Source organism: Lynx rufus, unplaced genomic scaffold (assembly GCF_022079265.1).
Source record: "Lynx rufus isolate CCGP_SWC_20201006 ecotype Redwood Valley unplaced genomic scaffold, mLynRuf1.p SCAF_1, whole genome shotgun sequence".
Lineage (NCBI taxonomy): Eukaryota > Metazoa > Chordata > Mammalia > Carnivora > Felidae > Lynx > Lynx rufus.
In genome coordinates this window covers 90625511-90769689 of record NW_025814823.1, presented here as the reverse complement: position 1 = coordinate 90769689, position 144179 = coordinate 90625511, and the positions used below count along the sequence as shown (strand labels likewise).

At 44.0% G+C, this 144179-nt stretch overlaps 2 protein-coding genes across 9 annotated transcripts in view; one reads left to right on the top strand and one right to left on the bottom strand.

Annotated features, from left to right (window-relative positions):
• The first annotated feature begins 78954 nt into the window (after window positions 1-78954).
• On the top strand, window positions 78955-138692 carry RUFY1 (RUN and FYVE domain containing 1). 3 transcript variants are annotated; one of them, XM_047082980.1, is made up of 18 exons: window positions 78958-79267; window positions 89603-89776; window positions 91071-91188; window positions 93986-94087; window positions 95951-96074; window positions 105426-105487; window positions 108520-108585; window positions 111480-111549; window positions 113892-113993; window positions 114869-114985; window positions 116433-116600; window positions 127406-127503; window positions 129578-129697; window positions 130305-130434; window positions 132934-133028; window positions 135393-135441; window positions 136915-136992; window positions 138112-138692. In XM_047082980.1, exons 1-18 carry the CDS (start codon window positions 78982-78984, stop codon window positions 138256-138258), a joined length of 2106 nt encoding a protein of 701 aa, XP_046938936.1. In that variant the 5' UTR covers window positions 78958-78981; the 3' UTR covers window positions 138259-138692. The 3 variants fall into 3 exon arrangements, 2 of the variants coding, with proteins under 2 accessions (XP_046938936.1, XP_046938944.1); XM_047082988.1 differs by lacking the exons at window positions 130305-130434; window positions 132934-133028; XR_006962655.1 differs by lacking the exons at window positions 130305-130434; window positions 132934-133028; window positions 135393-135441; window positions 136915-136992; window positions 138112-138692 and adding an exon at window positions 128464-128606 and having other exon boundaries at window positions 78955-79267; window positions 129578-129662.
• Window positions 138693-141161: 2469 nt separating this feature from the next.
• The window catches only part of HNRNPH1 (heterogeneous nuclear ribonucleoprotein H1), a 9169-nt gene continuing 6151 nt past the window's right edge, over window positions 141162-144179 (bottom strand). For 3 of the 6 annotated variants that reach the window (XM_047083005.1, XM_047083014.1, XM_047083046.1), the window contains 4 exons: window positions 143970-144029; window positions 143788-143877; window positions 143041-143133; window positions 141162-141925 (listed from right to left, as the gene is read on the bottom strand). In XM_047083005.1, coding sequence (XP_046938961.1) covers window positions 141807-141925; window positions 143041-143133; window positions 143788-143877; window positions 143970-144029 — 362 coding nt within the window. In that variant the 3' untranslated portion in view covers window positions 141162-141806. Of the gene's footprint in view, window positions 141926-142525; window positions 142576-143040; window positions 143134-143787; window positions 143878-143939; window positions 144030-144179 lie in introns of all 6 variants that reach the window. The other 3 variants (XM_047083030.1, XM_047083038.1, XM_047083022.1) reach the window with 3 other exon arrangements.

Genomic DNA, 144179 nt, shown 5'->3' with positions numbered 1-144179 from the left:
AGCGCTAATTATATTTTCCAAGACAAACCAAAAAATGCAGTGCAAAGCATGCCATTGTTTGGCAGGTTTGCAGATCTCTCTAATGCCTGGATTAAGCAAAGACAGCTGGGTTCTCATCTCTGTTCTTGCCTTCAGTCTCCTGTGACGTGTTGTTTGGTTGAAGTAAAGGAGAAACTCTAGACTCCCAGAGAGATGCAGTTAGAAAAGGGAGGCGTGTTTTAATAGCCTTTTCCAAGAATAATGGGTACTCTTACTTGATACTACGTCAGAACTCTACACGTAGCAGTTTCTGGAAGATCAGTCCCCAAAGCCAGAGCAAGGGTGAGTGAGCACTCAGGGTGCAGACTCAAAGGGGCACTCCCTCATTCTCAGGGATGCATGGTGCCTGCACTTCATTCCCTCCACCTAATATGAGCCCTGCCAGTTGCAGTATGAACTTTGAAACCACAGTGATAAACTTTTTTATTCTGTTCCACTAAAACTCATTCATCTGGGGGTGCCTGGGTGGCTCAGTCAGTTAAGCAGCGACTCCTGATTTCAGCTCATGTGATGATCTCACTGTCTATGAGATGGAGCCCCACGTAGGTTTCTGCACTGATGGCACAGAGCCTGCTTGAGATTCTCTCTCTCCCCCTCTCTCTGCCTCTCCCCCACTTGCTCTCTGTCTCAAAATAAATGTATAACATTAGACAATTTTTAAAGTCATTCATCTGTCTTGTACTTTGATTGGGTCTTTTGCCCAGGCATGATTTTATAGCCATCGGGACTGGGATTTGATTTTACTCTACTTATAAGCTAATAGATTAACTTGTTACTGTTTCATGAATGCTGACAAAAGACAGGAGATCCCTGTGTCAGAGACAAAAGACTTCATTACTCACAGCATGCTGCCACAGCAAACAATGTGAACCTTACCCTGTAGGAGTGGGAGAGAGCCACAGTGGAAGGCTGTCTTTCCCAACAGAAACATGATTCTTTGTCATTCAGAAAATGTTGGTTTTGGGTGCCTGGGTGGCTTGGTCGGTTAAGCGTCTGACTTCAGCTCACATCATGATCTCACAGTTCATGAGTTTGAGCCCCATGTCAGGCTCTGCACTGACAGCTCAGAGCCTGGAGCCTGCTTCAGATTCTCCCTCTTCTCTCTGACCCTTATGCTCTGTCTCTCTCTCTCTCTCTCTCTCTCAAAAATAAGCATAAAATAATAATAGTAATAATAATAATAATAATAAAATGTTGGCTCACTCGGTCATATAGATATTCCAAATATTGACATGTTTCATGAAGCAATATCAAAAGTCACATTATTAATATCATCATTAATCTCATCAGAAAAGTCTTTAAGTATTGATGTGGCCCTATGTGGCTCAGTTGGTTAAGTGTCTGACTCTTGATCTTGGCTCAGGTCATAATCTCATGTTTCATGGAATTGAGCCCTGCATTGGGATTTGCACTGACAGCGTGGAGCCTGCTTGGGATTCTCTTACTCCCTCTCTCTCTGTCACCCCACACCCCACTCTCATACTTGTGCTCTCTCTCTCAAAATAAATAAACTTCAAGAAAAAAAGTCTTTAAGTATTAAGAAGCTATTAAACTCACAGCAGTGGGTACATGTTCCCAAAATTCTAATTTTTGCCTGAAAGTTCAAATTTTATTGTTGACCACAAATACTGTCCATTATTTCCCTGGAAGAAAAAGGCTCATTTTGTTCATTTTCCAAAGAATATCTTCCAAATACCCAAGTCTGAAAAACCATAGTGTGTCTGTCAGTCAATCTTTCAAGAAAATGTCATATTCCATGAAAAAAGTGGTTAGTTCAGCTTGCAACTCAAGCAATTGTACAAATGCTTCTACTCAACATAACTGTCATGCTTCAGAATGTATCAAATGCTTTATGTGTGCCTCTTGACACAAAAGACAAAAAAATCATTCACTCGAGTCAAGATTTAATAAAATGAAAACTGTTTACTCCTTCCTCAAGGACATTTTTTTAAGAGAGAGAGAGAGAGCATGTGTGCAAGTTGGGGAAGGGCAAGGGGAGAGAGGAAGAGAATCCCAAGCAGGCTCCACACTTATCGAGGAGCCCAATGCAAGGCTCAATCCCACGAACTCGGGATCATGACCCGAGTCAAAATCGAGTCAGATGCTTAACTGACTGAGCCACCCAGGTGCCCCCCATATATCAGTTTTTAAAAGCACCCTCTCAGAAGGCCCAGCCTATAGTAACTGCCCCAAGACATACAGAACCGATGCGGGGCTCAATCCCATGAACACTATGCTTTCACCCTGCTTTATTTTCTCCTTAGTGTAAATCATTTCCTGAAATCATATGATTTCTTTCCCTGCGTGTTTACTATCTGTTCCGCCCACCACCACCATCACTGCTGGAAATGCAACAGCTTTTCGTGGGAGGTAGTCCAGCACCTAGGACAGCACCGTTGCACGTGGTAAGTGCTTGAGAAGGATTTGTTAAATGGATGGAGAACACTTACTGCTGGGCACCGGATTCTAGGAGACAGAATACGAGACAGTCCAGTCACAGCTTCTAAGATACTTGCAATTTACTTCATAATTGCAAAAAAGTCTGCTGACAATGAAACATGAAACTCTTCAAGAAATGGGTACCGAGAGGAGAAAAAATCTGTTCGGTAGTAAAATAGTAAAGAACCCAAATACCCATCAACAAAGAAATGGTTAAATCAATTGTGTCTATACATATAATGTAATACTCACTACACCAAAGAAAGAGAGAGAGAGAGAGAGAGAGAAGTATTCTCAACAACATGGATGAATCTCGTCATGCTGAGTGAAAGAAGTCAGACACAAAACAGAAAACACTGAATGATCCCATTGAAGGATGAGAACAGGCAAAACTCTGTGGTGATAGAAATCAGAACAGTGGCTACCTCTTGAGATTTGGGAGTATATGCACTAGGAAAGGATATGAGGGGGCCCTGTTGAAATGCACCTGAGATTTTGCTTTAATCAGATATAGTAGGGTAATCAACAACAGACAGCTTTCTTTGAAAGGAAAGTTTGCTGCTTATAATTCCCGAGGGAAAAGGGCATTCCATGGTACCAGGGCCCATACAGAGAAACACCAGGGTCTGTCAGGAGGCAGAAGGAGCGAGGGGATGCATGGCCAGAGCCTGTATTGTGGTTTCTGAGGGAAGAAAGGGATGAGGCAAGAGGGCAAGTTTAGGATTGGATAGTATGAGTAATTTTGGCAGGCTCTAGGCTCTAAGAGGGGTTCTCTAGTTGTCTGGCACCTGGCCCTGGCATGCCTTAGGGCAGGGAGGATATTGCTTAGTGTGTGAGACTCAGCTAAGGGAGGTGGTGGGGGGTAGAGGCTTTGGATGGGTCGGTTTGCATATAAAAGGCATGCTCACAGGCACAGTGCTCCTTATCTGTAGATATCAGCTATCCCTGGGAGAGGTGGTCTCTCCCCAGCCAGCAAAGCATCAGAAGATGTCAAAACATCTTAAAATATAGAAAATGAAAAACATGGGGCGCCTGGGTGGCTCAGTCAGTTAAGCATCTGACTCTTGATTTTGGCTAGGTCATGATCTCACAGTTCATGATTTCAAGCCCTGGGGCTCTGTACTGACAGTGTGGTACCTGCTTAGGATTTTCTCTCTCCCTCTCTGCCCCTCCCCTCCTCGTGTGTGCACTCTCTCTCTCTCTCTCTCAAAATAAATAAATAAACTTTAAAAATGTTAATTTAATTGGTTAAGCATCTGACTCTTGGTATCAGCTCAGGTCATGTCTCACAGTATGTGGGTTTGAGCCCTGCATCGGGCTCTGTGCTGATGGTGCAGAGCCTGCTTGGGATTCTGTCTCTCCTCTTTACCCCAGCTTGGGCTCTCTCTCTCTCTCTCTCTCTCTCTCAAAATAAATAAATAAATAAACTTTAAAAACTTAAAAAAATACAAATATAGAATTTGCTTGGAAGTAACACAAAGACAAAGAACACTAATTTAATTTCTTTTTTAAAAAATACAAATACCTACCTAGTTGGGGAAGGGCAAGGGGAGAGAGGAAGAGAATCCCAAGCAGGCTCCACACTTATCGAGGAGCCCAACGCAAGGCTCAATCCCACGACCTTGGGATCATGACCTGAATCGAAATCAAGTCAGATGCTTAACTGACTGAGCCACCCAGGTGCCCCCCATATATCAGTTTTTAAAAGCACCCTCTCAGAAGGCCCAGCCCTTCAACTGGAATTCAATTGGAAGAAACACAAAGACAGAGGAACTCACTAATTCTCTCACCAGTCACCACGCAGGCCCCTCCTGCTCTTTCCAGTGTCAGAATCCTCTGCCTCAAGCCTAGACTCTAGTCCCAAGGGTCAGGGACTGTCCATCCCCTTCCAGCCTCAGGGCAACTTGGCCTTAATGCAGCTCGGCACATTCATGCCACCCTCAGTCTCTCTCTAGCTGCCGGCTTAGAACGTAGCAAATTCTCCCTTGACTTACTGCTTCTCCTGAGTGATCCCGTAGTAAAGCCAAAAAAAAAAAAAAAATGCACCGCTGCCTGTGTCACCTTCTCCAGCCACTGTTCTCCTTGGTCCCCCAAGTTTCCTTTCACTCTCCCAAGATGCTTGAGGGGCGCCCTTCCTGGAAACTGCCCCTTTAGCAGCATGGACTTTTATCCCATTACTAGAAATGAGGCTTTTTGAGGCTAGAAGTGCTCACTAAGCACACAAGAACTACTTTGGGGGTAAGAACAGGGGGAGGAGTGGTGTCAGATGGCCGTGGTTAGGCCAAGCCTAAAGGCAGCCTGGGGCAGAAGGAAAGTGACCTGGCGCTCCCCGCACAGGCAGGGAAACCTGGGGGCACCACCTTGATGCTGGACTAGGCAGGACCTGCTCATATCGGACGCAGATGCGCTTCTAGCAAGGCTCCCTCGACCCCCACTCTCTTCTAGCAGTCAGACCGCCACAGTAAGTGCCTATGTCCTGTGGTCCCCGCCCTCACGGCCTGGAGCTTCTCATCTCTTCTCTGAGGCCAGCACAGAGCCCACTTGGCAGTAACTGCTGGGGACTGAAGCAGAATGTGCACGAAAGAACACCCCAGGGGTCATCAGAGCGACAGTTGAGATAGTAGAACACGTTCTCTGCACTGTCAGCTCTGACACAGCCCAGCTAAATGCTGCCTAGAGCTGCGTTTCTGGAGGACGCCATCAGTGACACCAAATTGTAGGATTCAAGTCCTTCCGGCCCGGGACAAACTCAACTGAGGGGCTATGGTGCTGCTCCCAGCGTGAATTTGAAATGTTACTCTGAATGCCTTCTTCAGTGGTGACCAAGCCCTGGTCCAGGCAAGGACAGTCTGGGAGGGGTGGGGTGGCCCAGATGGGCACGCACAGATGGGCACGCAGGCGAACAGCCCGCAGCCCCGGGGAGCCGGCTCTGGCCCACTGAGGAGAACCCTGGTCCAGCGGCTGCATCAAGAGCCTTCTGGGACAGTGTTTCCTCCACCCTGGAAGAGAACAGCCTAATTCTAACAGCTCCTGGCCCGCATGCTCTCAGCAGAGAGGAGGCCTGTGCTGCCAGATGGGCCGGCTCATTAGGATGGGGAGCGTGGTATTTTTTATGCAAATGAGGGCAAATAAATCCATCAGAGAAATGTGAACAAAAAACATGATCAGAAGGGTGGACTTTGTGGGTACTGGCTGAGAGGAGAGAGGGGAGGCTGGGGAAATGCCCTGCCTGCCACCACCCTCCCCCCACCCCCCGGGGATTGCCCCGGCACTCTCAGCCCAGGTGTTCTGGATTTGCCTGCCCAGGCTGCCCAAGAGGGAAACTGAGGCCTCCAGGGCCCCATGCAAGGCCAAACACAAGGGTATCAGCTGGGCCTAACCTGACCTGCAGCCAGGATCAGAAGACTGTCTGGGGACAGTTGGAGGGCACTTGGAACTGGACAGGGGTGAGGTCAGGCACACAACTGTCCAGCCCAACTCCAGCAGCTTGTGTGACCCAGACATATAAATGGACACTGGCCAGACACAACCAACAACCCAGGAGCCAGGGGAAAAAGCACCAGGGCCCAGACTGGGCCTGTCCAGATTTCCTGGATATCTCCAAGACACAACTCCACACACCCAGCTCTTGCCGCAGAACAGGAATTCCCTGCTCCATCTGTCGAATGGTCCAGACCTAGAGATCTTCTCAGACCCTCTCTCGCCCTTCTCCCAGGCATCCTGCCCATCCTATAGTCCTGCCAGCCCAGCTCCAAAGTATCCTCAGCAAATCCCCCTGCTTCTCTGTACCACCTCCTCTCCACCCCCCAGCACAGGCATGTCCCAGTGATGGACCCCATGCCCCCAACTACCTCCACCCAAAATATCTTCTCAATGAGGCTCAACCCAACCACCCTTTTATTTATTTATTTATTTATTTTGGATTTTACTTGGGAATACATTTCTTTTTTTTTATATATATATGAAATTTATTGACAAATTGGTTTCCATACAACACCCAGTGCTCATCCCAAAAGGTGCCCTCCTCAATACCCATCACCCACCCTCCCCTCCTTCCCACCCCCCATCAACCCTCAGTTTGTTCTCAGTTTTTAACAGTCTCTTATGCTTTGGCTCTCTCCCACTCTAACCTCTTTTTTTTTTTCCTTCCCCTCCCCCATGGGTTCCTGTTGAGTTTCTCAGGATCCACATAAGAGTGAAACCATATGGTATCTGTCTTTCTCTGTATGGCTTATTTCACTTAGCATCACACTCTCCAGTTCCATCCACGTTGCTACAAAAGGCCATATTTCATTTTTTCTCATTGCTACGTAGTATTCCATTGTGTATATAAACCACAATTTCTTTATCCATTCATCAGTTGATGGACATTTAGGCACTTTCCATAATTTGGCTATTGTTGAGAGTGCTGCTATGAACACTGGGGTACAAATGCCCCTATGCATCAGTACTCCTGTATCCCTTGGGTAAATTCTTAGCAGTGCTATTGCTGGGTCATAGGGTAGGTCTATTTTTAATTTTCTGAGGAACCTCCACACTGCTTTCCAGAGCGGCTGCACCAATTTGCATTCCCACCAACAGTGCAAGAGGGTTCCCGTTTCTCCACATCCTCTCCAGCATCTATAGTCTCCTGATTTGTTCATTTTGGCCACTCTGACTGGCGTGAGGTGATACCTGAGTGTGGTTTTGATGTGTATTTCCCTGATAAGGAGCGACGCTGAACATCTTTTCATGTGCCTGTTGGCCATCCGGATGTCTTCCTTAGAGAAGTGTCTATTCATGTTTTCTGCCCATTTCTTCACTGGGTTATTTGTTTTTGGGGTGTGGAGTTTGGTGAGCTCTTTATAGATTTTAGATACTAGCCCTTTGTCCGATGTCATTTGCACATATCTTTTCCCATTCCGTTGGTTGCCTTTTAGTTTTGTTGGTTGTTTCCTTTGCTTCCAACCACCCTTTTAAATACCAAAACCTGCCTCCTCACCCCCCCTTACCCTGCTCTTCTTTTCTTTTTCTTTTTAATTTATTATTATTATTTTTTTTTTTTAGAGAGAGGACACATGAGCAGAGGAGAGGGGCAGAGGGAGAGAGAGAATCCCAAGCAGGCTCCATGCTCAGTATGGAGCCCAACATGGCTGAAATCAAGGGTCAGACTCTCAACCAACTGAGCCACCCTTGTGCCCCTTCTTTGCCTTTCTGTAGCATTCACCTTTCTAGCACATTAAATAATTTATTCCTTAATTGTATTATTTAGTGTTTATTACCTGCCCTCCCATCAATAAAATGTGAGTTCAATGAGGGCTGGGGTTATTGTCTGGTTTGATGCCTGAGGTATCCCAAGTGGCTTAAATAGCACTTTTACATAGCATTGCATATTAAATATAATACATATTGGGGTGCCTGAGTGGCTCCATTGCTTAGGCATCCAATTGATTTCTGCTCAGGTCATGGTCTCATGGTTTGTGAGTTTCAGCCATAAATCAGGCTCTGAGCTGACAGTGTGGATCTTACTTGGGATTCTTTCTCTCTCTGCCCCTACCCCACTCGTTCCCACTCTCTCTCTCTCTCTCTCTCTCTCTTGCTCTCTCTCTCTCTCTCTCTTGCTCTCTCTGTCTCTCTCTCTCTCAAAATAAATGAATAAACTTTTAAAAAATAAATATAATACATATTATTTGAATGAGCAAACATGAAATGCCCCATGACCACCCTTTTAATGAATGCCAGGTGAGCATGGTTCCAGATCTACCCAAGTCCCCAAGCTTGACTTTGGGTGGAGATTAATAAGGCTGGAATCTTTTCAAGTGTCATCTAGTTGAAAGTGGCAAACTTAACTCAAGAGGACCCAACAAAAAACCTCTTAGTTGGCTCATGGAACTGAAAAATCCAAGAGTAACTGGCTGAAGGTGGGGCTGGATCCAAATAAGCAAATGATGCTGTTACGACTTGGTGCCCTTAGTGCTGACTTGAGCCTCAGTCAGGCTGTTCACATGTGGCCCGAGCAGCTTCAAGCCAACTTCCTCCCTGCCTCCAGCCTACCAGAGAGTTTCTCTTCAAAAGTCCCAGACGTAGGGGCACCTGGATGGCTCAGTCGGTTGAGTGTCCACCTTCAGCTCAGGCCATGATCTCATGGCTCATGGGTTTGAGCCCCACATCAGGCTTTGCACTGACAGCATGGAGCCTGCTTCAGATTCTCTGTATCCCTCTCTCTCTGCCACTCCCCTGCTCACACTCTCTCTCAAAAAAGAAATAAAAATTTTTTAAAATCTTAAAAAAAAAAGTGCCAAAAGAAGTTCACTAGGCCTCACTTGAATCAGATGTATAGCATCTCCCACCACCCCACCCTGAAGCAATTGTCATTCTTAGGAAATGTCAGGGACCGGCCAGACCAGGCATACCAGAGTCAGCCTGAACCACATGGATCGGGTGGAAAAGAATGAGCTGTGACCAAAGTAGGGGCCACAAATACAGAGCAGGCATGAGAGGCTGTCCATCCCTGTGTAGGAACAGTCCCCAGGCAGTCTGGTTGATCCCAGTGCTGAGAGCGTTGACCTGAGGAGTGACCCAAAACACCTGAGCTGCCCTCTCACCAACCCAGGCTCCATCCAGAAGAGAAGTAGTGTGAGAAAGTCAAGATGCTAATGACAACCCCTTTAGCCAGAATCTGGCCTCATTTGCAATCAATTTTCTACACATTCTTCTGATCCTACCCTCCACCAGCCCCCTCAAACGAGACATCATTAGGTCAGGACTAGGAAGGATGGTCGCCATCATCACCATCATGTAACATTGTTCAAGAACTGCAAGACCATGCAATTAGACATGAGAACAGAATACGAAGTTTAAGTATTCAAGAAGAATCGATGATATTTATCTATGACACAGTTAAAGACCTGGAACAGTCAGAGAACTGACTGAAAAAAAAACATTAAAAACAATAAGGTCATTCAGTGAGTTTTATAATTCTTTATCCAAAAGTTATATCCAAAACTTAGATCCTATAATTTGTTACAGAAAATAGGAGCAATACCAGCTAGATTACATAAAAGAAACTATATCATTCATCAAAAGGGCAAAATTTTTTTTAACTAGGAATAAACTATATGAAATAAATCATTAACATAAAAGAAGACTTTAAGGGCACCTGGGTGGCTCAGGTGATTGAACATCTGACTTCAACTCAGGTCATGATCCCATGGTTCATGGGTTCAAGCCCCAAGTCAAGCTCTGTGCCAACAGCTTGGAGCCTAGAGCCTGCTTGGGATTCTGTGTCTCCCTCTCTCTCTGCCCCTCCCCAACTCACGCTCTGTCTGTCTCTGTCTCTCTTTCTCAAAAATAAATAAATTTTTTTAATTAAAAAAAGAAGAAGACTTGAATAATAAGACATATCTTGTTCTGGAATACAATATTGACACAAATTGTAAAGATGTTCTACTAGGTCCCCCAAAAATTCATGTCCTTCCAAAACCTCAGAATGTGATTTTATTTGGAAATAGGGTCTTTGCAGATGTAATTAGTTAAGATGAGGTCATACTGGAGTAGGGTGGGTCCTTAATCCAAAACAACTGATGTCCTCATAAGAAGCAGGGAAGAGACATAGAGAGGTACATAGAAAGAACACCATGTGGCAGTGGAGGCAGAAATTGGAGTAATGTATCTACATATCAAGAAATGCCAAGAATTGCCAGCAACTGCCAAAAGCTAAGAGAAAGGCATGGAACAGATTTTCCTCTAGAGACTTCAGAAAGGACACTGCCTGCTGACATCTTAATTTTGGGCTTCTGGCCTCTAGCACTGCAAGAGAACACATTTCTGTTGTTCCAAACCACAAAGTTTGTGGTAAGTTGTTACCAAAGTCCTAGGAAACTAACGCAGATGTCAATCCTCCTCCATATTAACTAGAAGCTTAATTCAAGCCTAATCAAAATCCTAACAGGACTTGGTTAGGCTTGAGGTTTGATTTGGTTTGCTCTGCTTGTTTGTTTGCTTGCTTGATTGGGATCGTATTTTGTCTGGGGTGCCTAGGTGGCTCAGTTGGTTAAGTGTCCAACTTCAGCTCAGGTCATGATCTCACAGCTCATGAGTTCAAGCCCCGCATCAGGCTCTGCACTGACAGCTCAGAGCCTGGAGCCTGCTTCAGATTCTCTGTCTTCCTCCCTCTCTGCCCCTCCCCCACTCATGATATCCCTTTCTCTCCCTCTCTCTCTTTCTGTCTCTAATAAATAAACTGGGTGCCTGGGTGGCTCAGTCAGTTAAGTGTCTGACTCTTGATATCAGCTCAGATCAATGATCCCAGGGTCATGGAATCAAGCCCCTTGTCACGCTCTGAGCTCAGTGTGAAGCCTGCTTGGGGTTCTCTCTCTCCCTTTGCCCCTCTCCCCAGCTTGCACTCTCTCTTTCTCTAAAATAAATAAAATGGAAAAAAATTAATAAATACATAAACTTTTTTTAAAAGGACAGTAGTTTATTTTTTCTTCACACTGTTTTTGGAAGGGAAGATATTTGAAAGTCATTCTACAGAAACAGACTCACAAATGCAGAGAAAAAACTTGCAGTTGTCAGAGGAGAAGGGGTGGGGGATGGGAAAATGGGTAAAAGAGTGTGGGAGGTACAGGTTTCCAGTTATGGAATGAATAAGTCACAGGAACGAAAGGTACAGCACAGGAAATAATGTAATGGAATAATGTTTCATGGTGACAGATGATAGCTACACTTTTGAGACAGAACAGGGACTGAACTCAGGTCCCCTTAACCCTGACCACAAAATCCAGCCTTCTTTGGCTACCTCCATTAACAACAACAACAACAACAACAACAACAGCTAAAGCTCTATACCTTTTGAGTAGCACATCTCGTGGGAATGCAGAGGGAGGGAGTTTACTGAGAGAAGGATGCTTACTGCAGACTCTGGGCAAAGACTGGGCCAAACCAGTCTGTGCCAAGATGGACCCCACTGCTGAAATTTCACCCCTCGTTGTAATACTAAAAATCACGCCGAGGGGTGGAGATGTAATATGCCAGCGAAACACGATGTATGAAGAAGCATGTTCTGTCACCTGTACCTGTATCCCAACTTCCTGGGCTTCCCCGCCCCCACATGCTTATAGGTCACTCCTTTCTCCCCTCGGCCCCTTTAAGATGTTCCCGGCCATTGCTGAGGAGCCAGTCTGACACCTTTGTTGTGGCTCTGTCTCCCTTCAGCTGCACCTGTTACTCCAATAAAGCCTTGCCTGTGCTTCTAAATTTGGGGTCCAAGGGTGTCTGGGTGGCTCAGTCAATTGAATGACTGACTCTAGATTTTAGCTTGGGTCAAGGTCTAAGAGTTGTGAGATTGAGCCCGCATTGGGCTCTGCACTGAGCATGGAGCCTGCTTGAGATTCTCTCTCTCTCTCTCTCTCTCTCACTCTCGCTCTCTCTCTCTCTCTCTCAAATTAAAAAAAAAATCTAAATTTAGGGGCTCGGGCCTCATTTCTACAGTTACTAGGTCCAAGGACCCCAATCTGGTGACACACTTGTGGTGAACATAGCATAACATATACACTTGTCAAATCACTCTCTTATACACCTGAAAGTAATGTAACACCACATAGTATCAACCATACTTCAATTTTAAAAGTAAAATAACATAAAAGCTGGGGGGCAAAGTCAATCTATCAGAATGAAAATTAAGTTGTATCCAAGATATTTCTAAAAGCAGAAGAAACAGGAGTGGCACTCTCTTCCAGACGTGATGAACCTGTGTGGCACCGCCACCAAGAGGGAGGGATCAAGGCAGACAAGAACATTCAGAAATAATCTGAAATACAACCAGGATTTAATACATGAGAGAGGGGAACCATCACATGAGTTGGCAAACATAGGTCATTCCATAAAAGGCACTGAGACAAATGGAAAGTTGATCAGTTAAAAGTAATACAAACAAAAATTAATGCCTAGAAGTGCTGCACTCCTTTCACTAAAATAAGGTCTTGATGGATCAAATATTTTTTATTTATTTTTTTATTTGAGAGAGAGAAAGAGAGAGAGAGAGCAAGTGGAGGAGGAGCAGAGAGAGAGGGAGAGAGAGAGAATCCCCAGCAAGCTCCACACCATCAGCACAGAGCCCGACATGGAGTTCAAACCCACAAACCATGAATCATGACCTGAGCCAAAATCAAGAGCAGTCACCTGGGACACCTGGGTGGCTCAGTTGGTTGAGCATCCGACTTTGGCTCAGGTCATGATCTCACAGTTTGTGAGTTTGAGCCCCGCATTGGGCTCTGTGCTGATAACTCAGAACCTGGAGCCTACTTTGGATTCTGTGTCTCCCTCTCTCTCTCTCTCTCTCTCTCTGCTCCTCCATCACTCTTGCTCTCTCTCTGTCTCTCATAAATAAATAAATGTTAAAAAATTAAAAAAAAAAGAGCAGTCACTTAACCACCTGAGCCACCCATGTACCCTGGATCAAATATTTAAAGCTAAATCATTCAAACAGAAATGTCCAAATCAAGATGGCGAACCATATTCCTATCATACCTCCTCATCCCCAAATAGCTAAGAAATGGCAAGAGAAAACAGCATTTTCAAATGGATAAGTCCACCCCCCCACACACAACGGTACAGGGAAGAGGAGAATGATGCTTCGGATTTTGTTTGGGGAATATAGTTTGGGGAATTTCTGGAAAATAAGAAAGCAAGTAAGAGCAGAGCAATTTCATGTTGAGGTGAGAATTTAGTTTTCTCACCAAACCTCTTTGATGCTTCTTGCAAAGGGATCCTGAACATACAGGAGATCCAGGGCCTGTGCCTGCACAGTTATACTTAGAAGGATTCTCAGAGACAAAACCCAGCATTCTAAGAAGGAAAGAATATTACTAATCAGCTAAAATTTTCCTTTCATCTTATAAGCCATCTTCCACTTGCAAAGATTTCACAAAACGGGAGCACACTCAGGAATGCCTAAAATCCAAAGGGTTTTGTTCAAATAAATTGATGCATAAGACATATCTGATATTGTACAAGACACTACCTACATCAAACACAGTAAAACCCCCTGATTATATTCCAGTCTCCACCCAACGCCACTTGCCGTGTTTTGCTCACAGCTCTTTCCAAAAGAATGAAATAAACAATGAGGGACACAGGGCTGCCAGGACACCCCACAAAAGAGAGACACAGAGGACGCTGGTTTCAGACAAAGCCCAAATTCCCTTCTCCTTCTGTCTTCCTACGCAAATACTTTTCAGAGAGTTCTTAGGCTTTTGATTAGCTATCCTTCTAAGACCTTCCTTAGCAAAGACTGCATGTGCTTACAAGGAACCCTCCTCCAGACCCCTGAGTTTGGCCAAGTCATGCTGATGTTCCAGCAGCCTAGCGTGTTCTTTGAGTTGGCTCCAGAAGTTGTGATGGATTTTCACTTAGCACTTCCTCGGCCCCTTTCGGGCAGCCTGCTGAAACAGAGCTGGCCCCACGGCAGCAGCAGAACAGACTGGCCTTTGCTGCACAGTCGGAGACGGGCTCTTCGTGTTCTCGAGAAATGGAAGGCCAGGCCCCGCTTCCCAATTCCCGCCCCATGGGCAGTGAGCTAAGGAATAAATGCAGCCGGTCGCCACAGGGGAAATAGCCGCATCCAACAAACCCAGAGACATCCTCACCCCTTGCTGCTAAAATTAAAGCAACTTTGAAGTTCTATTTAATACCCACTGAGTTAGCAAAGAGAAGGTAAGTTAAGTGGCATCCCCAGATACCAGCAAGAGTGCAATGAGCCAGGGCCACTCCCACACCCAGGCCTCCTGGGCATGACCCTCCCCAGGGCCGAGGGACCAGTACACTCCCAATTTCCCTCAGCTCCTCATCTCCGTCACTGGCAACCCCAGAGTCCTGAATGCAACAGCGATTGAACACAGAGATGCTTATCACATCTTTGCAAAATTAGAGACGGCCTCAGCTTATCACACAACATTACTAAAAATACTAAGTTTGGGGTGCCTAGGTAGCTCGTGGGTTAAGCATCCGACTCTTGGTTTCGGCTCAGGTCATGATCTCACTGTTTGTGAGTTCAAGCCCCGAATCAGGCTCTGCTCTGACAGCACACGCCCTGCTTGGGATTCTCTCTCTCCCTCTCTCTGCCCCTCTCCCACTTGCTCTCTCTCTCTCTCTTTCCCTCTAAAATAAACAAATAAACTTAAAAAAATCTTTATGGGGTGCCTAGGTGGCTCAGTCGGTTGAGTGTCCGACTTCGATTCAGGTCATGATCTCACGGTTCATGGGTTCGAGCCCCACGTCAGGCTCACTGCTGTCAGCCTGTCAACACAGAGCCTGCTACAGATCATCTGTCCTCCTCTCTCTGCCCCTCCCCTGCTCTCTCTCTCTCTCTCTCTCAAAAAATAAATAAAACATTTTTTTAATGTTTAAAAAAATCTTTAAAAATACCCCTACTAATGCTAATAATGACATATCACAACAGAACTGGATGACCTTAAAATGATACAAAGACTAAGCACGTATACCAAATCATTATGTTGTACGCCTAAAACTACTACGATGTTACCTGTCAATTACATCTGAATAAAAGAATTTTTAAAAATGTTTCTCATTACCAGAAGAAATACACATTCAAAACACAAAGTGAAGAAAACAGATCATACGGCGAGATTTTGTAAAACCCAAAAAAAACCTAAATTATATGACAGAACAAAGGCAAAATATATCTGGCACATGAGCTAATATGTGGATTAAGGCAATGAAAGCTGTTCCAAAAAGGCAACATCACACAAAAGATGTAACTAAACCAGAGAAACTCAGAGAGATAGAAACTTCCAAGTATGAACAACTTATATCCAAGAAATGCAGCCAAAAGTACACAGAGAAGGCTATACTCAGGGTAAATAGCATTAAATAATGTAACTAGGGGCACCTGGGTGGCTCAGTTGGCTGGCTATGCATCTGACTCTTGATATTGGCTCAGGTCCTGATCCCGCAGTCAGGAGCTCTGCACTGAGGGTGGAGCCTGTTTGGGATTCTCTCTCTCCCTCTCTCTGCCCCTTCCCTGCTCACACTCTCTCTCTCTCTCTCAAAATAAATAAATAAACATTTTTTTAAAATATAACAAATGGCCCTTTGTCACAGTAAGTGGTATAATTCCCAACATGAATATTAATACCCACATAACAAATGCCATAGCACCAACTTTCATAAAGCAAAACTTACAGGAGATATAAAGAACAGCAGGCACCTTAGCAGTAAAAGCCTGGAGTACACCTTTTTTTCCCAATGAAAAGGAGACAAAAATTAGGATTAATTAATTCATTAATTAATTAATTGAAATACACAAATAAAAGCTTAAGCAAATAATCCCTTTTGTGTGTCTTCACTTGGGAAAAAAAAAAGAAGCAGCCTCGGGAGCCTGGGTGGCTCAGTCAGTTGCTAATGTTAATTAGCAAAGGGATCCAACTCTTGATTTCAGCTCAGGTCATGATCCCAGAGTTGTAAGATCAAGCCCCACACTGGGCTCCTCATTGAGCCTAGAGCCTGCTTGGGATTCTTTCCCTCTGCCTCTCCCCGCTAGTGTGCTCTCTCTCTCTCTCTCTCTCTCTCTTTCTCTCTCTCTCACTCTCTCTAAAATTAAAAAAAAAAAGCCTCCTCCAGATATTCACATACACACACACAGTAGCAATATGAAAAAACACATAGGACACTATGTGGAAGGAGGAACTCAGAATGGGACTTAGTTCATCCTTCCAAATGCGTAAGAAGTAGCCACATGTGATGGGGCCAGAATGGGACCTCTGGCTGGCCTTCATTCAACCCTCACTCTGTGTCCAACCTGGTGCCAAATGACCTGCCTACGTTGTCATGATTCATGTTCCCTGAGGCTCTGAGGTAGGTGCACTTTGCAACTGGAGACACCAAGGTGTCAAGGCTACTTAAGCCTGATGGTGATCCAAGCCTCAGCTCCCAAAGGAAAAGCAGTCCCTGAAGTTAGTGGGGAACACTCAGGGGCTTTTCATTTGTTGGTTTGTTTTCAGATTCTGTTTTGGTTTCTCTGCCATCTTTTCCAATAAAAACACAGTCAGTAAGAAATCTATCAAAAGATTCGCACCAGACTCCCTGTCCAGGAAACCTACCCCCATCCCTCCCACCTCCTTGGAGCTCACCACTCCATCCCCTGTGCTCTTCAAGACAGGGCTGCGGCTGGGAGTCCATCCTTGTCCCTGGATGAGGCCAGGCCATGGTGGACACTCAGGCCTTATTGGCTAGATTCAGTGATCAGGTCATTAACAACAGTAGAGGCAGGAGGACAGAGGCCATTCTCGTTGTAGGACCTCCCTCTCTCCCCAAGGTTCCCCAGGGGTCTCTCCTTGGCCCCCCTCCCACCCCCAACAGTGATTAGACACTGTCCCTGGATCTCAAATCTATTTTCTCCTCCTGGTGCCTGGTACTCACTGCCCCAGTTCAGCCCCCGCTTCAGCCACTTGCTCTCCATTCTGGAGCAATCTTTCTTCTGCTTGCTGCTCCCCTATTCCTGTTTCTCCCTGGTCCACCGTGTGGCCTTCAAAGAAAATCCAGGCACTACAGCCTGAGTGCTCCATCCTGAGCCCACTCCTGCCCCTCCATGCACAGCCAGCTGCCACCGTCACACCAAAAGTTCCATGTTCCCAAACACAGACCTCTGCAATGCTGTGCCCCAGCCCAGCATGCCCTTCCCACTGCCTGAGGAATTCTGTTTTTTAAATAACGGATTTATTGAGATGTATTTCACATACCATAAAATTCAGTAACAATGCAATAGTTTTTTTTTTTTAGTATACTCATAGAGCTGTGCAGCCATCAACACAATCAATTTTAGAATATTCTCAGGGCTCCTGGGTCGCTCAGTCGGTTGAGCAACCGATTTCGGCTCAGGTCACAATCTTGCAGTTTGTGAGTTCGAGCCCCAAAATGGGCTTGTGGCTGTCAGTGGAGAGCCCTCTTCGGATCCTCTGTCTCCCTCTCTCTCTGTTCCTCCCCCATTCATGCTCTGCCTCTCAAAAATAAATAAAACATTAAAAAAAAAAAAAGAACATTGTCATTACCTTCCTCCCCTCCCCCGGGAAAAAAAACCCATATCCATTAGCCTCCACACACTTACCCCCTTCCAGTCCTAGGCGATCGCTAATCTACTTTCTGTCTCTACAAATTTGCCTCTTCCGTACATATCACATAAATAGAATCATATAGCAGGTCATTTATGACTGACTTATGTTACTTAACATGTTTTCAAGGCTTGTCCATGCTGTCTTGTGTATTCCTTTTTATTGCCTAGTGATGTTCTATTGTATGAATATGCCACAGTTCTATGCATCCGTAGGTGAATTTGGGCTTTGTTTCCACTTTGGGGCTATCGTGGATAATGCTGATACGAATACTCGTGTGCTACTTTTTGTATGAACATATGTTTTTATTTTTGTCGGGTACACGCCTAGGAGTAGAATTGCTGGGTCGTACGGCAACTCCGTGTTTCACCATGTGAGGAATGGCCAGACCATCTTCCCACATGGCTGCCCTGTTTTACGTTCCCACCAGCAGTGTGTGAGGTTCCCGGTGTCTCCATGTTCTCACCAACACCTGTGATGTGATTATTTTTATCCTAGCCATGCTACTGAGTGTGAAGTGGTTCTCCCTGCAGCTTTCATCCATATTCCCATGAGATCTGGTGATGGTGAGCATCTTTTTATGTGCTCATTTGCCACTTGTATACCTTAAAAAAAAAAAAAGGTATTCCTGGAGCACCTGGGTGGTTAAATGACTGACTCTTGATTTCAGCTCAGATCATGATCTCAGAGTTCGAAAGTTCGAACCCTGCATCGGGCTCTGTGCTGACAGTGCAAAGCTTACTTCGGATTCTCCCTCTGTCTCCCTCTCTGTCCGATCCTCCCTGCCTCTCTCTTTCTCTCAAAATAAATAAACTTAAAAAAAATGTTTAAAAATAGGTATCCCTTTACAATCTCTTTCATTTCTGTACTATCAATAGAGTACCTGCCCCTTCTTTTTGCCTAGCAAAATCGTATGTCTCTTCTAAAATCCAGATATTACTTAATGAGTTTACATTACGCCGTAACTGGGGCACCTTGTCACTCTGTGTCACAGCCTACGTACTTACATGTCAGGCTGTGAGCTTTCCAAAAGGTCAAGACCCCACCTACTCATGTCTGAGTGCCCAGCCGCCAGGGTGGGGCTGACTGGACAGTCTGTCACTGAACTGGATGAGTCTGTGTTGACATCAAAGAAGGGTGTCTTTGCCTTCTCTGGAGGTGCCTATAGGAGGCAGGGAGTTGGTGTGGAGAAAGCAGACATGAGGGTAAGAACTGGCAAGGGGGCACTTTCCAAATGGGAGAGATGCCCTTAAGCCTTCCTACCAGGTAACAAATTCTTCCTACACCATGTACATTAGCCGCTAAGGGAGCACAGTGCGTGGAATGTTCTGGAGGTACCACTACACTATTAGCTATTCATCAAGCGCCTTTCTGTAGCCCTCTTTCTTTCTCCAGAGGTATTTGGCACTAGGGACTTAACAGATAAGGTTTGAAAGTTAAAACCAGTTCCCACTAACGCTTTCCCCAGGTCCTTTGGACGTTATCACCAGCCATCTGAGTCTGTAATAAACACCAGGGCTGAACAAAGCCTGGCAGAGCTGTTTCATCGGGGCTTGGGAGGTTTTATGGGATCCCTTTGCTAATTAACATTCACTCTTCCAGACAGCTATGATCTTTGGTGTCTTATGTACCTGAAAAATATATCTTGACATTTAAGCCATACTCGCTGGGATGGTGCTGGTCGCGGTAATAAGCCACAAATTCCAATCAGAACGAAAATGCTAAATTCTATGTTGAGGCTTGATTTTGAAGGGCAAGGGCACCCAAACTCCTAAGGTTTGTCATTAATCCATCAGCATCCAGAGGAACAACCCCTCTCCCTGTCCTGGGGATGACAAGGCCATCAACCCAAGGCCGCTGCCCACTCCTAAAGTCTGAGGCTGTGACGACAATGAACCACCTTTTTTGCTCTGGACAATTTGGGATGCTGTTATGGGGTAGTTGGCACCTGCACAGCATACAGTTTCAGAAATGCTCTGGGCCACACAAGGTTGGGATGCTGCGTGAGCAGAGCCTCCAGCCCTACTCCAGGTTCAGCCTCAAGCCCACCGTGACATCTAGCCACCACCTCTGCCCTGGGTCTGAGAGTCTCTGAACAGGATCCAAGAGCCAGGAGGTAGTGGGAAGGTACCTGGGCTGCTGTCTGATCTCTGCTTCTAGGCATCCCTATCCTGGGATCCTGGGCTTTCAGCCACCCACATGGGAGAAAGCTCCCAACGCCTCCTCAGCATTCCCTCCCAGACCCCCAAGATAGAGCACCCACAAAGCAGGGTGGAAATGCTCTGTAAATACAGCAGGGCTTTTCTGTCTCTGGAGGCCCAGGCCATGCATTCCTGACTAGGGTGGCTTTGAAGCATGTCTGTAATGTGAGCCCCAAATATACTTCCCCATTATGCCTTTGCAGGTGGCACTGTTCAACCACAATGCCCCTCCCCATCTGCCCCAGGCCAGGACCACCCCCCTCATGGTATCTCCCTTTACCTGTACCCCACTAACTAAGAAAGACCAACCACTTCCTTTCTGAGGTCCCCCCGCCCATGTTTCTGGTGCAGACAGCCCCAACAGCGTCTGCCACTACCTGTCTCCACTTGCAGGCAACGCAGTGTCAGCTCAGGGGTGGGGCTGGGGTGCGGAGCCCAAGGGGAGATCTGCCCTGGAGGGTAGGAAGACGCACCACCTCATGGTCATATCAGGCCCAGGGAACGGGAGGAGCCGAGGTGGTCTTCCCTGGTGGGAAGTCTGTTCAAGGAAACTCTACCTTTGTTCTTTCTGCTTCCTCTAGGAGATAGCCTGAGAACACAATACAGCTTTTGCAGGGGACAGAGCCAAAGGACAAAGGGGAGTGGGGGGCGGGGGCAGGCCCAAACAGGGCAGGAGGTAACCACAGAGGAGAAAGATACTGGGATAGGGGTCCTGAGACCGTCGGTGATGCCCAGTGCAACCAAGCTGCTTCCTACTCCGTGTTCTGGGTCCCATCTGTCACTCGGCCACCAAGGTATTGTGTTTTGTTAACAATACAAATGCATTACCTATTCACAAGATAAAATTCATCTTAACAACATGTACTGGAAGTGTGAGGTGGGAACATCCAAGCTGACTGCCAACACCACCATTGCCCTGGGGACTCCACAGGCATGTCTGATGAGGGTGTGCATGCAGGTGTGGTCACAGGCACTCCATTGGGTCAACGCCTGCAGCTGGACCTCAGGGATGGCAGGATGACGTGGCCCAGATTTTAGGGTGCTCACTGCTGGGGACTTTCCTATGCTTTCTACCAAATATTCTCTTTAACTCATGACATTCTGACATGCTGATGCAGGAAAATTCCACAGCCCAGGCTCCACTTTTTCTCTCCTCTATTGCTGTGTGCAGGGTCCACCCAAAGCTGTTGGATTTGTGGCATTTAGAAGTCCCTGGCAAAACATGGGGCACCTGGGCGGCTCAGTCGGTTGAATGTCTGAATCTTGATTTCAGCTCAGGTCATGATCTCATGGTTCATGAGTTCAAGCCCTGTGTTGGGCTCTTTGCTGATAGCAAAGTCTTCTTGGGATTCTCTCTCCCTCTCTCTCTGCCTCACCCCTGCTTGTGCTCTCTCTCTCTCTCTCTCTCTCAAAATAAATAAATAAACATTTTTTAAAAGTTCCTGGCAAAACGTTTGCTGGCTTTATCGTTAGGCACTCCATATTTTTTGTTGCTTTGTTAAATTGATTTTCTATCATTGTTTTTTGGAGCATAGAAAGGCAATCAATTTTTTGTTTATTGATTATAGATCCAGGCACTCATTAAACTACCTTATTAATTCCAGTTCTCTGTTTGTAAATTGGGGGGAGGGGTGTTTTCTATTTATATAGTAATATCATACATCAAACAATATCAGATATCAAGCAATCATTACTATTTGGTCTCCTTTTTTCTAATCCTTATAGGTAAAATTTCTTTTTCTTTGTCTGCACTGTCTGGGATATCCGAGACAATACTGAATGAAAATAGTGCACTGGAGGGGTGCCAGGGTGGCTCAGTCAGTCAAGCGTCCGACTTCAGCTCAGGTAGTGATCTCACGGCTCATGAGTTTGAGCTCCGTGTCGGGCTCTGTGCTGACAACATGGAGCCTGCTTTGGATTCTGTGTCTCCCTCTCTCTCTGCCCCTTTCCCACTCATACTCTGTCTCTTCTCTCAAAAATAAATAAACATTGAAAAAGATTTTTAAAAAGGAAAGGAAAGGAAAGGAAAGGAAAGGAAAGAAAGAAAAGAAAAAAAAGAAAAGAAAAGAAAAGAAAAGAAAAGAAAAGAAAAGAAAAGAAAAGAAAAAAAAGAGCACACTGGGTTTCCAGTCTTATTCCTGACTGGCTAAAGATTACTCTGTCTCTAGCCTGTCACCCTAAAGTATAATGCTTGTTGTAGATTGTTAGTATATACCCACTCCTATTTCTTTTTTTTAATTTTTCAAAAATTTTTTTTCAATATATGAAATTTATTGTCAAGTTGGTTTCCATACAACACCCAGTGCTCATCCCCAAAGGTGCCCTCCTCAATACCCATCACCCACCCTCCCCTCCTTCCCACCCCCATCAACCCTCAGTTTGTTCTCAGTTTTTAACAGTCTCTTATGCTTAATTTTTCAAAATTTTTTAATGTTTATTTATTTTTGAGAGAGAGAGCACGAGCAGGGGAAGGGCAGAGAGAGAAGGAGACACAGAATCCAAAGCAGGCTCCAGGCTCCGTGCTTTCAGCGCATAGCCCAATGCAGGGCTCGAACCCAAGAACTTCAAGATCATGACCTGAGCTGAAGTTGGACACTCAACCAACTGAGCCACCCAGGTGCTCCCACCCACTCTTATTTGCCAAGAGTTTGGGATTTCTTTTTTAAATCATGAGTGGCTTTTGCATTTTATCAAATTATTTTTCTGCATTTATTGAGAATATTGTATGCTATTTTCTTCCTCTGCCTGTTAATGTGTTGGATTCACTCATAGACTTTCTGATATTAAATCAACATTAAGTTTCTGGAATACTACACCTTGACATGAATTGTTGATGTTCATATATATATATATATATATATATATATATATATATTGCTTGGATTCAGTTTGCTGATATTTTACTTACAAGGTTTTTGCATCCATGTTCACAAGTAGATTGGCCCATAATTTACTTTTCTCCTAATTTTCTTGTCTATTTTGAGTATCTCCTGTATTTTAGTATTATGAGATGTATTGGAGAACATTTCCTCTTATGACAAGAACAGTTTAAGGCCAAGATGATGTGGGATGTCTGGCTGGCTCATTCAGTGGAGTGTGTGGCTCTTAATCTCGGGGTCATGAGTTCAAGCCCCACATTGGGCATGGAGATTACTTTAAAATAAAATATTTAAAAAAAAAGACCAAGATGATCTTCTCCTTTAAGTTTTTTTTTCACTTACCTCAGTCTATTGTTTGCTTTATGAAAGATTGTTTGCTAATAATTTGGTTTCTTTAAATATTATAAGGACTATTCTTTAAGCTTTTATTTTATTTATTTTGAGAAAGACAGAGACAGCACAAGTGGGAGAGGGGCAGACAGAGAGAGAGAGAGAGAGAGAGAGAGAATCCCAAGCAGGCTCTGTGCTGTCAGCACAGAGCCCAATTCGGGGCTCAAACTTGCAATACTATGAGATCATGATCTGAGCTGAAACCAAGAGTCAGACGCTTAACCAACTGAGCCAGCCAGGCTAAGGACTGTTCACTTAGGTTTTCTATTTCTCCTTGAGGCAATTTGTTTAATTGTATTTTCTAGATATTTTTAGAACGTTTGGAGTATAAGGGCATTGAGTCATCCATATTATTTTCCTACTATCTTTTTTTAATTTTTATTTTATAGTGAGAGAGCATAAGCAGGGGGAGAGAGGTAAACAGGAGGAGAGAAGGAGAGAGACGGAGAGAAAGAGAGAGAGAGGGAGAAAGAGAGAATGCCACATGGGGCTCCATTCCACAAACCGTGAGATCATGACCTGAGCCAAAATCAAGACTTGGACGCTCAGCCAACTGAGCCGCCAAGGGGACCTTAATGTGCATCTATTTTATGAGTGATGTTGAGCATCTCTCGATGCTTAAGGGCCATTTGCATTCCTTTCTCTATGAAGTATTTCCTCTGCCCATTTTTTGATTGGATTTTTGGTCTTTTTCATATAAGAGAAAAAACTCTTTTTAATTTACTTATTGCTATGGATGATGTTGTGATTTATAATAAGAAATATATGTTTGGTCTCCATCCCATTTCCTGGCACATGGATCTCCCAAAATCCTCGGGATTTCCTAGGAGACCAGCCTGCCTTTTGTTATGTTAATGAGGTGGCTTTGGAAAGTCCACCTAAGGGTGGGGGCTGGTTATCTGGAGAACCAACCACATAATTAGAAGGCTGGAGATTTCAGTCCCAGACACCAGCCTTCCAGGGAGGGGAGAGGGGCTGGAGGTTAAATCAATCTCACGAGTGGCCGGCGATTTAATCAATCGTGCCTGCACAATGAAGCTCCATAAACACCCTAAAGCATGGGGTTCCGAGAGCTTCCGGGTTGGTGAGCACGTGGAGACTTGGGGAGAGTGGTGCTCCTGAAGAGGGCCCGGAAGCCCCACTCACCGTACCCGTACCCTGCCCAATGCACATCTTCCATCTGGCTATTTCTGAGTTACAGCCTTTATAATAAACCAGTAATCTAGTAAGCAAAGTGGTTCCTTGAATCTTGTGAGCCACTCTACCAAATTAAACAAACCCAAGGAGGGGGTTGTAAAGCCTCCAATAGATAGCCAGTGGATCAGAAGCACAGGTGATAACCTGGATTTGTCACTGGCATGTTTTGGGGTAGCGGGGAGCAGTCTTGCAGGACTGGGACCTTAACCTATGGGATCTGATGCTCTCTCCAGGGAAACAGTGTCACAACTGAGTTGAATTGTAGAACACCCAGCTGGTGTCAGAGGATTGCTTGCTTGGTGTGGGAAAACCCCTCTCACATTGGAATTGGTGATTAGAACCCTTTATTATGTAACAAACCATTCCAAAAATTTAGTGGCTTAAAAGAACAATGATTCATTGCTCCTCTGGATGCTGAGGTTGAATGGGCTTAGCTGGGTGGTTCTTCTCAGATGGCAACCACCTGGGCTTAGTTACTTGGCTGCATTCAGCTTGCAGCTGGGCTGAGCTGGACAGTCCAAGAAGACTTGACTCACTTGTCTGGTGTGCTGGTGCTCCCTATGTGGCCTTTTCAAGGGGTTGGCTTGGGCTTCTTCACCGAATAGTGGTCCCAAGGAAGTCAGTTTTCATGCATATTTGCTCCCTTTCAAGGAGGAAGACATGAGAAGCTTCCAGTACTCTTAAGGCATAGATTCAGAAGTCATAGAACATCATTTCTGTGTTCTATCAATCATACAAAGTCACAGGCCAGCCCAGACTCAATGGATGGGAAATAGATGGGAGAAGCGGTGTGGGGTACAAGGAAGGAAAAAACAGTAGCGGCCATCTTTCAAGACCATCTGCCATCCTTATCTATAGGAGGTAATTTATCCCTTGTGAAATTAGCTAGAAATATTTTTGCCAATGTATCATTTGCCTTTTTGATTGTGCTTATGTTTGTGTATACGTGTGTAGAGTTTTTTAGCTTTTTTTTATTTTTTTTTAAATGTTTGTCTTTATTTTTGAGACAGAGACAGGGCATGAGTGGGAGAGAGGCAGAGAGAGAAGGAGACACAGAATCCGAAGCAGGCTCCAGGCTCCGAGCTGTCAGCACAGAACCCAATGCAGGGCTCAAACTCATCAACTGCGAGATCATGGCCTGAGCTGGTCGGACGCTCAACTGACTGAGCCACCCAGGCGCCCCTTAGCTTTTTATTTTGAAACAATTGTATAATCACAAGAAGTTGCAAGATAGTAGAGAGAGGTCCTCTTATGCCCATCACCCAGTTTCTCCCAATGATCGCCTCTTACGTACCATAGTACATCAGCACCAAGAAAATTGGCATTGATACAATGCCTGTCATTTTATCACATGTAAAGATTCATGGAACTACCACTGCAATCAAGATACAGAACTCATCCATTACCACAAACGTCTTCCTCTAGACCTCTTATAGTCATACCCACTGCCCTCTCCCCACCATACCGATCCCTGGCAACCACAAATCTGACTTGCATCTCCACAGAGGGCTGACCTCCAAAAAGATATGTCCAATTCCTAATCCCCAGAATCTGTGACTATGACTGTATTTAGGAAAAGGGTCTTTGCAACTATAATTAAGGAGCTCAAGATGAGATCACACGGGAGTTAAGGTTAGCCCTAAATCCAAGGACAGTATCTTTATATCTTTATATATATATATATATATATATATATATATATATATATATATTTCAGCCCACTGGCACAAAAATGGACACATAGATCAATGGAACAGAATGGAGAGCCCAGACATAAGCCCATGGTTATATGGTCAATTAATCTTGTACAAAAGAGGCAAGAATATGCAATGGGAAAATGTCTCTTCAACAAATGGTGCTGGGAAAACTGGACAGCAACATGCGAAAGAATTGAAATTGGACAACTTTCTTATACCATACACAAAGTTAAACTTAAAAGGTATTAAAGACCTAAATGTGAGACCTGAAATCATAAAACCCCTAATGTGTGTGTGTATATATATATATATATATATGTGTGTGTGTGTGTGTGTGTATATATATAGTGTGTGTGTGTGTGTATATATATATAGTGTGTGTGTGTGTATATATATATATATATATATATATAGTAATCTTAGTAATCTCTCAGGCATTGGCCTTGGCAACATTTTTCTAGATATGTCTTTGGAATTGTCACTATTTTTTATTTTAGCTATTCTGATAGATGGATAGTGATACCTCATCATTGTCTTCATTTACATTTCCATCTTGTATATGGAAATACATCTTTTCCAGTGCTTATTTCCCCCCTGTGTATCCTCTTTAGTAAAATGTCTCACCATGCCTTTTGGCCCTTTCCTAACTGAATTGTTCATTGCTGAATCTCGAGAGCATATATTCTAGATATGAATCCTTTGTCAAATACATAGTTTTTACAAATATTTTCTCCCAGTGTATAGTTTGTCCTTTCATTTTCTTAACAGATTCTTTCCGAAAGCAAAGTTTTCAAACGTGGAAGAAGTCCAATATGTCCTTTTTTTTCCCTTTAACAGATTGTGCTTTTAGTGTCATGTTCAAGAAATCTTTACCAAGAACTGTGTCCTGAAGATTTTCTCACATTATCTTCTAAAAATTTTATCTTCTTACATTTAACACTTAAGTCTTTAAACCATCTTGAGATAATTTTTGTGTAAAGTGCAAGGGGTGCCTGGGTGGCTCAGTCGGTTAAGCGTCCAACTCTTGATATCAGCTCAGGTCATGAGCTCAAAGTCATGGGATCAAGCTCCTTGCTGAGCATGGAGTCTGCTTGGGATTCTCCCTCTCCCTCTCCCTCTGCCCCTCCCCCACTCATATTCTCTCTCTCTCTCTCTCTCTCTCTCTCTCTCTCTCTCTCTCTTTCAAAATAAATAAACAAAAAATTTCTAAGTATAAGATTTAGGTCAAAGAACATTTTCTTGCCCTGCATGTCCAATAGTTCCAGCACCATTTGTTGAAAAGACTATTCTCCCTCTAATTGCTTTTGCACCTTTATCAGAAACCAGGTGGCCCTACTTGATTGGGGTGATTTCTGGATTCTGGATTCTGTTTCATTGATCCCTCCACCAATACCTTGGAATCTGGTAGGTCTTAGAATCTGGTGTGGTGATTCTTCCTACTTTATTTTTCTTTTTCAAAATTGTTTTAGCTATTCTAGTTCCTTTTTCTTTCATTGTAAATTTAAGGATAACCGTGTCCATATCCAAAAAAAAAAAAAAAATCTGAGGCACCTGGCTGGCTCAGTCAGTGGAGCATATGACTCTTGATCTAGGTCAGGAGTGTAAGTTTGAGCCATATAATGGGTGTAGAGATTACTTTAAAAGAAGAAATTATAAAAGAGTCTGCTGAGATTTTGATAGCAACTGTGTCAAACCTATATATCAATTTGGAAGAATTAATATCTTTACAATGTGAGTCTTCTAATCCATGAACACAGTATGTCTTTCCATTTATTTAGATCTTCTTTGAGGTCTTTCATTAGCACTGTGTAGTTTTCAGTGTGTAAATCCTGCCCATGTTTTGTTAGATTTACACCTAAGTATTTCTTTTTTTAAGCAATTATAAATGGTATTAAATTTTAATTTCAGGGTCCATGTGTTTACTGCCAGTATGTAGAAATACAGTTAATTTTGTATCGAATTATTTTGCTGAAATCACTTGTTAGTTATAGGAGGGTTTTGTAGATTACTTGGGATTTTTATGTAAACCCTACATGTTTTCTACAAATACAGAGACTTCCTTCTTCCTTTGCAATGGTATACCTTTTATTTTATTTTCTTGACTTGGACTAGCTAGAAGTTCTGGTACTATGCCAAACAGCAGTGGTGAGAACAGACATCCTTGCCTTGTTCCTGATCATAGGGGGAAAGTATCTAATCTTTCACCATTAAGTGTGATGTTAGCTACAGATTTTCTTGAAGATGATCTTTATCAAGATCTTTATCAAGAAAATCTCCTCTTATTTCTAGTTACCTGGGAGTTTTTATCATGAATAGATGTTGAAATTTGTCAAGTGTTTTTTTCTTTATCAATTGATATGATCATGTGATTTTTCTTAATTTGTTAATATAGCAGACTGATTTTTAATTTTTTTTTACCATTTATTTATTTTTGAGACAGAGAGAGAGCATGAACAGGGGAGGGTCAGAGAAAGAGGGAGACACAGAATCTGAAACAGGCTCCAGGCTCTGAGCTGTCAGCACAGAGCCCGACGCGGGGCTCAAACCCACGGACCACGAGATCATGACCTGAGCTGAAGTCAGCCGCTTAACCGACTGAGCCACCCAGGCGCCCCCAGACTGATTTTTTTAATGTTTATCTTTTGGCGGGGGGTGGTGGGGGCAAAGAAAGAGAATCTCAGACAGGCTCTAAGCCAATGCACAGAGCCTGACACCTGTGCTCAAAACTCACCAATCATGAGATCGTGACCTGAGCTGAAATCAAGAGATGGATGCTTAACCGACTGAGCTGCCTAGGTGCTCCACATTAATTGATTTTTGAATGTTGAACCAGCCTTGCATCCCTGGAACACAGCCCACGTGGTCATGGTATATAATTGTTTCTATACATTGCTGAATTCTATTTGCTTATATTTTTTAAAGAATTTTAAAATATCTTATAATTTTACATGTCAGTTATACCTCAATAAAGCTGAAATTAAGAAATAAAAATAAATTAGCAGGGAGGAAAGAATTTTCCATCTGTATGCAAAGTCACTCTGACTTTGGCTCAGGTCATGATTTCATGGTTTGTGGGTTTGAGCCCCGCATCAGGCTCTGTGCTGACAGCTCAGACCCTGGAGCCTGCTTCAGATTCTGTGTCTCCCTGTCTCTCTGCACCTCCCCACCTCATGCTCTGTCTCTCAGAAATAAACAAAAAATGTTTAAAAATTTTTTTAATGTTTGATAGAATTTACCAGTGAAATCTTCTGGCCCTGGAAATTTCTTTTGGGGGGATTTTTAAATTATGAATTTAATTTCCTTAGTAGTGATAGAGCTATATATATTAACCATTTCATATTGAGTGAGTTGTGGAATTTGTGTTTTTAAGGAAATGGTCCTTTTCATCTAAGTTGTCAAATGTACCTATATGGAGTTGTTTGTAGTATTTCCTTTTTATTATTTCAAATATGTCTGCAGGGTCTGTCTTATTCCTGGTATTAATGATCTGTGTCTTCCCTCTTTCATTCTTTGTCAGCTTTGGCAATTCTTTGTCAATTTCATTGATCCTTTCAAAGAACCAGCTTTTTGTTTCATTGATTTTCTCTATCATTCTGTGTTTTCAATTTCGTTAATTTCGGATCTTATCTTTATTATTTCCTTCCTTCTGCTTGCTTTGGATTTAGTTTGCTCTTCTTTTTCTAGGTTCTTGAGTGAAAACTTGAGTATGGATTTAAGACATTCCCTCCCTCTCTTTTAATGTAAACATTTAGTGTTGTAAATTTTTTTCCAGCATGGCTTTAACTTCATCCCACAAATTTTCATGTTATATTTTCCTTTTCAATGTATTTTTTTTAATTTCACTTAAGGTTTCTTCTTTGCTCCGTGGGGTTGTTTAGAAGTGTGCTGCTTAGGGGCACCTGGGTGACTCAGTTAGTTGAGCATCCGACTTGGGCTCAGGTCATGATCTCATGGTTCGTGAGTTCGAGCCCCACATTGGGCTCTGTGCTGACAGCTCAGACCCTGAAGCCTGCTTCATATTCTGTGTCTCCCTCTCTTGCTGCCCCTCCCCCACTCATACTCTGTCTCTCTCTCTCTCTCTCTCTCAAAATTAAATAAACACTTAAAAAATTTTTACAAAGGGGCCTGAAGCTAGAAAGAAAAAGAAAGAAAGAAAGAAGAAAGAAGAAAGAAAAGAAAAGAAAAGAAAAGAAAAGAAAGAAAGAAGAAAGAAAGAAAGAAAGAAAGAAAGAAAGAAAGAAAGAAAGAAAGAAAAGAAGTGTGCTGTTTAGTTTCCAAGTGTTTGGACATTTCCTGTTATTTTTGTTAGTGATTTCTAGTCTGATTCTGGTAGAGTTGGAGAACACATTCTGTATGATTTCAGTTAATTTACATTTTTTGACGTTTGTTTTATGGCACCGGATATGGTCTACCTTGGTGTCTGATCTGTGGGTGCTTGAGAGGGATGTGTGCTCTGCTTATGGGGTGGACTGTTGTATAAACATCAATTACATCTTGTAGGTTGATGATATGGTTGAATTTTCTAGATCTTTGATGATTTTCTGTCTAATTTGTCCTATTAATTGTTGAGGAAGGGTGTTGAAATCTCCAACTATCATTGTGGAGATCTCTATCTCTTCCAGTTGTTTTTTGTTGTTTTTTTTCTTTTATTTTTTGCCATGCATATTTTACAGTTCTGTTTGATATGTACACATTTAGGGTTAACATGTCTTCCTGGTGTGGAAGGGCTCCTTGATACTGCTGGGCAGGGATGGGAGTTCAGGTTCCTAACTCTGTGGGTACCACCGCCTCTGTGGGTACCACCCAGTCCGGAGAGGGAGGGGTGCCTCATTAGTGCTCCCCACAAGACCTCCACTGACACCTTGAGGGGATGGCCTCATTACTGCTAACAACTGGTTGAATTCCTGGCTCTCCCCTGTATCTCCTCCAACAACACTCCCAACAAACAGGCAAAGGGATACCTTGTTACTGCTGAGTAGAGGCAAAAGTCCAGCCTCCCCAAGTTCTCCACTGACACAGCAGGGTGCTGGGGTAACATTGCTTTGTTTGCACCCAGCAGGGACACAAGTCTTGGCTCCTCACTTGGCCTTGTCCAACACCACCCAGTGATGAGGGCGTAGAGTACCTCATTACAGCCAGGCAAGAATGGAAGTCTAGGCTCTTCACACAGCCTTTGATGATGGCAGTGGGGGAGGGGAGGGGAAAGGGATCATTTTTCCTGTGGAATTTGGCGGAAGTAGAGTAGCTATTGTCTAAAAATTTTCTGTCTTGCTAGGCTGTCTCTCTCCTAGTCCTTTAGCCACAGACAGAAGGCTTTGTTGAGAACTTTCATCAGTCTGCCTTTATCTCTCCACCCTATGTTTGTTTTCTAGGAGTTTTAGTTGTACTTAGGAGATATAGGGAAAGTATATCTATTCCATCTTTCCCAGGAGCAGAATAGAAAATTCGTCTTAATATAATCAAATTTATCAGACCTATTTGATGGCTTTTAACTTTGAGTGATAGAAAGGATGTCCCCATTTCAAAGGTTATAAAGAAATTTGCCGTGTGATCTTCTAGTAATTGTATGATTTCACTTTTCTAATTCAAATCTTTGATACATTTGAAACTTATGAGCACTGTGAGGTATGACTCCAACTTTGTATTTTTCCAAAAAGCTACCCAGTTTTTCCAACAGTTGCTGCTACTTGGTGTATAGATATCCATAATTATTATATCTTTGTTGAGAATTGTAAACTTCAGCATCATAAAATATCCTTCTTTGGCTCATTTAATACTTAAAAAAATTTTTTTAATGTTTATTTATTTTTGAGAGAGAGTGTGTGAGCAGGGGAGGGACAGAGAGAGAGGGAGACACAGAATCCAAAGCAGGCTCCAGGCTCCGAGCTGTTAGCACAGAGCCCAAGGCAGGGCTCAAACTCACAAACCGTGAGATCATGACCTGAGCCGAAGCTGGACGCTTAACTGAGCCACACAGGCGCCCCCATTTAATACTTTTTATATAAATTCTATCTTTTGTATATTATAATTATAATCCCTAATTTTATTTTTTCACATTTAGCTATTATGCTTGCCTATTCTTTTATTTTTATATTTTCTGAATCTTTGTTTTAGGTTTGTCTCTAGTGTGCAACACAAAGTTAGATTTTTACTTTGTGATCTAATCTGAAAATCTCTTTTAAAAGATGAGTTTAGCACACTTACATTTTTTTTAATTTTTTTAATGTTTATTTATTTATTTCGAGAGAGAGAGAGAGGGAAGGGGCAGAGAGAGAGGGAGAGACTCCCAAGCAGGCTCCTCACTGTCATCACAGAGCTGTATGGGGGGCTCGAACTTACCAACCATGACATCATGACCTGAGCTGACACCAAGAGCTGGATGCTTAACTGACTGAGCCACCCAGGCGCCCCAGCACATTTATATTTATTGATATGAAGTACATTTCTTCTTAGTTCTACTATTTAATGTTGTACTTACCTATCACATATACATTAAATTACTTTAGCATGTGGTCAGTTTGCTCGTTTTATTATTCTAATTTTGGCAAGGTTTGTATTTTTATTTTATTGATTACTAAAATTATGCATAAAAGGCACCTGGCTGGCTTAGTTGAAGGAGGATGTGACTCTTGATCTCAGGGTCCTGAGTTCAAGCTCCACATTGAGTGTAGAGATTATTTACATTAAAAAAATTCTAAGAGCGCCTGGGTGGCTCAGTCAGTTAGGCGTCTGACTTCAACTCAGGTCATGATCTCACTGCTCATGGATTCAAGCCCTGCATCGGGCTCTGTGCTGACAGCTCAGAGCCTGGAGCCTGCTTCAAATTCTGTCTCCATCTGTCTGCCCGCCCCCCCCCCCCACTCATGTTCTGTCTCTCTGGCTCTGGCTCTGTCTCTCTGTCCCTCTCTCTGTCTCTCTCAAAAATAAAAAATAAAATATTTAAAAAATTTTTTTAATATTTTTAGGGGTGCCTGGGTGGCTCAGTCGATCAAGCATTCAGCTCTTGATTTCAGCTCAGATCATGATCTCACAATTTGTGAGATCAAGCCCTGAGTCAGCCTCTGCACTGCCAGCACAGAGCCTGCTTGGGATTCTCTCTCCCTCTCTGCCCCTCCTCCGTGCTTACTCTTTCTCTCTCTCTTAAAATAAATGAACATTCTTTTTAAAAATCTTTTAATAAACTAAAATTATGCATAAACTTATAGGTTAAATCTTTCTTCTCCCCCTCCCTAAGCCCTGTGCCCCCAGGACCTGACCCTGAGAGCCACGAGTCAGTCAGTCACTTGTTGCTGGAGCTGTTGTCCCACTGGAATAGAGGCCATCAGTCACGGCCAGACTAATAGGCCACGAGCAGTGCTCATGTGTTAAATTTTTGTATAACAACTCTTGTCCCCTCCTGTTTCAGGTGCTTGTTACTTCCCTACTATGTAGAGCAGGAAGAAAAAAAAAACAGTTTATAGCCCCATCTCTCCTATTTCTTCCCTGTCCTCTATATCCCAATTTAGGACATTGGGCTTCTTTTTCTCTACCTTTGTTTGTCTAATGGTTTCTTTATTTTTATTTACCTTTGCCTTCTTAAATATGCTTAAATTCCTACCACTTGGTTAGTTAGTTTTACAACTAACTAGGTATTTACCTTTAACTCTTGGGGCGCCTGGGTGGCTCACTCAACTGAGTGCCCACCTCTTGATTTCTGGGGTCATGATCTCAGTGTTGTGGGATCAAGCCCTGCGTCAGGCTCTGTGCTGAGCATGGAGCCTGCTTAGGATTCTCTCTCTCCCTCTGCCCCCCTCCCTCACTTCTGCACGCTCTCTCTCTCTGTCTCAAATAAAATTAAAAAAAATAATAGTACTTTCAAAAAAATTTTTTTAATGTTTATTTATTTCTGAGAGAGAGAGAGAGAGACAGAGAATGACAGAGTGCAAGCGGGGAGGGGCAGAGAGGGAGAAAGAATCTGAAGCAGACTCCAGGCTCTGAGCTGTCAGCACAGAGCCCAATGTGGAGATTGAACTCAAGAACTGTGAGAACATGATCTGAACCAAAGTCGGAAGTTTGACTGAACCACCCAAGCGCCCCATAAAAAAAAAAAAAAAAAAAAAAAAAAAAACACCTTTAACTCTTAACTATGGAGAACAAACTGATGGTTACCATAGGGGAGGTGGGCAGGGGGGAATGGGTGAAACAGGTGATCAGGATTAAGGAGGGCGCTTGTGATGAGCACCGGGTGATGTATGGAATTGTTAAATCACTATAGTGTACACCTGAAACAATATCACACTGTATGTGAATTATACTGGAATCCAAATAAAAAACTTAATTAAAAAAATAAATAATTAATTTTTTTAATATCTTGAACTCTATTGCATACAAGGCAACCCTCAAACTTAATTCTACCTTCTACTTTCTTTGTTTATTCATTCTACACCTTTTTTTTTTATTCTACTGCCCCTTTTCCTCCCATGTCTTGTAAGTTGATTCTATCTACGTTGTCAGGACATACAACATTAGTATTAGCTCAGCAATTACTCATACCCAATACCCTCCATCAGACCTTTTGCCCAAGTTTCCTGTCATCTCAATCGCGAACCCTGTGGTTTCTGCTATTGAATGTTTAATACTTTCTAGCCCTCATACAGTTTAACTTAGCTAGATAAGTCTTGGCTCCCATTTTCTTTTATTGGCAATCTTATGGCTGTTACCACCCTGTCTTCTGACTTTGTGTTGACTTTGAGTGATGGAGAAGTGTGATGCCAACTAGTTTTCTTTCCCTCAAGTAACATTTTTGCCTGACTGTGCAAGAGTCTTCCTTTACCTTTAAAGTCCAGTCATTTTCTAGGACAGGTAGCAGTAATGACATTCTGTGTCAATTTTCCCTGGAATACATTGTGTGTTCTCAATGTATAGACTAAAATCTATTTCAGGAAAGATTTCTTCAATTATTTTTTAAATGTTTGTTCTGAATCACTCTTTTAGTTTCTTCCCTGTAGATTCCAATTATGCATATAAAGAACTTATCAAACTAAGCATCCCCCCAAAAAATAATCTAGTGAAGAAATGGGCAGAAGACATGAATAGACACTTTTCCAAAGAAGACATCTAGATGGTCAACCGACACATGAAAAAATGCTTAACATCACTCATCATCAGGGAAATACAAATCAAAACCACATGGAGATACCACCTCACACCTGTCAGAATGGCTAACATTAACAACTCAGGAAAAAATGCAGGTGTTGGAGAGGATGTGGAGAAAGAAGAACTGTCTTATACTGTTGGTGGGAATGCAAACTGGTGCAGCCACTCTAGAAAACAGTATGGAGGTTCCTCAAAAAATTAAAAATAGAACTACCCTACAACCCACCAATTGTACTACTGGGTATTTATCCAAAGGATACAAAAATGCCGATTCAAAGGGGCACATGCACCCCAATGTTTATAGCAGCACTATCAACAATAGCCAAAGTATGGAAAGAGCCCAAATGTCCAACGACCAATGAATGGATAAAGAAGATGTGGCATATATATATAATGGAATATTACTCAGTGATCAAAAAGAATGAAATCTTGACATTTACAACAACGTGGATGAAACTAGAATGTATTACGTTATGTGAAATTAGTCAGAGAAAGACAAATAACATATGATTTCACTCATGTGGAATTTAAGGAAGAAAACAGATGAACACAGGAGAAGGGAAGGAAAATAAGAGAAAAACAGAGAAGGAAGCAAAACATAAGAGACTCTTAAATACAGAGAACAAACTGAGGGTTGCTGGAGGGGAGGAGAGTGGAGGGATGGCTAGATGGGTGACAGGCATTAAGGAGGGCACTTGTGATGATAACTGGGTGTTTTATGTAAGTGATGAATCACTAAATTCTACTCCTGAAACCAATACTACACTATATGTTAACTAACTTGAATTTAAATAAAAAATAAAAAAAGATTCCAATGATGTAGCTATTGGGTCTCTCTTACTGGTTTTCTCTATATATCACTTTTTATTAGAAGATAATTTTTATTTATTTTATTGTGATAAAAAGTATATAAAATAATATTTACCATTGTAACCAATTTTTTTAAGTAGGCTTCACACCTAGTGTGGAGCCCAATGTGGGGTTTGAACTCACAACCCTGAGATCAATACCTGAGCTGATCACAAGTGTCAGATGTTTAACTGACTGAGCCACCCAGGCACCCCCTGTATTATAACCATTTTTAAGTGTACAGTTCAGTATAATCAAGTACATTCATTTTGTTGCAACCATCACACATCTACAGAACATTTTCATCATTCCAAACTGACACTCCAGCCATTAAACACTAATTCCCTACTTCCTCCTGCTCCCAGGCCCTTGGAACCACTGTTCTACTTTCTGTCTCTATGAAACTGACTACTCTGGGTACTTCATATTAGCAAAATCACACAGTATTTACCCTTTTGTGCCAGGCTTATCTGACTTAGCAAAATGTCTTCAATCTATATTGTAGCAAGTATCAGAATCTCCTTCCTTTTTAAAGTTGATAATATTTCATTGTATACCCACATTTTCTTTATCCATGCATTCATTCATGGACACTTGGGTTGTTCCCACCTTTTGGCTATTGTGAGTAATGCTGTATGAACATGATGCACAAATATCTGTTCAAGTTCTTGCTTTCAATTTTTGGGTATATACTCAGAAGTGAAATTACTTCATCAAATGATAATTCCACATCTAATATTTTGAAGAAGTGCTCTACCACTTTCCACAGTGTCTGCAACATTTTCCATTCCCACCAGCAATGCACAAGGGTTCCATCCATACCAACATGTTGTTTTCTTTTTTTTTTTTTTATTATAACCATTCTAATAGGTGTGAAGTGGTATCTCATTGTGGTTTTTATTTGCATTTCCCTTATGATTATTGATATCAGGCATCTTTTCATGTGCTTACTGGTCATTTAAATATGTTCTTTGGAAAATGTCTATTCAAGTTCTTTGCCTAATTTTGAATAGAGTTGTTTGACTTTTTTGTTATTGAGTTTCAGAAGTTCTCCATATAACCTGGATATCAACCCTTTACCAGATAGGAGATTCGCAAATATTTTCTCCTACTCCATGGGCTACCTTTTTATTTTGTTGGTTCCGTTTTTAATATGGGGGTGTCAGGGTGGTTCAGTCAGTTGAATGTCTGACTCTTGATTTCAGTTCAGATCATGATCCCAGGGCCACTGGGTTCTATGCTGAGCATGAAGCCTGCTTAAGATTCTTCTTCTCTCCCTCTGCCCCTCTTCCCCACTCACTCTCCCCCTCTCTCTCAAATAAATGAATTAATAAATAAATATTTTTAATTTTGATGGAAATACAATTTGTCCATTTTTTCTTTTGTTCCCTGTTCCTTTGATGTCATATCCAAGAAATTATTGCTAAATCCAATGTCATGAAAATTTCCCCAGTGATTTCATCTAAGAGTTTTATAGTTTTGGCTCTTACACTTAGGTCTATTACTCATTTTGACTTAATTTTTGCATATGATTAGATAAAGATTTTGCATATGATTAGATGTGGATATCCAGTTTTCCCAGCACCATTTCATAACACCTTTGCAAAGACCATCTTTTCCCCCATTGAATGGAAACACCATCAAAAATAATTTTTAAGACTGAAATAATGAATTCATAAAAATATAAAATAAACACATTTAAAATAGTTTCTTTCACTCATTGATTAATGATAAAATCAATAAAACATTACAACCAGTTCAAAGGAGAATTCAAAGAACAGAGACCTATATAGAACATAAAATGAATTTACAAAGAGATATAAAATTGATCTTTTTTGATGCAGTATGTATTAGTTTCCTATTGCTGCTATGACAAGTTACCACAAAATTACTGTCCTAAAACAACAAATTGATTATCTTACAGTTCTAAAGGTCAGAAGTCTGAAATGTATTGGCAAAGCTGTTTTCCTTTTGGAGACTCTAGGGGAGAATCGCTCTCCTGCCTTTTTCCAGTTTCTAGAGGCTGCCCTTATTCTCTGGTTTGTGACCGTGCATTTCTCCAAGCTCTGCTTCCAACATCTCCTTTTCTAATTCTAACTTTCCTGGTTATAAGGACTCTCATGATTACATTGGGCCCTCCTGGATAATTCAAGATAATCTCCTCATCTCAAGATCTTTAATTTAATCATATCTGCACAACCCCCTTTGCCATGTAAAGTAACAGCATTCACAGATTACAGGGATTAAGACGCCAGTCTTCTGAGGACCATTATTCTTTCCACCACAATGGGACATCAGTGTTTCTTTCCATCAGAAAGAGTTCATTTGCATATAAAAATCACTTGTGTTGCTATTGGTTATCTGCCCTTTACAAGATTATAAAACAGCACAAAGACAATGAAAGGCACAGACCCAGGAGAGAGCAAATCCAGAAGGTGGTGCTTAGTTTTTCATTACATTCCAAAGCAGAGTTTTCTATTGAACATGCCCAATAATCTTTTTGGTCCCTTTCAAAGTCTTTCACAATTGATCCTGGTATCTTTAATCTTTTTCATCCCTTTATTTCTATTTCATGGGGTTTTTTTTTTTCATTTCTAACCTCTGTATGCCTTATTGTGCTTTCTGCTCCATTCCTCTTTTGCACTCCTTTTAATTTAGTGTTCATTACTTTGTTGAAATTATTTTGTTTTTTCTTCTCTTTCCTAACTTCTACCAGTCCCTAATGTCCACCCATTACCCATCCATCTCTTCTTCTTGTCTTCTTATCTGGTTATTTCTTTTTTTTTTTTTTTTAGTTTATTTATTTATTTTGAGAGAGAGAGAGAGAGAGAGTGGGGGTGGGGGGAGGAGCAAAGAGAGAGAAAGGGAGAGACAGAGATTCCCAAGAAGACTCTGAACTGTCAGCAAGGACCCCCACTTGGGGCTTGAACTCACAAACCATGAGATCCTGACCTAAGCTGAAATCAATGGTCAATCACTCAATCGAGCCACCCAGGCACCCCTTGTCTGGCTATTTCTATCCCAAGATCCTAAATTTCTGCTTTGTGGTCTTTTGTCATAGCTTCCACTATTTCACTGAGGTATTTATTATTAACTATTATTATTATTATGTTAGAAAATTAGGGTATAACTTTTCCTCACCTTTGGCAACATTTTTCTTATGTACTTCCTTCACCTGCAGAAAAATTCTATTTTTTCTTTTCTGACGTTCTGTATAAATGTACAGTTATACCTATGGTGTTACTGATATTTAAGTGAGCTGTATGGGGCGCCTGGGTGGCTCAGTCAGTTAAGCGTCCAACTTCGGCTCAGGTCATGATCTTGTGGTTCATGGGTTCAAGCCCCGCATCAGGCTCTGTGATGACAGCTCAGAGCCCGGAGCCTGCTTCAAATTCTGTGTTTGCCTCTCTCTCTGCCTCTCCCCAGCTCATGCTCTGTCTCTGTCTCTCTAAATAAATAAATAAATAAATAAATAAATAAATAAAATGTTAAAAATTAAAAAAAAATGCAAAGAGAAATCAGAAAATACTTTGAGATGAATGAAAATAGAGACACTACATACCAAAACTTATGGTGGGCAGCTAAAACGGTGCCTAGAGGGAAAGCTATAGCTGCAACCACCTATATTAAGTAAGAAGAAAGATCTTGGGGCACCTGGGTGGCCTGGTAGGTTAAGCGACCAACTTCCACTCAGATCATGATCTCATGGTTCATGAGTTTGAGCCTCACATCGGGCTCACTGCTGTCAGCCTGCCGGCACAGAACCCACTTTGGATCCTCTGTCCCATTCTCTCTGCCCCTCCCCTGCTTACACTCTCTCAAAAATAAGTAAATCTTTTTTTAAAAAAAGAAGAAGAAGAAAGAAAGAAAGAAGAAAGATCTCAAATAAATAACCTAATGTTCTACCGTAAGATACTGGAAAAAAAAAAAAAGAGCAAACTAAAACTAAAAGAGGGTTCTTTCCCAAATCCTGAGCCCCTCTCGCTCCCGCACAAGCAGCTGCCCCCAGGCGATGCTGTGGCTGCCTTTCAGGGATGCACTCTCTTCCCAAATGGGTTCTTTCTAGGTTGGCTACTTCTGAGCCCACTGGAGGCCCATCCACTCCTTCTCTCATCCCCTCCCACTAATTTTCAGTCTTGTTCACAGCAGTCCCCCCTCAGGGTGGGGCCCTCACCTTCCAGGACCTGACTGTTAGACTCTTCCCCGCTCCCCTTTCTGGTCCTGTTGCCCCACTGAGACAGCGTTTGGCTATGGCTAAATGTAATTTGATGCTTGGAGCTTTCCTCTGTCTCCCAGATTCTCTAAAGGTACAGTTTTGTTATGTCATTGGGGGTGGGGGATGGGGTCAGGCTCCTCATTGTTCTGTATGGATTTTAGAACCAGATGCATAGAGACCTAGAACTTAGCTCCTGCCTAAACCCTCCCCCACCCAGGTGCTCCAAGGAGCTTTATCACCAAGTAACTCAGGCTTGACCACAGCTCATGCAAGGGGACACAGGGAGCTGCCCCAGCCCATGGTACTGGGGGGCCACTGGGCCACAATGAGGAGCAGAAAATACTGCCCCCGTGCAAGCTCAGTACCACATTTTTTCTGGGATTATTGAGGCAGGATGCGATACTGCAATCCAGTTCTGGTGCTCACCATCAAGAACTACCACCGGACTCCACAAGTTAAAGCACAGACCCCAATGAGCCTTCTCTCACCTCTGCAAGTCTGGGGTTCCCCAGACCACCTGCACTTCTGACCAGCGGGGTTACAAATTTGGGGGTTCCCATGACCCCCTCAGTTTCAGTAATTCACTAGAATGGCTCACAGAACTCAGGAAAGTACTAGGCTTAGTTTTATTATAAAGGATATAAATCATAATCAGCCAAAAGTAGAGTATACACATAAGGCAAGGTCTGGGAAAGACCAAACACAGAGCCCCCATGTCTTCTCCCCCGACATCAGGACACAACACCTTCCCTGTGTTCACCAACCAAGAAACTCACCTGAACCTCCGCATCCAGAGTTTTTATTGGGGTTTCATTACACAGATGAGGTTGGTTGGATCATTGGCCAAGTGTGATTAAACTTCATCTCCAGCACCTCTTCCATCCCCAGAGGTCGGGCAGTTGTGCTAATATCCCAGGGCTCAAAGCCCTGATCCTCAAATCACATGCAGGGTCTTCCTGAGTCATCTCTTTAGCATAAACTGAGGTGTGGTCCAAGGGCCACCATGAATAACCTAAACTCTCCTGTCACTCAGAAAATTCCAAGTGCTTAGAAGCTTCCTCCCAGGAACCCAAGACAAAAAAGCAGACAAATTCTTTCTTCTAGCACATAAGGACTTTCGGGTAAGTGTGCCCAAAACAGTGGGAGGCTAAAACCTGTCATCAGAGCAGCCAAGGAGACCAAGAAAGGAGGCCCCGGAAAGAGAGGATGGCAGACAAGAGAGCTATTTCCATAAAGAGCTACATACAGAGCTGTCCTGAGACTTACTCCTCTGGCCTCAGAAGACAAACCAGAAACAGGCAATTCCAGGTCCAGGAGACAAGGGACTCCTTAGGGAAAACGTTCTTCCCATTTGAAGTGACTTTGGAGAGCGGCTGCCATCCCTGCAAGTGCCCCAGGCTCCCATGTGATGCAAGGCTCCAAAAGAAAGATCCTGCTTGGAGGAAGGGACCACGTGCCCTCTGAGGGTCCCTGCAAATCACAGGGGCCTGGCACATCGCCCCCACCTCAATGCACACCCAGTTAACATGCTGTCATTCTGTGTCACTGCCCCTCGAGATCTGGCTATATTATGGGGGGGGATGGAGGAGTAACAGGGGAGCCCACCATCATATACCACAGGATGCAGCATCAAATTGAGTCATAGACACTGTCTGCAAAAGGCCCTCTGGGAAGGTCTCACTGACCATCTTTCCTCCTCATGTCTCCTCATGCCATGGGCTGAGTCCACTCTGCTCTTTTCCCATAACCCAGCCTCTTATCCTCAATTTCTTATATGCAACCCCACATGAGGCTCCAGGACAACCCTGTTCAGCCGGAAACTCACTAAGATGAATGTTGAGCAAAGTGCCAAGGACGCCTGTTCTCTGCAGCCCAGAGCAGAAGCTTTGACTGCTCCTTCCTCAACATCCCCTACATTTGCTATTAGCAAAGCCCTCGCCTGGCTGGGATGAGGTTATTCCCCCCCTGCTTTGCCAGTTAGCCCAGGCAAGCTCTCTGTCTCTCTGCTGCCCATCCAGTCTGTCTTCATGGGCACTTTCTAGGGACTCACCATGCACAAGCTCACTGGGATTCTGCAGAGCAGGGCTCCATGATATCCCCACCTGTTCTGTCCCCTATGCGTGGTGTCCCCAAAATGTGCCCTTCTCTTCCTGTGTCCATGACTTTCATACTCTCTTTAGGTACTCCTCAGACCCATGGCTTCCCATCCTACCCAAATGCTAGAGCACCCCAGTGCCTACTTCCCATCCAAGTCCTTTTCCTGTCTATGCATGGGGACACTCTTTTTTTTTTTTTTTAATTTTCGAGAAGAGAGAGAGCACAAGCAGGGAAGGGGCAGGGAGAGAGGGAGACACAGAATCCAAAGCAGGCTCCAGGCTCCAAGCTATCAGCACGGAGCCCGACACGGGGCTGCAACCCCATGAATCCAGAGATCATGACCTGATCTGAAGCTGGACGCTTAACCCACTCAGCCACCCAGGTGCCCCTGGATGGAGACACTCAACTGTGGTTAAATTTGGGATGGGAGGAACCCACTTTTTCCTTTACTCATCCCCGACTACTTGAATATTTCACGATTCTGTGATTTGCCATCTATGATGCTTAGTTTTATGTGTTGACGTGGCTGGGCTGTGGTACCCTGTCATTCAGCCCTCCACTTGCATAGATGTTGCCGCGAGGGTTTTTAGCAGATGTGATTCATCCCTACAACCAGTTAGCTTTGAGTAAGGGAGACGATCCTCTATCATCTGGATAGGCCTCACCTGATCTGATGAAAGGCCTTACGAGCACAACTTTCCGTGAGTGGGAAGAGATTGCAGCTGGGGACTACAATGTCAGCTCCTCCCTGATGGCTCCAGTATGCCCCTCCTTACAGCTTCTCCTGCAGATTTCAGACTTGCCTAGGCAGCCTACAATCATGTAAGCCTTTCAGTAAATCAATCTCCCCCCCTACCGCCGCCCCCCACCTCTTTGGTGTATAAGCGATTCTGTTTCCCTGGCAGGCCCTGACTGATATACTACCTAATACCCTTAGTTAAACTCAACCTCAGGGCACTGGGTGGCTCAGTCAGTGGAGCGTCTGACTTCCACTCAGGCCATGATCTCATGGTTCATGAGTTCGAGCCCCGAATCGGGCTCTCTGCTCTCAGTGCAGAGCCTGCTTTGGATCCTCTGTCCCCCTCTCTCTCTCTCTGCCCCATCCCCGTTCACACTCTCTCTCAAAAATAAATAAATAAAACATTTTAAAAAAAACCTTCAAACCCATCATTCTCCTTCACTCTGCCCCACCATCGTGCCCACCAAGGCACCCTCCCACCAGGTCTTTATCCTGGTGAACTGCATGGCCTGCCTTGTGGCTGTCCACACCAGAAGTCCAGGGGTCTCCTCCCTCCCACTCCGGGTCAGCCGGCCCACCCCAGGCGTTTCTCAAATCTGCACCCAGCTGTCCACCCTCTGCCCCTTCCTTTTCTCCTTCCTGCTTTGGCAAAACCGTCTCACTGGGTTCTCTGTCCCTATGAGAGCTTAGACCTCCCCATTCCACCCATCAGCCACATGGCCTCTGAGAAGCCCCTCTCCCCTGTTCAAAGGCATCTCCCGTGTGCAACACGGAGTCCATCCCCCTAAGCCGGTGGGCTCTGCCCATCTCTCCCCCCCCACCTCTTCCTCCAGCAGCATCCCCCCAGCTCTATGCCTGGAATGGGCTTCCCTCTCTCACCTCCGTACCTCTGTTTCTACTTTCCCTCCTCCCCAACCACTTCACCTGCCCAAGGCCAGGTCCTCGGGCCTCTAGCTACCATCTGGCTGGCTGCTTGCTTCTCCAAATCCCCAGCTTAACTCAGCTTCACCTGGTTCCTACCTCCAAGCCGAAAAACGTGATTAAGTGCTCAAAAACATTTGCCCCAGGAATAACAGGACAGACTGATTTCCCCAGTCTTTCCTTCTTGCCTTGTCTCTTTCCTAGTCATCATACAAACCAAAGAGATGTGTTTAATTAGTTTGGGGGTTTACCAAAGGGAATTTTGTTGTCTCTGTTCATGACTTAACTGCAGATGATTAGAACAAAGGATATTTTGCGCCTTAAGAAGATGAGATAAATCTGCTTTGACTCCTATTCGGGCTCCAGTGGAGTTTTTCTGTGTTTGTTTCCCAGCTCTGATGGGTGATTCTTCAATACGTCCAAGAAGAACGCATGGCTTCAGAGCCATTTCTCTGGAGTCTCAGGCAGGTGACAAGAGCTTTGCTGTTCTGTGTTCCAGTGGCTCCTTCATGACTGGATCAGAAGGAATTCACTGAAAGCGTCTTCATTTCCCAAGACAGAGTCCTTGTCCCTGACCTTGAGCCTTTGTCTCCATCCCTATCGTGGCATTAACTCATTAAATAAACCTCTGGCCCACCACCATGGCCTGGAGGGCGAGTCCGGAGCCTGGCGTCCTCCTTGCTGGGCAGGGCCAACGGGGTCCTCTGCATAACGAGCTGGCCAGTCCCAATGCCATGGGACAGCAAACACAGCAGGCACAGCCTGCTAACAGGGAGACAAGAAGCACTTGCTGAGAAAACACAGATGAACTTGCACCTGACTTTGACTTCCTTCTCCACTTGAGATCCTTCCCTTCCCTCCCATGACTCTTAATTCCTGGAATCTTGTGATAACGTGTCCTCCCTGGAAAACCTGAGACAAAGACGACACCGGCATTTCTAGGCTGCAGGGAGTAAGTACAACAGGATCAGTGTCCCGGAGTTAATTAAATGAAGAGATCAGATGAAACAAAGATGGGCAGACCCTGAATTCTAAAAGCCTGTGCCAGCCACACCCATGCAGACAATCCTGGGGTCTTTGTGGGGGGACAAGCCCCCCTTTTCGCCGTGGAGGGTTCCTCCTGCCCCCCTTTGCCTGAAGCTCAGCTATCAGAGTCAGTTTCACATCTGAGTTCTAGCCTTGCTTTGGAGAGACATGCCATCGCCCAGTACTTTTCCACCCTGGCATTCTGAATTCCTGCTATTCAATCTGCTTAGAGACAAAGTCACACTTTTTATATGCTCAGAACTTTAAGGTCCTCTCCCACAGAGATCAGACTTATAAAGGGGTAACAAAAGACATTCTAAAGCTCCAGGAGCTAAGAGGAGCGAAGGGGGTAGCTGCCAACAGCAAGACAGGTGAGCCAACACAGAGCTGGGCGAGCGAACCACCTGGCTGCCAGTCCCCACGGCCCACTGCCATGGAAACCGCACACAGCATCGCGGCTCCCAGCACCCTCAAGGAGGCAGGCGACGGTGTTTGGCAAGGCCACTCTGTGGGTAGAAAACAGCTGAGCAAAACCTCAGGAGGCTGGCCTTCCTTTCTTGGGTCTGACACCTGCTCTTCACAGGTGTCTGGGATGAGGGGTAGCCCCATAAGGACTGCCTCTCCCTCGAAGGTGGGAAATAATATCACAAGATTAGGGGGTAAGCAACCTTAATTCAAAAGCTCCGGCCACTTTGTGAGCTTGAAGTGCACTGAATGGCAATGATGAGGACAGCTCTCTAGAAGCCAAGTGGAAAAGTGGCCCCTCACTGCTTGCAATCAGCAAACATAGTAGAGAAAAATCACCGCTCCCCGCCCCCAGGGCTCAGGAATTCTCTCCCAGAACCCCTCCATGCGATTTAACAGACAACTGCCAAATGGCAATATTACGCGTTTATTACCATAGCAAACCCCAGCAGGTCTGTGCTAAAATCAAAAATTACGGTCTCTAGTCTCTTCTGCATCCTGCACAGACCACTGGAATTAAAATCTGCCTTGACATGGTTCTACCCATCTCCTCCCTCTGCTCTGAAACCTTCAGTGGCTGCCCATGGCCTGCAGGAAAAATCCAAAGCTCTTGGTGTATGGCAGCCCAAGTTCTCCACAATCTGTTCCTGATCCTCCCTCCCACTGCTCAGCAGCCCGAACCTGGCCCCCAGCCACCCGGTGCTTCACATCATCCCTGAAACATTCTGGGTTCCCTTCAACGATCCCTCATCTGGTGCACCACAAAGCAAGGAGAACACACTGTCCACTTAGAAGCAGCTTCACTTGTGCTAACAGAAACCTGGACAACACGCGAGAACAAACACAACACTGTGGGGAGAAGGTTGGATTACTTGGTACTGGAATACAAGAAAGGATTAGAAATCTTCTCCCTGGGGAGAAAGAGGTGCTCTCAGATATTGCTAGGAGAGAATCAGATGGGTTAACTCCTATAAGGTGACAGCTGACAACACCCTGCCAAAATTATCGATGCAAGTACCCTTTGAGGCAGCAATGTTGCCTCTGGAAATCAATTCTGCAAATCCCTCTGCATGCATACAAATGGCAGACGTATAAGATTATTCACTGGGGCATTCGTTGTAATGGCCAAAGATTGGAACCATCCCAAGTGGCCCCCGATAGGGGTGTGGTTAATGTGCTATGACATCCACACAGGGGACTGTAAGGATCTGTGAGCGGCAACAAGGGAGATCTCTATGGACCTATATGGAAAGATCTCCGGGGATATATTGGCATGTATATAGCATGCCACCAATTTTAGGACAGGAAAATTAAAATACATATTCATATATAATTGCATAAGGAAACATTAGAAGTAGAAACAAGAATCTAATAAAAATGGTTACCCAGAGAGGGTGTGAGCAGAGTTGAAAGAGCGGATGAGAATAACTTTGCGTGTCACTTGATTTTTGAACCCTGTAGCTTATCTCCCTTCCAAAAATTAAAAAAAAAATTGTAAAAGGGTTAATACTGGGGCACCTGCATGGCTCAGTCGGTTAAGCATCCGACTCTTTTTTTTTTAATGTTTATTTATTTTTGAGAGAGAGGGAGATAGAGTGCAAGCAGGGGAGGGACAGAGAGAGAAGGAGGACAGAATCCAAAGCAGGCTCCAGGCTCTGAGCTGTTAGCACAGAGCCTGATTCAGGGTTTGAACTCATGAACCATGAGATCATGACCTGAGCCGAACTCAGCCACTTAACTGACTGAGCCACCCAGGTGCCCCAATATCCAACTCTTGATTTCAGCTCAGGTCATGATCTCTCAGTTTCATGAGTTCAAGCCCCATGTCAGGCTCTGTGCTGGCAGCTCAGACCCTGCTTGAAAATCTCCCTCTCTCTCTCTCTCTCTCTCTCTCTGCTCCTCCCCTGCTCACACCCTCTCTTTTTCAAAAATAAATAATAAATGAAAAACTATAAAAATAAAATTTAAAAAAAATAAAAGGATTATACCTACACAAGCAGGAAACATCTTTAAGTTCAGTAACTACAGTAAAGTTGGGGTCCACTTTGAACCATGGAATCTGTCTTTTGCCTTTGCTGTGCCTATTTTGATGACCCACAGAATCCACGTCTTTTGCTTTTTCTTCCCTGTAGAGAGCTTCCTCGAGGGAAAGCATTTTGTCCCTTCGGTCTGTGTGCCTCTAGGATCGAGCACATAGGAGATATTCAACAAACATTTATTGACTAGATGGCTGTTGTTTTGTGGAAACTGACAGCCACAGGAAAAATGACAGATAAGGCGCTGGTGCCCATGATCGGGACTGTTCACTTTATTTAACGAGAATCACCATAGTGATGGCAGACAAGTGAGGGAAACGGCACTGTGGTTGCTAACAGCAGCAGCTTGAGGCCGACGGGCTCTCTGAGGCGAAGCCTGAACCATATCCGAATGAGGGGCTCATTGCTGGCTGGAACTTTATGCTTCAGGGGGATTTTATTGTAAAGTTTTATTCATCTTAACAGCAAATGCTGAAAATGTTTAAATATGCATTATCCCTTAAAATGCGTAGCTAAAATACAGGAGACTTGGTTTTCTTGCCATTTTTTCTTTGCTGATTGAAAAAAAAAAAACAACAGGAAATGAAATCTGGTTTATATATAATTTGTCACACATGTAATACATCCAACTTTGTAAGCACTCCAAGTTTTCATTAACTCTGCTGAAATATATTTACATTAAGAAATCTCTCAGCCCTAATGTCGTTAGTTTCAAACTTCCAAACTTAGTTGTTTTGCTAAAAATGTAGATCAGAGCCAGATGGAGGACCGAGCACCCCCATTTGACCTCCCTCCTAACCAAAATCCTATTAAATGACAGAAAAGTCTTGTTTAATTAGAAAATACAGAAAAGGGAAAGAAAAGTAAAGGGAAAAAAATTCACAATGGCATGGGAAAATAAGAAAGATCACCATCATTGGAACATAACATTTGTCCCCAACCTAAATCCGAGAGTGTGCATACTTGGTTCAGAGAGGCAAGTCAGTGACTACCCCAGTGACTACTGATGCTCCAGAAAGGACAGGTGACTTCTACACCCTCTGAGGAGTAGAGCCCACCCCACCTCAATAATCATCAGAGGCAGATATGATCCCTAGAATAAGCAAGCTAGTAGGAATTCTTAGACATAAGGACGGCAGATGGCCAAGAATCGCCAAACATTTGAGGAAACCAACACCACAACAGAGTAACATCAAACATAACCTGGAAGAACTACAACCAAAGGAGATCAATAGAGAAAATAAAGAAAACATTATAATAACTACAACTTTTTTTTTTTTAGTAAACTCTACACCCAACATTGGACTCAAACTCACAACCACAAGATCAAGATTCACATGCTCCACCCACTGAACCAGCCAGGTACCCCAATATCTACAACTTCTGTCTTTAGAGAGAAAACGGTGTGTATTTCATCCATAAAAAATTAATTGCAATGGATAAAAACTGAAGACTAACTTCAAACACTCAAAAGATGGGGCGAATATTGAGACAAATGCAGGTAAGGGGAAATATGTGACATGGAAAATCAGACCAAAGAATTCCCCTAAAGCTTAGTGTGAAATGATAAAGAAATAGCAAATGTGAGTTAAAAATCATGAGATATGGAGGGTAGACCCAGAAATTCCAATAACTGTATGACAGAAGTTCTAAAGGGAGAACACAGATAAGAGTGAAGAAGTACCCAAAAGAACAAATAGGACGGCAGGTGGGCATTCAGAGCTGAAGAAAGACATAAGCCTTCAGACCGATAGGGTTCACTGAATGCTAAGCAGGATGAATGAAAAATGAAACAGAATTTGAAAAATCTAGGGGCGTCTGGGTGGCCCAGTCCATTAAGCATCCAACTCTTGATTTCAGCTCAGGTCATGATCTCACAGTTCCTGAGATTGAGCCCCACTCTGTGCTGACAGCCAGGAGCCTGCTTGGGATTCTCTCTCTCCCTCTCTCTCTACCTCTCCCCAGTGCATTCTCCCTCTCCCTCTCTCTCTCCTCTCTCTCTCTCTCTCTCTCCTCTCTCTCTCTTTCTCTCTCTCTCTCAGCAATAATAATAATAATAATTTCAAAAATCTGGACACACTGTGGTAAGATTTTGGAATACCAAAGGTGAGAGGAAAATCCTACCAGCTTCCAAAGAAAGGAAATAGGTTATCACAATAGGATGAAAATCAGCTTGACATTGGACATCTCCATCATTAACCCTCAATGCTGGAAAATAGTAGACCAAGACCTTTCGTGTTCTGAAAGAAAAAAAATTTTTTTAACCTAGAATCCAATACCCAGCTGAACTGGCATTCAAGTGAGGATCAAAACAAAGACACTTTTAAGCATGTGTAGCTTCATACCGCCTGTAAACTGACCCCAAGAATCCAAGAAAGTGGAAGACATAGGGTCCAGTAAATAACAGAGGGGGAAATAAAGTAAAAGCTTAGAGTTGATGCATACTTTTTTTTTAAAGTTAAATTTCAATCTGGAATTAAAATCTCAAATGCACACAACATGGTAGGGATAATGGGAGTAGCAGGGAGGAAAAGAAGCAAAATCATGATCAAGGTCCACATGGACTGTCCCATTGCAAGAACGGATCTTTTTTTTGGGGGGGGGGCAAATTATCCCATTAGAACTGCCGTACTTCTGAAAATAACTTGATTTGAGATTTTTACTAAACTGCACTGATTCACTAAATAATTGGACAAGAAAGCCAGTTTGGCTTTTCTAAGTTAATGAAGGTATTTTTAAATGTTTTGCCTTTGAATGTACTCAAGGGCAAGGGTAAGGTGGGAGCACATCTAACAGATACATTTCAATTACCACCTGTTGTTTCCAGCACCATATTAGCTGCAGTAAGTCAGATCACACTATGTGGAGAGCCACCTGGGGTGGAAGAGAGAGCATATACGATCAGGAACTGTGCAGAAAATGCTGTATCCTGATGCATTCTCTTAAAAAGAATACTGAGTTGGGGCCCCTGGGTGGCTTAGTCAGTGAAGCGTCCAACTTCAGATCAGGTCACGATCTCACAGTTTGTGAGTTCAAGCGCCGCATCACATCAGGCTTTCTGCTGTCAGCACAGAGCCCACTTCAAATCCTTTGTCTTCCTTTCTCTTGCTCCTCTCCCCCTCCCCTTCCTCTCGTCTTCCCCCTTGTTCTCCCCCCACTCCCTCCCCCCTCCTCTCCCCTTCCCCCACTTGCATGCATGCTTTCTTTCCCAAAAATAAACATTAAAAAAGAAAAAGATTTTTTTTTATTTTTTTTTTCAACGTTTATTTATTTTTGGGACAGAGAGAGACAGAGCATGAACGGGGGAGGGGCAGAGAGAGAGGGAGACACAGAATCGGAAACAGGCTCCAGGCTCTGAGCCATCAGCCCAGAGCCCGACGCGGGGCTTGAACTCACGGACCGTGAGATCGTGACCTGGCTGAAGTCGGACGCTTAACCGACTGCACCACCCAGGCGCCCCAAAAAAGAAAAAGATTTTTTAAAAAAGAGTACTGAGTTGATTAAACATGAAAAACAGGAATTCCTAATATATCAACATATTGAGTTAAACAGAAATCTCCCTTTTATCCCTTCCTATCCAATAAACTCCTTTTGTACAAGAAATAACAAGTGTTGGCAAGGATGTAGCAAAAAGAGAACCCTCATGCACTGTTGGGGGGAATGAAATTGATACAGCCACTGTGGAACACAGTTTGGAGGATCCTCAAAAAATTAGAAATAGAAAAACCATACAATCGAGCAATTATGCTTCTGGGTATTTATCTGAAGAAAACACACACTAATCCTAAAAGATACATACACCCCTGTGTTCATTGCAGCATAATTTACAAAAAACAAGATATGGCAACAAGCTAAGTGTCCATCAGTGGAGGAATGGATAAGGAAGATGGGGAGTACATACAGAATGGAATATTGTTCAGCCATAAAAATGATTGAAATCTTGCCATTTGTGACAACATGGGTGGACCTTGAGGGCACTATGCTAACTGAAATAAGTCTGAGAAAGATAAATACCATGTGATCTCATTTATATGTGGAATCTAAAAATTTTTTAAAAATTAACAGAGTTCATGGATACAGAGAATAGATGGGTAGTTGTCAGAGGCAAGGGGGTGGGGGGCAGTTGGCCAGATGGTTGAAGGAAACCAAAAGTTACAAACTTCTAGTTATAAAAATAGTAAGTTCTGAGGGGCCTGGGTGGCTTAGTCAGTTAAGCATCTGACTCTTGGTTTTGGCCTAGGTCACGATCTCACAATTTGTGAGTTTGAGCCCCAAGCCGGGCTCCACAATGGCAGCATGGAGCCTGCTTGGGATTCTCTCTCTCCCTTTCTCTCTCTGCCTCTCCCCTGTGCGCTCTCTCTCTCTCTCTCAAAAATAAATAAATAAATAAATAAATAAATAAATAAACTTTTAAAATTTTTAAAAGAATAAAACAAGTACATTCTGGGATGTAATGTACAGCTTGGTGAGTATAGTTAATAATGCTGTACTGTATATTTGAAAGTTGCTAAGAGAATAAATCTTAAAAGTTGTCATCACAAGAGGTAAACGGCATAACTATGTGTGGTGAAGGATGTTAACTAGACTCACCACGGTGATCATTTTGCAGTATATACAAGTATCAAATGATTATGTTGTACACTTGGAACTAATATAATGTGATACGTCAGTTATACCTCAATTTTTTTTAAGAGGAAAAAAGAAACTTCTTTTAAAAAGTTTTTTTAATGCTTATTTTTGAGAGAGAGACAGAGACAGAGACAGAGCATGAGCAGGGGAAGGGCAGAGAAAGAGGGAGACACAGAATCCAAAGCAGGCTCCAGGTTCTGAGTTGCCAGCACAAAGCCCGATGCAGGGCTCAAACTTACAAGTTGTGAGATCATGACCTGAGTCAAAGTCAGACGTTTAACTGGCTGAGCCACCCAGGCACCCTAGACACTTCTTCCTTTAGTTTACAACAGTGGAAAGCTGGAGTAGTAGTCTGAATTATTGGCCCCAATTCTTCAACCTTCCCTCCACCCACATCCTTGCCACAGCCTCATTGTGGGTGAGACACACTTTCTCACCCCTTGACTCAGCCAATAGAATTTTAGCAGATAGGACACCAGCAAAAATTTGAAATGTGTCTGTGTGGTCGAGTGGGCCCTGTCTCAGGCTCCTGCCATCACCCAGTGATGAGCATGTCCCTGCTAGTCCCCAGAGGAGGATGAGAGATATGTGGAGCACAGTTTCCTGGCCTACCTTCAGCATGAAGCAGAGCCACACCAGCCAACCTGCAAACTCATAAGTAGGAAATAAATACTCATTGCTATACACCATTGACATGTGGGGGTGGTTTGTTATGCAGCATAACTGTGGCAATAGCTAGCTGATACATGGAGAGGCAGGTGGCAGCTGTCACTGGCATAGATGTGAGGAGTGATTCCTGAGTTGCTGCCTCATGGACATGGTTTCCCTCACTTATAGACAGAACAGTCCAGGGGCACCTGGGTGTCTCAGTTGGTTGAAAGTCCAACTTTGGCTCAGGTCATTATCTCACAGTTCATGAGTTCAAGTTCTGCATTGGGATCTGTGCTGATAGCTCAGAGCCTGGAGCCTGCTTCAGATTCTGTGTCTCCCTCTCTCTCTGCCCCTACCCTGTTCACTCTCTCTCTCTCTCTCTTTCAAAAATAAATAAAAGCATTAAAAAAAAAAGAATATTCCACTCTGATAAAAGTCACCACTTTCCAGGAATGGTGTGGTGACATGGGCATTCCCATATGCTGCTGGTGGATGGGTAAATAGGTGCCTTTTAGAGAGCAATTTGGGGATAGCTATCAAGATTCTTAAAAACACTCCCATCTACTGACCCAGTAATTTCACTTCTGAATATTGATCCTAAGGGAGTAATCCTAAAAAGGGAAAAAGCTTTATGCACAATGGCAATGTGGTTTATGATAGAAAGGAGCGTTTACTGCACACTTACCCCTTTAAGGTTTTCTCATGAATTTTCTTACTCAATGCTTACAACCTCCATGAGACTTTGCAGAGAAGGATTGAGAGCTTGAGTCACCTTCCCAAGGCCTTCAAACACAGACATCTGGCTCCAGGGTGCCGGCCTTCACCTCCATGCTCTACTGCCTAAAATGGCCAAAAGAAGATAACATGATTCATTCACATTCTGGAATGTTATGCAGCCATTTAAAAATAAAGTACACAATCATGTTTTAAATGCTTCTAAAATAGATTATGATATAAGGCTCTACAGGAAAAAAAAGGAGAACACAAATTAACCATCTAAAATCTTTCTTGGAATAAAGCAGAGTATAAATATATTCATAACTAAAAACAAAATAAATATGTAAACAATAAAGTTCATGTGCAAATGAAAACTATAAGGTATTCCTACACACCCACTAAGATACTCACATTTAAATTACTTAAGGAGGGGCACGTGGGTAGCTCCGTAGGTTGAGCGTCAGACTTTGGCTCAGGTAACCATCTCATGGTTCCTGAGTTCGAGCCCCGCATCCGGCTCTGTGCTGACAGCTTGGAGGCTGGAGCCTGCTTTGGATTCTGTGTCTCCCTCTCTTTGCCCCTCCCTCTCTCTTTCTTCCTCTCTCTCCCTCTCTTTCTCTCAAAAATAAATAAACATATAAATAAAAATAAAATTTAAAGGAATGATTTGCTAATACATGCAAAAACAAGGAAGGACTTCAAAAAAGTGTTTTTAGCTAAATGAGCCAGATTCAAAAGAGTATGTGGTTTATGCTACATTAATATGAAGTTGAAAACCAGAAAGGAAACAAAACACAAATAACCTAATAGTTTGGGGGGTTTTTTAATGTTTATTTATTTTGAGAGACAGAGACAGAGAGACAGAGCACAAGTGTGGGAGGGGCAGAGAGAGAGGGAGACACAGAATCCAAAGCAGGCTCCAGGCTCTGAGCTGTCAGCACAGATCCCAACGCGGGGCTTGAACTCATGAACCATGAGATCGTGACCTGAGCTGAAGTCGGACGCTCAACCGACTGAGCCACCCAGGCACCCCACAAAAAAATTAATATTTTCGAATAGAAATCAGAATAGTAGTTGCCTGGGGAGGGAGAGCAGATAGACTGGAAAGGAACAGAATAGAATTTTCTGGGGTGATGACAATGTTCTGTATCTTGACTGTGGTGTTGGCTACACAGATATATAAATAGTAGTCAAAAATCACTGAACTCTACATTTCAGATCTGTGCCTTTCACTGAACTCAATTTGTTTAATTTTTTTTTGAAAGGCCACAAGCAGGGGAGTGGCAGAGAGAGAAGGGGACAGAAGATCAGAATTAGGGTCCACGTCAGCGCAGGGCTCAAACCCACGAACCACGAGATCATGACCTCAGCCAAAGTCAGACGCTCAACCAACTGAGCCACCCGGGCGTCCCTCACTGAATTCAATTTCCAAGTGAGTTGGAATTTCCAATGTCCAAATACTGGAATTTCCAATGTCCAAATATCAGTGGGGTTGGATACTGTGTCCAGCTAAAGCGGACAGGCAGATCAGCCAGTCTGTAGAGTTGGATAACCCCCAGGACCCAGCGGGCTCTGGGCACACCAAGCTCTGCACTCTCATGGACAGTCTGGAATGCTTTTCATGGGGCTTGGGGTCTAGCCACATCTCTAGATTTTCTGAGGGCCCAGCCACACCATGGGGAAGAGCCTCAGTGGGGCTCACAATCACAGTCAAATCTGTCTGCCGGATGGTGAGGAAGGAGGCCAAGGACGGCAGGTGAGCACCAGGAGCAAGGCACAACCTGGACAGCTGAAGCAACAGGGGGCTGGCCTGAACCCACCTGGGCAGCCCCTCCTGGAGCCCCATGGGCCCTGGGGAGGCAGGGTGGAGAACCTCTTCACTGGGCGCTCAGCTCAAGGCCCCTCCCTTCCCACCTGGGCTCGCCAAGGGTCTTCTCCACCTCTGTGGCTCCATGGTCCATTCCTTCTGGGAGCTGAATGTGGCAGCAGGCAGGCTTTCTCGGTGCACTCAGAGGAGAGACATGCATGGGGAGGTCTTGGGTCACTGTGCAGAGCTGGCCCCGCCACAGGTGTTAAAGAAGTGGACACCGTGGAGACCCACACAGAGCCTAAAAATAGTAGCAGCATGGCAGGTCAGGACAGAAGCCTTGACCCAGGAAAGCAGAGTGAGAAGAGATCAGGGGAGCAGGGGCGGGGTGCTACAAGGCCTTGGCCACCTCACAGGATGAGAGGAGCCCTCTACACTTCACAGAAGCCAGGAGGGACCAAGGTGGGAGGGTTGAGGGCTGCCACATGGCAGGAAGTGACACCTAGAGACATATCTTAGCCAGAGCCTGTAAGGCGACAATCAGAGGTAACTGGGATTACTCAAGTAAGGCTCCTTGAAAGCTCTAGAAAGATGGCAAGAGACAGCCAGCCCCAGGAGCCTGGGCTACACACAGCATAAGCAGGTGAATGTATGGAGCCTCAGAGCCCCAAGTTCCTGTGTGGACAGCACAAGACACTTGGATCTGCAGGCTGGTGCAACCTGGAACTCTGAGCTTGTATTCAGAAGGCATTAACTGCGGACAAATACTTGCAGAAACATAATTAGAAAACATGACAAAATGCCAATAGCAATTGTCTTTAATCTCTTAACAATAAGATTACAAATGATTTTTCCCTTCTCTGTACATGTTGGTTCTTTATAAATTTATAATTTAAAAACATTGATGTGTATCTATGGACATGTGATGACATACAGAACAATGATTGTCAGGGGGGCCTGAGTGACTCAGTCAGTCGAGTATCCAACTTCAGCTCGGGTCATGATCTCACGGTTCGTGAGTTCGAGCCCCACATTGGGCTCTGTGCTGACAGCTCAGAACCTGGAGCCTGCTTCGGATTCTGTGTCTCCCTCTCTCTCTGCTCGAGCTCTGACTCTCTCTCTCTCTCAAAAATAAATAAACATTTAAAAAAAAAGAACAATGATTATCAAACATTTTTGCCTCATATATCCTTGTACATATATTTATAATACATACCTATACATCTTGTACATGTATACTCACATACATGTATTTTTGCCTAATGCTCTTAAAAAAATTATGCAAATTCCCTAAAGAACTTTTGCTTATGTGAGGTATATCTATCAGTTTTAACTGCATTAGATATTAAGAGAGAACAGAGAAGATTTCAAAATTTTTTTAAGTTAATTTTTTTCTATTTTGAGAGACAGAGAGTGCAAATGGGAAGGGGTAGAGAGGAAGACAGAGAGAGAATCCCAAGCAGGCTCCACACCAGCAGTGAGGAGCCTGATGCGGGGCTGGAATCCACAAACCAAGAGACCATGACCTGAACCAAAGTCAGACACTTAACTGACTGAGCCACACAGGTGTCCCTTTTATTTTTAAATGGCAATTTAAAAAAACATTGCATGTTAATATAAATAACATTTCCATGAAAAATAATGATATCTCTGAAAATCTTAGCAAAGTGGCATTCTGCTCACATTTGCAAATCTCTTTAATGTCTGGCTTAGCGAGACAGCTGGATTCTCAGATCTGCTCCAGCCTTCAACCTGCTGCAATGTCACCAGGAATGTGGTCTCTGGAAAATTCCACTGTATGCTCAAGGGAGAGAGAATGAAAAAGGCAAATGACATTTTAGCATTATTATGAAAATAGTTTTGGCCACACTTTGAGAACTGCTAATATAGACTATAATCACAACTGTGTAAAAAGACATAAAAATTTCTGAATTAAAGTGTCATGATGCCCCCTAGTGGTGTTTCTAATTATTGCAATTCCTTGCTACCAAACTGTGTGTGCGCGCAGTGTGGAGCGTTGCATGTATGTGGTGTGTCTGTATTTGTGTTCTGTGTGTGTGTGTGTGCATGTAGGACTTGCAAGTAGGAGAATGGAAATTACTACTTCTCTGCATATGCGCCTTGCCTTGCGCTAACTAGGTGCTTTACTGTTAAGAAAACATCTACAAGGGGCACCTGGCTGGCTCAGTAGGTCGAGCGTCCAACTCTTGACTTTAGCTCAAGTCATGATCTCAGTGGTCAAGGGATTGAGCCCCATGTCAGGCTCCATGCTGTGTGTGGAGCCTGCTTGGGATTCTCTCTCTCTCCCTCTGTCCTTCTCTCTCCCTCTGTCCTTCTCTCTCTCTCCCTCTCTCAAATAAAATTTTTAAAAAAAGGAAAAATCAATAAATCATCTGTGAAATTGCCCAGCACAGGGCCAGGCAGGTATAAGTCCTCAAGAGACACTCATTCTTCTCCACCAGCCTCATGAATCAGGCATTACCTCCCTTGACAGGGAAGACTTTTGGAGGGGCAGTGCCTTGCTCAAGTTTCCACAACTAGTAAGTGGTAGGCCCAGGATTCAGACCTGGGTCTTCTGACCAATGTGGAATTTAATCATCTTGTACTAATCATTACCTCTAAGTTATAAAAATCACCAATATGGTGTGTTCCAAAAATTGTTAAAAAGCAGGCACATTTCTGAATAAAAATAATAGGACAGCATCACCTTGGCATTCTCTCTGCTCCATTACACTTGCCAATGGGTTGTGTGCATATATTTAGGCCATGTGCAGACTTGGAAAAGCATGAACCTACTGGGTACCAAATATACACCCAGCACCATGCAAGATATTTTCACATTCAAGCATAAATTGGTACTTGTTATAAGTACCAATTCTTAATCTCAAAAGTCATGTGTGCAAAATGTAACTCCATATTTCACAACTCAATTTTAATTCCTTTTTTTTTTTTGAGGGGGGTGGCAATGGGCAGAGAGAGAGAGGGAGACAGAGTATCTGAAGCGGGCTCTGTGCTGATAACAGCAAACCCAATGTGGGACTCGAACTCATGAACCTCGAGACCATGACCTGAGCCGAAGTCGGACGCTCAACCAACTGAGCCACTCAGGTGCCCCACAATTTTAATTTCTAATTCCAATTTCTGTAAGCATAATCTAGTCCCTCCCAGGAAAACTCAGCCCAATCTATGGTCACTCAACATTTCAGGCAGAGTTATCCTACCTTGTCCTCCTGCTTTCCTCGGGTGGGGCCAGGACTGAGGGTGATGGACACCTGGTCACAGTCCCCAGCATCCTCCTTGGCAGCCCATGACAGGTTGGCATCTGTGCCCACCAGCATCCACTGAAATCCACCCCACCCCAGCCATGGCCACCTGCTGGAGAGACAAGCACTCTGCATGCTTTCATCAAAACTGTGAGCACTCCTGAGGCTCTCTCTCAAGAGATCTGGAGACACGCAGCTGCCCTCCCCTTCCCAGCCCCGGGGTCCTGGGACCTTGTGGCCAGCATGTTCTCCGGGCCAGAGCCCTTCTCAACACATATACACTGCCCACTGGGGGCTCCTCCAGCCAGTGGACTCAGCTCCTACATCAATCTCCATTCTTCCCCACTCTGTTCTTCTCACAGAAGAACGTTTAGATAGAGTCCTTCAGGATTTGTCTCTCGATAGCCAAAGCAAGTCAAAAATATCTTGATTTTCAAATGAATGTTCCCTCCACTGTGAGTTCCTGAAATCCATTTAGAAACTTGGCTGGCTTTTTGTTCTTTCTGAGATCTCAGTGTCCTCCCTTGGCTGGGCCCAGGAAGAGCCCTGAGAAAGCCCACAGGGACCACAGTGAAGGTGAGAACAATAATTAACATGCATGGGAGTGGTTGCATGCCAGTTTGACCCAAAATGTATATTTGGAGACCCCAAGAAATGGGGAGGCAGATCTTTTCTGGCCAGCTTGCCCACCATTGTCTCCCCCCGCCCCCCACTGCCTTTAAGGAAGGAAGGACTTGCTCCCATGCCTCTCACCAGCTCCCCAGATCCTGACAGTGCAGGTCTGGAAGGGCCCACGATCCCTGGCATGAGTAGGAAATCAAAGACCACAGGAGATATAGACAGAGGTTCAACAGAATCTCTGGGGAGCTGGAGTATATGTACCTTCCCGGGCCACACCTCCAGAGCTTTGATTCAGGAGGTCTAGGGAAGAGCCTGAGAATCTGCATTTCCAAGAAGCTCCCACGTGTCGCTAGTGCTGCTGGTCCAGAACCACACTGAGCAGTGCTGGTGTGAAGGACCCAGTGGCTTGAGGGAGGGGGACAGAGACTTATGGAGAGGCAGACTTCTGAGAAGAAACAAAAGATAATATTGAGAGAAACAATTGGGTTTGGGGGGGATTATTTTTATTTTTTAGAGAGAGTGAGCATGGGAGCTGAGAAAAGGAGCAGAGGTAGAGAGACAAAGAAAGAGAGAATCTCAAGCAGGCTCCATGCTCAACACGGAGACCAACGCAAGACTCAATCCCACGACCCTGGGAACATAACCTGAGCCAAAATGAAGAGTCAGACACTCAACCGACTGAGCCGTCCAGGTGTCACTTGAGAGAAACAATTTTAATGAGAAGTCTTAAAACAAGATTGATGTATCAATATAGATGGAAATGGATGGATAGGCATACATATACATATACACATGGGTTAGATATACATACAGATTAGAGACAGAGTAGATATAGTTATAGACATGCATATAGATACAGATTTAGATTTGGAATAGATGTATTCCAAAATCTTTGCTTGTTTTTCTTATTGTTTCTTGGTAATATATTCTTCGCTCTCCTTAAAAGTTCTCATTACCAGGGTTCCCTGGGTGGCTCCATCAGTTAAGCATCCAACTCTTGATTTCACCCCAGGTCATGATCTCACAGTTTGTGAGTTTGAGCCCCAAGTCAGGCTCTGTGCTGACAGTGTGGAGTCTTCTTGGGATTCTCTCTCCCTCTCTCTCTCTCTCTCTCTCTCTCTCTCTCTCTCAAAATAAATAAACTTAAAAAAGAGTTCTCATTACCAGTATTGTCTAAATTTTTATTACAATTTTAACTTTTTTATTTGTTCATACATGTTCACATATTTTTATAGTTTCTATTTGTATTTATTTTTACTATAGTTATTTACTTTATCCACACCCATACATACATTTTATACCTAAACATACATTCAGTTTATAAAATTCAGTAAAGGTAGTAAAACATAAACTGGATGTTGCTGGTAACATAATTCATGATCCCAAAGGTCAAAAAAAAGACCCAACATTATCCTAATTATCACCCCCTTCCCCGCGCACACCCCAAACTCCTGACCCCTCATTTCCTGGGACTTTCTTGATGAAACATCAGCTGGGTTAAATCTGACTCTCCCACTGAAGGGGGCTGGGAAAATCACAAGCCACGTGGACCTGACGGGTCTCACTTCAGTTTCTGACCATGAACCTCAAGAGGCAAATCGTCCTGCCCAGGCCACACTATGCTTCCCTCTTCTGTCCACTACCCTGTGTCCAGAAGGCCATTTCCTTCTTCCTCCTCTTTCCCCCAGAGCTGCCCCATCTTCTTTACCTTTCTACCTACTACCTGAGATCCATGGCCAGTCCCTCCTCACCCATTCAAGGCATGGCTCCGTAACTCTCCTCTCTGGCCTGCATCATCAGTTTTCACTTTACAGAGATCTTCTTCAACAGCTGTTACCTCTCCCGGCTGAGAAGAACAAACAAAAATGTCCTTGGCTTGCACCTACTTCTTCTGCCAGCATCTGCCCCATTTCTGGTCTACACTTGTCTCTAATTCCTCCCCACCCACCCTCGCTCATTTGCAGCCATGCTTTTCGCACACAGTTCTGATAAATTGCTCTTCACAAGGTTGCAGATCATTTCCACCTAGATCTCACTACCAGCCCTAAGTCACCCCCATCTTGGTCAGTCTCTTCTCCTTGTAACATTTCCCTCCTTGGATTCCAGGATACTAACTCCTAGTCCTCCTTCTTCCACCTCCTTAAACATTCCTTCTCTGTCTCCTTTGCTGGCTCCTCTTCTCCATGACCTTCTTTTCCCCTCTACCTCTCCTGGCTTCCTTGGCGACTGCTCATTCAGAGCTCCTCCCACCCCTTCCCGGCAAGTAGAAGACCATATGTGACTGGCTCTTGCCAACGGGCTGTGAGCAGAAGAGACAGGTCACTTCCCAGCAGAGCCTGCCACACAACTCTCCAGCTGTCTTTTCTCCTGCTGCAGCTATTTGCAGAAATCCTCGTGTTGACATGCGGGACCAAAAAACCAAAGCAGCCTGATCACTGAGTCACCCTATGAAAGACAGATGTCCTGGAAATGAGCCCAGACCTCCATCAGGCTTCATATGATTGAGCAATAAACTTCTGTGTATCCAGCCACTGGGATTTGGGAGCTAGTTGTTACCAACGCAGAAGCCTATCCTATCCTGACCAATACAGTCACCTTATCCAGTCTTACAGCTTTCAAAACTATCTGTCTGCCAATAACTCACAGGTTTATAGATCCAGCCAAATTTGTCTCCGAGCCTCCAGACTCAGATATCCAAGTGCCTATTCAACACCTCCATCTGAGATGTTAAACAACTCAAACTTAATGTATCCAAAACCGAATTCTTGATTTTACCCCATAGCATTTCTCATTCCAGCTGGTGGCAATTCTACTAACCACTGTAGTCCACTGCTACGATCCTGATCCCAGCCACTGTCACCTGTTACCTGGATCACTACAGCGCCTCCTGCTAGGTCTCCTGCCTCTACCTATAGATCTATTTCTATACCATCTGTACCTATACAATCTCCTTCTAGCAGGTCAGCCAGAGAGATCCTTTTATAACTTAAGTCAGATCAAGTCATTCTTCTGTCTCAAAACCCTAGAATGACTTCCCATTTTAGGTAGAGTAAAACCAAAGTCTTTACTGTGACTGCAAGACCCTAAAGGATCTAGAGCTTTTAGCCACCAGAACCCCCACACGCACCCAGGGCATCTGGGTGGCTCAGTCAGTTAAGCATCTGCCTTCAGCTCAGGTCATGATCTTGCTGTTTGTGAGTTTGAGCCCCATGTTGGGCTCTGTGCTGACAGCTCGGAGCCTGGAGCCTGCTTCCAATTCTGTATCTCCCTCCCTCTCTCTCTCTCTCTCCCTCTCTCAAAAATAAATAGACATTAAAAAATTTTTTTAAAAAACCCCAGAACCCATTCTGCACCAGTTGCCCCAACGTTCTTGCTCTTCATCCGACATGTAAGGCACACTCCTTTTTTAAGGTCTTTATACTAGCTGCTTCCTAGAACATTCCTTCTCCACCCTGAAAAATTCACTCCTTCACCTTATTTTCTTAAATCTTACCTTCCCAAGAAGTTCACCCTGAAACCCCTACTTAAAATTACAGAAGCTTCCCATCTCACTGCCTCCAGTCCTTCTGACCCTACTCTCCTTGTCTCTTTCTTCCTTAATACATATCACCTTCATCTATATTTACAAAATCTACTTCTTTATTTTTATGTCTCCTCACGCTAAAACGTAAGTTCCATGAAGGTAGGGTTCTTTGTATTGTGCATTGAAAAACCCTAAATGCCTATATTGGGGCACAGAGGAGGTCCTCAAACATTTGTCAAATAAATATGTAAACAAATAACTCTCCAGACACAATAAAATATCATTCATGAAAAGAAAAACCAACCTGGAAAACAATGGATAATAGTAGCTCCAAAATTAAAAAAAGGAAAATAGTGATACAAGATACAATACATGAAAACTTCCCCTATCTGAAAAAATATTTTAATTTTCCAGTTGAAAATGTCAAGCTAAGTACCAAATAGACGTCACTTATTTTATTTTATTTTTTTAAGTAACCTCTACACCCAACATGGGGCTCGAACTCAAACCCCAATATCAAGAGTTGCACACTCTACTGACTAAGCCAGCCAGGTGCCCCCACAGTAAATAGGAGTGCCTGGGTGGCTCAGTCAGTTAAGCATTAAGAGTCTGACTTTTGCTCAGGTCATGATCTTGCAGTCTGTGAGTTTGAGCCCCGTGTCGGGCTCTGTGCTGATGGCTCATAGCCTGGAGCCTGATACAGATTCTGTATCTCCCACTCTCTCTGCCCCTCCCCTCTCACTCTCTCTATCTCTCTCTCAAAAGCAAATAAACATTACAAAGAAGAAAAGTTTTAAAAAGAAAATAAAATAAAGTCATAAATATAAACATTTCCCGTGGAATTTTTAAACTACAGTGATCAAAAGAAAATCTTACAGTCTTCCAGAAAGAACGAACAAGATACCTACCAGAGAAAATCACACTTCTAATGTATTCCTCAGAAAGTCCACCATAAATTTCCTTTCTGATTAAATCATTCAAGAATATTCTTATCAACATTAAAATTAAATCAAAACAATAACCTCAAGGTAAGAGAAAACAAATTGTACAATAAATACTGATAAATGATAAAGCTAATAAAAATATAACCTGCTTGGGGCACCTAGGTGGTTCAGTCGGTTAAGCATCCGACTCTTGGTTTTGGCTCAGGTAATGATCTCACATTCATGAGTTCAAGTCCAGCATTAGGCTCTGCACTGGTAGCACGGAGCCTGCTTGGGATTCTCTCTCTCCCTCACTCTGCCCTTCCCCCACTCACAAGGAAGGAGGGAGGGAAAGAAAGAAAGAAACTAAGAAAGGTTAGAAAGCAAATAATATATTACTAAATAACACTTAGTAGAAAGCAAATTAAGGAATATTTAAAACTGAACCAGAGAGATGTCAAAATTTTGGGGATGCAAGTCAGGGTACTTGAAATAAAATATATATCTCTTAAAGCATTTATTGGAAAAGAAATATTAAAAATAAATGAAATAGGAGCATGGGGGGGGAGTTCGAACCCCACGTTGGGTGTAGAGATAAATAAGTGAATAAATGAATGAATGTAATAAGCATTTAATTCAAAACACTGGGAGAAGAACAACAGACCATATCCAAGGAAACTAGAAAGGGAGACAATGAAGATAATTGCAGGTAAAAAAAGATAATAGAAAAGACTCATAAAGATGACAGATATTCATAAATTACAAAATACCAATAATTTTTAAACTTAGACAAAAGTGATACACTCACAGACAAAATTTAAAAGACCAAAACTGCACAAGAAGGACAGATAATTGACTAGATGAATAATTCTGTCCCAGTTGAAATGGTGGTCAAAGACCCCCTCCCACGAAGACTAGACAAGTAGCAAAAAAAAGCCTGGCTCTGGCACAGATATTTTTTACAGGTGAATCCTTTCAGACTTACAAGCAAGAATTAGCTCTTCTCTTATTAGTGTAAGTTCTCACGAAGTGCACAATGTAATGCAGGATCCACTGGTCCCTTGTGGCTGTGAGCCCTTGAAATGTGGCTAATAGGATTGGCAAAGTGAATTTTTACTTTTAGTTCACCTTCATTAAGTTTAAATTTAATGGGGTGCCTGGGTGGCTCAGTCAGTCGAGCCTCCGAGTTCAACTCAGGTCATGATTTCACGGTTCATGAATTCAAGCCCCGAGTTAGGCTCTGTGCCGACAGTGCTGACCCTGAAGCCTGCTTTGGATTCGGTGTCTCCCTCTCTCTGTCTCTGCCCCTCCCCCACTCACGCTGTCTTTCTCTGTCTCTCCAAAACGAATAAAAGTTAAAAAAAAATTTTTTTTAAGTTTAGTGGAACAACTGATATTGAATTCCATTATTGGAAAACATTTTTAATGCCATGAGGTTCGGTATTTCTTAAACTGAGTCAGTCATGAAACCTTTTTAGTTTTGTTTTTTTTTTTTAATTTACATGAAGTAAGGTATAATGCATTACTTTTGGCATGCAGTTCTGTGAGTTTCGATTAAATGCATCGGACCACGTAACCAACATCATATGTAGGAGGCAAAACAGTTCTCTAGCCCCACGACTGTCCCTCATAGTTCTCCTTTTTAGCAAAACCTTTCCTCCACCAGTCACCCCTAGCAACCTTATCTATTCTCTGTCCTCACAGTTTTGCCTTTTCCAGAATGTCATATAAATGGAATCCTACGTTGCAGCCTATGGATGCACCTATTTGAGATGTTTCCAGACGTTTGAAACAACTAGGTATGTAGACCTACTTGTTCAACTATAAATGTAAGAAATCTAAATGCATGTCACGTATTTCTTATGAAAATATCCAAATTAATTACATTCATTCACACTTGCATAAACCAACACAAAACTAATTTAAAAAAATTTTTTTAATGTTTATTTATTTTTGAGACAGAGAGAGACAGAGCGCGAGCCGAGGAGGGGCAGAGAAAGAGGGAGACACAGAATCTGAAACAGGCTCCAGGCTCTGAGCTGTCAGCACAGAACCCAATGCAGGGCTTGAACCCACGAACTGCGAGATCATGACCTCAGTCGAAGTCGGATGCTCAACCAACTGAGCCACCCAGGTGCCCCAACACAAAACTAATTTAAATAAGACACCACACGCAATGGCAAATATATATGTGAATATAACACCTATTTATAGAGTAACCCATACATACAAGGTCACAATGGAGAAAACTTTTAACACTCTTTTAAAGGACGTAAAAGATCCTCCGAAGAAGCAGAGAAACACTCTAAGGTCTCCCTCAAATTAATCTATAAATTTAATGCAATTCCACTATAATTCCACTGGATTTATTACAGAACTTGATACACTTACCCTAAAATCCTGATCCTAGTTATGGCAGACTAGTCTATTCAAACAAAGCTTCCCACCAGGAAAAATTTAAATGTGACTTCAAATGTCTCTTAGATTTTCTTAAAAACACTTAGGGGGTGGGGGCGCACTACCTGCATGGTGCAGTCAGTTAAGCATCTGACTCTTGATCTTGGCTCAGGTCATGATCTCGAAGTTTGTGGGTTCGAGCCCCACGCCAGGCTCTGTGCTGATGGTGCGGAGCCTGCTTGGAATTCTGTCTCTCCTTCTCTCTGCGCCTCTCCTGCTTGTGCTCTCTAAACAAACAAACAAAGAAAGAAATCAATAAACTTAAAAATTTTTTTGAAACAGACAAGAGATTCTGTTACAAGTAAGATGGAGCGAACACAGTCCACTGTGTCTCTCCCACTGAATGCAGCTAAAATGCTGGACACAATCCATGTCACAGCTCTCTGAGGGTTCTGAAAAATAAGTGGCGGTGGACACATAGGAGAAGAAACTGACGATCAGTTGCCTGGGATCTTTTGGTCCCCGTATCTCCTGGTCTGGATTCAAGGGCAACATAAATCCTAGAACTGTAACCCCGGGCACCAACAAAAATTGCTCCCAGAGAAGAAAACAAAATGCTACCAGAGAAGCCCTCCTTTATCTACAGAGCAAGCAGAGAACCCCTAAGAGACAGAGAGAATGGGGACTATCCCCTGGGTGGGTTGGTTCGTTGGTTGCTTGCTTGCTTGGTGTTTTTCCCTGGGCCCTGGCCCCTGGTAAGCTCAGTCCTGAAGCTGGCGCCCCTTGCTTTCTTACTTGCCTCTCCCCTCCCACCACTTACCCACAAAGGCAAACCTCTTCACGGAAAGTGTACAGAGAGGGAAGACCACAGCCCCAGTTCTCCAGCCAGAGGACAGGGAAGGGGATTTCTGGGAGTGAGTGTAGAAGAGATTGTGAAGAGAGGGAGACTTAGATAATAATCCTATAGGGGCTCCTGGGTGGTGCAGTCGGTTAAGCATCTGACTCTTGATCTTGGCCAGGTCATGATCTCCCGGTTCGAGCCCCACAAATCAACACTGCATCGATGGCGCACAGAGCCTGCTTGGAATTGGGTCTCTCCTTCTCTCTGCCCCTCCCCTGCTTGTGCTCTCTCTCTCTCTCTTTCTCTCTCAAAATAAATAAGCCTAAAAAAAGAAAAGAATCCTATAAAGTTGTATACGAACTCCTGGGCTCACCTCCAACATACACATACGTGGATCTGACCCCAAACAGGACAGACACCAAAGGCTTTGAGAAGTCAGTGACATGTTAGCCAAGCGACCAGGACTCATGCCTCTTTAATATACAAAGAACCAGGCAACTGTGATCAATTTTCAAAAGAAATGACAACTAACCCACCAACTTCATGACGACCCAGCTGTTGGAATTATCAAATGTTTAAATTTTTTTTCAATTTTTAAATATTTATTTATTTTGGAGGAATAGGCCACTATTCCCCCTGCTCCTCCCCTCTGTTAGGGTGGTAAAGGAAGTTCCACAGAATGGGAGCTCTGCCAGCCCAGTCTCTCAGTGGGAAGAGGGGGACAAACTCTGGAAACCAAAGTAGCTGTGTGGTATGAGCATGAAATAAACTTTTCTTGTTTATAATCACTAACACATGTTGGAGCATCTAGGTGGTTCAGTCGATTAAGCATCCGGCTCTTGGTTTCAGCTCAGGTCATGCTCTCACATTCATGAGTTCAAGCCCCATGTTGGGCTCTGCACTAATAGCACGGAGCCTGCTTGAGATTCGTTCTCTCTCTCTCTCTCTCTCTCTCTCTCTCTCTCTCCCCCTTCCCTCTCTCTTTTCTGCCCCCTTCCTCCCCCCAAAATTAATAAACAAACATTTATAAAGTCACTAACACACGAGTGCAGTTCTGAGCCCTGGGAATACAGCAGTGGACTAGAGGGACAAGTTTCCCTCTGAGCTCCGTTCCAGTGTGGGGAAGCAACAATACCAAATAACACTCCAACAGGAAAATGTCAGAAACTGATAAGTACCATCAAGGAAATAAAACTGAGTGAAGTGACAAAGAGGGACCGGAAGCTGGGAGGGGTGTGTATTTTTCAGCTGTTAGGGATGGTGTCTCTGGAAAGTTGAATTGAACTTGAATATGTAAGATGTTGATTAAAAGTCGATCAGGCTGAGACTAGGAGAAAATCATTCCAAGCAAAGAGGAGAAAGCATTTGCAAAAAATAAGCGTGGTGTGTTTAAGAAACAGGAAGAAATCATGTGGGACTTAACAAACCTACATATAATGATATGAAATGAGGTAAGAAAGATTGAGGGGTCAGATCATACAGAGTCTTGTAGGCTGAGCTGGTTATATGCATGGGAGAATGGGTATTGGATGATTGGATGGAAGGATGGATGGATGGATGGATGGATGGATGGAAATAGTCTAATCCTGGATAGCTAGAAACCCAAATCCACTTAGACCACTAGATGGAGCCAAACGCTGGTATTTGTTACTCAGTTGTGTCTGTTACTCCTTTGGCTAAAATTTAAAAGCATTCATGGGGGGCGCCTGGGTGGTTCAGTCGGTTGAGTGACCGGCTCAGGTCATGATCTCACAGTTTGTGAGTTCAAGCCCCGCATCAGGCTCTGTGCTGACAGCTCAGAGCCTGGAGCCTGCTTCCGATTCTGGGTCTCCCTCTCCCTTTGCCCCTCCCCCTCTCATGCTCTGTCTCTCTCTGTCTCAGAAATAAATAAACATAAAAGAAAAACTTTAAAAAATAAAATAGAGGATTCTGGGAAGATGGCGGCGTAGGAGGACGCTGGGCTCACCGCGCGTCCTGCTGATCACTTAGATTCCACCTACACCTGCCTAAATAACCCAGAAAACCGCCAGAGGATTAGCAGAACGGAGTCACCAGACCCAAGCGCAGACGAGAGGCCCACGGAAGAGGGTAGGAAGGGCGGCGAGGCGGTGCGCGCTCCACAGACTGGCGGGAGGGAGCCGAGGCGGAGGGGCGGCTCGCCAGCCAAGCAGAGCCCCCGAGTCCGGCTTGCAAAAGCGGAGGGGCCTGACGGACTGTGTTCCGACAGCAAGCGCGACTTAGCGTCTGGGAGGTCATAAGTTAACAGCTCTGCTCGGAAAGCGGGAAGGCTGGAGGACAAAGGGAGGGTGAGCTGCGGAGCCCCCGGACGACAGAGCTCAGTTTGGCGGGGAACAAAGGCGCTCGCCAGCGCCATCTCCCCCGCCCATCCCCCAGCCAAAATCCCAAAGGGAACCGGTTCCGGCCAGGGAAATTGCTCGCTCCGCGCAAACACCCAACTCTGTGCTTCTGCGGAGCCAAACCTCCGGCAGCGGATCTGACTCCCTCCGGCTGCCACAGGGCCCCTCCTGAAGTGGATCACCTAAGGAGAAGCGAGCTAAGCCTGCCCCCCCTGCCGCCGTGCACCTTGCCTTCCCACCCCAGCTAATACGCCAGATCCCCAGCATCACAAGCCTGGCAGTGTGCAAGTAGCCCAGACGGGCCACGCCACCCCACAGTGAATCCCGCCCCTAGGAGAGGGGAAGAGAAGGCACACACCAGTCTGACTGTGGCCCCAGCGGTGGGCTGGGGGCAGACATCAGGTCGGACTGCGGCCCCGCCCACCAACTCCAGTTATACACCACAGCACAGGGGAAGTGCCCTGCAGGCCCTCACCACACCAGGGACTATCCAAAATGACCAAGCGGAAGAATTCCCCCCAGAAGAATCTCCAGGAAATAACAACAGCTAATGAGCTGATCAAAAAGGATTTAAATAATATAACAGAAAGTGAATTTAGAATAATAGTCATAAAATTAATCGCTGGGCTGGAAAACAGCATACAGGACAGCAGAGAATCTCTTGCTACAGAGATCAAGGGACTAAGGAACAGTCACGAGGAGCTGAAAAACGCTTTAAAGGAAATGCAAAACAAAATGCAAACCACCACGGCTCGGATGGAAGAGGCAGAGGAGAGAATAGGTGAACTAGAAGATAAAGTTATGGAAAAAGAGGAAGCTGAGAAGAAGAGAGATAAAAAAATCCAGGAGTATGAGGGGAAAATTAGAGAACTAAGTGATACACTAAAAAGAAATAATATACGCATAATTGGTATCCCAGAGGAGGAAGAGAGAGGGAAAGGTGCTGAAGGGGTACTTGAAGAAATAATAGCTGAGAACTTCCCTGAACTGGGGAAGGAAAAAGGCATTGAAATCCAAGAGGCACAGAGAACTCCCTTCAGACGTAACTTGAATCGATCTTCTGCATGACATATCATAGTGAAACTGGCAAAATACAAGGATAAAGAGAAAATTCTGAAAGCAGCAAGGGGTAAACGTGCCCTCACATATAAAGGGAGACCTATAAGACTCGTGACTGATCTCTCTTTTGAAACTTGGCAGGCCAGAAAGAATTGGCACGAGATTTTCAGTGTGCTAGACAGAAAAAATATGCAGCCGAGAATCCTTTATCCAGCAAGTCTGTCATTTAGAATAGAAGGAGAGATAAAGGTCTTCCCAAACAAACAAAAACTGAAGGAATTTGTCACCACTAAACCAGCCCTACAAGAGATCCTAAGGGGGACCCTGTGAGACAAAGTACCAGAGACATCACTACAAGCATAAAACATACAGACATCACAATGACTCTAAACCCGTATCTTTCTATAATAACACTGAATGTAAATGGATTAAATGCGCCAACCAAAAGACATAGGGTATCAGAATGGATAAAAAAACAAGACCCATCTATTTGCTGTCTACAAGAGACTCATTTTAGACCTGAGGACACCTTTAGATTGAGAGTGAGGGGATGGAGAACTATTTATCATGCTACTGGAAGCCAGAAGAAAGCTGGAGTAGCCATACTTATATCAGACAAACTAGACTTTAAATTAAAGGCTGTAACAAGAGAGGAAGAAGGACATTATATAATAGTTACAGGGTCTATCCATCAGGAAGAGCTAACAATTATAAATGTCTATGCGCCGAATACCGGAGCCCCCAAATATATAAAACAATTACTCATAAACAGAAGCAACCTTATTGATAAGAATGTGGTAATTGCTGGGGACTTTAACACCCCACTTACAGAAATGGATAGATCATCTAGACACACGGTCAATAAAGAAACAAGGGCCCTGAATGAGACACTGGATCAGATGGACTTGACAGATCTATTTAGAACTCTGCATCCCAAAGCAACAGAATATACTTTCTTCTCGAGTGCACATGGAACATTCTCCAAGATAGATCATATACTGGGTCACAAAACAGCCCTTCATAAGTTTACAAGAATTGAAATTATACCATGCATACTTTCAGACCACAATGCTATGAAGCTTGAAATCAACCACAGGAAAAAGTCTGGAAAACCTCCAAAAGCATGGAGGTTAAAGAACACCCTACTAACGAATGAGTGGGTCAACCAGGCAATTAGAGAAGAAATCAAAAAATATATGGAAACAAACGAAAATGAAAATACAACAATCCAAACGCTTTGGGACGCAGCGAAGGCAGTCCTGAGAGGAAAATACATTGCAATCCAGGCCTATCTCAAGAAACAAGAAAAATCCCAAATACAAAATCTAACAGCACACCTAAAGGAAATAGAAGCAGAACAGCAAAGGCAGCCTAAACCCAGCAGAAGAAGAGAAATAATAAAGATCAGAGCAGAAATAAACAATATAGAATCTAAAAAAACTGTAGAGCAGATCAACGAAACCAAGAGTTGGTTTTTTGAAAAAATAAACAAAATTGACAAACCTCTAGCCAGGCTTCTCAAAAAGAAAAGGGAGATGACCCAAATAGATAAAATCATGAATGAAAATGGAATGATTACAACCAATCCCTCAGAGATACAAACAATTATCAGGGAATACTATGAAAAATTATATGCCAACAAATTGGACAACCTGGAAGAAATGGACAAATTCCTGAACACCCACAGTCTTCCAAAACTCAATCAGGAGGAAATAGAAAGCTTGAACAGACCCATAACCAGCGAAGAAATTGAATCGGTTATCAAAAATCTCCCAACAAATAAGAGTCCAGGACCAGATGGCTTCCCAGGGGAGTTCTACCAGACGTTTAAAGCAGAGATAATACCTATCCTTCTCAAGCTATTCCAAGAAATAGAAAGGGAAGGAAAACTTCCAGACTCATTCTATGAAGCCAGTATTACTTTGATTCCTAAACCAGACAGAGACCCAGCAAAAAAAGAGAACTACAGGCCAATATCCCTGATGAATATGGATGCAAAAATTCTCAATAAGATACTAGCAAATCGAATTCAACAGCATATAAAAAGAATTATTCACCATGATCAAGTGGGATTCATTCCTGGGATGCAGGGCTGGTTCAACATTCGCAAATCAATCAACGTGATACATCACATTAACAAAAAAAAAGAGAAGAACCATATGATCCTGTCAATCGATGCAGAAAAGGCCTTTGACAAAATCCAGCACCCTTGCTTAATAAAAACCCTTGAGAAAGTCGGGATAGAAGGAACATACTTAAAGATCATAAAAGCCATTTATGAAAAGCCCACAGCTAACATCATCCTCAACGGGGAAAAACTGAGAGCTTTTTCCCTGAGATCAGGAACACGACAGGGATGCCCACTCTCACCGCTGTTGTTTAACATAGTGCTGGAAGTTCTAGCATCAGCAATCAGACAACAAAAGGAAATCAAAGGCATCAAAATTGGCAAAGATGAAGTCAAGCTTTCGCTTTTTGCAGATGACATGATATTATACATGGAAAATCCGATAGACTCCACCAAAAGTCTGCTAGAACTGATACATGAATTCAGCAAAGTTGCAGGATACAAAATCAATGTACAGAAATCAGTTGCATTCTTATACACTAACAATGAAGCAACAGAAAGACAAATAAAGAAAATGATCCCATTCACAATTGCACCAAGAAGCATAAAATACCTAGGAATAAATCTAACCAAAGATGTAAAGGATCTGTATGCTGAAAACTATAGAAAGCTTATGAAGGTAATTGAAGAAGATTTAAAGAAATGGAAAGACATTCCCTGCTCATGGATTGGAAAAATAAATATTGTCAAAATGTCAATACTACCCAAAGCTATCTACACATTCAATGCAATCCCAATCAAAATTGCACCAGCATTCTTCTCGAAACTAGAACAAGCGGGGCGCCTGGGTGGCGCAGTCGGTTAAGCGTCCGACTTCAGCCAGGTCACGATCTCGCGGTCCGTGAGTTCGAGCCCCGCGTCAGGCTCTGGGCTCATGGCTCAGAGCCTGGAGCCTGTTTCCGATTCTGTGTCTCCCTCTCTCTCTGCCCCTCCCCCGTTCATGCTCTGTCTCTCTCTGTCCCAAAAATAAGTAAAAGTTGAAACAAAAAAAAAATGAAAAAAAAAAAAAAAAGAAACTAGAACAAGCAATCCTAAAATTCATATGGAACCACAAAAGGCCCCGAATAGCCAAAGGAATTTTGAAGAAGAAGACCAAAGCAGGAGGCATCACAATCCCAGACTTTAGCCTCTACTACAAAACTGTCATCATCAAGACAGCATGGTATTGGCACAAAAACAGACACACAGACCAATGGAATAGAATAGAAACCCCAGAACTAGACCCACAAACGTATGGCCAACTCATCTTTGACAAAGCAGGAAAGAACATCCAATGGAAAAAAGACAGCCTCTTTAACAAATGGTGCTGGGAGAACTGGACAGCAACATGCAGAAGGTTGAAACTAGACCACTTTCTCACACCATTTACAAAAATAAACTCAAAATGGATAAAGGACCTAAATGTGAGACAGGAAACCATCAAAACCTTAGAGGAGAAAGCAGGAAAAGACCTCTCTGACCTCAGCCGTAGCAATCTCTTACTCGACACATCCCCAAAGGCAAGGGAATTAAAAGCAAAAGTGAATTACTGGGACCTTATGAAGATAAAAAGCTTCTGCACAGCAAAGGAAACAACCAACAAAACTAAAAGGCAACCAACGGAATGGGAAAAGATATTTGCAAATGACATATCGGACAAAGGGCTAGTATCTAAAATCTATAAAGAGCTCACCAAACTCCACACCCGAAAAACAAATAACCCAGTGAAGAAATGGGCAGAAAACATGAATAGACACTTCTCTAAGGAAGACATCCAGATGGCCAACAGGCACATGAAAAGATGTTCAGCGTCGCTCCTTATCAGGGAAATACAAATCAAAACCACACTCAGGTATCACCTCACGTCAGTCAGAGTGGCCAAAATGAACAAATCAGGAGACTATAGATGCTGGAGAGGATGTGGAGAAACGGGAACCCTCTTGCACTGTTGGTGGGAATGCAAATTGGTGCAGCCGCTCTGGAAAGCAGTGTGGAGGTTCCTCAGAAAATTAAAAATAGACCTACCCTATGACCCAGCAATAGCACTGCTAGGAATTTACCCAAGGGATACAGGAGTACTGATGCATAGGGGCACTTGTACCCCAATGTTCATAGCAGCACTCTCAACAATAGCCAAATTATGGAAAGAGCCTAAATGTCCATCAACTGATGAATGGATAAAGAAATTGTGGTTTATATACACAATGGAATACTACGTGGCAATGAGAAAAAATGAAATATGGCCTTTTGTAGCAACGTGGATGGAACTGGAGAGTGTGATGCTAAGTGAAATAAGCCATACAGAGAAAGACAGATACCATATGGTTTCACTCTTATGTGGATCCTGAGAAACTTAACAGGAACCCATGGGGGAGGGGAAGGAAAAAAAAAAAAAAAAAAAGGACGTTAGAGTGGGAGAGAGCCAAAGCATAAGAGACTGTTAAAAACTGAGAACAAACTGAGGGTTGATGGGGGGTGGGAGGGAGGGGAGGGTGGGTGATGGGTATTGAGGAGGGCACCTTTTGGGATGAGCACTGGGTGTTGTATTGAAACCAATTTGTCAATAAATTTCATATAAAAAATAAATAAATAAATAAATAAATAAATATAAATAAAAAAATAAAAAATAAAATAAAATAAAATAAAATAAATAAAAGTATTCATGGTATTCCTCACTAGGAAGTAGACAAGGCTTCAACTGTCCTTAGAGCAGAGCAGAGCAGTTCATGATGTCAAAAAGATTAGGAGGTGCAAACTTAAACCTTCTTATTGCATCATTCAGAGGAGTGATTTGGCTTTAACTGGCCCTTCCTGGCAGCAGGGTACCAACTATGTCCAAAGACTGAGGATTACAAAATGCCAACCAAAGTATAAAACGTGTACATGTGAGATAGAATGACTTCAGCCGAGAGGCTCTTAGCTGATGGGCCAACTCACAATACCAGTGAAGCCATGAGGTTCCGTCTCTTTGGGCATGGCTTTGGGATGAGGCAAATCACTAAACCCACCCCGAGGTGCTGCATAACTCAATTGAAAGTCCACATTGGGCCACCTGGGTGGCTCAGTTAAGCATCCAACTCTTGGTTTCAGCTCAGCTCATGATCTCGTGGTTCATGAGTTCAAGCCCCGTGTCAGGCTCTGCTCTGACAGTGTGGAGCCTGCTTGGGATTGTCTCTCTGTTCCTCCCCGCCACTCTCTCTCTCTCTCTCTCTCTCTCTCTCTCTCTCTCTCTCTCAAAATAAGTAAATAAGCTTTAAAAAAATAATAAAGGAATAAAATAAATAAAGTCCACATCAAGGAGAAAATGAGCCATCTGCAACCACAGCATGCAGATAAGAGAAAGCCTCCTTTTAATGGAAGCCATGAGAGATCTGTAAGCAGGAAGGTGAAAGAATCAGTGCTGGGTCTTAGGAAGTCTTAGAAAGGTTGAGGTGTTGAGAATAGAACAGAGGAAGTAAAGCCCCAAGACTCAAGATGTCCTGCAGTGTGTCTGCAAAAATTATGTGAGAATCCATGCAGGTAGGGACACTGGGCATAGAAGGGCCAGATGTGAGAGACGGAGTCTAAGAAACATAGTAAGAAGCCCTGGGAAGATTAGAAAGAAATGAGGCAGGCAATGGGCGGAGGGCAGAATCACATGCAGAAGGAGGCAGCAGACAGGTGAAACTCAAGGCATTAAAAACAGGTGCATAGAAGGTTCGAGAAAATGGCAGGGAGGATGTGGGGGAGTAGGAGAACATGGGGAGAGAGGATTGGGCTATATGTTTGGGGGTAGGAACTTTTTAATTGTTACAGAACATTTCAAGCGTATGGAAAATCATAGAAAATAGCAAACTCATTAGGGTGTCTCTTAAATTTTACTTTTTGTACCTAAAATAATCATACACATCCTCTTCACCAAGTTTGCTCCAAATCGCAGACCCCTCTCAACAAGTTTTCTCCAAAGTTGGCCTCATATAAAGTAAAATTTGAAAGAATTTAGAACTACAGTGTCTATTGCTAGACATGAGATAGTTCCATGCAAATTCAATTGCCTACCCTATCAGGCCCATCACGCCCCTTCGATAATACATATTATCGAAATAAGGTAGCCAGACACTTGTACTAAAATCCCCATGATTGTGACAGCACAGGTGTCTTAATACCAAAAGCAACATGTGTAGGCAATGTGATTTTCTGAAATGATTAATAGCTCCTTGATTCTGAACAGAGCGGTTTAACTGCATTCTGGGAAGACTCCGAGTACATTTATGGTAGTTATGTTTCTCACCAGTATTCCCAGCTCTCCTCTCCCCAGACAGTAGTACGATCTAACTTTCTAATTCCCTTGAAGTTAGAGATGGTATGTGATTTGCTTTGGTCAATAAAACGTATATGAGAGGGGCACCTGGGTGGCTCAGTCAGTTAGGCATCTGACTTTGGCTCAGGTCATGATCTCATGGTTTGTGAACATGAGCCACACCTCTCTCTCTCTCTCTCTCTCTCCCCCTCTCTCCCTCTCTCCGCCCCTTACTCACTTGCACCCTGTCTCTCAAAAAAAAAAAAAAAAAAAAAAGAGGGAAATGTATATAAGTGAAGTTCATCATGTCAGGTCTGCGGCATTTAGTGTTGATGCAAAACCCTACTCCAGGGGCACCTGGGTGGCTCAGTTGGTTAAGCATCTGACTCTTGATTTGGGCTCAGATCATGCTCCCATGGTTCATGGGTTTGAGGCCCACATCAGCCTTACAGCGTGGAGCCTGCTTGGGATTCTCTCTCTCCCTCTCTCTCTGTCCTGCCCCTGCTTGTGTGCTCACTCTCTCAAAATAAAGAAATAAACTTTAAAAAAAAACAAAAAACAAAACTCTGCTACAAAGCATACAACCTCCGAGGGCCTGGGTTCCCAAGTGGAGCCTGATGAGAAACAAACTTCTGGTACATTAAGCCACTGAGATTTGGGGGTTCTTTGTTATTAAAGCATAACCTAGTCTGGTAAATGCTAAAACTATTTTTCTGAAAGGAGTTTGTGTTTTTATGCAAAATGGAATTAGGTCCAGGCTCTGATCACCTACATGAATGTCCACGTGTATTGCAAAGTCATGAAGGATCTGGGTCCCCTCTTTGGTATTCCAGACTCCCCTGTTCACTCCAGTAAAGACTAGAAGCATCCCCTCCATCACTGTGACAGCTCAAACACCATTCCCACTCTCCCCATAGAAAACAACTGGCCTTCAGGGACCAGACACATCTGGGAGAAAACGGGTTTCTAAAGGGACAAGCCATTGCTTATTGACGTCAGGGCCTATACTCTGAGCTGCCAAAGCTTCCAACTTTTCAAAAGAGCTAAAATCCAGGTTTTTATGCCAAATATTTTTTTTTTAATTTTTTTTAATGTTTATGTATTTTTGAGACAGAGAGAGACACAGCATGAGCAGGGAAGGGGCAGAGAGGGAGACACAGAATGTGAAGCAGGCTCCAGGCTCTGAGCTGTCAGCACAGAGCCCGACGCGGGGCTCAAACTCATGAACTGTCAGATCGTGACCTGAGCCGAAGTCGGTTGCTTAACCGACTGAGCCACCCAGGCGCTCCTATGCCAAATCTTTTAATTTCTAAATATCTGCAACAACTTTGTATTTTTTTTAAATGTTTTTTCATTTTTAAGAGAGCATGAGCTGAAGAGGGGCAGAGAGAGAGGGAGACAGGGGATCAGAAGCAAACTCTGCACTGACAGCAGGGAGAGTGATGCAGGGCTGGAACTCAGGAACAGTGAGACCATGACCTAAGCCAAAGTCGGTCGCTCAATCGACTGTGCCACCCAGGCCCCCAACTTCATTTTTTTTTTTTTTTAATTTAAGATTTAAACGCTCTGGGAACCAAACACAGGGTTCTCCTAGTTTGATAAGGCCCATGTGTGGCACTTTGCAAAGAGTGTCAAATGCTAATGAAATGTTCCTATTTAGTGAAATTCCCTTCTTTTCCAAGTGAAGAAACAGACTGGGAGTGATTTCCTGCGAGGGGGTAATGTGTTGCCCAAGCCACACAGTTGGCTAACACTGGTCATTAACTGATAACGTCTGCCATGTGCTCCCCTCTGCAAAATCTTAACAATCAGGCAGGTTCTCTTATTACCCCCAGTTAACTAATTAATAGAATCTGGACCTTCTGATTCCCAGTCCTGCCAACCCGTCATTTATAGTTTTGGGGCTCTTTAAATAAAAATCCTGATTTCCTGCCTTGTCTGTCCGTTTCCTTACCCGTCCTCCTAGGGTTTGTTCTAAAGAGTGCGGCAGAAAAGTGACGAAGTAGAAAAAATAAATCATGAAATGAAAATTAAAAAGAGGAAATAGTGTCACAAAGAAACCCAAAGCCATGGGGGCTGTGTTCTATGCCAGGCTGGGGGCACCCCAGTTAGGGGAGAAAACACCAGAGTAATTTTTTGGACACAAGTCCTCCCGACTGGTGGGAATAGGGGTGCTTCTATGTTATGATTTGTACTCTCCTGAGCCGTTTTAAGGTTAAAGAAGGGAAAGGGGGGCAGTGAAGAGGAAGAAGAACTTCGCGAACGTAAAAAAAAAAAACCAAAACCGAGGAGGCAGAGTTGGCTGGAGAGTACCCGCCCGCGCATCCGCCCGCGCCGAGTCCTCCGCCCGTCGCGGCCACGTGATTCAGCTAAGATGGCCGACGGGGAAAGTGGCTGCCCGGCGGGGCGGGAACCGGAGCAGGCGCCGGGACCGGAGCCGGGAGAAGAGTTCGAGATTGTGGACCGAAGCCAGCTGCCTAGCCCTAGCGAGCTGCGGAGCGCGGCCAAGCCGCGGGTGGGGCCGGAGGGCTGGTCGGCGCCCATCCTGACCCTGGCGCGGAAGGCCACTGGCAACCTGTCGGCAAGCTGCGGGAGCGCGCTGCGCGCGGCCGCGGGACTGGGAGGCGCGGACGGAGGCGCGGACGGCGCGGCGCGCGCAGGTAGGCTGCGGAGGGGCGCGCCCCGCGCGCGCCCGCGGGACAGGTGGCTGGCCGTGGAGCCGGGCTGGCGAGGGAGTTGAACCTACTTAGCCTGTTAGACGAGTTGTTCACAACCAACCTGTTAGCACGCCCAACTGCTCGTCTGTTTTCTTTATACCGTGCAAGCCAAATCAAAATAGATAACGCGGATTTGGATGGTCTGAGATTGGGCTACTCCCCTAACGAGACTCTTCTAATTGTATTCCCCCAGACAACCTCCTTACTCTCGTTGGTGGACTTCAACAAAATGTACGAGTTTAAGGTAGTCTGTATTTTAAAAGTACTTGAGAACTGAATCCAGTTCTGCTGTCTGCTGTAAACCTCGAAAAGCCTGCCCGGCTCACGCCTCTGGGTGTGACCGCGCATCCCGACTCACTCGGGAGTCAAAGCTCCCAGGAGGAAGTCAGGAGGCGATAGTTCCCTTGTAGCCGAGTCGTCAACTCGCTTTGTGATGGACACAAATCACCCCATTTCCCAGAGTGTGCAGTAGGGATTTTTTGATTCACCCAGTGACCTGTTATAGTCCTTTTCAGCCCTTATTATCTGGAGTAGACTTTGAGCATGTTAGATGAATGAAAATACTAAATGATTATATCATAATATCATTAATATCATTTAAGGGTGTGACTTGGGAAGCCCTATAAAGCCAAGTATTTAGAGCCGTGCTAACCAACAAAGTAACCACTACACACATGTGATGTTTAAATGTTAAATTAAAATTAAAACTTCAGTTCCATCTTCATAGAAAGTGCTGTGGGGCAGTTGACCAAGGACGGTACTGCTAAGAATCCTAATGATGTGCCTTTGAAGTTTCTTGATTCCCTCCTGTCTATCGGTAAATGTGCTGTAGAAGTCATCACTGACACCAACATAGTGAATTGTGAGAATTTCACTAGTTAAGAAAGATTGAGGAGTAAAGTTTAAAAACTGACTTTTTTTGAGATTCTTGCAAGGGAAAGTAGGACTAGAAGGTAATGAGGGAGCCTGTTCAACAATCTAGTTCCCACTAGCTCACTACCTTTGCACACACCTTGGGTTTGTGTTCTTTTAATGTTCATTTTTGAGAGAGAGAGAGACAGCACTCGAGCAGGGCAAGGGCAGAGAGAGAGGGGGACAGAGGATCTGAAGAGGGCTCTGTGTTAGCAGCAGTGTGCCCGATGCGGGGCTCAAACTCACAAACCATGAGATCATGGCATGAGCCGAAGTCCGACACTCAACTGACTAAGCCACCCAGGCGCTCCACACCTGTGACTGTTTGATTGTATACCCAGCCATTGGCGGTTAGTCCCTAAAGTCAAGGCATGAGGTGTTCTGGAGGCATCTGAGATCACATAGCAAGCAAATAATAAAATGTCTGCTGTTCACTGATAAATAAAATGTACCAGTGCCTAAAATAGCATGTAGCACAGAATAATAATAAATACTTGTTGAACAAATGCATATTTGAAAAATACTTGTTTTCAATCCATAGTAGTGTTATCAATAATAGCCAACACTTATATTGTGCTTTGTAGATGCCAGGTCTTAGATCTGTACTTGTGTTCATTCATTTAACTTGCATAAAGACCCTAGGTGATAGCAGGACTGACTTCCTGGTGTGCATTAATGCAGACTTTGATCATTGTGGTCATCCAGCTACTCAGAAGTGCCCCGTACTTTAAATTCTTAACATCTTCATGTGTTTTGTTAAGTGAAGTACGTTGGAACAAGGAAGTATGTAGGGGCCTTGGAGCCGGGCTCGTGTGTGGTCCCCCAGCCTCCCTGGGACAGGTTCTTAGCCACCATAGCCCACTCAGGCTGCTCTGGGGCTTCTTCCTACCCCTCCCTGACCCCACTCCATGACTACTGCTGGTCCAGGGAGGATTGGGGTTGTGCCCTCCGTGTCTCAGGGCAGGACTGAGGGGCCTCTTGCCCACCCAACCAGATACCGACTTCATCTCTGCAGGAAATTGCAATCCCTTAGGACCGCAGGAAGGGGAGATTGACTTCCATACTTCCACCTGTGTAGCTGGCCCCATGTGATTGTCCCCGTTATAAAGAGGGAAACTGAATAAACGAGAAGTAACTTGACCTATTTAACTTCAAAGTGACAGACCAGGACTTGAACCAAGTCTTGAACCATGCTCTTAGTCACAACACTTAAATGCCTCAATGCCTTTATAAGCAAAATGCCATGGTATACGTGGATTTTTTTTTTTAAATAGCCACATTAAAGAAAATATTAAATAAGTAACTGCCACTTAGCTCTGGCACCAGTTGGGAACATGGCTTACCAAGGTCTGCAGCGTGGGGAACTGAGTGGCCAGTCCCGGATGTAATAGAATTTGCAGCCATCAGATAGGACAGGAGTGAGGGTAGGGAAAAGGAAATGGACACTGGGCAGCAGGCTCTGCAGAGACTTCAGAAAAGCAGGTCGGGACAAAACCATGGCCACCACTTCAGCCAGGGCCAGGCAAGGGCCACCTCATTCATCTCTTTTTCTTTCTTTGATGTGTTTCCACAAGCAGTGAGGGCAGAGCTTTTTCAGAGGAACAGCAAAGGAGCAGAAATTGAATGTGAGCAGCACTCCTGCCAGGGAAAAATTTTTTTGATGATCTAGGTTAAAGGCAAATGTGGATTATTGCAGAATGCTTCAAATACTTGTTTTACAGTGTTATCCCATGTGGGGCCTGTTAGCACAGAATGCCATAGTGATCATGTAGTTGTCTTGTTTCAGTTCTTTGTTGTTGTTTTTTTAATGTTTATTTTTGAGAGGCAGTTATTTTTGTGGCCTAGTCGGTTTAGCACCCAACTTCGGCTCAGGTCATGATCTCACTGTCCCCATGAGTTCGAGCCCCATGTTGGGCTCTTTGCTGTCAGCACAGAGCCTGCTTTAGATCTTCTGTCCCCTTCTCTCTCTGCCCCTCCCCTGCTTCTTGCACTCTTTCTCTCTCTCAAAAATAAAATAACATTTAAAAAAATAAATGTTTATTTTTGAGAAAGTGTGAGTCGGGGAGGGGCAGAGAGAAAGTGGGACAGAGAATCCAAAGCAGGTTCCACGCTGACAGCAGTGAGCCTGATGCAGGCCTTGAACCCACGAACTGTGAGATTATGACCCGAACCAAAGTCAGGCTCAACCGACTGAGCCACCCACGTGCCCCCGGTTCTTTGTTGTTTTAAGTAATAAGTGCAGGTGATAAAAAAGAAATCAAACCGTGCAAAAGATCATTCAGTGTAGATAGAGTATGTCCTCCTGCACAGGAACTGTCCCCAGTCCTGTCGTATCTTTCAGTGAGTGGTCATGCATGCTTTCATCTCCCCACGCAGTTTTCTCACAAACCACAGGACACACGCCAGGTTCTTCATCTTGCTTGTTCAAGTAATGCCTTCTCCTAATGGACGGGTGACAAAGTATGCATGTTCCTAAGAGTTAACGTGTCCAGCACAATGGCTTGCATGTGGGTACCCAATAAAGAGGGCGCTCTTTCAAAATCTTATAATTATTTACATACATATTTGCCACCGGGCAGGTGGTACGTATTATGACTTTGTTCTCTTCCATGGGCAATTTTATTTTCCACGTGTCAAAATGGCCCTCCACAACTGGTACCACTCCTTCTAGAATGAAGCACAGTAACTTTTTCTATTCCACATTGCTGAACTCAGGTTAGCCCTTGAGATGCTGAGTGAAAATTCCTGACAGTTGGGAAAGTGTCAAAGTTTTCTTCCTCATCACACTGCATTATAAGATCTTTCAAGACACCAAAGGGCTACCCGGAACTCAAATTTATAAAGCATCTACTCACTTCTCTATAACTTAGAGGCCAACAACAAAAAACCCCAAACAGCCCACTCCCCGTTCTGAGTCCTTACTCTCTACACCAAAAGTTACAACAAGGTGCCAGCCATTTGAGCCATTTGTGTCTGGAAGTTGCTTTTTTTTTTTCATGCCGCATAGCATAAAGGTATTAAAACACACAAAAAGATTTTTTAGTCAATTTGCAGGCTTTACATAAAAATCCAGATCTCCAGGGGTGCCTGGGTGGCTCAGTCAGTTGAACCTCCGACTTCGGCTCAGGTCGTGATCTCACAGCTTGTGAGTTTGAGCCCCGTGTCGGGCTCTGTGCTGACAGCTCAGAGCCTGGAGCCTGCTTCGGATTCTGTGTCTCCCTCTCTCTCTGCCCCTAACCCACTCGCATTCTGTCTCTGTCTCTCTCAAAAATAAATAAACATTTTAAAAAATTTAAAAATTAAAAAAAAAACAAACATCTCCAGCTGCCTCTGGAGGTTGGGCCACAGGTTCCCTCCAGTTCATATTCCCAGAGCTGCACTCGTTTCTATTCCAGGCCTGGCCCCTGTGCAGGAGTCAAGCTCGGGATCCCTGAACACACCACTTATTTGGCAATTCAGGAAGTGTAGAACTTTGTGATGTTCCATGTGTTGTGCTGATGTGCTGAACTATTATTAATGCAGCTTAGAGAGATGTGACCAGCTTGGCTAGAGTCACAAAGCTATTAAAATTGAGAGATGGAATGGCTCAAAGGGGCGCCTGGTGGCTCAGGTTCGCACGGTTCGTGAGTTTGAGCCCCACATTGGGCTCGTTGCTGTCAGCGCAGTGCCTGCTTCAGATCCTCTGCCCCCCTCTCTCTCTGCCCCTTCCCCATTCGTGCTCTCTATAAAAAATAAACATTTTAAAAAGAAAAGATCCACTTCACATTTTGCCTAGCTCTCTGACTTGAGCACGAATGGAAACAGGTGAATAATGAAGAGAACAATGGATGGGACCCAGCCATGTACCCAGGAACGGTGACAGGGTTCCAGCTCATATCACCTAAAACACTAGTCTTCACATGTTTTTCTCACATGACCGCCCCCCCAAAAAAATCTTCAGCTTTTGGGGCGCCTGGGTGGCGCAGTCGGTTAAGCGTCCGACTTCAGCCAGGTCACGATCTCGCGGTCCGTGAGTTCGAGCCCCGCGTCGGGCTCTGGGCTGATGGCTCAGAGCCTGGAGCCTGTTTCCCATTCTGTGTCTCCCTCTCTCTCTGGCCCTCCCCCGTTCATGCTCTGTCTCTCTCTCTGTCCCAAAAATAAATAAACGTTGAAAAAAAAAATCTTCAGCTTTTAAAGCTAACATATAAAATTCTTCATCATAATTTTAAAGTTTGTAATATGTTTTCTGGCTTATTGTTAAGTACTGGCTTTTTAAAATAAAAGTGTTACATCATTCTTTAAGTGGTATGTAAATATCTAAATGATTTGATAAGCACTACTGTCCATCTTAAAAATAACTAAGTTATTTGAAAACTTTACATTTTTTTAAAGTTTTTTATTTTTAAGTAATCTCTACACCCAACATGGGGCTTGAACTCACAACCCTGAGATCAAGAGTTGCATTGCTCTTGTGCCTGGGTGGCTCAGTGGGTTAAGCGGCGACTCTTGATCTTGGCTCAGGTAATGATCTCATGGTTTTGTGGGTTCAAGCCCCTCATTGGACTCTGTGCACTGGCCTTGGTACCTGCTTCGGATTCTCCCTCTCTCCTCTCTCAGCCCTTCCCCTGCTCTCATTCTGTCTCTCTCAAAATTAATTAAAAAAAGAAAAGAGTTGCATGCTCTAGTGACTGAGCCAGCCAGGCACCCCTGAAAACTGTACATTGTCCCTTTATTCCTTGAACTTGAATTTCCATTTCACTTCCATGTTTGTTTTTTTTTAACGTCTATTTATTTTTGAGAGAGAGAGAGAGAGAGACAGAGCACAAACAGGGGAGGGGCAGAGAGAGAAAGAGAGACACACACACAGAATCTGAAGCAGGATCCAGGCTCTGAGCTGTCAGCACAGAGCCCAACATGGGGCTCAAACCCACAAGCCATGAGATCATGACCTGAACTGGAAGTCAGATGCTTGACAGACTGAGCCACCCAGGTGTCCCATCCATATATATATTTTTTTTAATGTTTTTTTATTTAATATTTATTTATTTATCTATCTATCTAGAGAGAATGTGTGAACAGGGGAGGGGCAGAGAGAGAGAGAGAGAGAGAGGGAGAGAGAGAATCTGCACTGACAGAGCCCCATCTGTGGGGCTCAATCTCAGATGAGATCATGACATGAGCCAAAATCAAGAGTTGGGCACTAAACCACCTGAGCCACCCAGGTGCCCCATCCACTTCCATATGTTTTTAAAAATGTTATTGTTCATTCTATCATACATTTCAGAAACAAATGTAAATGAATTAAAATTCAGTAAACTTTTCTTGTGACTAAAGCTCTAAGTGTGTAAAATATTTTTCTTCTGGAATGAATTACCATTAAAATAATTAGAAATGCTAAGTTGACAAAAGGATATAATTTCTTGTTATTCTCTAAATGAGCTGGTTTGGTTTTTTGCATTAGCATGTATCTGTAGATGAAAATATGTGATTTACTGATAAAATATGATAGGATTCAGCATCAGTTTTATTCCTGTGTTTTGGTCTTTTATAGATGTGATCCCTGAGAAGCCTGGTTCATATAAAAAGAAATAGAAATGAATAATCTTGTCATAGTAATGTTGTCAAGTTTTTTAATTCCTTCCAAGTTATGTGCCCCAAATCACACTGATCTATTGTCAAAAATTATTTTTTTGTTACTTTTTGTTCAAAGCAAAGGAAAATCACCTGAATTGCAAAGGACGCAACTCAGCCATATTAAAGAAGTTTCTCAAAAAGTTCCTTACTATGATAATCCATAATTATTAGACTTTTTGGAAGTGGCCTGTTTTAGGACCATAGCACCTAGTTAACATTCGAACAATTATTTATAATATTTCTTAAGATACTTACGCTGAAAAGCATTTGAAACTGTGGTAGGTTTTCTATAAAGTGTAAGAAACTACTGAAGTACTTGAATTTGTCCATACAGATTTAAAACACTAGCAGTAATAAAATGCTATAAACTGTATATCTAACATTAATTTGGATTGAGCAACCATCACTTTTATTAACATTTCTCACATATTTATTTTAATGGATCTATTAAAAGTAGCACTTGGTACAGTACAAAATAAGTATACATTTGCTTATCTTTTAAACTATTTGTTGCCCTTTTTTGGCTGATGTGCTTATTATTAAATATGGTCACTGGAAGCCAAGAGAATATGGGTCAAAAGACTAGTTCCTTGGGTATTTCCAGACGTTTTTGGTTAAAGCTTGTTTTGCTCTCTTGGATCTCCCCAGATCTTTGGTTTTTACTTTAATTTATTAAATGTATTTTCTGTACTGAGATCTCTTTTTAATTTTTTTATTTAGTAATCTATATCTTAAGCATTTCACAGTGCCTGTGTAAAAATAATAAAACTCTAATAGGATGATATAGAATAAAGGAGACTGATCAGTTACCAAAAAAAGGTTCCCCCCAAAAAAGTTTTTACCAAGGGGTGCCTGGGTGGCTTAGTTAAGCATCCCACTTCAGCTTAGGTCATGATCTCATGGTTTGTGAGTCTGAGCCCCACATCAGGCTCAAACTGTCAGTGCAGACCCTGCTTCCTAGACCTCGGTCTCCTTCTCTCTCTGCCCATCCCCATCTCACTCTCTCTCAAAAATAAGTAAACTTTTTTTTTTTTTTAAAGGCTTGCGGTGCCTGGGTCGGTTAAGCAGCTGACTCTTGGGTTCGGCTCAGGTCATAATCTCATGGTTTAGTGAGTTTGAGCCTGACAGTCGCTCGGCACCGACAGTGTAGAGCCTGCTTGGGATTCTCAGTCTTCCCTCTGTCTCTGACCCTCCCCCACTTGTGCAGTCTCTGCCTCTCTCAAAATAAATAAATTTTAAAAAATAAAAACACATTTTTAAGGCTTTACTAAGACTTATCAAGTGAAAATTATACTTGTAATTCTTTCATTTAGTTACATGTTTAGACCACAACACTCAAAACAGTTGGGGACACCAGGTGTTGCTTATTTCATTACAGCTTTGCTAATACAACATTTTTTGACAAAAAGACATAGTTTATGTGTACTTCAAATCCAGTTTCATTGAAAACATGGAGCTACAGTTTTGGCCTATTTAATTTATGGCACATGTCCATCAAGTTAATGGTATATCCTAGGGAGGAGTACTGAGACTGGATGAGAATAATTACATGTATTTGTAGGGGAAAATTTATAACTTTCTAAATTTGGGATACCCATTAGAGAGCTAGAGACCTTCCCTCTCCCCCAAGACTAGGTTTCCTTAACTAAGTACAATAAAGCAATGAGAGATTGGAAGCTCTTCATGTTTTGGGTGATTTGATGAATTATCAAAGAAGGCTTCACCTCCATTTGGTGTGTGGGACTTTGTGGACCCCAGGTCAATGCATAAAAAGGAAGATGTGGGATAGGGAGGGAATCTGTATCCAGGGCACAGAGGTTCAAGAGCACTGGCCTCCGGGGTTTCAAAACACACCAGGTTCGGCCACTCACCACTGACAAAATCCAAAGGCCGAGAGACAATGGGTGGTGAAGCAGAAAGGAATTTATTTCCATGAGGCCAACACCGGGAAGACAGTGGACTAGCCTTTCAAAAGCGATTTACGAAGTGCTGAAAATACAGATTTGTGTAAGGAAAATGTGGGACAAAGGCCGGTGAGTACAGACAGGTGGACAGTAAAGGTCAAGTCTATCCTGGTCTTCGAGTCAGTCACGTGGGGTCTTGCTGGCTCAGGGCAGTCCTTATTGCCTGAGGGGGTGGTTTCTGAACGCAGCCTTCTGCCAGAAGTAACATAAGCTGGAAAGAACTTCAATTAGAAAGTACTAAGATCAGAACGGAGGTATTTGAAGCCCTCTTTCAAATCAGGTTGTCCTGTGGAACTGTCACACTTGAGCTGGAAACGGATTTCCTTCAAGCTCCTGGGATTGCGTAGCCCTGCGCAGGAATCCTGGATATGTATTGTGATTAGAAGACCAGTGTGGTTTACAGAACTGGGCGTGGTACCTTCTTCAGCAGTAAATCTTTACAAATTGCTTCTATGTTTATTGCTCCACTCAGGGTTCTTCCCTCCTCTTAATGAGGTTTTACAATTTTTATTTCCTTTGCCAATCATCCAGTTCATTAAAGTTTTCGAATTTATAAATATAATACATAGGATTCTCTGAAAGTAATTCACGGTCATAATTCATTATGTAGTTCTTTTCAATTTAAGCTATACATGATGTACTCTTTTAGCTATCTTTATGTTCATATTAATGACCGTGAAATAAAACAGCTATAAAAGATTAATATCACTATTAATTTATACAGATCAATAAGACAGTTCAGCGAGAAACGTAAAAGATTTAGCAGGCAATTCACAGAATACTAGGAGAGGATAAACATGAAAAGCTACTTAACTTCATTGGTAATCAACAGCTGCAAACTAAAACAATACGACTCCCTCGCCCATCCAGTTGTCAAATATTTAAGACTAAATGTTGGCGTGGGTGAGGAGGGACGCGCGCGGCTGTTTTTTCTGCCAGGACTCGGTTAATAGCATGGAGTCTACATTTTTAATTTCCAGGATGACAGATTCCTGGGTATTAGGGGGACACCTGGTAAACATTTGTCATGGATATCTGATACAGCCGACAAACCTTGTTTTACTCTCAAAACAAAGCGACGTTAATGGAGCTGAAATGGAAACGTAGCAGTTCTTTTGATTCTAACGGTTTTACCCACAAATGTAAAACTCGTAATTGTCCAGTAGCTGTGGGCAACAGTTGACGGGCAACAACGAGAATTTGAGTCTGGAACTGAGGGGCAGAGGCCTCCCCGAAGACACTTGGGCTGACACGATGGGACAAAAGAGCCGGTTCAGTTGGCCTTCTGAACAGGCTGAAGACGAGGGGAACTCGGGCAGAGGATGCAAAATGGCGCCCGTGAGCTTCGTGGGCGTGGCCTCCAGCTGGGCTCGTCCAATTGGAGTGTTCAGGGGCGGAACGCTTTTCCCCCAGCTCGCCTTCTATCTTGGGGCGGGGCTTCCTGGAGTTTGCCCCCTTCCATTGGTCAAAAATGGAATACTGGGTGTGGGAAAGGCCAATCTCGGCAAGTCTTAGTAGGACGGTCGCCTTAGCAACGCGCGGAGCCGCCTGGGAAAGGTCTCGGGAAACTGACCCGCGGCTTAGGCTTCCCGGGTGCATCTATGACCTCCAGGGATCAGAGGCCGTTTGACTGCGAAACCCAGTTATCCGTCCTCCCGCACGTCCGTGCTCAGAACGGACTGCCTGGCCCCGCCTGGACGATCTTCCATCCATTGCCCTGCATCTAAAGTCCTCACCCGGGAACACACTCAGCCCACTAACGAAGCTGTCCCTGTTTGTGCCCCAACAGCTTCCAAGTGCCAGATGATGGAGGAGCGTGCCAACTTGATGCACATGATGAAACTCAGCGTCAAAGTCTTGCTCCAGTCTGCCCTGAGCCTGGGCCGCAGCCTGGATGCGGACCATGCCCCCTTGCAGCAATTCTTTGTAGTGATGGAGCACTGCCTCAAACACGGGCTGAAAGGTGAGCCTGAGGGGGGGCGTTCGGGGGCGTGGAAATTCGGGCTAGCTGTTTGCTCAGCAGGCATTCATCAGTGCCAAACATTGTTCTTGATGCTTGGGATAACAGCAGTGTACAAAACCGACAAGCGTCCCTGCCCTCAATAAGTGACATTTAGAGCAGCACTGTCTGGTAGGTCAGCTACATGTGCAATTTTTACTGTTCTGCTAGTCACGTTTAAAAAAAAAAAGTGAAAATAAACAGGTGAAATTAATTTTAAGAACATACTTTTTTGTCCCCAGTATATCCAAAATATGATTTTTACACACAATATTTAAAAGCCTTATTAATGAGATTTTTATATTATTCTTTTTTATACTAAGGCTTAAAAACCCATTGTGTTTTACATCTCGATTGCACTGGCTACACTTCAAGTGCTCAGTAGCACATGTGGCCACTGACTACCTCTGACAGCACAGTTCTAGAGGACCAGACAGTAAAGGCAGAAACAAACTTAATTACAAAATGCTACAAATTCAAGGAAGCAACATGGGTTTCTACTAGAGTGAGAGGGGAAGGCCTTGCTGGGGAACTATGAGCTGAGACCCAAAAGAGAGTTAGCCGTGCAGAGATTTGGGGCAAGAGCATTCCTGAGGGAGAAAAAAACAGGTGCAGAAGTCTTGAGTGAGACCAAGCTTGTTTTGAGGAAGATACCAGAGGGCTCAGAGGAAGGGTGCGGGGAGATGAGGTCAGGGAAATAGATTGGGGGGTGGGGGAAGGCTGGATGGTGTAGACCTTTATAGGTCACATGAGGAGTCGGATTTTATTCCAACTGTATCTGGAGGATTTTAAGCAAGGGAAAACATGACCTGACTTACATTTTTAAAACAACTTCCACGTGTTTGAACAGATTGTAAGGGTGGGGAGCCGACCGTATTGGGAGCAAGAAGACCCATTAGAAGATTATTGGCAGCGGGTCAGATGAGGGACGGTGGGGATAATTTGAGCATTGATTTTGACATCAGGTAGGAGGGAGAAAGGGGAAGGCTTTCTACAAGCAATACAGATATGAGATACTTGTTTTATTTCATGGGCAGTAAATACTTGGAGTAAGAACATAGTCGGGATATCAGAGAAACCCTGTCACCAGAGGAAGGGAGAGCTCGTTTGTAACCTGGCATCTGAGTCCCTGAGACTAAATCAGGATTAAGTAGTAGAGTCGTGCATTGTCTGTTTGGCTTTTGGGAGAGAGACAGTGGACACCTGAAGACATTTTGCAACCTGTTCTTATAAATAACACTTTTGTTTTCCCTTTTAGTCAAGAAGAGTTTTATTGGCCAAAATAAATCTTTCTTTGGTCCTTTGGAGCTGGTGGAGAAACTTTGTCCAGAAGCATCAGATATAGCCACCAGTGTCAGAAATCTGCCAGAATTAAAGTGAGTGAGAAGCAGTTACACTGACTTAATGTTAAAAACAAAAACAAAAACAAAAAAAACCCTTGTATTTACCCATTTCTCAACTACTTGCTGATAAAACTTTTTCTAATTCAGAACAAATTGTAGCATGAGCCACACTCTACTTAAACTTCAGTTCCAGCCCTGATGCTCATAATCCTCAAGATCTTCAGCAAGATTTGCCCCTCCCTGAGCCTCAGTTCCCTTATCTTTCAAATGGGGTTTGAAAGATTCCTGCTTGTCACACAAGGTCACGTAGTTTGAAAGATGTGGTGGGGCACCTGGCTGGCTCAGTAGAGCATGCAACTCTTGAGTTCAAGCGCCATGTTGGGTGTAGCGATTACTTTAAAAAAGAAAAGGTGTTGTCACCTGAGGAGTGGTTACAGAAGTAAAAGGAGTCATCATTACACTCCTGGGAATCCGTGCTTCAGATACCTCTGGGCGCCTTTCTGAATAGTGTAGTTCGGGCCAGATTTTCGATTCTGGGACATGAGACATTTGTGAAAAGGTGAGACTGACAAATCATTTGCCATGTCTGGGTTTGCCTCAGGATTCCCCATGCATAGGCTCAAAATAAAAAACTGGACAGAATACAAACAAGGCATCATCATGAAATTTGGAACTAGAAAGGGACCTAGAGATCCCTGGGCCGATACAAAAGAGCACCCTGCAGTCTCCCAGAGGGGGACACGACTGTCCAGCCTCTGATGCTTCTCCCAAGGACCTAGCCTGTTCCATTTTGAGATAATGATAATAACCAGCATTCACTAAGGGCCTGCCATGTGCCAGGAGTTGTGCTAAGGACATTTCAGGATCTCATTTAATCCCTCTCAACAAGCCTCTGGGAAAGCTGTTGGAATCCCCACTGATAAGTACAGAAACTAAGACTGAGTAGCTAAGTAACCTGCCCAAGGTCCGTTGACAAGTGAGTAGTAGAGCCAGGAAGAGAACACAGGTCTGCAGGACTCTGGAACCTTCTAAAGCCCATTGACCTCCATTGCTACAGAACCCTATGCATTCTTATCAAGACGAAATTTAAGCCTCTGTCCCTGTCCCTAGTTCAGTCCTCTGGGCTTGTACCACAGAAGGTGAAAGCCTTTTGTACATGACAACCTTCATATCTGTATTTGGTGATCTGTCATGCACTTCCCTCGTCTTCTGCTTTGCTTCATACTTATGTGGTCCTGTTTGCTCACCCCTTCCGACCAGCTTACTCCCTCAGGAGTGAAGCAGCTAGACCAAGTCCCAGTGTGTTCAGGTCGGAGTAGAACAGTCCTCCTACGCTCAGACCTCTGTTTCCAGTTATGCATGGGAGGCATTTTTGAAGCCTTATGCTAACAAAGAGCTCACTGTCAGCTAAACCCACTACTCTGTTCCCCTATTAACTCTGGCTGCTAAACAAGCTTAGGTATCAAAATCCTACCCTGTCTGCCAAAGAGGAGATATACAATAGTTCCCTTTCCTTGATGCCTCCGGGAGTAGCCTCACAGGGGGCTGCATGGGAAAGGACTTTTTTTTTTTTTTAACTATTTCATTAAATAGTAATGAAAGTTCTAAAATTTTGGTATTATTTTGGAAGTTATGACTAGTGGGGTTTTTTGGGGGGGAAGGGGTTGTTTAAGGTTGTTTGAAACTTGTAGGATGAATTTTTGCATCCTGAGAGGAATCTGTCCAAAATTCAGTTCCCCTGTCTAAAATGAAAATACCAGGGTGGGGCACCTGGGTGGCTCAGTCTGTTAAGCATCTGATTCTTGATTTCAGCTCAGGTCATGATCTCACAGTTTGTGGGTTTGAGCCCCGCATTGGGCTTTGCACTCACAGTGGGGAGCCTGCTTGGGATTCTCTCTCCTCCTCTCTGCCCCTCCCCTGCCCTCTCTCTCTCTCAAAAAAAAAAAAAATTTTTTTTAAAGAAAAAATATCAGAGCTCCTAGGTGGCTCAGTTGGTTAAGCATCTGAGTGTTGATTTTGGCCTCAGGTCATGATCTCACAATTGTGAGACTGAGCCCCGCATCAGGCTCCACACTGGGTATAGAGCCTGCTTAGGATTGTCTCTTCACTCTGCTCCTCCCCCCCAAGTAAATAAACAAACAAACAAATAAATAAATGAAAATATCTTTTGCAGTATGATTTGTCACCCAGAATTTTTTCTTTTTTTTTTTTTTTTAAGTTTTATTCATTTTGAAATAGAGAAAGCAAGTGAGGCGGGGGGGGGGGGGGGTTGAGAGAGAGAGAGAAAATGAATCCCAAGTGGGCTCAATACTGCCAGCGCAGAGCCCGATGCAGGGCTCAAACCCACACATCATGACATCATGACCTATGTCTGACGTACAAACCTAATCTGGTATTTCCTGGCCCCCTGTGAAATTTTATGAATATATGCAAAGGTTTACCTAATTGTATTTGTTCCAGAAATCAGATTTTTGAGGATTAAGAGTGTTTTTTTCTCACTCTTTTGTCAAAATAGGCAGTTCTTCCTGCCCATGGGTCCTGTCCCCATGCTTTAATAAAATCATCTTTTTGCATCAAAAAAAAAAAAAAAAAACCAACCAGACAAAAAGTACATGTCCATGATACAAAATTCAAACTGTACCCAAAGAGCTGTTTTCTGGGCTTTCGCAGACCATATGTTCCACCCAACCCCCAAAGCCCCTATTCTTACAGTGTTCTCTGTGTTCATGTTGATGTGCATGTACATGTGTGAATGTGTGTATCTCTTTAAAGTGGGGTTTGAGGGGTTTTTGGTGTTAACACCTTAACAGTTTGATTCTCTGAATTCTAGGACAGCTGTGGGAAGAGGCAGAGCATGGCTTTATCTTGCACTCATGCAAAAGAAACTGGCAGATTATCTGAAAGTGCTTATAGACAATAAACATCTCTTAAGGTATTTTTTTACCTCCTATCTTTGCTTGTCTTTCGCTCTGTAAATAATTAGAACATAGTTCTGCAGATTGTTTTGAATTGAAACGAGTATACAACATACACAGCTTTTATTTGAATTATTATTCATCATAAATTTCCTGTGGCTTAGTTTTAAAAGAGTATTTCAGTTTGTAAGCACGGGTATCTGAAAGTCCTTTTGAATGAAGAGTCATACTTACTTTTCATTTTGAAAAGTCATTTCGAAACTCATTCTTCAAAATCCCTGTGATTAGGTAACTGACAGTCTACTCGGTTAAGCTTCAACAAAATGTTATTTATTTGACTTGTTGATAACAGGGAAAAAATGACTTTAAAACCAGATGCAGTGAACAACTTTAAAGTATAAAATCCTGCTTTTTTCAAGATATTACCTATCTTAGGATTCCATATCCAGTTTGTAAAATTTTATATCTCTTAGCATCAGTAATGACTAACTGGCTGTCTCTGAAATTTATGACTGGTTCATTTTTTTTTTAATGTTTATTTATTTTGAGATAAAGAGAGAGAGCAGGGGAGGGGCAGAGAGAGAGAGGGAGAGAGTCCCAAGGAGGCTCCGCACTGTCAGCACAGAGCCCAACATGGGGCTTGATCTCACAAACCATGAGATCATGACCTGAGCTGAAATTCAAGAGTCGGATGCTTAACCGACTGAGTCACCAGGTGCCCAAGACTGGTTCATTTTTGATATTTATAAATATATAAATATAAATTTATAAGATATGTACATATAAATGTCTGTAAACAAAAATATCTTCATAAAAGGAATTTTCTCTAGAACATGAGCATTTATAAGGGAAGAATCTCTCTAGAGTTAATCTTTTTGTCTAATTGAGTTGGAAGTAGCTTTTATAGTATGGCCTGCCACTCAAAATTTTCCACATTTTAAGTCATGGCTTATTATTGATTATATCTTTAACATGATAAATGCGATTTCAAATACTTCACATACTTTGCACTTTGAGTAAAGTCACACTGAGTAGCTTCGAGGTACAGATTTTGTTCTAATGAACTAATTCTTTCTTTTTTTTTAATTGACTTATAGTTGACACATGTTACATAGTTTCAGGTGTGCAACATCGTGATTCCACAAGTCTACACCATGATGCTGTACTCACCACAAGTGTAGTTACCCTCTGTCGCCGTGCAGAGTTACTACAGCACCATTGACTGTATTCCCTATGCTGGACCTTTCATCCCTATGACCTAACGAACTAATTCTTAAGATGATAAGTTCTCATGCACTCACACACACACACAGCTGGTAAACTAGCACATCACTGGTGACCAGGAGCAGTAGTAGACAGGGGATGGGGCCCCACTATGAATGGCTGAGGTGACTCGGGAGGTAAGAAAGTAAAAGCATCCAGTGTTGCTCCGTGGGACACAGGGAAGAGGGAAGGGTTTTATTCTTGGATGTGGGGGGCTGTGGAAACCTGCTTCCGGCTAACATGAGTGTAGAAATAGTTCCTCACAGTGCGGAAAAAGGAGCCAGCAGAGAAAGGAAGGGCAGAGTGATGGTCAGGAACAGAGGAGCCAAGAGGAGGTGAGAAGGACCAGGGTCCAGGGTCCAGATGGAGGAGTCAGCCTTAGACTAGAGGTGGGAGGAGCCCATTCTCAACCACAGGAAGAGAAGAGAGGCCAGAGAAGAAATAGCAGCACTTGAAGCAGGTGGGGGCAGGAGGAAATGGACACCAGGGAGTTTCTGGCTTCTGGTGAAGCCGGCAGCCCAGCTGTCAGCTGGGAGATAAAAAGGGGTGCAGGTCAGGGAGATGGGGTGGTGAACATCCCTTCCTAAGAAGCCCCCTGCTGTGTCAATCTCTTTCAGTGAGTTCTATGAGCCTGAGGCATTGATGATGGAAGAGGAAGGGATGGTGATTGTGGGTCTGCTGGTGGGACTCAATGTTCTCGATGCCAATCTCTGCTTAAAAGGAGAAGACTTGGATTCTCAGGTAAAATAGGAATCTTGGCTCTAAGTGGAATGCCTTCTTTGGGCCAGGGATTTTCCATAAGATCTGAGGACATGGGCTGAGCCGAAGAAAGGGGCAAATGGTAGAGGGTGTCTACTGGAAGGCTGGGGCAGAGGGGGAAGCCCCCCGGGGAAGGGGAAGTCTGGGCCAAGGCACAGAGGCACATGAAATGAAGGTAGAGGCTGGGCTCAGTTTCCAGGCCATCGGTGTCCTGCGAAAGGGTTTGTCTTTTGTGTCTGGAACCTTGGGAAGCCATCAGAGGGCTGCCTGGGTAGCGCAGTGAAGCATTTTGACTCTTGATTTCGGCTCAAGTCACGATCTCCACAGTTCGTGGGTTCGAGTCCCATGTCAGGCTCTGCACTGACAGTGTGGAGCCTACTTGGGATTCTCTGTCTCTGTCTCTCTTTCTCAAAATAAATAAATAAACTAAAAAAAAAAAAAAAAAAAAAAAAGGAAGCCATTGGAGGTTTTTAAGCAGTGTACTGAAATGATTGGGCCCAGCTTTGAGAAAGCAATCTAGCAGCCATCCAGGTCATAAGTTTAGAAGGGGCCAACAGTGGAGACAGCAAAAACAGTGAGCAAAGTCCCAAAGGTTGGATGGGGACTAGGAAGGTAGAGCCAGGAGAGATTTGGGAAGTGAGATGATACAATGGGGTGCAAATGAAAGCAGGCAGCACAGATCAGAGTGCCCTGACGGGTGAGACAGCCCTCTTGGGAGGCTTTCTTCCTTATGGGAGCAGGTGACCAGGGTTGAGCCCTACGCTCCTGGTGGCAGTGACAATAGATGTGTGACGGGGAGAGACACCCCGACCCATCCCGACCTCCACCCCTGTTCAGGGCATCTGTAGCTGTGGTTGGGCCAATGCCCAGCCTTCTTCCTGCCACAAGTTTGGATCTGAAGAATCTAAAGCTTCCTCTAATCCCTCCATACCCAGGTCAGCTTGTTTTGTTTTGTTTTTTTTCTTATAACCTCTCCCCCCTTTCTTCCCCAATAGTTTTATTGTTTTTGCATGTTGAAAATTTTTCAAAAAATACAGACAAGTATTTGAAAAGAAACAAAACTTCACACATAATCCCATATTCAGAGAGTAATACAGTGTTACATTTTGATATCTATCCTTCCAGCACAAGAATAGGGGGTGTATGTTTATATCTTTTATTAAAGGTATTTGGACTTTTGTTCAACCAAAATATGATTATTCCAGACACACCATTTTGTAATTTTGTTTATTTCACACTATGTCCCACATAGCTCTCAATGTCAGTAGAGATATAAACCATTTATTTATTTACTTTTAGCTTATTTTATTCATTTTGACAGTGCACACATGCACAGGAGGGTGGGCAAGAAGGGGGCAGAGAGAGAGGGAAAGACAGAATCCCAAGCAGGCTCTGCATTGACAGTGCAAATCCCCACAGGAGGCTCAAACTCACAAACAGTGAGATCATGACCTGAGCCAAAATCAAGAGTCCGACGCTTAACCCTGAGCCACCCAGGTGCCCTGAGATATAAATCTTTTTTTTTTTTTTCTTAAGTTTATTTATTTTGAGAGAGAGAGAGAGAGAGAGCATGGTGGGGTAGGGGTAGAGAGGGAGGGAGAGACAATTCCAAGCAGGCTCCGCACTGACACAGAGCAGAGCCCAACACCAGGCTGGAACCCATGAACCATGAGATTGTGACCTGAGCCGAAATCAAGAGTCGGACACTTAATTGACTGAGTCACCCAGGCGCCTGAGATATAAACTATTTAAATAGCTGCACAGTACAAGCACACCTCAGAGATACTATGAATTCAGTTCCAGACCTCTGCAGTAAAGCGAGTATCTCAATAAAGCGAGTCATGGAGGGTTTTTTGGTTTTGGTTTTGTTTTTTGGTTTCTCAGTACATATACGAGTTATGTTTACACTATACTATAACCTATCAGGTGTGTGATGTGATAACATCATACCTAAAAAAAATGTGTAAATAAATAATAAAAATAAGTTAAATAAAAATTAATGTTCGTACTTTAAAATATTTCATTGCTGAGTGCCTAGTCAGTTAAGTATCCGACTTTGGCTCAACTCACAATCTCATGGCTCATGGTTCAAGCCCCATGTCAGGCTCTGTGCTGACAGCTGAGAGCCTGGAGCCTACTTCGGATTCTGTGTCTCCCTCTCTCTCTGCCCCTAACCCACTTGCATTCTGTCTCTGTCTCTCTCAAAAATAAACAAACAGCTCAGAGCCTGGAGCCTGCTTGGGATTCTGTGTCTCCCTCTCTCTCTACTTCTTCCCTGCTCATGCTCTGTCTCTCTCTCTCTCTCTCTCTCAAAAGTAAATAAATATTTTTTTAAAAATTTAAATATTTCATTGCTGAAAAATGCTAACCATCATCTGAGCTTTCAACAAGTCATAGTCACTGATCACAGATCATCATAACAAAGTAGGAAAAGTTTGAAATACATGATTAACAAAATGTGAACCACAGACACAAGGTGAGCAAATGCTGTTGGGAAAATGATGCTGATGGATTTGCCCAACACATGGTTACCACATACCTTCAATTTGTAAAAAAGGAATGTCCACGAAGTACAACAAAGCAAAATAAAGCAAAGTACAATTAAGCAAAGTACAAATAAAGCATAAAATGAGGTATGCCTGTATTCATTTTATGAATGTGCCATAATTCATTTAACCAGTACCTTATTAACTTAGGTTGATTCCATATTACAACAACAGTATTGTAAACATCCTCATACCTCTTTGTACTATTGTCTATTGATTTCCTTAGGATAAATTTTGGGACTACTGTGTCACAGTAAACATTCTACATGAGTATTGTGATGTCATGGTGGGCTTTCTTGGTCTTTTTTCAGTCTGATAGACAAAAACAGCTCATCTCAAATTTGCATTTTTTTATAAACATGTTTTTTATTTTTTTTTTATTTAAAAAAATTTTTGGGGGCGCCTGGGTGGCGCAGTCGGTTAAGCGTCCGACTTCAGCCAGGTCACGATCTCGCGGTCCGTGAGTTCGAGCCCCGCATCGGGCTCTGGGCTGATGGCTCAGAGCCTGGAGCCTGTTTCCGATTCTGTGTCTCCCTCTCTCTCTGCCCTTCCCCCGTTCATGCTCTGTCTCTCTCTGTCCCAAAAATAAATAAACGTTGAAAAAAAAAATTTTAAAAAAATAAAAAAAAAAAAAAAATTTTTGTAATGTTTATTTATTTTTGAGAGGGAGAGAGAGACAGAGCATGAGCCAGGGGATGGGTAGAGAGAGAGGGAGACACAGAATCCAGAGCAGGCTCCAGGCTCTGAGCTGTCAACACAGAGCCCGACACAGGGCTCAAAACTTGTGAACCGTGAAATCATGACCTGAGCCACCCAGGTGCTCCAACATGTTTTTATTTTTAAAAGTAGGCTCAGGGGCACTGGGGTGGCTCAGTCAGTTAAGCAGCTGACTCTTGATTTCAGCACATGTTATGATCTCACAGTTTTGTGAGTTCAACCCCCCACGTCAGGCTCTGCACTGACAGCAAGGAGCCTGCTTGAGATTCTCCCATTCTCTCTCTGTCCCTACCCCACTTGCAGTCTCTCTGTCTCTCAATAAATAAATAGACTTAAAAATGTATTAAATATACATAAAAACAAATACATGTAAAAAATAAATAAATGTAAGCTTCATGGCCAACATGGGGCTTGAACTCACGACCCTGAGATCAAGAGTCACATGTTCTACCAACTGAGCCAGCCATGCACCCCATCGAATTTATATTTTTGAGGACTCAGGAGGTCAAGTATTTTTTGCATGCTTTATATGCCATTGGTGGTTCAGCTTTTGTGACTCCCCATCCCTATTCCTTTTCCCATTTTTGTGTGTCTTCCATTTTTTCCCACTCCTTTATTATAGATTAATGATATTAATTGTCAGAATTTTTGTTATAAATTTTTTGCTGGTTTCTTACAGCTGGTTTTCTCTGCAAGGAAAAAAATAATTTTTTTTGGCATTCAAATTTATTTGATTTTTTTTTTAAGATTTTATTTTTAAGTAATCTCTACACCCAACATGGGGCTCAAATGCATGACCCTGAGATCAAGAGTTGCATGCTTTAACAACTTGAACCAGCCAGGCACCCCTGCTGGTGCCATCAAATTTAATGGACTTTTTCTTTATACTTTCTAAGGTATTGTCCCCATCTAAAAATTAATGTAATTTTTTAAAAACTGGTTTGGTTTTTTTTTACATTTAAATAACATGTGTCATTTGTTTTGACATAGTGTGAAGTGGGAGTCTAGGTTTCTTTTACAAATAGTAAACCAGTTTTCTCAATGTCATGTAGTAAATATATTTTTCTGCTAATTTGGAATTTCACCTTTATCATGAGTGAAATATCCAAAATCTACTGAAGTTTATTTCTGGACTCAGAGGTCTAGTCTCTGAATCTCTCTATTCCTATGCCAGTAACACAGTTTTTAATTTACCAGAGCCACATAGTATGTTTTACATTCTAGTCGCTCACCTCCTGCCTACTTTGTTTATTTCCTTTTCAGATATAGTTCAGGCTGTCCATTCTGCCATGTGAACTTGAACATCACTTTGTTAGATTCCAAAATAAAAACTCAATTGTGACTCTTATCAAATAATAGATATGATAAAGCATCCTGTTCTGGTCTTTTTCTATTTTTATTTTATTTATTTTTTACTTTTTTAATGTTTATTCATTTTTGAGAGACAGAGTGTGAGCAGGGGAGGGGCAGAAAGAGAGGGAGACACAGAATCCAAAGCAGGCTCCAGGGTCTGAGCTGTCAACACAGAACCCGACGCAGGGCACGAACCCACGAGCTGCAAGATCATGACCTGAGCTGAAGTTGGATGCCCAACCAACTGAGCCACCCAGGCACCTCTTTTTTTATTTTTAATTCTGTACTGTTATGGTTACCGTTATTTAAGAGACAATCTGAGGGAACCTTTAAAGAGTCCTCTGAAATGACAGTAGTAGCCTGCTTCATTCATTTTTAGTTTTAAATAACATTGGAGCTCCTGGATGGCTCAGTCAGTGAAACCTCTGACTCTTGATTTCAGCTCAGGTCATGATCTCAAGGTCATGAGATTGAGCCCAGAGTCGGGCTCCTCACCAAGTGGAGCCTGCTTAGGATTCTCTCTCTCCCTCTGCCCTTCCCCTGACTGTGCGCTCTTGCTCTGTCTGAAAATATTTTTTAAAAATCTTAAATAGCATTTCCATATGTAAGTCTGTGCTCACAGTGGAATTTTATTTTTAAAAAATTTTTTAATGTTTATTTATTTTTGAGACGATGCAAGAGACAGAGTGCAAGCAGCGGAGGGGCAGACAGAGGGAGACACAGAATCTGAAGCAGACTCCAGGCTCTGAGCTGTCAGCCCAGAGCCTGACACAGGGCTCCAACTCACAAGCCATGAGATCATGACCTGAGCTGAAGTCAGACACTCAACCCACTGGGCCACTCAGGCGCCCCTGGAATTTTATTTTAAATTCCAGTATTGTTAACGTACAGTGTTACATTAGTTTCAGGTGTATGATATATGATCCCACACTTCCATGCATTTCCCTGGTTTGTTCTTTAGCACAATGCCTCTCATATGTCACCATGAATGTTTGCTACTGATGTCTGAGGGATCCTTTTTCTCATGTTCAGAAAGTACTGTGCCAATCTAATTTATTTTGCATTTTTATTATAAATGAGCATGCAGTGCCATCATGTACCTTTTTTTGGTGTCTTTTAAAATGTCTTAGCTTTTGGGGCGCCTGGGTGGCGCAGTCGGTTAAGCGTCCGACTTCAGCCAGGTCATGATCTCGCGGTCCGTGAGTTCGAGCCCCACGTCAGGCTCTGGGCTGATGGCTCAGAGCCTGGAGCCTGTTTCCGGTTCTGTGTCTCCCTCTCTCTCTGGCCCTCCCCCGTTCATGCTCTGTCTCTCTCTGTCCCAAAAATAAATAAACGTTGAAAAAAAAATTTTTTTTTAAATAAAAAAAATAAAATGTCTTAGCTTTTAACCCATAAATATAACTGAATTCATTCATAGGTTTCCTTTTGTGATATTATCCCTGCATTCCTCAAGTAAACAGGGTTTACAGGAGTGGTCATCATGTGTTACTCTTCTAGTGTCCTCCTAGATTCAACATGTCTGTGGTTTATTTGGAAATTTTGTGTTTCCCTGTATTTGTGACACTGTTCTCAGTTTTCCTTTACTGTACTGTCTTTGCCACTTTGTGGTGTCGGAATGTAATCTCATAAAATAAGCTGGATAATGTTCTTTTCTGTATTCCTGCAACTATTTATTAGACCAGGAATGATTTTTTCCTCTGAAGGTTTGTAAGAACTTACTGGGATGATCTCTTCAGCTTTATGGGTTTTTTGGTCCTTAGTTGTTTGACCACTTTTTCATTTAGCTTTTGGTCAATGTATTGGTTTCCAGTGTCTTAGGACATTTTTTTATTTTTATTTTTATTCATTTCTTTTTTTGAGAGAGAGAGAGAGAGAGAGAGAGAGAGAGAGAGAGAGAGAGAGAATACTAAGCAGGCTCCACGCTGAGTGAGAGCCAGACACAAGGCTTGATCTCACAATCATGAGACCATGACCTGAGCCAAAATCAAGAGTCACCCAGGTGCCCCTTAGGACAATTTTTTAGTAATTTATATTTTTCCAAAAGTCATATATTTCATTCAGGTCTATTGGTTATAAGAGAGTATTCTCTTAAGCTTCTTAAAATCTCACTTTTCTCATTGGCAGTGTTGTGCACTTGCTAAATCTTGATCATATTTGGTGGAGATTTGTCTGCTATATTGAACTCAAAGAACCAGCTTTTACATTTGATCTTTTACTCTTGATTATTTCTGCTTTGGGAGGAGGGCTTTATTTGCTTTCTGATCCATTAATGTCTACTTTGAGTATTAATCCTCTCTCCTTTCTATTGTTGAGGGTTTTTTGCAGTTGAAAATATACTTTTTTTTTTTTAATTTTTAACATTTATTCATTTTTAAGAGACAGAGACAGAGCATGAGCGGGGAAGGGGCAGAGAGAGGGAGACACAGAATCTCTGGTGCCCCAAAGTGTACTTTTTAAATTAAATTTTATTATTTTTTTTTTAAGATTTTATTTTTGAGTAATCTCTACACCCAATGTAGGCTCGAACTCACAGCCCCAAGACCAAGAGTCACATGCTCTACTGACTGAGCTAGCCAGTCCCCCCCGATATATTATTATTTAATTTTATTACAAAAGAAATGCATGCTTGCTGAAAAAAAGTTCATACAGAAGCATATCAAGTGAAGAATGAAATTCAAACTCCCCCCCTCCCCTCCCTTGATCCCTTTTGTCCCCATAGATAGTGGTAAATATTGAGGGGGAAAATCTCTCTAGAAACAGTTCTACTTTTTCTATGCATTTTTGTATATGTGGGTTTGTTTCATATTAAATCCTTTCTTGCTCCCATTTCTGGATGACGAATCAACAGCCAGGTAACCAATAGCAATCACTGTATCTCAGCGGTTGGCTGGACAGAGAGAGGCAGGCGCTTCTGGATTAAGAGCTCTGTGCGGTCAGGTTTGTGGCTGGGGCAGCAATCACTGAAGGCCTCTTCTCTCGCTTATCTGTCTTCGGGCTGAGAAGGTTCAGGGAGCTGGGACAGGAACCACAGAGGCTTCTCAGGCACCCCTGTCCTCATGTGGTCTCTCCATTTGGTATCCAGCATGGTAGCTTCAGGGTAGCCGGACTTCTTTCGGGGAAGCTCAGAACTTCAATGTTATATGCCCCTCTAGGAAGAGCTAGGAAGAAGCTTATGTTGCCTCCATTAATGTAGCTGCAGAAGTCACGGAATCATTTCTGCTGCTTTTTACTCAAGACAGACACTGAGGCTGCCCAGGTTCAAGGGTCAGGAATGTAGGTTGGTGGGAGGTGTGACAGAGAAGTTGCAGAAACTCTCACACATGGCTGTGGCTTTAACAAAGTGGTATTACTGTAAAGGGTTAATGCTGTATATATCACTCTGGGACTTCTCATTTTCTCCTGGAGCTTAAGAAAGCTCATTAAGAAAGCATGTCATTATGTCATACATCCACCCACTGCATTCTTTGTGATGGGTGCATGGGGCTCCATGACATGGCTATTACATGACTGATCAATATTTCTCTACTGATGGACCCCATTTTCCCAGTTTTCATCTCCCTCTCTCTGTGCCCTCCCCCACTTGCACTGTCTCTCTCTCAAAAAGTTAAAAAACATTTAAAAAAAACAAAAAAGAAGAAGAAGAAGTGGCTTCACTTACTCATGCTGTAGCAGACAGTGGCAGACCAGGCTCTCATTCTCTCTCAAGGGCTTTATTTCTGGACAAAGCCCTTGACATTCAGATGTGAGGGGCTCTGGTTCTCCCTCGTTCACAACAGCAGAGAATTTCCCCTGGAAAATGAGATGGAACCATTTCACCACAATTTAGGGAAGGAGGGGGTCAGAATGTCAGTTAAGGTTACCTACCGCCTTAGTCTAGCCACCCAGCCCTTTTTTTTCTTTTTTTTTTCTTTATGTTTATTCTTTTTTTTTTTTTTTTTTTTTTTTTGAAAGAGAGCATGAGCAGGGGGCACCTGGGTGGCTCAGTCAGCTGAGTGTCCGACTTCGGCTCAGGTCATGATCTCACAGTTTGTGAGTTCAAGCCCCACGTCGGGATCTGTGCTGACAGCCTGGAGCCTGCTTCAGATTCTGTGTCTCCCTCTCTCTCTGCCACTTCCCCGCGCTCGCTCACTCTCTCTCTCTCTCTCTCTCTCTCTCAAAAATAAGTAAACATTAAAAAAAATTAAAAAAAAAAAAGAGAGAGAGTATGAGCAGAGGAGGGACAGAGAGAGGGGGCTGGAAGGAACAAAGGATCTAAAGCAGACTCTGCTCTGACAGCACAGAGCCTGATGGGGGGCTCGAACTCATGAACTGTGAGATCATGACCTGAGCTGAAGTTGGATGCTCAACCAACTGAGCCACCCAGGCGCCCTCCCCCCTTTTTTTTTTAATTGCTCTATACCCAAAGAACTTCACTGATCTTTGTCAACAACCTGCTTAGTGAATAAATACACAAAACTAGTCTTGACGAGAGGGTAAAACTTCAGAATCTTCCCTTAAATCCTGATTTGTGATAAGTTTTTCTTCTAGAAGTTGGCGGGGTTCTCTCTCTCGGTTTGTTTGTTCAGTTGATTACTATTTTTGTAGAGGTGGTCAGCCCGACTAAATGTGTGTAGGAAAGAGACGGGAAGGTAAATGCCCTGAATTTTAAAGATGTATGGTTTACGGAAAACAGAAAAAGTTTCTCCTATTTAATACTTGTACGTTTTGTGTCAATCAGGTTGGAGTGATCGATTTTTCCCTCTACCTTAAGGATGTACAGGGTCTTGATGGCGGCAAAGAGTAAGTAACTGCATGCCTGCTGCTGTTCTTCACAATTTTAATGAAATTCTGGGAAAGAATGCTATGTTTGTTTTTGCTTTGTTCGACCTTTTCATTTTTAGCAGGTATTTTTTAGTCACGGAGGTAATACATGAATGTGCTTATTGTGCAAGGAGCTAAGCTCTGCAGGGTAGAAAGGAATGTCCCCATTCACATTGCCCCCTCATCTCCAGCTCAATCCCGTGCCTGCTCCTCCCTCAGAGGAAGCTGCTCATGTCTCCTTCCACACCTTTTTTAAATGCCTTGCAGGTGTATATTTATTGGTTGTATAATTTGCCTTATGGTTTGTTTGAATATAAGTGGGATGGTACCATTATAGGTACTCCTATATATATATATAGGTACTCCTATATATATATATATATATGTGTGTGTGTGTGTGTGTGTATATATATATATATATATATATATATATATATATATATATATATAAAAGTTGCCCTTGGACTCATTCCTTGATCCTAGTGTGTCTTGGATGTCCCTCCATGCCATGCTTATTATGCTCTCCTTCCTTATTATGCTCTCCTTCCTGCTTATTATTAACAAGAGCATCCTTTTAAAGGAGTCATTCGGGGTGGGGTAGAAAACAAAGTGAACAATGTATATAACATGCTACCATTTGAGTTATGCTGAAGAATATGCATCCACATTTATATGTTGTATTTCCACATGCTTGGACCATTTCTAGAGTGGTGCGTAGACACCTACTAACAGTGGCTGTTCTGGGTGGGTGAGGGGAAGAGGCCAGGAGGCAGGCATGGAAGGGAGTCTCACTGTAAACCCTTGGGTTGTGCTTGAATAGTTTACTGTATCTGTTATCTGTCTCTCAAATGTGTTCTTTATAAGGACTCTCACAGGCCCCAAGCCCTAGCAGCACACCTTATCCGGCAGTGGGAACCCCACAAATACCTCAGGCTTCTTGAGTATAAGGATTCACCCACTTGAAACTTAAACAGAAATATTCTTTTTTTTTCTTTTAAGGTTTATTTATTTACTTTGAGAGAGAGAGAATGCGCATGAGCACAAGTGGGGACGGGCAGAGAGAGAGGGAGACAGAGAATCCCAAGCAGGCTGTGTTGTCAGCGCAGAACCTGAAGCAGGGCTTGATCTCAGGAACTGTGTGAGATCATGACCTGAGCCGAAATCAAAAGTCAGACACTTAACCAACTGAGCCACCCAGGAGCCCCCAAAAATTATACTCATAATGTAAAGAAATAGAAATAAACTGATATCTACCAATAGGAGATAATTGAATGAATTACAGAACATTCAAAATATTCCATTCTATGAGATACTATGGAACAAATTTGACCTACTGGTTATAGTAGACTTAGAGGGATTTCCACAAGGTGTTATCAAATGAGAAAAGTATGATACTGAGAAGGGTATATACGGTTGATCCCCTGAACAACATGGGCTTGACCTGCACAAGCCCACTTTTACGCAGATATTTTTCGGTTAAGTACGGTACAGTACTGTAAATGTATTTTCTCTTCCTTATGATTTTCTTAATAACATTTTATTTTATTTCATTGTAAGGCTATAGTATATAATACACATAACATACAAAATACATGTTAATGGACTATGTAATTGGTAAGGCTTCCCTCAACAGTACACTATGAGTAGTTAAGTTTTGGGGGAGTCAAAAGTTGCATGCACATTTTCAGCGGTGCAGGGGGTTGGCGTCCCCCACCCATGTATTGTTCACGGGTCAACTGTATGTCATTTTTGTAAACAACCCCAAGAAATCCCTAACGTATTTTCTATGTTTTAATTACATACTGTATCTATGTATATAGTACAGACAGATACTATGGTCATATGCATATAGGCTCAACAGACTATTAACGTGGGTTACCTGAAAAGCTATGTGAAGGGCAGAATAGGTAAAAGAAAAAAATGTGCTGAAACAAAATCCAGCACCTGTGGCAAGAACCTGTGTAGAATGATCCCCTGTATGTACATATGTGTGTGTGTGTATATATATATATATATATATATATATATATATATATATATAAGGAGATTGGGGGTCAGGGGTGGAGGGGGATGCCTAACTTTAAAATGTTAAAGAAGAGCGCCTGGGTGGCTCAGTCGGTTAAGCATCTGACTTCGGCTCAAGTCATAATCTCACAGTTCATGAGTTCGAGCCCCACATTGAGCTCTGTGCTGACAGCTCAGAGCCTGGAGTCTGCTTTGGGTCCTGTGTCTCCCTCTCTCTGCCCCTCCCCCGTTCATGCTCTGTCTCTCTGTCTCAAAAATGAATAAAAACATTAAAAAAATTTTTAAGGGGCGCCTGGGTGGCTCAGTCAGTTGAGCGTCCGACTTCAGCTCAGGTCATGATCTCACAGCTCGTGAGTTCGAGCCCTTCGTCGGGTTCTGTGCTGATAGCTCAGAGCCTGGAGCCTGCTTCGGATTCTGTGTCTCCCTCTCTCTCTGCCCCTAACCACACTCACATTCTGTCTCTGTCTCTCTCAAAAATAAATAAACATTTTTTATTTAAAAAAAAAATTTTTTTTTAATTAACATCTTTTTTTTACCCAGGCTAGTCAGCTTTATGTTTTGAAAAGCCTCTGGTCTCCTTTTTTGAGCCATTTCTCTTTCCCTTGAGTATCATAAGCTTGATCTGCCACCTTGAGGGAGGGCCATTTGTATCTGGCTGTCAGTATTTCCACCTCATATGCCAGATGGCTTTCTCTCCTCTTCCCAAATGCCTGGCCTGACAAGGCAGGAGGGTGTCTACAGGAAGCCTGCCCACATTCCTGCATCTCCAAAGGACCTGGCTGCCATCCCCACTACACCCTTGGCCAGCTTTGCTCTGTTCACTCCGGGACCAGGACCAGGCAGACATTATTACTAAGCTCTGACTGTGCCTTAGTTTCATGATGACATTGGTACTTCTTCGAGGTGCCTGGAAGGTTGGGAGATGGTTACAAGGTATTAACCATGTATTAAAGGAATTTCTGTCTTTTTTATGCTGTTTTCAAAAGGCACGAAAGAATTACTGATGTCCTTGATCAAAAAAATTACGTGGAAGAACTTAATCGGCACTTAAGGTAGGACTCACTCCCTTTTCCAGTGTCACAGTTAATTCTCAGTACCCAATAATTGTTCCGTGGAACATTTTTCAGTTGCCATAACTGACCTTTTTTCCAAACCAAGTGGAAAAGGGGTATCATAGCGTGCTTGTGTGTACAAACCAGAGGAGTATGATTTCTCAATAAGGAGCTTTGGGAGTTCTTTGGTTCTTTGTTTTATGCAGTTAGACATTGTAGAAAGCAAACAAATTAAGCCTTGAGTCTTCACCCCTCACCCCTCAGCCACCTGGTTGGAAGTGACTGCCATGGGAAGCACTGTTCCTACAGGGAATCCGCACACATCCCTCTGGTGTGTCAGGACAGGAGAAAAGGGCTAAACCCCGACAGCAATTCAGTAGCAACAGCAGGCATCTTTTCTGTGATTTTTTTCATTTTAATTGGAAAGCTCCCACTGTGTTCCATGAAACACTAGCCGATGGTGGTATTGGTGGAGAATGGGCAGAGATTCACAGTCTAATGTGTTTGGGAGACAGGTTATTCTCTGTATCTCTGAATCCCCTCCGAGTGGGCAGTGCACATAAGCAGTGCTCCAAGGCACAGCCCCGCTGGCCCCAAAAGCCAACGAGACAGCTAAAGGAGCTGGCACATTTCACAGAACGTGCCTGGGGACAGTGCTCCAAGTTCTCCTGAGGCGTGATGTTGGCTGTTGCTTTGAGAGATCCTTGATAGATCCCTCATTTATTGACCGGTTTTGTAAGGAAGAGATGTCAGATTTCATCAGACATTCATTATCATTCAGGCAATCATGGCTTTTATCCCTTAATCTGTTGATGGGAGGTTTTTTATTAATAGATTTCTTCATACAGAACAATTTCCAGGTCACAGGAATAAACTCTACTTAATCATAGTTTTAGTAACTGCATCATTTTTGATATGTGAACTGACCTAATTGTTTGTAGTTTTTTCCCCCCTCTGGCACGGTGGCAGGATTATGCATCTTCACAGAATGAATCAGGAGGAGCTTCTGGTTCATGAGCATTATTTGCTCCTTGAAAAAGTGAAGCATGGGGCGCCTGGCTGGCTCAGTCAGTAGATGCGACTCTTGATGTCAGGGTCGTGAGTTCGAGCACCACACTGGGTGTAGAGATTACTTTTTTAAAACAATTTAAAAAAAAAAAATCAGAAAATGTGAAGCTCAAAGCCTTTACTGAGGCAAGACTTTGTCAGCTTTTCAGTTTTTTCCTGAGTTGTTTATCTGTGTTTTTTTCTCCTGAGGATGTGTCTTTTTTGGTCATTTATATTTTATTTTTAAAATTTTTTTTAATGTTTATTTATTTTTGAGAGAGATATAGAGCACAAGCAGGGGAGGGGCAGAGAGAGAGGGAGACACAGAATCCAAAACAGGCTCCAGGCTCCGAGCTGTCAGCACAGAGCCTGGCGCGGGGCTCAAACCCACGAGTTGGGGAGATCATGACCTGAGCCGAAGTCGGACACTTAACCGACTGAGCCACCCAGGCGCCCCTGGTAATTTATATTTTCTAAAAAAAGCATAAATTTTAGGGACGTTTTCTATGTTACAGTTGGAATAGAACTGAAAATTACATACTTTAAAGACTTGTAATTCCCTCTATATCTTTTGTGTTCTTTTTTTTTCATTTTGTCGTGTTTTAATTTTTGTCGTATCTAATGCCTGAACTTTGATTCATTAACCTTGCCAGGTTTATTTCTTTGCCCCGCCCCCCCACTGGCAAAAGGCACCAGGTTAGTGGCAAAAGGTACAGGTTCTCGAGCCAGACCTTCTAGGTTCAGATCCTGGCACCCCTCCAAACGGGGATGAAACCTGAGTGAGTTTTTCAGTGTAAAGTTATGGTTTCCTCGTCTGTGAAATAGGTAACGGTAAGATTTACTGACAGAATTATGGAGAGGGTCACATGAGTTGATGCACTTAAAGTGCTTAGAAGGGGCACCTGGGTGGCTCAGTCGGTTAAGTGTCCAACTTCGGCTCAGGTCATGATCTCATGGTTCATGGTTCGAGCCCCAGATCCAGCTCTGTGCTGATAGCGTGGAGCCTGGAGCCTGCTTTGAATTCTGTCTCCCTTTCTCTGCCCCTCCCCTGCTCTCAAAGATAAATAAACGTTAAAAAAAAATTGGGGGCCCCTGGGTGGCTCAGTTGGTTAAGTGTTTGCCTTCGGCTTGGGTTATGATCTCACAGTTCATGAGTTCGAGACCCACATCGGGCTCTGGGCTCTCTACTGTCAGCGCAGAGCCCGCTTTGGATCCTCTGTGCCCCTCTCTCTCTCTGCCCCTCCCCTGCGTGCTCTCTCTCTCTCAATCTCAAAAATTAAATAAATAAATAAACAAACAAACAAACAAATAAATAATTTGAAATAAATAAAGTGCTTAGAAGAGACCTTCCAAAAAGGAAGGTACTGTATCATTATTGTGGCCGTTATTATTATTTATCAGATTTACATTCGTTTTACATATTTTTCAGTGGGAACATAGTACATATTACTTAAAGAATATTTGAAAAAATGAGGCAAAGTATAAAAAAGATCCCCCTTTGATCCTACAACCCCAAAGTACTATTATCTTGTTGTGGATATTATTTAGATACATGACTGCCAGTACATTTTGGTTCCCATCTACCATGTTAGGGAGAAAAAATGATTTTCTTTCCAGTTGGCTAAAGAAATATATAGCATATTTTGGGGGAAAGACATTGAAACCTTTTCAATAAATGTATACACACGCACACATACGTATGTCTTCAGAATTCTCATCTCTGAATTAATCGGAGACCCCTCAACTCCATTTCATACAGGAAACCTAGGAATCTATTCTCATTGTTCAGAGGTTGGGGAAACAGCCTTCCTAAAGTTCACCATTACTTAATATGTTATTTTCTCTAGCTGCACAGTTGGGGATCTTCAAAACAAGATAGATGGCTTGGAAAAGACGAATTCAAAACTTCAAGAAGAGGTTTGTAACTTACTGAAATTCTTAGGACAAAATGGCCCAAGGTTAAGAGAAACAGTGTGGTTGGTACATCTGACCGGAGCTGCTCACTGGTCAGAATGGGAATCGCTAAGTTTGGACTGAGCTGCATGTGAGACCGGTGTTCTCGGAATTTCGCATCCTTAGAATGTCTGTGACCCTGTCCGGGGCTTCCCATGAGCCAGTGCAGCTGATCATGAGCCAGTTCTAAGTGACTTAGGTTTTATCACCTCGCAGTGAACCCTGGGCCTCCTTCGGAAAGCCCAGCTCCTGTGGTGAATGCGCTTCTCTCTTCCTCTTTCCCCACCTTCCTCTGACATAGTATGCCTCCCTGCTGCCCAGAAGGTGCAGACTCTGTTATGAGGTAAAAGTACCCTTGCCCACCCTTTCTGTATTTCGGCCTCTCAGGAGCCTGGAACCAGTCTCCCCACAGTGTGGTCTTTCTCTGCTTTCTCACTAGGAAGAGAGAGAATGAAAAGACAGGAAGAAGGAGGGCTGAGGCCGAGGAAGAAAGCTTGCTGCCCGCTGCCCGGCAGTCTCCTTGGTGGACACATCTTGTCTCCTGTTAGCAGGAGGGGGGTTGCTCAGCCTTTCTGAGGCTTTCCACAGGTAGCGGTCCCTGGCTGCTCGGGCCTCCCCACCAGGTCTCACTGGGGAGGAAGAGGGCTGTGAGAGGTTGCCAGGGCGTGACCCCCACCTCAGTGTGGAGGCAGGTTATGGCCAGAGGAGAGACGCAGAGCATGCCTTTGTACAGAGGGCCCGGTTTAAGGCTCCCTCTGTTTACACTGACTGCTCTCTCCCAAGGGGCCAGCGCTGGAAAGCTTTAAGGAGAGGAGCTCAGATTTGTGTGAGGAGAAGGAGATTCAAAGGCGGCGTTCGTAGATGGGCTTCTCAGGAGCAGCTTCACCGCACTTAGAACTGGAGGACCCACATTGCCCTTGGGTGGGTGGGCTTTTGGGCCTTAAGTTTATTAGGGAGGCAGGTCTTTGGGCCTCACTGTCCTCATCTCCAAATCAGATGATAACTCATACCTAACAGTGTTGTAAAAATGAGATTTGTGTTATATAAATGTGCCTCACACAACACTTGGCATGTGGAGACATTAGTTGATTTTAGAACAAACCGATTGACTCTTCGTTCTCCCAGGCGAGGTGGCATACTTTGAAGGAAGGTTTAATTTTAGCTTTTGAAACTAAACAGCTAGGTTATTTTTTCTTCAAAGGCCAACAACTGTAATGGGAAACATGCTTTATAAAAAGTCCCTCTCCTCAGGGTGTGCTCTCCCTGGCTTCAGAGAGCAGAGTGGGAATTAGCAGATGGCTAACTAGCACCTCTAGAGACTTAAGATTTCTTAGTTCGGCACAGCGGTAACGTTTAGAAACCCCAGTTGTGGGTTCTGAGTCCACGTGGACTTAGATGCAGTTGAGGAAGAGGAGAGAGGCGTTCAGTGCTTTAGCCCCCGCCCCCTCAGTGAGTGATGCCAAGAGCACAGCCCAGTTCACGTCTTCTTTCTCCTTCCCCAGCCTGCCCTTCTCTCTCCAGGCTGTGTTCAGAGGCTGCATAAGGAGAGGTTGGTGGGTATGTTAATGCCTCTACCTGCCTCTGCAGAGAACCTCCTCCCAACAGGCTTGTATACACTTTGCCCCCACCTATGGTAACTCATTCGAGGACAGGAAGATGGCTTTCTAGAGCCCGGCTTCAGCAGATTTTGTTGTGATTCCTTCCCCAGAATGCTTTAAGTCTCCCTCTAGTGATAAAAATAATCCTTGTTTATTGGCTGGAAAAGAGTGAAGGATCAGGAAAAAAAGCCCATAATCCCTTTGCTAAGTAACAGCTACTGTTATTATCCGTGTATATGTGCTCTCCAATGTTTCCTAAGCATTTCTAACACAGGTGATTTTTTTCTTTTTAATTAGAGGTGAGAACGTGCCATAGAACCTGCCTTTTGTCCCCTATTGATATTATACCCGAAGTATGTTCTCAAGTCATCAAAAGCCTTTGCAAACATTTTAATAACTACATATTTCTGCCTTATGCTCCCACTGTCTTTCAGTAAGCTTTTGTGATATTGGACACTCAAGTGCCTCTAATAATTTGTGTCCATAAATCCTTGCCCACATTAAATCCTTAACCCCATTAAGTGGTTTGCTCTCATTTTTTTTTAAGCTATGTGAATGTATTCCCTATTCAAAACAAAGAAATTAAATGATAAAATACCAAATACGTGGAAATCCATCATCAATTGTGAAGGTGCCAAATGTTAGTTTTTAATCTGAACGGTAAGATTAATTTCAGCGTTAAGGAACATAAAAATCTTTCTTTATCAGCTTTCAGCTGCAACAGACCGGATTTGTTCACTTCAAGAAGAGCAGCAACAATTAAGAGAACAAAATGAGTTAATTCGCGAAAGAAGTGAAAAGAGCGTGGAGGTGAGAAACTGACCTCACAGCTGGGCAGCATGTCTCCCATGCGCAAGTGTCTGTGGCAGAGCTCATGCTCATTGTTTAATAGTGACACAGGCCTCAGGACGTACAGAGATGCCTTGTTTGGTGCCACTGTGCCCTCCCACACCACTTGCAGGCCACCTGGGCCACTTCGGGCTTCCAAGCGCACTGCTTCCTCACCTCTGGGCCTTTGCACTCAAAGGTTCCCATTTACTCTTCAACCTCTGCTCACGTACCATGTCCTCTGTGATGCCTCCATGGCCCCCATCCATGGCCTTGGGCCTTCCTCCCCTGTTCCCAGAGCTGTTTGTCCCTCCCTCCATTAGAGAACCCATTTTCTGTGTCATAGAATTGCTGGCTTGCAGCTGTCCTACACAATGACCTGAGAACAGAAAGAGACCATATCTGATTCATCTTGAAATTCACCCACTGCTAAAGAACATGCTGGATAAATAAAAATCCATGCTGAATGATGGAATGAATGGGGGCCTTTCCCACTAAGAACAACGGTTCTGTTTTAAAGAAAATTAAATATGTTTTGTTTTCCGAACCTAACTTTTCAAAAGTCTGTTGGCTTGCTGTCATCCTTCAGGTTCAAAGATATTTTGAAGTATCTTTTAGCATTTTTCTGCAGTGCTTAAAATATAGAAGTTATCCTACATCTTTAAAAATTGTGGCATATTCTCTTAATGTTTTTATTTTAAGTAGGCTCCATGCCCAATGTGGGGCTTGAATTCCTGACCCTGAGATTAAGAGTTGACTGAGCCAGCCAGGTGCCCCTATGGTATATTGTAAAATACTTTGTAGTTAGCTCACCTCTATAAGCAAACCATGCCTCTTGGTGTTCTTGTTTGACATAGATAACAAAACAAGATACAAAAGTTGAGCTGGACACTTACAAGCAAACTCGGCAAGGTCTGGATGAAATGTATAGTGATGTGTGGAAGCAGCTAAAAGAGGAGAAGAAAGTCCGTTTGGTGAGTGCAAGACTGTCTTTTTTTTTTTTTTTTTTTTTTTAAGTAGGATTCATGCCCAGTGCAGAGCCCAACATGGGGCTTGAACTCACGACCCTGAGATCAAGACCTGAGCTGAGATGCTTAACTAAGCTAGCCAGGTACCCATAGGCTAAGTGTCTTTAGAAGGAATTCCCCAATAGCCCTTCATGTTATTTGTTGTCACTTTTCACACATGTGCTTAAATCTGCTTTTAAAAACAAATGAGTTTTTTATGCAAAGTTTCTAAAGTCTGAAGAAATATATTCATGAAGAATCAAAAATCATCCCTTTAAAAAAAATTTTTAATATTTTTAAAATATTTATTTATTTTTGAGAGAAAGACAGAGTGTGAGTAGGGGAGGGGCAGAGAGAGAGGGAGACACAGAATCCGAAGCAGGCTCCAGGCTCTGAGCTGTCTGCCCAGAGCCTGACGTAGGGCTCGAATTCAGGAACCGTGAGATCATGACCTGAGCCGAAGTCAGTTGCTTAACCAACTGAGCCACCCAGGCGCCCTCCAAAAAATGTTTTTTTAAGGGCTTACTTAGCTTACACCTAAGTTTTGTATTTTTTCCAGTTTTATAAACCTTTTTCAAGGATTACCATGAGACCAGATTCGAGGTTGCTTTGCCAATACAGTTCCCTCAGTCAGCCTCTGGTCTATTTATTATATTCTACCTAATCTCTGTGCCAGTGACCAGTGTTTTGGGTTTGTTTTTAATGTTTATTTATTTGAGAGAGAGCGATCACAAGTGGAGGAGGGGCAGAGAGAGGGAGAGAGAGAATCCCAAGCAGACTCCATACTGCCAGTGCAGAGCCCGATGCCGGGCTTGATCCCAGAACCGTGAATTTTAAAGTATGCTCCACACCCAGCATGGGGCTTGAACTCATGACCCTGAGATCAAGAGTCACACACTCTACCAACTGAACCAACCCAAATGCCCCAACCAGTGTTTTTTAGTAGACACAACTCTTGGACCTGCTTCGTGTCTTTACGCAGATGTGGAAACGTGTCTCCTGAGTTACCCAGGACAGCACTAGTTCAAAATGGTTGCACCTTTATTGCCATAAAGGAGTAAACCATACGAAACTCCAAAAACTCTCACATTGCAACATCAGATTGCTTGGCAGACATTCTTTCAGACTGTGCGTTCTGATCTTGGGGTTTAAAGAATGTGGTTGCCAGGATCAAGGCTCACATTGCCACCTACCAACTTTCTGTTGACTGGATCCAGAGCCAGTTTTCCTTACAAAATGAGCAAAAGGGCTAAACTTAATGTAGTTATGCTCTAGACAGAATTTCCTAAATCTCCCTAACCTACTCCGACTTCCGGGTTATATTTTTGCCATTGCCCAAGATACACCCTCAGGTAAATACATCCCTGTGTCTACTGTAATAACACCTTCTTAATTGATATTCCTAATTGATAAGGAACTAGAAAAAGAACTGGAGCTGCAGATTGGAATGAAGACGGAGATGGAGATCGCAATGAAGCTGCTCGAAAAGGACACCCACGAGAAGCAGGACACCCTAGTCGCCCTCCGCCAGCAGCTGGAGGAAGTCAAAGCCATCAATTTACAGATGTTTCACAAAGTTCAGGTAGGAGCTGACTCTGTGTCCCTAGCACAGCCTTGCGACCTCACACCGTTCTTGCCGCAGAAGAGAGGACGGACACCTCCGTGAGGCCCCGTCCATAGGCCCTGTTACGCATTTCTGCACTTATTTTATTTGGGTCTCCCAGCAGTCCCTGAGAAAAGTTGATAACATGGGGGAAAGTGTAAATTACAGGGCAGACCCGAGTGGCTGCATCTTGTGCGCTGGGTGGCACAGCTAGTAAGTAGAACTGAAAACTGAACCCTGTCTTGGCCCGTTCTTCCCTTCACTGTCTCCCTAGTGTCTTTCGTCTTCTTCAATGACTGCCCCAGGAAATGGAGAAGTGGATTAAGGAACGATAGAAGTTAGTGTCGTCTTTTCAAGCTGGGCCATGAAGTTAATCTTGCTGAGTCTCCAGCTGCGCGGCTGGCTGCATGCCTCTCCTGTCACTTCAGAGCGGTTCAGGGGAGGTAGCCCAGAGAGAAGCAATTGTGCCAGAGTTTGAAAGCTAGCATCTAAAAATCGCAAAGCTTCCTTGCTCAGAGGCTACAGCAGCACCCAGGACCATTCTGTGTCCTTCTTTTCTTTTTTTTGAAGTTCTGTTTCCTGGGTTTTTTTTTTTTTTAATTTTTTTTTTTAATGTTTATATTTTCATTTTTGAGAGAGACAGAGCATGAGCAGGGGAGAGGCAAAGAGAGAGAGGGAGACACAGAATCCGAAGCAGGCTCCAGGCTCTGAGCTGTCAGCACAGAGCCCAGTGCAGGGCTTGAACTCACAAACTGTGAGATCATGACCTGAGCCAAAGTCGGACGCTCAACCAACTGAGCCACCCAGGTGCCCCTGTTTCCTGTTTTAATGCCTGAACTGTCCCACTTCCTCTTCTTTAGATGTGCTCTCAATCTGTGTCAAAGATGGTGTGAACAGACACACATGTTATCTTGTCCTGCCATTTTTTTTAAACATAGTCTCATTTATTTATTTATCTATGTATTTATTTTATTTTAATTTTTTAGAGAGAGCGTATGCAATCGGCAGAGGGAGAGAGAGAATCTTTTTTTTCCTCATGTTTATTTTTGAGAGAGAGTGAGCGCACAAGTGGGTGAGGGGCGGAGAGAGAGGGAGACCCAGAATCTGACAGGCTCCAGGCTCCGAGCTGTCAGTACAAAGCCCGACGAGGGGCTCAAACTCATGAACCGTGGGATTTCACCTGAGCCGAAATCAAGAGTTGGATGCTGAACCTACAGAGCCACCCAGGCACCCCCAGCCTTTTTAAAAACTATTACATAACCAGCATTATAATAATAGCTGCAGTGGAAATTAAAGCACAGGGAGAAAAAGAGGAAAATCGTTGTGCTCTCCTGACACATTCTTTATTTTAATTTGTGTTTTCTTCTGGTCTGGGTCAGTCTGTAACCTTAATATTCATGCTCGTCAGAGGAAACCATACTTCCATAATAATTTAGCAGGCCCTAACCTAAAGCAGCTTCAAACTATGGCAGTTTGTATTTCTGTTGCATAATGGTTTCGAGGAGATCATTTCAGACCAGCAGTTTTGCCCCCCGCAGTCGCTTGGGGACCCAGGCTAATGGCAGCTCCAGCTGTCCGGGCCACTGGAAGGGAGTGGAAGAGAGAGAAAAGCAAAAGTCCAGAACCAGGATCTCCTCCCAAACAGTGAGAGAGAAGTTTCACACATCATTCCATTCAATAACACAGCCAAGGGCCAGACGTGGCTGCGAGGGGAGCCTGGGGCTGGCGTGTCCCAGCTGTGAGCCAGATGAAGGGGAGAATAGGAGTCACTAGGGTCACTAGATATAGCTGTCACTACCACCATCTGCCCCACTAAGCTCCCAGAAGTCCTGTCCAGTCCCAGAATCCTCCCAGTCCGCAGCCCCTGGGTGACCAGCAGCACTCTCCATGGAGCCCTCGAGGCCTGTGTTTGAACCAGAAGATCAGCTGTCTTCCTCACATTAACCCATCCCGCCCAGCATAAAATAGTGGAGCCAAAACAGGATTGCAAAAGGGAACAAGAGACCCACAGGGCAGACCCTGGCCTGCCGTGGCCATCATTTGCACCTCTGGGCAGGAGCTAGGAAGGCTGCCCAGGGTGCTGGGGGCTCCATTTGTTAGCATGTCCACCTACCCTTCCTCAGTCGTCAACAGAACTTGTCAGCCAACCTCCATGGTCCCTGACAAGTCCGCCATCTCTATAGCCCATTTGAAGTGGGCTCTTGGTGTATGTGAGCCTTCCTGGTGGCTGCACGGCTTAAAAGCCACATTCCCACTGGTCTCGGTTTGCTGGCCTGGAGATTGTATGAAGGGTCAAACAGTCACAGATACTCTTCAGGCCTGACTCGTGGTTTTTGTGACAGTACAGTTCCCTCAGTCACCATGTCTGGTCTGGTTATTTCCCTTCAATCCGTGTATTGATGACCACAGTTTATTGTTTCATTTATTTTTATTTCTTATTTTTTTATATTTTTTTTTATTTTGAAAGAGAGAGTACAGGTGCGCATGCATGTGAGCAGGGGCGGGCAGACAGAGAAGGGGAGAGAGAGTCCTAAGCAGGCTGCACATTCAGTGGGGAGCCCAGCGCGGGGCTTGAACTCAACGACCATGAGATACTGACCTTAGCCGAAATCAAGAGCCAGATGCTCAACTGACTGAGCTAACCCTGCGCCCCTATGGTTTCATTTATTGAACACAGTTCTTCTGCCTGCTTCATTTCTATGCTCTATCAGTCTTTCCCCACTCCCCTCCTTCAGCGGCCGGTCGTCTGAAACTGCAGACAGAGATGTGCAGGAAAGCCCATACCGTTGTTTTGATTACTACAGCTTTGTAGTATAGCTTAAAATCTAGGATTCTGTACCTCCAGTTTTGTTCTTTGTCAAGATCACTTCGGTTATTTGGGGTCCTTTGTGGTTCCATACAAATTTTAGGATTGTTTGTTCTAGTTCTATGAAAAATACTATTGGTGGGAAGGGAAACAAAAATAATATAAAAACGGAGGGGGACAAAACATAGAGACTCATAAATATGGAGAACAAACAGGGTTACTGAAAGGGTTGTGGGGGGGGGGATTGGGATGGGCTAAATGGGTAAGGGGCACTAAGAAATCTACTCCTGAAATCATTGTTGCACTATATGCTAATTTGGATGTAAATTTTAAAAAATTAAAAAATTTAAAAAAAAGAGAAGTAAAGGAAAAAAATACTGTTGGTATATTGATAGGAACTGCATTGAATCAATAGATTGCTTTGGGTAGTATGGATATTTTAACAACATTAATTCTTCCAATCTGTGAGCATGGTCTATTTGTGCCATCTTCAGTTTCTTTCATCCATGTTTTACAGTCTTCAGAGTATTGGCTTTTCACCTCCTTGGTGAAGTTTATTCCTAGGTATTTTGTTATTTTTTCTGTAATTATAAATGGGATTGTTTTTTTTAAATGTTTTTTTCTTTTTTTTTTTTTGAGAGGCAGAGAGCGAGCAGGGGAGGGGCAGAGAGAGGGAGACACAGAATTCGAAGTAGGCTCCAGGCTCTAAGCTGTCAGCACAGAGCCCGATGCGGGGCTTGAACCCACGAGCTGGGAGATTGTGACCTGAGTCGAAGTCGGATGCTTAACCAACTGAGGCACCCAGTTGCCCCATAAATGGGATTGTTTTCTTAATTTTTCTTTCGGCTACTTTATTAGTATATAGAAATGGAACAGAAATGTATATTAACTTTGTATCTGTAACTTTACTGAATTCATTTATCTGTTCTAAGTTTTTAGTCTTTTGGGTTTTCTTTATGTAGTATCATGTAGTTGCAAATAGTGACAGATTTACTTCTTTCTTACCAACTTGGATGCCTTTTTTTTTTTTTTTTTTTAATGTTTATTCAGTTTTGAAAGCGCACAAGCAGGGGAGGGGCAGAGAGAAAGGGAGACACAGAATCCGAAGCAGGCTCCAGGCTCTGAGCTGTCAGCACAGAGCCCATTGCGGGGCTCGAACTCATGGACGTTGAGATCATGACTTGAGCCAAAGTAGGCCACTTAACCGACTGAGCCACCCAGGCGCCCCGTCTTTTTTTTTTAATGTTTATTTATTTTTTATAGAGAGAGACAGGGCATGAGTGGGGAAGGGCAGAGAGAGAGTGGGAGACAGAATCCCTAGCAGGCTCCAGGCTCCAAGCTGTCAGCACAGAGCCTGACAAGGGGCTCAAACTCAAAATTTGCAAGATCATAACCTGAACCGAAGTCAGACACTCAACCGACTGAGCCACCCAGGCGCCCTCCCAACTTGGTTGCCTTTTATTTCTTTCAGTTGTCTGATTGCCTTGGCTAGGACTTGGAGTACTATGTTAAGTAAAAGTGGTGAGAGTGGACATCCTGTCTTGTTCCTGACCTTAGGGGAAAAGCTTTCAGTGTTTCATCATTGCATCTGATGTTAGCTGTGGGTTTCTCATTATATGCCCTTTATTATGTTGAAGTGTGTTCCCTCTAAACGTACTTTGTTGAACGGATGTTGTATTTTATCAGATGCTTTTTCTGCATCTATTAAGATGACCATATGGTTTTTATCCTTCATTTTGTTGTGATGTATCACGTTGATTTATCTGCAGATACTGAACCAGCTATGTATCCTAGAATAAATCCTACTTGATCATGTGAATGATCCTTTTAACATATTGTTGGATTCAGTTTGCCAGTATTTTGCTGAGAATTTTTGCATCTGTGTTTATCAGGGATGTTAGCCTGTAGTTTTCTTTCTTGGTAGGACCTGTGTTCTGGTTTTGATATCAAAGTACTGCTGACCTCACAGAATGAATTTGGAAGTTTTCTTTGCTCTTCTGTTTTTTGGAATAGTTTGAGAAGATGGAGTATTAACTCTTCTTTAAATGTTTTTATATTTTATTTTATTTTATTTTATTTTATTTTATTTTATTTTATTTTATTTTATTTTATTTTAACGTTTATTTATTTTTGAGACAGGGAGAGACAGAGCATGAACAGGGGAGGGTCAGAGAGAGAGGGAGACACAGAATCCAAAACAGGCTCCAGGCTCTGAGCTGTCAGCACAGAGCCCAATGCGGGGCTCAAACTCACGGACCGCGAGATCATGACCTGAGCCGAAGTCGGACGCTTAACCGACTGAGCTACCCAGGTGCCCCTCTTAAAATGTTTTTTAAAGTTTATTTATTTTGGGGCGCCTGGGTGGCGCAGTCGGTTAAGCGTCCGACTTCAGCCAGGTCACGATCTCGTGGTCCGTGAGTTCGAGCCCCGCGTCAGGCTCTGGGCTGATGGCTCAGAGCCTGGAGCCTGTTTCCGATTCTGTGTCTCCCTCTCTCTCTGCCCCTCGCCCGTTCGTGCTCTGTCTCTCTCTGTCCCAAAAATAAATAAACGTTGAGAAAAAATTAAAAAAAAAAAAAAAAAAAAAAAAAAAGAAAAAAAAAAAAGTTTATTTATTTTGAGAGAGTAAGAATGAAAGGGGGAGGGGCATAAAGAGACAGGGACAGAGGATCCCAAGTGGGCTCCATGCCAACAGCAGAGAGTTCTGTGTGGGGCTCGAATTCACAAACTGTGAGATCATGACCTGAGCTGAAGTCAGACGCTTAACCTACTGAGCCACCCAGGTGCCCTTTAATTCTTTTTTAAGTAAATGTTTGGTAGAATTCACCTGTGAAGCCATCCAGTCCTAGACTTGTGTTTGTTGGGAGTTCTTTTTATTACAAATTCAATTTCATTACTAGAACTTGGTCTGTTCAGATTTTTTTTTATTATGTTTATTTATTTTGAGAGAAAAAGAGTGCGAGTGGGGCAGGGGCAGAGTGAGAGGGAGACACAGAATCCGAAGCAGGCTCCAGGCTCTGAGCTGTCAGCACAGAGCCCATCGCGGGGCTCAAACCCATGAGTGTGAGATCATGACCTGAGTCGAAGTCAGACAGTCAACCAGTTGGGCCATCCAGGCACCCCTAGATTTTTTTTTTTAAGTTTACTTATTTTGAGAGGTGGGGTGGGGCAGAGAAACAGGGAAAGAGAGAATTCCTAGCAGGCTCTGCACTGTCAGCTCAGAGCCTAACGTGGGACTCAAACTCACAAACCATGAGAACATGAGCTGAAATCAAGAGTCGGATACTTGAGGGGCGCCTGGGGTGCCTGGGTGACTCAATCGTTGAGCATCTGACTTTGGCTCAGGTCATGAAATCACAGTTCATGAGTTCAAGCCCCACATCGGGCTCTGTGCTGACAGCTCAGAGCCTGGAGCCTGCTTCAGATTCTGTGTCTCCCTCTCTGTCTCTGCCTCTCCCCAGCTCGCTCGCTCTCGCTCTCTCTCTCTCTCTCTCTCTCTCTCTCAAAAATAAATTAAAAAAAAAAAAGTCAGGGGGCGCCTGGGTGGCTCAGTCAGTTAAGCAACCGACTTCAGCTCAGGTCATGACCTCACAATTCATGGGTTTGAGCCCTGCATCAGGCTGTGTGCTGACAGTTCAGAGCCTGGAGCCTGCTTCCGATTCTGTGTCTCCCTCTCTCTGTACCTCCCCTGCTCATGCTCTGTCTCTCTCTGACTCTCAAAAAATAAATAAATGTTAATTAAAAAAAAAATTTTTTTTTTTAAAGTCAGATACTTAATTAACTGAGACACCCAGGTGCCCCGGTCTATTCAGATTTTTATTTCTTCCTAATTCAGTCTTGGAAGATCGTTAAGTTTCTAGGAATTTATCCATTTATTTTAGGTTGTCCAATGTGTTGGCATATAATTTTTCATAGTTGTATCTTACAGTCCTGTGGTGTCAGCTGTTACTTTTTCTCTTTCATTTCTGTATGTATGTATGTATGTATTTATAAATTTATTTATTTTGAGAGAGAGAGCGCAAGCAGGGGAAGGGCAGAGAGAGAAAAGGAGAGAATTCCAACTGGGGTCTTTCTGTCAATGCAGAGCCCCATGTGGGCTCAAACTCATGAACCGCAAGATCATGACCTGAGCCGAAGTCGGACGCTTAACTGACTGAGCCACCCAGATGCCCCTGAATTTATTTATTTGAGCCCTCTTTTTCTTGATGAGTCTGGCTGAAAGTTTATCAATTTTATCTTTTCAAAGAACCAGCTCTTGGTTTCATCTGGTCTTTGCTATTGTTTTTTTAGTCTCTATTTCATTTATAGCCATTCTTATTTTTATGATTTCCTTCCTTGTACTAACTTTGGGTTTTGCTCTTCTTTTTTTAGTTGCTTTATGTGTGAGGTTAGATTGTTTCTTTGAGATTTTTCTTGTTTCTTGAGGTAGGCCTGTATCCCTATAAATTTCCTTCTTAGGACTGCTTCTATTGCCTCCCAAAGATTTTGGACCACTGTGTTTCCATTTTCATTTGTCTCCAGGTGCTTTTTTTTTTTTTTAATGTCTCCTTTGATTTCTTTGTTGACCAATTTGTTGTTTGGTAGCATGTTGTTTAGCCTCCCCAGGTTTTTTTGGTGTATTTTTTGTATGTTTGTGCTTTTTCCAGTTTTTCTTCTATAATTGATTTTAAGTTTCATACTATTGTGGTCAGAAAAGCAGGTTAATATGATTTCAATCTTCTTAAATTTATTGAGACTCCTTGTGTGGCCTAACATGATCAATCCTGGAGAATGTCCCATGTGCACTTGAAAAGAATGTGTATTTTGCTATCTTGGAATAGAATGTTCTGTATATATCTGTTAAGTCCATCAGCTCTAATGTGTCATTCAAAACCACTGTTTCCTTACTGATTTTCTGCCTGGATGATCTATCCATTGATGTAAGTAGTCCCCTACTATTGTATTATTGTCAGTTTCTTTTTTAATGTTTGTTGTTAGCTGCTTTATGTATTTAGGTGCTTCCATGTTGGGTGCATAGATATTTATGATTTTTATATTCTTTTGCTGGACATATATCCTCAAGCTGGATTCAGCTTGTTAGATCTCTTTATCATCATGTAATTCTATTTTAGTCTCACATGGGTACTGCTACCCCAGCTTTTTTTTTTTTTTTTTTTTTTTTTTGCTTCCATTTGTGTGCGATATGTTTTTCTATCACTTCACTTTCGGTCTGTATATGTTTTTAGATCTGAAGTGAGTCTCTTATAGGCAGCATATAGACAGGTCTTGGTTTTTTTATCCATTCATCTCACCCTACCTATGTCTTCTGACTGGAGCAGATAGACCATTTAAATTTAAAGTCATTACTTGGGGCGCCTGGATGGTTCTGTCCATTGAGCGTCCGACTCTTGATTTCAGCTCATGTCATGATCTTAGGGTCATGGGATCAAGGCTCACAGTGGAGCCTGCTTAAGAGTCTCTCTCTCCCCACCTCTGCCCCTTTCTTGGGCTCGCTCTCTCCTCAAAAATAAATAAGTAAACATGCATATGTTCTCTCATAAATAAATAATCACTGACAGGTGTGTACTTATTGCCATTTTGTTGTTTTTTGGTTGTTTCTGTAGTTATTCTCTATTCCTTCTCTTGCTCTCTTCACTTGCAGTTGATGGCTTCCTATAGTGTTGTGCTTATATTCCTTTCTCTTTGTTTTTTGTGTGTCTATTATAGGTTTTTGATTGGTGGTTACCATAAGGTTCATATATAACATTTTTTTTAAAGTTTATTCATTTTGAGAGAGAGAGAAGCGTGCGCAAGTGAGTGGGAGCGGGAGAGGGGCAGAGAGAGGGAGAGAGAGAATCCCAACCAGACTCCACACTGTCAGGAAGCCAGAAGCCTGAGGCTGGATATTAGCACAGTTGCTTTCTTCTAAGGGCTGTGAGAAGGACTGTAAGCATCCCTGTCCCCTAGCTGCTGGTGGTTGCTGGTGATCATTGGCAATAATCTTTTCAAAGAACCACCTTTTTTTCTAATATTCTTTATTGTCTGTTGTTCCATGTTTCATTGATTTCCACCCTTCCTTTTATTATATTCTTTTTTTAAGGTTTTCTTTTTTTTTATAAGTTTGTTAAGCTTATTATACATTATTATAAGTTTATTATAAGTTTATTTTGAAACAGGGGCACCTGGGTGGCTCAGTCGGTTAAGCGTACAACTTTAGCCCACGTCATGATCTGTGAGTTCGAGCCCCACATCGGGCTCTGTACTAACAGCTCAGAGCCTGAAGCCTGCTTCAGATTCTGTGTCTCTCTCTTTCTCTGCTCCTCCCCCACTCATGCTCTGTCTCTCTCAAACATAAACATTAAAAAAAGAAGAAAGAAAGAAAGAACGGGCCTGAGCAGGGGAGGGGGCAGAGAGACACAGAATCCCAAGCAGGCTCTGCGCTGGGGGCTCAATCTCACAACCATGAGATCATGCCCTGAGCCAAAATCAAGAGTCAGATGCTTAACTGACTGAGTCACCCAGGTACCCCTTTATTATATTCTTTCTGATTTCTTTGCGTTTGCTCTGTAATTTATTTTCATCTTCTGAAATGCATGCTTAGCTCATCTGTTTTATCTTTTTTTTTTATTTCATAAAAAAATTTATTTGGGGGCAGCTGGCTGGCTCAGTCAGTAGAGCATGTGACTTTTGATCTCAAGGTTGTGAGTTCAAGCCCCATGCTGGGGGTAGTTTGCTTTAAAAAATAAAAATAAATAAAAAAGATGTTATTTGAAGTTAAAAATGACCCACACAACTACTGCTTTAGCTGTGGCGCTCAAATTTTGACAAAAGTATATCACCTAAGAAGCACATTTATTCACAGCTCAGCCTCTCTGAAACCTACATGCATCTTACAGTCAATGGCACATGTTCTAAGTAGCTGTTTTTTCTTGCTTAGTGGTGTGTAAAATTAGGATACGTCTTCCACTCAGTGCATCTTCAATACCATACAATATTGCATAGTGTTTTCACTGGCTTTTACCTCTAAATATTTCTTTTTTTTTTTTTTTTAAGTTTATTTATTTTTGAAAGAGAAAGCACAAGTAGGGGAGGGGCAGAGAGAGAGGGAGAGAGAGAATCCGCAGCAGGCTCCAGGCTGTCAACCCAGAGCCTGATGCAGGGCTCAAACTTACGAACTATGAGATAATGACCTGGGCCAAAATGAAGAGTCGGACAATTAACCAACTGAGCCACCCAGGCGCCCCTACCTCTCAGTATTTCTTAATTAGTCCTCTGGTTTACATTTTTAGCTCAACAGCTTTTTAGTGATATGCTATGTAGTTTAGTTTCTAAGATATGAGGCAGTTTTAGCCATTCTTTTGTTGTTAATGTCTAACTGTATTATATTAAGGTCCAAGAATACAGTCTATATTATATTAGGAACTTATTAGGACTTCCTTCTGTCATCAGCCTTTCCATATCCTTTTATTTTAAAAGTGTCTGTTATAGACACACAGGGACACAGTGCTTTTTGCCTGCCCCCCCCCCCGCCTGGGCCCCCCGGTACATGCCTGGATTCAGAAGTCACACAGTTGTGGGTGTAAATCTGCTGTATCGCACATCTGTGCCAGCCTCCCTCTGTGCTTAGGGAACTGGGGCTGACCAGCCGGCCACAAGAACCTGCAAGGGCCTGATGAACTCGTAGGTGTGCTTGGTATGTAGGAACAGCTCTGCAACACTGTCAGATCTCACTCTGAAGTTCTTTTTTTAAAAAGGAGCATGGACCTTTCATAGAGGGAAACAAAAAGCTTATTACTTCCTTTTTGGCCTTTCTTTGTGTGGATAAAGCTGGGAGCCTCAGTCCAGTTTGTCTTCCAGTGCTATGGGAAAGACCAGCAATTAGTGAAATGCTCCTAGAAATGTTGTGAAAGTACAGATTGAATCATCAAACCCTCTCTTAACCCTGAGCAGGCACAGCAGTGAGAGAGAGGCAGAGTATGACCCCTCTTCCTTGCCTTTGCAGAATGCAGAGAGCTGTTTACAGCAGAAGAATGAAGCCATCACATCTTTTGAAGAAAAAACCAACCAGGTTATGTCCAGCATGAAACAGATGGAAGAAAGGTAATCACTCCCTGTGGCAGATACTCCCTAGAAGGTGCTGGACATTCCCCAGGCCCGGGAACTTACTCAGAGTCTCTCTCAAAAGGCCAGATAACTTGGGATGAAAGTCCTTTGGGATTGTAGTCTTGCTGAGCAAGGGGGCTGGATTCCCATCCTTGCCTAAGTGTGTATTCCCTTAATCAATCTCTGGGTGACTGTATCACATTGTCTTCTCAGGAGTCAGACCCATACAGTGAGCTCCTTGTCACCGACACACTTAAACATCAGTCTGTAATGGGTCAGAATAGAGCCTGAAAGCAGACCCCAACGAATATGGCAACTGATTTTCTTACAGAGGTGCAAAGGCAGTTCAAGGGAGAAAGGAAAATCTTTTCAATAAATGATACTGGGACAATCGGACATGCATAAGCAAAAAAAACGGACCTTGGTTGTATACTTCCTATCTTCTACAAAAATTAGCTGGAAATGGATCATAAGTCTAAATGGAAAACTCAAAACTTACAACCTCTGGAAGAAAACCTAGGAGAAAATCTTTGTGATCTTGGATTAGGCAAAGAGATCTTAGACATGACATAAAAGCATGGGATCCAGGGCCCCTGGGTGGCTCAGTCAGTTGAGTGTCCAACTCTTGATTTCGGCTCAGGTCATAATTTCACGGTTCATGAGTTCGAGTCCCATGCCAGGCCCTGCGCTGGCACTGCAGAGCCTGCTTGGGATTCTCTCTCTCAGCCTGCTCTCTCTTGCTCTCTCTGTCAAAATAAATAAATAAAAACTTAAAAAAAGTAATACTTTTGAAAAGCATGGTGTCCATGGGAGGAAAAACTTGATAAGTTGGACTTTATCAAAAGGTAAAACCTTTGTGCTATGAAAGACATGGTTAAGAGAATAAAAAGACCAGCTAGAGATTGACAGAAAACTTGCAAATCACTTAACTGACAAAGTTATATATTCTGTCTCCAGAATATATAAAGAACTCTCAAAACTCAACAGACAACCCAGTTGAAAAATGGACAAAAGACTTGAACGGACACTTCGCCAAAGAGGACATAGGGATGGCAAATAAGCACACAAAAAGATGTTCAGTGTCAGTAGCCATCAAGGAGGTACATGTTTTGTTATGTTTTGTTTTAAATATTCATTTTTGAAAGAGTGCAAGCAGGGGAGGGGCAGAGAGAGGGGGACAAAGGTGGGCTTTTGTGCTAACAGCAGTGAGCCCTCTGTGGGTTCGAACTCACAAACCGCAAGATGAGGACCTGAGCCAAGGCAGACACTCAACCAGTTGAGCCACCCAGGCACCCCCAGGGAAGTACATGTTAAAATCACAGTGAGATGCTACTACACACCTGTTAGAACAGCTAAATATCTTTTTAATGACAATACCGAGTGCTGACAGGGCTACAGAGCAACTAGAACTCTCCTACATGACCGGTGGGGATGCCAAATGGTACAGCCACATTGGAAAACAGTGTCTTAAAATACAGCTAACCTTACTCTTCCATCTGACCCAACAATCCCACTCCTGGGTATCAGCCCAAGAGAAATGGAAACTAATGTCCTCACAAAAGCCCATACACAAATGTTTGTAGCAGGTCTATTCATTATTGTCAAAACTAGAAGCGAGTTAGAGGTGTTTCATCGAATGAAGTAAGAACAAACTGGTACCCTGTACAGTGAAATAGTACTCAGGCAGAGGAAGGAATGAGCCACTGATCCACAAACTTGATTTCAGCGATACTAAGCTGAGAGAAAGAAGCCAGGCTTAAAACGTTATTTATATAAAGTATGATTCCACTTATAGGACACTCTGGAAAAGAAAAAGTCAATGGTATCAGCCGATCAGGGGTCAGGGGTGGGAAGGGAGCCTTCAGGGGTGACAGAACTGCTCTGTCTCTTGATCACCATGGTGGTTCCATGGGTCTATCCGTGTGCTAAAAACTCTGGGAATTGGGCACACGCATGAGTCAATCTTACTGTGTGCATATTTACAACAAAAGCCACGAGAACAGGAAAACACGATACCTTCGGTGGCGAGGGTGGCTCCTTTCCTTATGCAGATGTGCTTGCTTCGGTGCAGGTTACGGCAGTCTGAAAGGGCCAGGCAGGGGGCCGAGGAGCGGAGCCACCGGCTGCAGCAGGAGCTGGGCGGCCGGACGTGTGCTTTGCAGCAGCAGCTCTCACAGTTGCATGAGCAGTGGTAGGCGGGCGGCCCGGTGGGGGGCGGGGGGGGCGGGCCGTGGCCTCTTCGAAGTTTAACCCTCATCTCCTGCGAGGCTGGAATGAGGGTTTGAGCGTGCGTGTAAAGCCCAGTGTTGAGTGACAGATGTCTGTGTTTCACAAATGAGAGAGCTGGTTCGGGGGTTCAGGAACGTCCCAGGGCCACTTGGCTGGTGAGCAGCGGGGGGTGGGGGGGTCCAGTAGCTTTCTCCTGCCCCCACCCCCAGTGTCCTCCAGTGGGAGCTGGCTCTGGGTTGGAAAAAGCAGAACTCGTGTTGCAACCCCCCACGCCCCAGGTCTTGCCTCAGTAGGGGATCCCACAGGTGCAGCCCTAAGTGTCCCCAGGCCCTTTTGCTTTCTTTCGGCTCACATGCAGTCAAGTGTGCACCTGCCCTTCTTCCCCTTGAGGGGTCCCGGTGTCCCCTGTGGAGGGGCAGGCAGCCCTGCTCCAGTGACGGGTCTAGATACGCATGTGACAATGCCAATTCCAATTCCCCGTTCCCTGTGTGGTGAATTGGGTTGGCGATTGTGCAGTTTCCGTGCAAATCTCCCACTGAGACTAACTCCAGTTCACTTTGGGAAAACAGCTCAAGTCTAGAGAAAGAGCTGAAATCAGAAAAAGAGCAAAGACAGGCTCTTCAACGAGAATTACAGCAGGAGAAAGACACTTCCTCTCTGCTCCGAGCAGAGCTACAGCAAGTGGAAGGATTAAAAAAGGTAAGGCAGGGGTGCCTGGGTGGCTCGGTTGAGTGTTGGACTCTTGATCTCAACTCAGGTCACGATCTCGCAGTTCATGAGTTGGAGCCCCACATCATGCTGTGTGCTGACAGCATGGAGCCTGCTTGGGATTCTCTCTTTCCCTTTCTCTGCCCCTCCCCTGCTCACTCACTCACTCTCTAAGTAAATAAATAAACAAACAAACTAACTAAAAAAAAAGAAAAGTAAGGCAGCCATCCTTGGGAGAAAAAGAGCTACCAGTGTCTCGGGAAACTGCAACCACAGAGCCAGAGCTGGTGCCCATGGAGCTGCTCCTCTGGGCAGCCGGTGCACACACCAGACACTCAGGGATGAGTGCTGTGAACAGAACATTCCCTGCTGTGGGCAGGGGTGGTCTGGGAAGAGTGACGGGCAGATCTGAATGACAGCAAGGGACGGCGATGCACAGGTCCAAGCTAAGAACCTCTCAGGCAGATAGCAGGAAGTGTGAGGGTCTGTCATGGTCAAGGAGCAGAAAGAAGGGCCATGAGGCTGAGGTGTGGCGAGCGGAAGAAGGAAGCACTGGAGCTGAGGCCTCAGGTGGGCAGACCGATCTCGGGCCCCCAGAGCTGCACGAAGGGATTTGGATCTTATCTTGAGCACGGTAAGAAGCTGTTGGGGGCATGGAGGGGGTGGGGGAGGTACATGGCCCACTTCATTTTAAGACCGTCACCAGCTACTGTGTGAGAATGGGTGGCGGGCTTGCAAGAGAGGAAACAGTAAGCATGAACATCTTCCACCAAGTGCCACACCTCCACCCCAGAGGGGCTCGGCCTAGGGTCAGGTATCCTGGTTCCCCAGAACTTTCTGGGTCTGGGCCACCCCTGGGAAGCCAACCGAACCAGTCTCTGCCTGGAGTCACCTCGGTCCTCTGGTGAAGGTGAGGCCTGGATCCTATGGAAAGCTTCAGGGAGAGAGATGTTGGGGTGCCAGAATGGCATCTCTGTCTGGTTGCAGAACTAGATCTCCCAGGGAACCCAGGCAGTCTACAAGTCTTCCCCGATGATAAAATCGCCAGGCATCTCCCGCAAAGGCTGGAGGTCCCCACAATGCTGGTGGGAGCAGCTGCAGCCTGCTAGGGGGTGTCCCTGGCTACTGCAGCCTCTCCTGGTGGGACTGGCATGCCTTCCGCACCACACCTGCCCTGGCGGAGGGTCCTTGAGGCTGGGGCAGCTCCCAGACCCGGATCTCGTTGTGCTGAACGTGGTAATGGGTCCTGCTGCACAATCTGAATGAGCCAACAAAGGCATTTTGGTTTCTGTTGAAAAGTGTCTAGAGCCCCTTGCTGGGGAGCCCACTAGGCCAGGGGTGGGGAGGACCCCTGGGGAGGGGAGAAGTTCCTCATGAGCCTCTCAGGCTTGGAAAAGGGAGGAGAAGAAATGGAGGGCAGAAGAGGACTCCCAGAAAGTTCTGCATCATGCCTCTTTTATTCCACTCCCAACTACTTTGGTGTAAGATTTGAATCGCTTGCCCTCCCCACCTCCCACCCGCACTTACATACACACACAAGAAACAAAATGTATCTGACATCAGCAGGGTGCCCTGTGCCGTGTGCCTGTGACAGCAGGCTCTGGGGTGGCTGGGAGGGAAGTGCCCACCACTTAGGCCTAAGCCCTGAACCGCACTGTCCTGGGTCTTCTGTCCTGGCCCTCGCCAGCCTGTGTCAAGGTGCCCTGTTCTCAGGTTGCGATGGTTGTCACTGTGTGAGCTGCTCTCCCCACATGCACGAGAATGAGATCCCAATCTGGGCCTTCATCAGCCTTGTTCACTCACTCACGACCAGCCCTTTCCAAAAAACACTATCAGGACAAGCCTTCCCTGGGCAAGTGACCTACAGTTCTATAGAAGTTTTCACCTGTGTATTTTTGGAGGTAATTCTCTGTGTTTAAACAGTCCTTTAATAGCAACTCAGATGGGCAGAGCCTTGTTTGCCCTGGGAGGAGGACTGTTTGAATGGAGCTGTTTCCTGCTCCATGTCACTGTCCCCACCGCAGGGCCACCCCTGTAGCATTCACCTTGCAGTTGCCCATTCTGGAGAAACAGGCTGGTGAGAAGTAACCCACGAAGTAACTCCGTCTGGAGTGCGGTTCATACAACAAAACTGCTTTTTGCACTTGAAAAGCATTCTGCCCTTCTTGTTGCTGTGATCGCTAAGCCTTTTTTTTTTTTAATTTTTTAATAATTTTTGAGAGACAGAGCATGAGCATGAGCAAGGGAGGGGACAGAGAGAGGGGGAGTCACAGCTTCCAAAGCAGGCTCCAGGCTCCGAGCTGTCAGCATGGAGCCCGATGCAGGGCTCGAACTCACGAACCACGAGATCATGACCTGAGCTGAAGTTGGACGCCCAACCGACTGAGCCACCCAGGTGCCCCTGTGATCGCTAAACCTTTTAAAAAAAAAAAAAAAAGAAAGAAAGAAAAAGACTGTCAGCGTATCAGGCATCTGGTCGGTTCGTTTTAGGAGCTGCGGGAGCTCCAGGATGAGAAGGCGGAGTTGCAGAAGGTTTGTGAGGAGCAGGAACAGGCCCTCCAGGAAATGGGGCTGCACCTCAGCCAGTAAGACCCCAGTCCCCCTCACCTGCCCCCTGCGCTGCCCCCTGGAGTCACACCAGCCTGCCCACCGGGCCCTGAACCAAATTGTGTTGTCGTGGAAGGGAGGGCTGGGAAGGAGGCCTGCCAGGTGGAGGTCAGGCCTCAAGGACGCAATGCTGGTTTAACGCGTTAAGAAACCCCAGATGGGTGAACCAGATCGGTGGGGGGCGGGCTGCTTGCTGGGCCTGCAGTCAGACCAGAGTGGATACTGTGGTTTGAGGGTTCCAGCCTGCCCTAGCCAAAGTGCAGTCACCTCCAGCCTTTCTGGATACTCACACCCACCAGTCTTTCTGTCTGCCCTGCTGGCTGCTGCTGCAGGAGTGCCGATGTTGGTGCTTCTGTCTGTCCTGTAACTGGACAGCTCTCCTTCCCGATGTCCCAGTCCTGCCAAGTTGCTCTGGACAGTCTGATAGGTCACAGCCGATACTAGAATATGTCCACCTGTGCAATTATTGTTGTTGTTTTTTTAATATTTCTTGAAAGAGATAGGGCATGAGCAGGGGAGGGGCAGAGAGAGAGACACAGAATTCGAAGCAGGCTCCAGGCTCCAACCCACAAACCGTGAGACCTGAGCCAAAGTCGGACACTTAACTGACTGAGCCACCCAGGTGCCCCTATTAATTACTGAATTTTCAAAGCCATGGGGGAGCTTTTTCTCCTTCTGAGTCAGGACTCTTGGTTTCAGAGGGACAGAAATCCAACTCAAACTGTCTGAAGCAGAAAAAGCCATCAGAACTGTCTCTCCTTCCTACCTCTGCCGTCCTGTCTGTTGCTTCCACCACGAGGGGCTCTGGCCCACATCAGGGCAGAATGGCTCCCACAGGGACTCCAGGTTGACTTGCCACCCCCACCAGAGTCCTGTTCTGGTGCCTGCCATAAGCATGGTGACCAGAGAGAGAAGGGCTGTCATGGCCAGCACAGCCTGGGCTCAGGCTCCATGCTGAATAAAACCCTGACCAGAAAAGGTCCAGAGAGGAGGGTGACCAGGAGAAGAAACTAGAATCACTGAAGTAGTATGCACACCGAACAGGACATCCCTCAGTTGGGCTGCGTGGGGGTTGCTGTGTCAGGACACGTGACACAGGCAGGAGTTCCCCAGGGAACCTTTGTGCTTCTTCCCTCCTTCCCTCCCTCCTTCTTCATGTCACCAGGTGACACCAGAGAAGACTCCCTTCAGATCCCTCCACCAGCCAGACACAGCTGCCTGGTTTCTTTATGTCACCAAAGTCTGGGTCCTTCCCAAGCTTATTTCCCAGGGAAGTGCTTACACGATCAGGCTGCCCTCTCCACCTGGTGTCCCCAGGTCTCTCCACCCAGGCAGCTGCTGGTGCTGTCAGTCTGCAGGCCTGTTCCTAAGCTGGTCAGGGCAGGAGGGAACGTCTTTTTCTAAGGGACCTGATGCTCAGTTTCCTAATCTTCCCCCAGAAGACTAGCTCGGGTCTCAGAGCCCGGCCACTTTGACACTTGGATTAGGTTAATCCAATGACAGTTTAGGCTAATCTCAGCTTTCAAGGGCTCAGACCATCCCCCCTGCCCCACCCGCCCACAATTACAACTTCTTACAGTTTCATTTTATCTGGTTTAATCCTGCCAGTTTAGACCATGTTCAGTCGGTCGTTTATGTGGACAACTAACAAATTATTCTTACCCTAACAAGAATGGAGCAAGGACAAATGACCATGTCCTCTGAGGACTGTTCTAAAAGGAGCAGGCAGCAGGAAAAGGGCCCAGAGAGCCCTGCAGATTCTGGTTCCTGAGGGGAGCACACACAGCCCCACTCCAGCACATGCCGTATGCAGGAATGGTTGCCCAGAGAAGCCAGGAAACTGGACTTCTAGGACATTATCTTTTTATTTTTTAAGTTTATTTATTTTGAGAGAGAGACACCCCAAGTGGGGGAGGGGCAGATGGAGAGAGAGAGTCTGCACTGCAGCGCAGAGCCCAATGCAGGGCACGAACTCACAAAGCTGTGAGATGGTGACCCAAGCCAAAACCAAGAGTCAGACGCTTAACTGAGCCCCCCAGGCACCCGTATCCTCAATCTTTAAATGGCTGCAACTATTTCCAAGTCTTCTGAAAGCTTACAGGATCAACAGTCTGTTCTTGGGCCATGTTCAGTCCACAGGCTCAACCTCGGAGCATGGCAGACGTGAGCCAACCTCAAGAGGTGGCTCTGGGATGATGAAAAGGTAGAAAGAGTGTTCCAGAATGACTCACGTTATGGGACAGCTCTCTCAATAAGCCCTGTCTCCCTCCCGAAGCCAGACAGTCGCTGTTGAGAGCCTCTCACTGCTTCTAAATGATTTTTGCCTTTTTTTTTTCTTCAAGGTCAAAGCTGAAGATGGAAGACATCAAAGAAGTAAATAAGGCACTGAAGGTACTGGATTGTTGATGTTATTAGCATAAGAATCTCTGCCCAAGAGCAGCTGTTGGTCAGCTAGTGTGAACGCCCCATGTGCTCTTGGGTTTTGCCACAAGTCAGGTGAGCGTGTGCAGCTGAGGCTTCAGTGGCGGTTAGCACTTGTTCACAGAGCAGAGCCAGGTGACCTGGTGAGAGGTGGTGCTGCTGAGCGGCGGGCCCAGAACCCTGGTCTGGATCCGGGCTCCTCAGCTGTCAGCCGTAGTTCCACCCCAGGCCTGCCACACAGGTGCCCAAATGGAGGAAGCACAAAGTGGCAGAGAGATCCAGGGATTGTTGAATAGGGAGCGTGAGACCTCTCCCTGCAAGTGAGGGGCCGGAGGCCACCCTATTTCTGGGGACCATTCAAGCCCTGAGCTGGGCCGTGTTTCTGGACCACCTTGGGGAGGGCAGGATGATGCACCCACCTACGGAGAGCTGGAACGTGGGGACCAGGTGACTAGGTACGGGCACCAGGCTGGCCCACTAGGGTCGGGACAGGGACAGTTCAGAGAAGGGACCGCCCACCTGGGACAGGAGTTTGTGGCCTCTGCTGGATGGAGACCCTAGTGCACACAGGGCAGAGGCAAACTGTCACAGCAGCTTACGGCAGCCCTGACTTAACATCATGCACCTTCCCCGCCCTTGCAGGTAGGCAGCGCCTTAGGGGAGATCGCTGTGAGCTGCTTTTCTGAAAAACTGCTGGAATGTCCAACAGTGACAGCAGCACTCGAGGAAGGAGCTGTTGGGCGTGGTCACGCTACAGCTCTTAGGGTCACTCTGTCACCAAGAAAGTGACATCCACCAGAGGCTAAGGAGCCAGAAAAGTTTCTCAGGTCTTTGGCCCCTTTGAAAGCTCAGTCCCTGCAGCTGAACAAATCATACCTCCTGGTTGTCCTTTAGAAAGAGCTTTCAGAGTGGCGGCTGCCTCTGTAGAATGGAGACTCCTGCCTCCCCGCCTCGCTCTGAGGGTCAGGGGCTCAGCATGTGGAGAAGGGCCTCCCATCCCATGGCACGTTGCCTTCTGTCTCAGCAGGGACTGCCATCACAGACCTGGTCTGGCTGACCAGTCTGGCCCCTCTCCCTCCTGCCAGTTCAGCAGGGGGACACTGGAGAATGTCTCAGCCAGGATCCGGTTGCAGGCATCAGATCCTGACTCTTGTTACCTCAGCTGAAGGGCATTTATTGAAAGGGGGTTGGGGAAGGCTCAGGTTCCCGGGAAGCTGGGGGATCTGGCTGCAGGCCGGGAAGCCAGGGCCAGAGGGCAGACGGTCTGCAGCATGTGAGCTGTGGTCAGGGCAGGGAGGCCCTAGGAGGCCCTATCTAGCGTAAAGTGGCTGTCCCTCAAAAGGTGCTATTAGAGAAGCGGTAGGCCACTGACATTGGGCAGTCAAAGGTCCATCAGGAGCCAGGCTGTAAACTGGGATTCTGTGGTGGTCTTTCCTCCCCCAGGGCCATACTTGGCTGAAAGACGATGAAGCAACGCACTGTAAGCAGTGTGAAAAGGAGTTCTCCATTTCCCGAAGAAAGGTACGTGGGGTGGCCCTCCATTGGCTCACACAGGTGGGGCTCCCCTCCCACCCCCAGTCCCACAGGGGCCACCGCACTGTGATCATACTTGCTGGTCTGCTGGCCCACGGAGATGGTTTCCCAGCTCATGCCCAGAGCTAGTCTAGGTGAGCAGATCATTGAAAATTCATTTTAAGCAACAGGACCAACATCTGGCAAAGTGAGGCAAAAACAATCTCTAGAGAACCGGTGAGCAGCGAGTCTCCGGACAGGCCCCCAAGTGGCACCAAAAGCTCACTGGCATCTGGGCAGGGCCAGTGCCCTGGTAAGTCTGCCTCTGCCAGTGTACAGCCTGCCCTCAGGCTCCAGGAACAGAAGGTCCTATACCTTTGGTCCAGGGTTGACAGGGCTTTGAGTGACCAGTTGGGCATGATAGGGGCAGGATATAGATGCCAAGCAAAACTGGAAACCTCTACAGCCCACAGTACCCCATCCACTACTACACAGGTGCGCATGCTCACCGGTCCCAGCTAATGGCCTCTCTGTGGAAAAGTACAACTCCCAAACCTTAGTGCCTTGCAGTAGGTCCAGAGGTAGAAACAGCCTTCCCGAGGCTACCGTTGAAATCCTGCTTTTCCACAAGGCCTGCTGGACACTAGGGCCTCTCCATCCCCACCTGTGAACGGCCTGGCAGAGGTTCATTGTCTAGCCTGATGGGGTTGAGCTGTTGGCAGAAATGACAGATTTCTACATGGATCCTGGTCTTGGCGTTCTGCCCAAGGCTTAGGCAGTTCTTCACAAAGTAAGACACCCATCAGGAGGGGCTGGCTGGCTAAAGAAACCTGGGGTCCCACCACAGGGTACAGGGATTGCAGGGACTGAACCAGGGCCCCCAACTCCAGTAAACACATTCTGAAGGAAAAGAGCCTGATTCATACAAGCGCATGCCCCTCCACCACCACTCTGCAGACCTTAGAGGCACAGGATTGTAGAAACAAAGGTCTGCAAGGACCCCTTCCAAACTGACACATCTGCAAGTCTGCCTTAGGTTTTAAGATCCCTCCTCCAAAGGCTGTAAGACCAAAGTGGGTGTACGGATGGGGGAGCATAGCACACCATGATGGTCTCTCTGTCCTGCAGCACCACTGCCGTAACTGCGGCCACATCTTCTGCAACACGTGTTCCAGCAACGAGCTAGCACTGCCCTCCTACCCCAAGCCCGTGCGTGTGTGCGACAGCTGCCACACGCTGCTCCTGCAGCGCTGCTCCTCATCCACTGGCTCCTAAGCACACAGGGCGTCGGCGAGGCAGCCTCAGAACAGTGCCAAACTCTGTGGGTCTCGGGGGATGCCCAGGGGCTTGGGGAAGCAGGAAGGAACGCGATCCTGGCCGGCTGTGCACACAGCATGGCGGAATGGAAGGTACACGCCTCTCCTCTCCGGACTGTATGGAATTAACCTATCTGCTAACCTGTCTGGATGCTTCCTTCTCACTTGGCTACATCACTGGCTTTGGCTCCAGTGTAACTTCATGATTTTGCTACTGTCATTTTTCACTTTTCAAAAAAATTGTCTGGTTTTATGGCAGCCGTACTAGTATAATGAGCAACCAGTTCCGCCCCCCCGCACCGTGCCTTCCCTGCTTCAGAAGCCAGAGATTTGCCACATCACACCCTTGTTAATATGTGTCTTTGGACCTGCAATAAAATCATTTATTTTTCACTCCGGTGCAGAAAGCATAGGCACTCGTGTCCGTGTCACAGAGGTCAGGGTCAGCCTCTGGAGAGGCCTCAGGGCAGCCCCCATGTCAGGACTAAAGGCCCTCAAGGAGGGCAGCTGCCTTTGAGGTGAGCCTGCTGGGTTCTGGTACAGGCTGTGCCCTGTCCAGTGAGCTGAGGACGACATAGGCCATTAAGTCCACCAACAGGCACAGAGGAAGTGACCTCACGCCCATCACCAAAGCTCAGAAGTTGTTCCTTTATGCAAGTGGATTGCAGGAGATACCTGTGGGAGGCACCTACCAGATAGTCATTCACGAACTTCAAAAGTAGGGCTAGAACAGGTGCAGTCAGCTGTGAAATTGGGCTCAGCACATGCTCACCCCACCCCCTGCCCCCAGCCAGGGGTCTGAAATGAAACAAGTGCTGTAATGCTGTCCAGACCTGTCCATCCATCCATCTGCAGAGCCTCTGCCTTCTCCAGCCCTCAGTGGACTCCCTGTGCTGGCTGCTCAGTCCCCACTTTCCCCATAAGTCCCCTGGCCTACTTAGCTGTCCAGCCCCTGCTCGAGGCCCTGGCTCTCCCTCTTCTTCCTGGGCTCTTACCCTGCAGAAAGTTCCCCACAGGCTGGCTCAGATTCCGTATGTGCTGCTCCCTTACACACATCTGTGGGGTTGGGAAGTTGGGGGGGGGGGCGGGGGGGAAGAGATCTGGGCAGCTCTGCAAGGTTGGGTCGATACACACGCCCAGCTCCAGAGCAACATTCCTTCGGAGCTGCAGGTTCTCACATCCTATCAGGAAGTACGATGGCAGCAAAAGCAGCTGCCAAGAGGGACGCTTCATCTGAGCAGCTTTTTAGTAAAATCTCCAGCACTCAGCTGTTCCCGTAATGCTTACATCCTGAACTATATTCCACACTGGTCTGGCATCAGCGGTACCCAGTTTTCAGTGCACCCAATTTGGATTCCAGCTCACTGGGGAGCCTTGGGCTCATCATCACCTCACTTATGGGCTCTCATCTGCCCACACAGAAAATACCTGACTCCTGTTTTGACCACTAAGTAGAATGTTCCCCCTCTCCACCCAACAAGCAAAATACTGAGGCATTATTCAAAGGACCCTTCTGCCAGTTACCAAATATTTAGTTGCAGTGAGACAACTTTTCTATCCACGCCACATCGAATATGCACCTGAACTTTGGAATCCTCAGGCTGTGGTGGGGTGACCTTCCTAACCCGGGCAATGAGGGACAGTGGTCTAAGGCAATGCTTCTCAAGCTTAAATGCACAGGATAATTAGCCAGGAAGAAGGGTGTCCTGTTAGAATGCCACCTCCCAACAGTACCTGGAGGTTCTGGTCTAACAAGCACCCAGGTGGTTTTGGTTCAAGTCCATGGAACACAAGGTTCCAAAGAACCAGGATGGTGAGTTAAATACTCCCTTTTCAAAAGCCAAATGGTTCTGGATTAGCTTAGCCTTACTCCCGCCGTCCCCTTTACCTCCAAAGAGCCTTTACTCAACAAAGACATTCCTTACGTAAAACAACTTAAAGAGCCAGACAAGCAACCTTCCTTGAGCCTTCTCATTAACAGGGGTCAGTTCCACAGACACTGAATAACTCAGCCAAGATGCTAGGGGCAGTGTGAAGTCCAGAACACAGCAGAAGCTCAAGGCTGCCTCCCCTGCAAATTATTTCTCTAAACCTGAAGACAGGCTAAGGATTCCAAGAACATTTGTGTGCCCCAAGCTGATGGCAAGTTGTTCCCCTCCACCATGTGGGATAGCACCATCCTCCACAGAGGGGATGCAGCACAATACATCTGCAGGGCCTTTTGCACACGGCTGTGCAATGCTGCCATCTACAGATGCTTAGAAACACCTAGGATTGTAACCAAACCTCACCCAAGATGAAAAGAGATTTTCAGCACTGACACAAGTGGCTTCAAATCCTCAACTTGGCTTAAGCGGAGTCTGCAGTGTTAAGCATGTACTAAAGGAATTTTGAGACAATCACACCTTTAAGAGGGCTAGCTCCTTCTAGAAGACCTCCCGTACCCCACGTAAGCAAAAATTCAAGAGATGCCATCAGAGTGGGAAGGGTGGCTGGTCAGCCACCCGCCACCCCTGGCACTTCCTTCTTAGCCATGCCTGCTGCAGGCCTCCGCAAACATGCAGAACATGCAGTGAGCACTTCTGCCTCGACATGTTTTACGCAAGCGCTTAGCGAGTCAGAGGCAGCTCAGGTTAGGTCCTACGCAGCCAGGCCAAACACACAGCCCTTCCACAAGGGCCCCACAAGCTAGATTTACCTTCAGTTGCACTGGAGGGAAGTCTGACGACATCTACACAACAGCCTCAACTGCCGAGCCTCTCTGCCACAGCCAAAGATGTGAGCCACTGTCACCTACGCCCCGGGCAGGAATAGAGCACCAAGAAACAGTCCACATGACACTGAAGTATAGACAAGACAAAGTGCAGTTTTTAAAAGGAAGATTTATTTGACAAGTTTCACTTAGCGCAATACACCTAAAAGGAAATCACAATACAATGAAAGATTTAAATCAAGGCCTCAGAATTTCATACAAACACCAAGACCAAAATCCTAAAGTATTGGTATTGCGTCTCAAATTTCCCCCATTAACTTAAAAAAAAAAAACAAAAAAAACAAAAAACTTAAACTTACGTGCCTTAGAGGTTATTAAATGAAACTAGAATTAACAAACATGCCAAATGTTTTCACTTTTAATTGTAGACACAGCTCCTATATTGAGTTTTACAAAAAAAAGGCATGTCTTTCAACATGCATCCAAACAGTGTTCAATGTAATGTGGTATAAGAGCAACATTTAACATAATTCAACTGCTTTAACCTAAATACACTTACTGCTTAAGTACATCCTACTATATAACTAGAGAAAAGCTGAAAATTGTTTAACAGTTATAGTTTACTCGGTTGTTACATCCTAGATGAAAGTTTGTGTTCAAAAATACTGAACCTTAAGTCTTTAAAACAATCCTGATTTCCACTTAGAGTAAGCATAAATCACAAGCTTGTATTGCAAAACTGTTAAACTTTTTTCTTTAAAAAATGTTGACCAAGAGTCTGTGATCAGGATCAATTACATTCCCCATCCACCACTCATACTGGACATGCTAGACATCCCTCCCATTCCGTTCACTCCCATAGATGCACGGCTTCCACTACTGTAGTAGCTGCTGTTCACTGCTCCTTGGCTGCCTGCAAAGAGATCAATATTACAAGTCAGGAGAATTATCAGATTATCAGTCAAATAAAATATAGCATTCCAAGAAAAAGTTTAAAAAGTATACGAGTACAAATGGCTGCTGTCCAAGTGGCGAGAAGCATGTTTGGGAAAGGGGACTCCCGACTCCAAACAAGTCTCAATTAACCCCTTTTCTCTGCAGTACCAACTTGCCAGACTCTCGTGCTACCATTTAATTGGATGCTTCAGGATCAACATAGAAAATTAAGTTTAAAGGAAAACTAGTGTTTTTCAAAAATTGCAAAATTACTTCATGTTGTTTTTAAAGCTAAACAAGGCATTTTAAAAAAAAAATTTTACCATAAACATTCACAATGTGTCCATCGAATGGCATATATGAATAGGGAGGACAGGGGCAGTCTCTTGCTTTTCCTATTCATGGTGGGCAGGAAGTGAGACGACAAAAGTTGGACTAAAGGCAACTCACTGTGCCCAAAATGGCAGCCTCCATGGAGTTAAGTCAGAGCCATTGACTGCTATAGAAATAGTGTTATTACAACATATCAGTATTTGCTATTGGGAATTTAAATTATATTTTTTGAGAAAATATTTACCTATGCAATGTTTGATTGAAAATCACTGGAGTTTTCCTGTAAAACTTGGTCTGCAAAAGGATTTTGTAGGGTAAGACTATAATACCAAAATCACCATTCTTTAGACCAATTGAAAAAAAAAATCAAATAAAAGCAATCCTAGGATAAAACTGACTAGTAAATACGGTCCTGAACCCAACCACCATTCTACTTTATAAAATTCTCCCTCCATCTAAAATGGATTTAATGCTAACGAAAAGACAGAAAAAAAAAAAAATGAACAATTTTTTTAATAAATGGAGGCAGATGTTTTCTGGCTCGACATTATTCCAAGTTGCAATGACTAATAATTTATACAACACTTCCCCCTCCCAAAGATTGGTTCTGAAAATTAAGCTATTAAAAGAACAAGTTACATTTGGATCAAAAGCATATTATTTATTAACCCCAATTTCACCAAAAAGAAGCCTGCATATTCCCCCAACTAAAGAAACCTGCCTAAAACTTATCTCAAGTATACAGAAAAACACACTTACCATATCCACTCATGCTGCTCTGGCCGCCATAGCCGCCTCCATAACCACCACTCAGCTGCTGACTGGCTGGGCCACCATAACTGGACTGGTTTGCTGTTAAGTTAAGAGAACATTAGAACCTTGTGCCATATGTAATGTGGTACCTGGTGGTACCGGGCTTGTAATTCTAAATCTATGATTTTCCAGTTTTGATTTTATATTACTATAATCCTCTGTCTCCTTCTGCCTATTGCCTATGACCAAAACTATCCATCGTATGAACTAGTCAAACATTTATAAACCAAAAGGCCAACAGTATGCACATCAGCAGGACTAAATGCACATGATTCCATAAAGTAGAGGCATTTTGAGAAGACCTTAAGATACTGCTTAACTGGATTTAGTGGGGTTTTACCCCATAATTTATACAGTAAGGTTATATGAATACACAGGTATAACTGAACACCTAATTATGCCCAACTATGCCCAAGAATTTATTGATCCTGTGCTTTTTAATTTTAGACTTATACTTCATAAAGACAACCGAACTAGTTTCTGCCATCCCCTCCCCCAAAAGTACTTAAAACTAGTCATCTAAACAGTTTTTACATTAACTCACAAGGATTTAAATAAGCCAGACAAAATTCAAATTGAAAACTCTTTGCCTAACTTAATTATGCTAAACTCATTAAAATATAAATTAACTTAACTTATATAATCGACTTATATAGATATGTTTTGGTTTTTAAAAAAACTAACGATATTTACACAAGCCCATGCCTCCCATCATTTGGCTACCATAAGCACCACCGCTTGCTCCTGCTGTAGAATTCAAGAAGAGTTCTACATATCTGTGTTCTGAAATGAGAGAAAAGGCATACAAGGTTAGCTTAAAAAAAAGACACTAAAGTGATATTTACACAAACCCATGCCTCCTAGCATTTGGCTACCGTAAGCACCACCGCTTGCTCCTGCTGTAGAATTCAAGAAGAGTTCTACATATCTGTGTTCTGAAATGAGAAAAAAAAAAGTTTGAAAGTGTTTGTTGGTGAAAGAGAGAGAAGCACTTTTAAGTTCTTAAACAAGTAGATCTGTGAACTTCAAATACTTTTGGTAAAAAAAAAAAAAAAAAAGTCTAGCTGCTTCTCAGGCAATTGGAC

Bases quoted from the DNA above. Each gene is read 5' to 3' on its own strand.
- RUFY1 (XM_047082980.1), top strand. From the start codon at position 78,982: ATGGCCGACGGGGAAAGTGGCTGCCCGGCGGGGCGGGAACCGGAGCAG. The intron at 114,986-116,432 runs GTGAGTGCAAGA...CTAATTGATAAG, and splicing joins AGGAGAAGAAAGTCCGTTTG to GAACTAGAAAAAGAACTGGA. The intron at 127,504-129,577 runs GTAATCACTCCC...GCTTCGGTGCAG, and splicing joins ATGAAACAGATGGAAGAAAG to GTTACGGCAGTCTGAAAGGG.